The 144,179-nt window shown below is 42.0% G+C and overlaps 1 protein-coding gene across 1 annotated transcript; it reads right to left on the bottom strand.

Moving 5' to 3' along the window:
• Positions 1 to 63,842: 63,842 nt before the first annotated feature.
• On the bottom strand, positions 63,843 to 122,512 carry LOC309557847 (CUB domain-containing protein 2-like). The gene is made up of 5 exons (XM_082260629.1): positions 122,445 to 122,512; positions 120,344 to 120,386; positions 74,283 to 74,392; positions 72,315 to 72,525; positions 63,843 to 63,898 (listed from the first exon to the last, which is right to left on the bottom strand). Exons 1-5 carry the CDS (start codon positions 122,502 to 122,504, stop codon positions 63,894 to 63,896), a joined length of 429 nt encoding a protein of 142 aa, XP_082116755.1. The 5' UTR covers positions 122,505 to 122,512; the 3' UTR covers positions 63,843 to 63,893.
• Positions 122,513 to 144,179: the final 21,667 nt, after the last annotated feature.

Genomic DNA, 144,179 nt, shown 5'->3' with positions numbered 1-144,179 from the left:
ATCCATTTGGTCATATAAATACAAATATTACAATAATTCAAATACAAAATACAGTTTTAGCAAAAATATTGTATCAGATTTCAATTTGATTCTGTACACAAAAAAAAATGTCAATACATGTGATAGGATGTATATGGCAGTCCGGGGCCTTCACCGTGCTCTAAGCATGGCCAATATGAGACGGCTTAAAAAGCTATTTCTTTATATCAATACTGCTGTCATTGTATTTGATTTAGGTGGATATGTCTGTCTGATCCAATATGGGTCTTTGTCATGTGGATCCTCTGTAATTTGTTGTTCCAATAATCACCATAAAAATAAAGAATTGAAAAGAAAAAACAATGCTTCCTCATTGTGAAAAATGCTATGGGTATTTTTTTTTTTTTAAATCTCCCTCCTGTCTTGAGAATGCATTGAGGGAAGTGTAAGTGTCAGAATTTTAGGAAGTTCTATGCCAGAGTTCTTTTCACACATTATACTGGAAGAAAAAAATGAGTTATAAATTAGTAAATGTAAACTCATTTACTTAAATTGCATATAAAGTTTATCATGTTTATGTAATTTCAAAAATCAATTTAATGTTTTTAAAACGACAGCTTTCATTAAAATTAAACCTGGTTTGCTTGATAACAGACTGACCCTCATTCACCCAACACACACCACCTAACGTCTACCACTGGACCCAGTACACCCGTTCAATTTCAAATTGTATTACAAAAAAATAATACTGTTAGTTCTCTACCAATATGTTTGCCAAATGTTGCAACCAACTTTATTGTTAACAGCATTCTCATGCCAAAAATAAAACAAAAAAAAAGTAAATAAAATCTCATGATCCTGCCATGAAGGTCCTTGTTCAGGCATTTCCTGTTATAGGGTGACAACATTTTGGTACTATAGGGGTTATTAGGGTGTTGGTAAAGCGTCACACGGCACTTCCGGTAGAGTGGTTCCGGACCGTGGAACGCGGAAACGTTCAGGCGGACGGACACTAGAGCTGAAAGTAAACTTCCTCAAATGTGAGTCTATGCTTCTTTTTCCCAATATTTTGGATATACTACGCAATGGAGGCTTCTCTTCTTGTATGCTAAAACAACAGTGCCCACGAGGATCTTGAGCAAGGGCTCCAGTGGGCACTGTTGTAACATCTGCAGACATCCGAGGGGGGAACCCCTCCGTTAGGTCATCACCTACCCCACCAGCCCCTTGCCTCTCAAAATGGGGGAGTCCGTGCGGTAAGTGCTTTACCTAGTGGGGGGCCACGGGTAGTAGCACTTGCACCTACAAACACGGATACCGGAGTGTGGAACAATTTATGTGGGACCATTTTTTCTAACATTGTCCCCCTTCCCTCACATACCGGCACTCAGCATTGGACTAATATATATATATTTATTTTCTCTTATTCCCTGGGATCAGGGAACACAAATAAAATAATTTATCAGCACCTTTTTATTTGCACTATTCACTAAGCACTTAGCACTATTTGTTTATGATCTCTATATACTGTAAGTTTACAGCACAACATATTGTGTATATCTTTCCGTTATCTGCCTAAAATGGGCTACCAGGTAGTATCTGGACACAATATCCAGCACGCTGGCACTTTAATACTATAGCAATGTGCACCTTTGTTTTAATAGCACATGATTCACTGCCTTTGAATTACCTCAGCACAGTGCACTTGTATGATATTCATGCGTTTTATGTTACTGTATTTGGGTTATGACCCAACACTTCAGCACAGTGCACTTTTTTGAATTTTATGCTTTTTTGAATTTTATGGTTTTTATGTTTGAAGCTACTTGGTTTTGAGCATCAATTTTGGAGTAACACTATAAATGTTGACTGAGGTTCCAACACATAGACATATTTTTATGCAGTGGTAGCGCCATTTACCAACACCTTAATAACCCCTGTCTTTACTCTACCTTAGTGGTAGTTTGGAGGCAGCATAAACCACATTTTTTTAAACAGGCACTCCATAGCGCAGATACACCATACCCCTTTTTCAACATTTTGTTACTACCTCTTAAATTGTGCTCCTTCATTGTCACAAGGGTTTCTGATGGAGACTACAGGTAGCCTGTTTAACAAACATTATACAGGCATCGTCCACTGTTGTTACCATCAGGAAACCCACCTTAAGAAATTCCATGCGTTCATTGCAGGGGTGCATGTATAAAGGTAGTAGCTGTAAACAGACAGAAGAAAGACAGGTGCCTGTGAGTGCAGACTGCCATGGTTTTAATGATAAAAAAGAAGAATGAAACTCACATGATATACAAGATTTGTAGGCACATAAGATTTGTAGGCACATAAGCCAATGATCGGGAGCTCCACTTTTCGGTCCTGGGAGTCATTCTGGGAACAGTTTCTGCTGTTACTTAGGCCGTCCTGGCCAGCAGGAAGTGGCTGTGATGAAGGTGTGTAGGAGCCAGGGCTGGAACGTTGGCTGGACCACAGCGTCATCCGGGGTGATGTCACCGGCGTGCTCGTAACGCATTTCGGAGCATGCACACTAGACGTACACTACCAGAGCATGCTCCTTCTTCAAGCCTTAAAGAAGGAGCACGCTCTGGTAGTGTCCCTCTAGTGTGCATGGTCCAAAACGCACGGCAAGCACACCTGTGATGTCTCCACAAATGACACTGCCGTCCAGCCTACATTCCAGCCCTCGTTCCTAAACACCTTCATCACAGCCACTTTCTGCTGGCCAGGATGGCCTCAGTAATGGCAGAAACTGTTCCTAGGACGACTCTCAGGACGACTCCCATGACGGAAAAGCAGAGCTCCTGATCACTGGCTTACCTTATGTGCCTACAAATCCTGTATATCATGTGCGTTTCAGTCTTCTTTTTTATCATTAAAACCATAGCAGTATGCACTCAGAGGCGCCTGTCTTTCATCTGTCTTTTCATGTATTGGGTTCGCGTCTGCTCCCCCCAAGCTGGCCCTGAGTTCCCCGACTGCGCGTCTTCCATCTTCAGAATTAAACTTGTTGCTCTAAGGACTGTATTAATATAAATGAACACCTGCTTGCGCCACTTTTCACAAGTTTAGTAGCTGTAACCAGGCTGCAGAAATGTATTAGTACTGAGATGTAACAAACAATGAAACAAGAGTTAAGTATTTTTCTAAAAGTTAAATTACAATTGGGTTAGGATGCACAGTGCTTTAGTAAACTAAATGACATTCAGTTAGTGTTTACCTCTAAATTAATTCAGATATACAGTAGACCCCTTTCTTCCTGCTGGCCCGAAAGGTGTATTAATCCTTCACTGCTCTACTCAAAACTAAGAAAAAAGTGTTGACTTGACATATACTCTAGGCCTGTAATGGTGAACCTTTTTGAGCCTGAGTGCCCTAACTTCAACACAAAACCAACTTATTTTTTTCAAAGTGCCAACACTGAAATTAAACTTCGCACTACAAGACAACTAAAAATCAGACTAGGAGAGCACATAGACAATATAAAGAAGGGGTTCAAATACCACAGTGTGTCAAATCATTTTCGTCTAAAACATAGTAGCAACCCCGACCTCCTATCATTTTGTGGTATAGACATAATTGAACCCCATTGGAGAGGCAAAAACATGCGAATTGAAGTGTCTAGAAATTAGTCAAAATGGATTTATGAATTATGCACTTTACAGCCAAAAGGGTTAAACATAGATATGGATATAAATTGTTTTATATCAAATCCATAAACTATGTAAACAAAATGAAGTCCCTTTAAATATAAAAAAAAATGTTTACCTGGAAAAATCTCTAAAGATAGTTTTAAAGTTTTAAATTAATTTTAGAATAATAATTTTAAAATTTTATTACATAAATAAATTTACAACAATATTTAATAACATTTTTATACGTAAATAATTAATTAACCAATTATTGATTTCCAATTTAAATTTAAATTTTTAATTTAATTTTTAATTTTTAATACAACAAAATAAATATCTCCGTTAAATTCAAGCAATTTTAGTTTTAATGGAAATGTTTTTAGTATTAAAGTAAAGGAGAATAAAGTTTTAAAGATATTGCACAATATTTAACTGATTAACTGTTGTAATTTAATATGTAAAATGTACTGTATATAAACTATAGTGTGGATGGAGTGTCAAGCGGAGTTTTTAACGGCTAAAATAATGGACCATCATGGTGTCACAATTGGGGAAGCCCGACTCAAAAATGTAGTACGGGGACATGAACACCTCCTTCCGGTATGTTAATTAAGAGGAGGAGATTCACATGCCCATGTATAAGCCGCGCCGTGAAGTAGGCGCGGCTTTAGATCAATTCGCTATATAAACAGAGCAGAAAGGAAGTGCGTCCATAGCCTTTGAAAACGTCACCGGATGTGACGAAACGCGTCAGGACGTGGACCGCACAGCGTAGCACACGTGACATACGATTGAAACGCAAGCCGGAAGTAACACCGCTCGCCACTCTGCACGATCGTTTGCATGTCACGGATATCAGCACGAGATATCCTCGCTGGAACTCGCTGATTTTAGCTGTTTACACCTTGAATTTCTGGAATAAACCTTTTATTACGATATCACACTATCTGGAGCATTTTTTTCTATCTACTATGACCTGAGCTGCTCTATGGATCCGTGAGGAGGAAAACCATCAGCGGCTGAGGAGGATTCTTAAAGGGAACTTACCATAAAGCCTGGCTGGTCTCAATATTATACGATATATGAGACCCACTCCATTTGGTAAGTTACCCACCTTATATTATACTGCGCGGGAAGAAAGCCTCAAGCACTTTTGCACATTTTTTACCAGTCACTGAATTTGTTTTGAAAGAGCACTGGCACATGTCCAAGAAAAAGATTTTTTTCGGATTGTATACTTAATTTCATTTACACCCTGGACTTTTTTGCACAAAAGAAAAATATATTGATTTATGCATGAATTTATAATATTAAGTTATTGATTTGCACAAGTATTTGCACTTTGAGATTTTATTTGTACATTAGAGGAATTAGAAAAAGTTTATTATAATTTTTTTATATATGGATTTGGAATATTGATTAATTGTTTTATATATTTATTAACACATTGGCACTATTTGCACATTATATATATTTATATTCACAAATCAATATATATATATGTTTTTAGCAAGCGCTGTAGATAGCCCTAATTTTAGGACTATTTTTTCCACACTGAAATTAAACTGCAGACACCCAGCCACCCAGGTGATGATTGCACACTCCAAGAGGGATCGCAGTCAATTCAGCACTCACCTCGGCTCCGGCGTCCAGTGTCAGTGTGCCGGGTAGCAGCTTCTCCTTTTGTTGATGCCTTTGAATACCCTCCTCACTCTTTATCTTGTCCTCTCAGCACTGTCCTTTTGCTCTTCTCTGACTGGTTCAACTCCAGGGGCTGTTGTGGCTTGGGTTCTCTCTCCCTCCTGAACCACCTCAGATTCCTCTTACTCTTGTCTCCACACTCCTCTCACCCTTGCGCTCCCTTCTCCCCCAGCCATTTTTTTTACTGGGCACCAGGTTGTCCCTCCTCTTATTTTTTTAGGGCATGCTGGGGCTTTAGTTTTTCTTTAATTCAATAAAATGGAGCCATAGTCTTCTGGGACTAAATGTCCCATGGTGTTCTTGTCCTAGTTCTTCATTGGTCCCTGGCTGCAGCCAATGCAGGAGGAATCAGAGTGGGCGGCAATCCCTGCAAGCATCACTCAGCGTGGAACGTCTCTGTTCCACGCTGCTTAACAAAAGAAGGGGGGCGAGCAGGGGAAATACATTGACAGCCCCGTGCTTGTTTCTCCCCTTGTCACAGTTGCTGCAGCTCTCAGGTGCCCACAGAGAGGGCTCTGCGTGCCAGCTGTGGCACGCGTGCCATGGGTTTGCCATCACTGCTCTAGGCCTTGCTTCCTGATCCATGTGAACCCCACATAAAATATAGTCATACTGAAGCTGGGATGACCTTAGCAAAGCTGGGACAACAGTGAAATATAAAATGTGCTGCCCTAGGTGAAGACCTGAACGGATGAAAATCACGACAGAGAATGGCGACTGGGATTACCTGGTTCATATTCGAGCCTGAATCCTTTCCAACTGACAGCAAAATCACTGGTGAAAATGATCTGCATGGTGTTCTGCTGGGATGTAATGGGTGGTGGCAGTGTCTCTCCACAAAAGACAGACTGGTACGAGGAAATTATATATCCTCCATTGTAGATCTGCATTTTGTCAAAACAGTTGCCCACGTAGCCTTCTAAGCCAAAATCTGTAAAGGTGACCTTAAACTGGAAGGAAAGGGATGCAAATTGCACATGTTATTTGCCTTGTATGAAGAGATAGAAGAAAAGACAGGAGAGTACTCATTGTCACAGAAACAAAGAACAGACAGGGAATTAAATAAAAAGTGTTTGTGCACAAATAAAAATCTAATACACACAAAAAAAGAAAAAAAAAGACAAGAAAACACTAAATTACATAAACTAAATTACTCTAAATAATACCCTTACATAAAAGCAAGATGGAGAGTTTCAACATAATTTTGTAAATGGCAAAATCAACAATCTCACTGTGATATACTCTTCAGTAAATCACTCTACTCCTCTCCAAACATAGCTAGATCATAAGGTAATAGATAGGCCTCATTCACATAAGCATTACCATGAATGGGCCATTTGTAATGCAGCTTGAGACGCCAGGTGCAACGTGCAAGCAGCCCATGTACTGTAAGTGTATTGGGACTATACAATTACATGAACTGCCTGAACCCCACACTCAAGCTGCATCAACAAACAGCCTATTCACAATGTATGGGCCCCAGTGCCCATGTGAATGAGGCCATCAATAGATAAAATATTACCCAATGATCTGCATTATTTTATAACATATATGAACTATTTAGACCCATTGCACATCCTTACCTTTGAGGTGGTACTGATGTTCCAGTGACAGTAGGCATTATTGGGGTAGTAGTTTGGGAAGTTGGGTGAAGTGATAAATCCCTGTGAGGCTGTCAGCAAGCCACCACAAGCTAGAAGAGACACAACAGTTTGACATTACAGCTGCACAAGTATTTGCCTCTGCCTAGTATAATAGACTTAGTAAAGTTGCATTACAAGCTGGCCTGTATAAAAACATTAAACCTGCAATATTGTAGAAGCCTGTTAAGGTTGGTGCTGTCCTCTGTGCAGAGCCGCTGGCAGATAAGTCTGCGTGCACCTGAACTGTGTGCAGGCAGCCCATAGAAGTGGATGCACCTGCAGCGCTAGCACGGACACAATAGCATGTCAAAGTTTACGGGCATGAACAGGAGCATGGATCCAAAAGCAGAGGTCAGTGAGTTGACATAGGAAACATTACCAAACCTAATACTTCCTTACCGTTGCTTGTGACTGAAACAGGCATTGCCGTGGTGGTGGTTGTGGTGGTTCTTGTAGTAATGGGAGTGGTAGTGGGCTTACTAGTAGTTGATGTGGTTGAGACTTTAGTGGTGCTTTGTGTGGTTTTAACAACATTTATCTTAGGAGTTGTGGTGGTGGTTCTTGTAGTTGTCGGTTTTGTGGTGGTGGTAGTTGTACGGGTGGTTCTTGTAGTTGTCGGTGTTGTGGTGGTGGTAGTTCTAGGGGTGGTTCTTGTAGTTGTCGGTGTTGTTTTGGTAGTAGTAGTGGTGGTTGTTGTAGTTGTTGGTGTTGTGGTGGTGGTAGTTGTAGGGGTGGTAGTGGTGGTGGTTGGTGTTGTTGAGGTGATTGTTGATGGTGCTGTGATGGGAGGTGTAATTATCACGGTGTTGGTCTGATGAGCAGAATCAGATTGTGTTGCTGTTAATGAAAAGAAGAAGACACATTTCAGAAAAAAATCAAATATAAATAATTAAATGCTGAACAGACAAAGCTAGATAGAAAGATGATATACTGTACATACATGAGAACAGTTTTGCCTGCCAAAGAATTTTTATGTCTCTCCATTCAGTTGTGATATTTACACAGCTCTGCTACATTGTTCGGTCTTGCAGGGGAGGGGAGCTAATCTAATGCCAAATCCAATTCAAGTACTCACACTTGTAGGCAGGCTATCCTCAGCGGCACTGCAGTTGGAAGGGGAACCAGGAACATGGTTCCTCTATGGTTTCCTAAATCACTGGGGAAGTGATCTAGTTGGATGCTCCTACCCCAGGTGACTCTGGCGACCATCTGGGGTCAGGCAGAGCCAATTTAAGGCTCTAGTCCCCTCTTGTTTGGGGCACTTTATATGAGTGGGTAGTGCAGGGAAAGGTACCCTGCTGAGGCACAGTACTGGCAGTATGGATAAGTTCCTGACGTGGAGGCAAAGCGTAGGGTCGCATGTCTTATGGACATCTTACCGACTGGGCATGAAACTTCCAGAACGCATTTTGCCCCTATCTACAGACGCTGTCATACTGGCTGAAACCTGCTCTGTTCACATGAGTGCATCTGGTTGGGCAATCTTCCCACCGGGATTGTTGTGAACTAATGCTGCATCGCTTCGATAGAAGTTTTCTATTGCACCTGACTGTGTGAAATATTGTAGCCACACCACGCTGCACCTCACCTGCACACTATCATGCAAAAAATAAATTTAATGATTTATTAACAAATACAGAGTTGAAATCATTTGTGTCTTTTATATCTGCCTGGAGCTGAGTTTTAAACAGAAAGTTACTAGCCTGCAATTTTGCCAGTATGCTTATTACAATCTACAAACATTTACTACCCATTGTCAATAGTGTAATTAACAAACAGTCCCATTGGAGATGGGGAAAATTCATACAGGATTACTTAAACAAGTAATGTGTACATTTTTAACAGGTCTGTTTCTCCATGGACTACCAGCTAACGAACATGGCTAGGAACAAAATGCTAAGGGTAAAGTACAGGACCCCATAGCATTCAATCTGAAATCACCTTAAAGCAGGGTGTTCATTGGGTGTTTGCCCGGGTGTTCACCTTGCTGAATGCCATGCAATGCACAGTGCATTCTGTGCCCTGATTGGGTAAAGCTTTGCCCAATCAGGGCGCTTTAAAAGCTGGTTGTTAAGGAGCGGGGCGAGGTAGCCGGCCAGGACATCCTCAACAACCAATGAGTCTTCAGCTATCAATAGGCTACCTCGCCGACATCTGAATTAAAAAAAAAAAAAAACATTTGTCGGTAAAAATAGTAAAAAAACAAACAAAAACGGTCTGGTATGGACTATGGGGGGGGGGGGCCCCATGCTGATTCTTTCTTTCTTTTTTTTTTAAATAGCCGGGTGCCGGCAAATGCAAGTGCATGGCAACTTGAAATGTGTTTTGACTCAGTTTTCTTTCTTTAGAAATGTAATTTTTGTTGCAGCATGTTCTATACATGCTACAGATGCGCCACTTTACAGGCAGACTAAGGGGGGACCCCTACCCCCCAGGCACTATATTTAAAATAATTTTTCATTTTTATTGTTGCACTTTTAAACATCATTAAATTACTGATTGTTTTTTAAAAAAAAAACATTTTTTGCATTGATAAATGTCCCCCAGGGCAGTACCCGGGCCCCCATCCACCTATCCATCTACCACCAGAGCTTGCAGTGTGTATTTTGTTTTCTCCAGTGTACCCGGGACATTTAACATAGTTTTTGAAATCGACGATAAGAAGCTTGCGACAGAAGAAGACAACCCCCTCTACAACTATTACCAGATGATACACCTATCATTGGTTCTGAAGAAGAATACAGTGAAACGCGTCAACCAGCAAATAAGATAATATCTCAATCAATTGCTACAAATATATAGATAGATGGATTGAGGGAGATCCGCGTGGACCCATACTGTGACGAGTTTAGATTCTGAATCACTAAGCCAAAAACAGCTGAAGGGAAACCAGCGCATATCCGAAGATTGTGAGGAGCTTGGATCACAGTGCTCAACGCTCTTTTTGAGTGTTGTGGAGGTGAGCGGCCACTGCACTCGGTGTTGGATTGCGAGCGCACCGGGACACATTCACTTTGTGTGTGGAAGTGTGATCTCACCTGTTGATTTCACTTGAATTTATCACTGAATTTCATGGCACTTTGCACCTTAATTACCTTATTGGACTTTTAAAGCCATTGTTTGGACATTTATGCACCTTAAGTTTAGCACTGCTGCACTTTTGATATTCAGTCCATTTGGTGACACCTATGTATTGTTGAATTGATACCATTACTGATTGCTGCTATTCGCACACCATTTTTTTCTTACTTTTTTGCTGCCATCATATTGATTAGACACTATTCACACATAATTTGTTCTTCACTGTCAGCCACTTTATTCATTTTTTAAGAAGCACAGAGGTCTGGATTAAGCAGACCATCCATTTTGGGATCATCACTTGATAATATTTCTTTTATCGTTTTATTATCACCCATGCTTTTACTTTTCTGATCACTACATCTTATTTTAGAAGTTCACAAACACATTTATAGATTTATTTGTCATCGGATTCTTATGTAACCTACAGCTTTTAAGATCAATAGGTATTTATTGCTGAAGACAGATAGAGTGGTCCACCTCATTTAGAGTTGAGCGCTGATTTTCTGCTTATACATCCACTTTTATAGCCAATTACTTTTGGGCACTTTTGATTTCTCATGTTCACCTCCCATAGACTTCAAAGGAGTTCGCTGTTTGGGGCCAAACTTTTCCCCTGTTCGGTAGTTCTGCTGCGAACCGAACAAGGGGGTGCACAGCATATTTATTATGACAGAATTACCTTAAAATGAAGCCCTCCAGCAATGTGCTGTCACCGCTGTCTGCACTTCCATGTTCGAAACCACAAAAGGAAGACTGAGCTATTTGACGTCACTCCCGTGCATGCGCATGGGGGTCAAAGTCGCGGCACAGTGCTCTCAATGGACGGCATACCCCAGTGTAGTGTCCATTCAGACAAAGTGCGCATGGGCTGGTGATGTCACTGGGCCGCTATAAATGTGAATATCTTCTAAACGGTACATGTACACGGTACAAGAGATATTCACCGTACTTAAAGGTAAGCCTTATTATAGGCTTACCTGTAGGTACAAGTCATAAGCGGACTTCACTACTGCTGCAAGATGGGTTATGATTGGTCATCCAGTGTACTTTACGTTCTATAGTGACGTAACCTATGTTACAGAAAACGCATCCCTTTAGTATAAGATCTCACAATAATTTAGGAACTTACTGCATTGATACAGGAGATTGATTTTCAGGATATCCAAATAAGTCATGACAAATCCCTGTCCAAAACTAACACTACTGTCAGGAACAGCTTCCAATGTAGGCATGTCGTTTTTGGAGAAAGCGTTTCTGTAGGAGGAAAATGGAAAATAAATGACTGAAAAGAAATTAAAAAAAGAACTGTGGTTATGCTATGAACAATCAACTTAATAAATAACTTTACAGGACTGTAAAAATGCATTACAGTAAGCCTCAACTGACCTAAGTAGCTGCAGGCATTATGAAGTAAATTAGAGTCCTGAAAATGCAGCATCTCTAAGCATTTTTTAGAAAGCACATTGATTATTCTTATGTTTTTTTATTTTTTTAAGCAGCAATGAGATTTCTTAAAGCTTTTCCTACTATTGCATTTTGACACATTTCATTTTCATTGTTTATACGTCAGTGAATGGGAGTTCTAAAAGAAAAAGCCAGGAGGAGAGTCCAGTGATGTGACCTGTCTAAGCCAAATTACTTTCTCTCCAATCGAGTTCCCTCAATATGTAAAGCAGAGCAAATTTGATAGGACACTAGAGGCTGCATGCTGCAGCCCGTATTTTATCAATGTTCAGGCCATGGTATGCAGTAGTACTGCATAGTATAATGGACAGGATTAGCCACTATTTGTTATTAATGAGCCCCCTAGGGTAGACATGGCTCCCCAAATCATCATGAACTGTGGAAAATGTTGCATTTCATTTGGAAATCAATGTCCCAGAGTCTGGAGGAAGAGTGGGGAGGCACAGATTCCAAATTGCATGAGGTCCAGTGTGAAGTTTCCACAGTCAGTGATGATTTAGGGAGCCATGTCATCTGCTGGTGTTGGTCCACTGTGTTTTATCAAGTTCAAAGTCAGCGCAGCACTCTACCAGGAAATTCTGGAGCACTTTATGCTTCCCTCTGGTGACCAGCTTTATGGAGATGCTGATTTAATTTTCCAGCAGGACTTGGCACCTGCCCACACTGCCAAAAGTACCAATACCTGGTTTAATGATCATGGCATCACTATGCTTGATTGGCAAGCAAACTCGCCTGACCTAAGCCCCATATAAAATTTGTGGGGTATTGTCAAGAGGAAGATGAGAGACACCAGACCCAACAATGCAGATGAGCTGAAAGTCGCTATCAAAGCAACCTGGGCTTTCAAAACACCTCAGCAGTGCCACAGTGTCATGGTCTTACCTTCTTGCTGTTCTCCTTCGTTTGACATGTGCTGGCGGCCATCTTGGTTTCTGGGTTTCTTGTAGCCTCCCACCCTGCAGCTCCTCCTTCCCACTGGGAGGAGCTGGATGCCTAGCTCATATATATAGGAGGTCTGTGGCTTCAGTTCCCTGCTTGGTCCTCCTGTGTTCACATGCTTTCAAGACTGCTGCTGCTCCTGGTTCCTGTTCCTGGCTTCGTCTGACTACCCTGCTGGTTTCTGATCCTGGCTTCGTCTGACTACCCTGCTGGTTCCTGATCCTGGCTTCGTCTGACTACCCTGCTGGTTCCTGACCCCTGGCTTCGCAAAAGACTCTGCATCAGTTTCGCCATCCATTTGGACTTTTGCTTTACAGCTTGTTTTTCAATAAAGCTTTCTTATTTTCACTTATCTGTTGTTGTACGTCTGGTTCATGGTTCCGTGACATTAGGACCAAGCCATGAATTCTGACGGTACAGGGCCATCCTGGCTACCCACGCTGGTTGCCAGACTTGATCAGCAGGATCACCTGTTGGGTCGGTTCGCCGTGGCGTTGCAAACCCTGCTTGAACGCACGGTACCACAGGCCATGAATTCTGACGGTACAGGGCCATCCTCACTACCCTCGCTGGTTGCCAGACTTGATCAGCAGGATCACCTGTTGGGTCAGTTCGCCGTGGCGTTGCAAACCCTGCTTGAACGCACGGCTCATTTCGCTCCCGTTGCCGATGGGTCGGTTGTCGCTCCTGGGCCCGCTCCTACTGCCGCTCCGGTTGTTGCGCCAGAGTCTACCCCGACACCTGTTGTTGCGCCTGCGGTGTTTCGGGGTATGTCCGGTTCTGCCCCCCTTCCACAGCGCTTTGGGGGAGAGCCAACTCAGTGCCGAGGTTTCCTTAACCAGGTTGGCATTTATTTCGAGTTGCTGCCACATGCCTTTCCTACTGAGAGATCAAAGGTGGGCTTCTTAATCTCGCTGCTCTCGGACAAGGCCTTGGCCTGGGCCAGCCCTTTATGGGAGAACAACAATCCGGTGGTTGCCGAGTTTTCCGGTTTTGTTGCTTCTCTTCGGAAGGTATTCGATGTGTCGGCTCGTGCTGCCTCTGCTGCGAAGCTCCTTATGTCCATCAGACAGGGTTCACGATCCGTAGCTGAATACGCCATTGAGTTTCGTACCCTGGCAGCAGAGGTGGGCTGGAATAATGAGGCTCTGGTCGCTGCTTTCTCTCATGGTCTCTCGGATGCCTTGAAGGATGAGGTTGCAGCTAAGGACCTACCAGTGGAGCTCGAGTCTCTTATTTCTTTCCTGATTTTGATTGACACCAGACTCAGGGAGAGACCTTCCTTTAAGGAGAGTCTGCGGAGGCCTCCTAACAGATTGGCGCCTACCTTTGTTGTCCCACCCGTGCCTCCCTCTCCTCCCACGCCTCCTGGGGATGACTTGTCTGGGGGTGAACCCATGCAGCTGGGGTTTGCTCGCCTGTCCGAGGGGGAGAGGGTACTCCGGAGACGCGAGGGCCGATGCATGTACTGTGGTCTCGGTGGGCATTTTCGGTTGGCATGTCCGAACCGTCCGGGAAACGCTCGCACCTGAGATCCTGTCGGGGGCAGATCTTGGGTGGAGTCTCCTCGTCCCCGGTTTCCCGTGTTGACAAACCACTGATCACTGTTGTCCTCTCCTGGGTCGGGGGCTCGGTGACGACCCAGGCGTTGGTGGACTCTGGTGCTGGTGGTTTGTTCATTGATAGTGTGTTCGCTGCCGCCAATTCCATTCCTCTGCAGGCTCGAGGTTCTCCTCTGGCTCTTGAGGCGATAGACGGCAGACCCCTTCTGCCGCCACACGTGACTCATGAGACCCTTCCAGTGGGGTTAGCCATTGGTGCCGTCCACAGAGAGTCGGTCTGCTTCCAGGTTATTTCATCTCCACACTACTCGGTGGTCTTGGGGTACCCCTGGCTCCAGAAGCATAATCCGATTTTCGATTGGAGATCAGCCGAGATCCTCTCGTGGTCACCGCAGTGTGGGGCTAGTTGCATCCATGGGCCTGTCAAGTTGCTGTGTACTTCCTCGGACTCTCTGTTGCCCCCTGAATACGAGGAGTACCGGGATGTATTCGATAAGGTGCGCGCAGTTGCCCTACCTCCGCACCGCCCATACGATTGTGCCATCGAGTTACAATCTGGTGCCGTTCCTCCCCGTGGCAAAGTCTATCCACTGTCGGTAGCGGAGAATGAGGCCATGGAGGAGTACGTGAGGGAGGCGCTTTCACGCGGACACATTCGCAAATCCTCGTCCCCGGCAGGGGCTGGATTTTTCTTTGTGAAAAAGAAGGGCGGTGAGTTGAGGCCTTGCATCGATTACAGGGGTCTCAATCGCATCACGATCAAGAACGCTTACCCGATACCCTTGATTTCCGAGCTGTTCGATCGCCTTAAAGGGGCCACGGTCTTTACCAAACTCGACCTGAGGGCGGCCTATAACCTCGTAAGGATCAAGGCGGGCGATGAGTGGAAGACCGCGTTTAACACCAGGACCGGTCATTATGAATCCTTGGTTATGCCCTTTGGGCTGTGCAATGCGCCCGCAGTCTTTCAGGAATTCATCAACGATGTTTTCCGTGACCTGTTGCAGCAGTGTGTGGTGGTCTATTTGGATGACATCTTGGTATATTCTGAGTCCATGGAGACCCACATTCTGGATGTCAAACGAGTGTTGCAACGGTTATGAGAGAACAAGCTGTTCGGTAAGCTTGAGAAATGCGAATTTCACCGATCCCAGGTAACCTTCTTAGGTTACATCATTTCCGCTGAGGGGTTCTCCATGGATCCTGAGAAGGTTTCGGCTGTCTTACAGTGGCCCCAGCCCAGTGGTCTTCGCTCCCTGCAGCGCTTTTTGGGCTTCGCCAATTATTATCGGAAGTTCATCAGGGACTTTTCCATGCTAGCCAAGCCTCTCACGGATCTGACCAGGAAGGGCAGTAATTCCCAGGTCTGGCCGCCCGAGGCCATCCGAGCTTTTGAGGCTCTAAAGTCCGCCTTTGTGTCAGCTCCGATTCTGTCGCATCCCAACCCTGGGTTGCCCTTTGTCCTCGAGGTGGACGCGTCTGAGACGGGAGTAGGCGCCCTTCTGTCTCAGCGTAGAACACCAGAGGGTCCTCTGCTTCCTTGTGGGTTTTACTCCCGGAAACTGTCTTCCGCGGAGTGCAACTACCAGATTGGTGACAGGGAGTTATTGGCCATCGTGCAGGCTCTTAAAGAATGGAGGCACTTGCTCGAGGGTTCGGTGGTTCCGGTCCTCATCCTGACGGACCACAAGAATCTGACCTACCTCTCTGAGGCCAAGAGATTGACACCACGTCAGGCCAGATGGGCTCTGTTCTTGTCACGTTTTAATTACGTGGTCTCCTACCTACCCGGTTCCAAGAACATCAGGGCGGATGCCTTATCACGGCAGTACTCCGACCTGTCCAGGGAGGAGTCGATTCCGACTTCGGTCATACCTCCGAATCAGATCCTGGCCGCCATTCGCACCAGCCTGACCTCTCCCCTGGGTGAGCAGATTTTGGCGGCTCAATCTGGTGCTCCCTCTGGGAGACCCAACGGCAGATGTTTTGTGCCTGAGGAGTTGCGCACTCGGTTGTTGCGAACCTACCATAACTCCAAGACCGCGGGGCATCCTGGAAAGAATCAGCTGTCCTGGGCTGTTTCACGTCTGTTCTGGTGGCCTTCCCTACGTTCCGACATCGCCGCATATGTAGCGGCATGCTCCGTTTGTGCCCAGAGTAAGTCTCCTCGGCACCTTCCGTTGGGCCTTCTGCAACCCTTAGCCACCGGGGAGCGCCCATGGTCACACCTGGGGATGGATTTCATTGTGGACCTCCCTGCATCCCGAGGCCATACGGTCATTCTCATGATTGTGGATCGGTTTTCCAAAATGTGCCACTGTGTTCCTCTCAAGAAGTTACCCTCTGCACAGGAGTTGGCCACGATTTTTGCCAGGGAGGTCTTCCGGTTGCACGGTTTGCCCAAGGAGATTGTGTCGGATCGGGGGAGTCAGTTTGTGTCCAGGTTCTGGCGCGCCTTTTGCTCCCAGTTGGGGATTCATCTCTCCTTCTCCTCGGCCTACCACCCTCAGTCCAATGGGGCCGCAGAACGATCCAATCAGGCCTTGGAGCAATTCCTTCGTTGCTATGTCTCCGATCACCAAGACAATTGGGTTGACCTCCTGCCTTGGGCTGAGTTTGCCAGGAACACGGCGGTGAACTCTTCCTCTGGGACGTCTCCCTTCATGGCCAACTATGGGTTCCAACCTGCCGTGTTACCGGAGGTATTCTCTCCCCAGGATATTCCGGCTGTGGAGGATCACCTTTCCGTCCTACGTGCTTCTTGGGTACAGATCCAGAGGTCCCTTGAGGTCTCTGCGCAGCGCCAGAGACTCCAGGCTGATCGCAGACGAGCGCCTGCTCCTTCCTACCAGGCCGGAGACCGTGTATGGTTGTCCACCCGCAACCTCAACCTTCGAGTGCCCACTCCCAAGCTGGCGCCTCGCTTTGTTGGTCCCTTCCGAGTGCTTCGCAGGGTAAACCCGGTAGCCTATGCCCTTGCGCTTCCTCCTGGCATGCGGATCTCCAACGTGTTTCATGTCTCCCTGTTGAAGCCACTGGTGTGTAATCGTTTCACTTCCTCGGTTCCTCGGCCTCGTCCGGTCCGAGTGGGCAATCGTGAGGAGTATGAGGTGAGCAATATCCTGGACTCACGCCTGGTCCGCGGTCGGGTGCAGTTTTTGGTTCATTGGCGTGGTTATGGTCCAGAGGAGCGTTCCTGGGTTCCCTCCGCAGATGTCCATGCTCCTGCCTTGCTCCGAGCCTTCCACGCACGCTTCCCTCAGAAACCGCTCTTTACTCCGCGGAGGAGGGGCCCTTGAGGGGGAGGTACTGTCATGGTCTTACCTTCTTGCTGTTCTCCTTCGTTTGACATGTGCTGGCGGCCATCTTTGTTTCTGGGTTTCTTGTAGCCTCCCACCCTGCAGCTCCTCCTTCCCACTGGGAGGAGCTGGATGCCTAGCTCATATATATAGGAGGTCTGTGGCTTCAGTTCCCTGCTTGGTCCTCCTGTGTTCACATGCTTTCAAGACTGCTGCTGCTCCTGGTTCCTGTTCCTGGCTTCGTCTGACTACCCTGCTGGTTTCTGATCCTGGCTTCGTCTGACTACCCTGCTGGTTCCTGATCCTGGCTTCGTCTGACTACCCTGCTGGTTCCTGACCCCTGGCTTCGCAAAAGACTCTGCATCAGTTTCGCCATCCGTTTGGACTTTTGCTTTACAGCTTGTTTTTCAATAAAGCTTTCTTATTTTCACTTATCTGTTGTTGTACGTCTGGTTCATGGTTCCGTGATACACAGGCTGATTGCCTCTATGCCACACTGCATTGATGTCGTAATTCATGCAAAAGGAGCCCCAACCAAGAATTGAATGCATACTATACTGTACATGGACATACTTTCCAGTAAGCCAACATTTCTGTATTAAAAATCCTTTTTTTATTAGTCTTACATAATATTACAATTTTCTGAGATACTGAATTTTGGGTTTTCACTAGCTGTAAGCCATAATCATCAAAATTAAAAGAAAAAAATGCTTGAAATATATCACTCTGTGTGTAACGCATCTTTCACTTTTTGAATTGAATTACTGAAATAAATTAACTTTTTGATGATATTCTAATTTTATGAGATGCACCCGTATATGTAGATAGATAGATATACAATGATAGATAGATAGATAGATAGATAGATAGATAGATAGATAGATAGATAGATAGATAGATAGATAGATAGATAGATAGATAGATAGATAGATAGATAGATAGATAGATAGATAGATAGATAGATAGATAGATAGATAGATAGATAGATAGATAGATAGATAGATAGATAGATAGATAGATAGATAGATAGATAGATAGACATTTCTAGTACAGATCGTCTACAGCAAACATGTGAGACACTAACTTGGAGTAATGCATGATGGAGCCATAATCGTAATTGGTGAGATCAATGTTAAGGGTGTCAGCCACTTCAAAATAATTAGAATAGTCTGAAAGAAAGGAAAAACAAAATGTTACCACCAGTTTAAAAAAAGACTGTATAGGTAGTTATAGGGGCCAAGTCTTACATTTTCTTCTGAAGCCAGCCTTTAGTTATAGCACCGTCCCTCTTCATCACATGACATTCTTTAGGCTGGATTCACATCTATGCATGTTGCTTTTGAGCATTTCAGAAGTGCTTTTTGCTGTGCTTTCTGCGGGTTTTAACTGCATTTTTACAGCGACTTTGCCTCAAATTGCGTTTCACTTTTTTTTTTTTTTTTTTTTACATTCACTGTATATATCCGGTTGCTAAGAAGCAGGCCAGGAAACCAGCCACCATGTTCTTAACAACCGATGAGTCACCAGCTGTCAGCAGGTCCCCACTGAAACCTGAATGTAAAAAAAAAGAATTGCCGGCAAAAAAAATGTGTGAAAAAAAAGCGGCGTTGACTCCCCTCCCCCCAGGTCCATGCCAGTCCCTTCGGTTCTAGTATGGATTTGGAAGGGACACCCCATGCCAAAAAAAAATAAAAAAATGACTTGGGACTCCCCCCAAAATCCATACCAGACCCTTATCCGAGCATGCAGCCCAGCAGGTCAGGAAAGAGAGGGGACGAGCGAGCACCAAGGGCCTCTTCCCGACAACCCTGGCCTGTGGTTGTTGAGGTCTGCAGGTGGGGGGGGCTTATCAGAATCCAAGAGCTCCCTTCAACAAGGGGGGCCCTCAAATCCTGGGCCCCCACCTATGTGAATCAGTATAGGGTATATCGTACCCCTACCCATTCACCAAAAAAAGTAGTGTAGTGTGACAAAAGACAATAGACAGTTTTTGACAAGTCCTTTATTTAAAAAAAGTCTTCTTCTTCCCCCGCTCTTCTTCTTCTTCCTCTGTCATCTTCTTCCCCCGCTTCTTCTTTCTCCAGTGTTCTTCTTCCCCTGCTTCTTTCTCCGGTGTTCTTCTCCCCCCACCGCCCTTGTGGCCAACCCGACGCTGCGCCCCGCCGGTCTGTCCGTATCGATGTCACACATTTCATATATAAATATGGGGCTTGGCCATCTGATTGCATCATCCAAAGACCCTGCCACCTTGTGATGTCACAGACCCATCATGCCCTGGGCAGTGACGTTCACAAGGGGGCAGGGTATATGAATGATGTCATCCGCAGTGTCGGAGGAGGTTCACTTTTTTCGGTTGCGGGAGTGGCGACGGAGAAGAAGAACACCAGAGAAAGAAGAAGACCGGAGGAAGAAACAGGGGGAAAAGAAGACGGAGGAAGAAGAAGAAGACTGGAGGAAGAAGAAAAAGATAAGGGGAAAAAGAAGAAGCCCGGAGGAAGAAAAAGAAGACCGGAGGAAAGAAGAAAAGCGGAGAAAGAAGAAGACATTTTTAATAAAGGACACCCTCAGACCCCGACAACCACAGCCCAGGGTTGTCAGAAAGAGGCCCTTGTCCCCATAAACAGAGTCCCCCCTGCCCCAAAGCATCGCAACGCACCCCCAATGTTGAGGGCATGTGGCCTGGTATGGTTCAGGAGGGGGGGGCTCTCGCATATCCCCTCCCTTTCCTGACCTGCCAGACTGCATGCTCCGATAAGGGTCTGGTATGGATTTTGGGGAGGCCTCACGCCATTTGTTTTTAAATTTTGGCATTGGGTGTCCCCTCCAAACAATACCAGACCGAAAGGGCCTGGTATGGACCTGGAGGAGGACTCCACGCTTTTCTTTTTCACAAATTTTCTTTGCCCGCAATTCTTTTTTTTTACATTCAGCTGTCAGCGGAATCCACTGACAGTTGATGACTCATTGGTTGTTAAGGACGTGGCAGCCGGCTTCCCAACCTGCTCCTTAGCAACCAGCTATACACAGTGAACGTAAAGCCAAAAATAAAAAAAAACGCAAATTGCGGCAAAATCGCTGTAAAATCGCTGTACTTGCATTTTGGATGCAGGTCCATTGAAGTCTATTACATGCAAAATGCTGCATTTTGCAGGGAAAAAAGTCCCCAGCCCTTTCCAAAAACGCAGAGGCACAGAAATGCATTGATGTGAATGTGTTCCATAGGAACCCATGTTAAAAAAATGAAATGCATTTCTACAAAAAGCAAAAAGCATTAAAAAAACACATTAGTGTGAAACAAGCCTTAGTCTGGGCAGTAAGACCACATTCTCCAAGTCTACAATGGTTTCATGGTTTTGTCTGAACCCCTTCCAGACAGATGCCTGGAATCTATATGCTACCTTAGAACTTCCCCTACTGCCCGAATGATGTAATGAGAAAACATTATGTATGATGTTCTGAATTGCAGGGCTGCTCTTAGAAACCATAGGGCCCCCATACAGCCAACCTGACAACCCCCCCCCCCCCACCCTCCCCCACCCAATAAACAAAGTTTACAATCTTTTAGTTATGAATGAACACATTGAGTGATCGGTACTGATCACTCATTAGGGTTGATTTACTAAAGGCGTATTTTCTGTTGCTCTAGATCCGAGGGGAACATGCATGGAAAATAAAAAAACAGCATTTGCACATGAGATGATAGAAATCAGCATAGCTTTCCCTCATTTCAGAGCTTCCCCTCAGACCTAGCGCAACTGCACTTGCAGTGCACAGTATATTTACCTTTAGTAAATCAATCTCAATGTGTTCTTTCAGGAAAGGAAGGGACTGGTAAATGCGACATCTTTACTGGACCCTTCCCCACTCTCCATCCTGAAGGATCCTATTGTGTGCTTGCAACTGCCAGTAAGAAGGATCCTATTGTGTGCTTGTAACTGCCAGTAAGAAGGATCCTATTGTGTGCTTGCAACTGCAAGTAAGGAGGATCCTATTGTGTGCTTGCAACTGCCAGTAAGAAGGATCCTATTGTGTGCTTGTAACTGCAAGTAAGAAGGATCCTATTGTGTGCTTGCAACTGCCAGTAAGAACACTGTGGGGGTGGGAGGGGGGCAGACAGGGTTACCTAGGCAGCAGGGGCAAACGTTTGGTGCACAGGGAGGGTAATTGGTGCGGCAGGGGGGGCAATTACTGGAGCCAATCCCCTTTATGGCTCTGTCTGCAGCAACTGAAAGCTGGCAGGATGAAAGGGAGAAGAAGCCAGCCTTCAGTTGCTGCAGAGAGATCCATACAGTAGATCAATTCCAGTAATTGCTCCCCCTGCCGTGCCGATCTCCCTCCCTGTCCACATTTGATTCAGCAAGCTGCCTGGCCCCCCTGCTGCCTTGGGCCCCCTACAGGAGGACCAGTGATACTACCTTATCTACGGCCCTGCTGATTTGTGTCATGTGACTCAATCACTGCCAAAAAAGTAATAAAAAGCGCTGATTGGTTGCACACACAGATTTCAAGACCTCCTAAAAGAGATGCTATTTGTGTTGGAGTCATACTGATCTAATGGCTACAGTACTTTTTTGAGTGCCTCACCTGAAAACAATGCAAAATACTTTTTTCATCAAGAAGACTTCATTTACATACCGCTTAGGATGTTATCCCACAGAACCTTCACAAAGTTGTCCCTGTCTTTCCTCACATGTTCATGGGATAAACCAAGGGCATGTAGGGTTTCATGGGTGGCGATTGATGTCCATAAACATCCTGACTTATCCAAAGAGACTGTCTGTTTACCTCCGACTTGTCCAAGCGAAGACCAACATCTGAAAAGAAAAGCTGCAGCTAGAGTCTGACCCCTACAAGAGAGCAATGGTGGGCTAGGACGCACTCCCCATAAATCAGTAACAGATTAGACCTCACTCCCCCCAGCTGAACACAACATGAGGGAAGCAAACTCAAGGTATGTCTATGTGAAGAGATAACTGCAATTAATGTGAACCTGTTGCTTTGCTCTGCATGGGCATACCTGGATACATGCTATGCTACACATACATACCCAGACAATGGCTCATAACTAAGGTAATCCAACTCTGATGTCTGCTTGATGAAACTGATGCAAGTAACGCTTTCAAGATCCAGCAGTGCAGCCTGTATTATCAATGATTGATAGTAACCTATACAAGGTAGAGATGAATATATCATTAAAAAAAAAAAAAAAAAAACCTTTATTCTTTTCACAGTCTACATATATTCATGTGGATGTGATGAGTTTAATGTACATTGTACTTTTTAGTGCCATCAAGGAGAGGCTTTTGAGTTCACTCTGGTCAGGCCTATTATAAGCTGCCTAGCTATTCTATTTGATAACTTGTAGTAGTAAATTCCCATGCCTTCACCAGGCCTTCTTTTACTGATACATCAGATATCCCACTCAATGGATCAGCTTTGTCTGATACTCAGGTAGCTCTAGTTACACTCTGCGAGACAGCCTCCCAACATGAGAATCACCTGTGACGGTGTGATCAGGAGGGGGATGTGCTCATGTGTGTGTAAATTGAGTGTGAAACTGTCCTATAAAGGAGAAGGTTCCAAAACTTGTACAAGCTAAGTTGTTAGCTAGCTTTGTATGAGGGTGGCTGGGAAAATCTAGTATATATGTTCATGACAGCGGTATTCTGATGGAAGACCACAAGTACAGTGTGGGTCGTAGGTTCCGTTACACCACCGGTCCCAATGTGCGCACATTTTAGAAAGCTGTCCCCATCTGACAGAAACAGTCCTTGGAGCAAGGGAAGGGTTCCAGAGGAGTATGGACAGTCTCCCCTTTGGATGTGGACCAGCCAGGCTGCATTTCGATGGCAGAAGCTGTTGTCATGGTCAAGTTTTTGAACCACTGCCACTGTTTATAAGTGGTTCCGGACAGGTGTGCCTATCCACCGGGCCTGAATAGGTTGTGTTCAAACCTTGCCTGACATGGACTCTGCGTGTTTACTACCCGCCACACCACGTTGCACCCTGCTCACAACTGTATATATGTAATCACATCCAATACAAATGAAAAAGGCCTTTCAGCTCCTTTTGGCCTACATTACCATAATCTGACTAGCTGTTCTAGTTCATTAGTGCCTCACATGCTACCCCTCCCAAACACTGCAGCTCACAAGTTTCAGCAACAAAAGCAGTTCTGTCAATCCAGAAAGCAATGTGAATTTTCAGTAAAAATTATTATAGCCACATTATATACAATATCTGCCCAACCCACTTTAGTGTAATCAGGCTAAAAATACACAAGGGTGACAACACTGGTCTGAATTCATGAGCAGTGCTGTGGCATGTTCTCATTATCACAGGAATCAGCACTACAGGATCTACAGGTCTTTATGGGATCTTGCAGGCAGGGCTGCTGTTAGAAACAACGGGGCCCTATACAGACAACCTGACACAGGGCCCCATGCAGCCAATGCTTCAGTTATGAATGAACACAGTGAGTGTTCGGTGCTGATCACTCATTGTGTTCATTCAGGAAAGGAAGGGGCTGGTAAATATGACATATTTACCTAACCCTTCCCCCACTCTCAATCTTGAAGGATCCTATTGTAAGGTTGCACCTGCTAGTGGGAAGAAGAGGAGGGAAGCCAGCAGCTCTGCAGGGGCAGGGGGGCACACAGGGGGCAATGCATGGTGCATAGGGAGGATGATCGATGTGGTGGGGGCAGTTATTAGAACCGATCCTTTATATGGCTCTCTCTCTGTAGCAGCTGAGCCAACAGGAGGGAGAGGAGAAGAAGCCAGATTTCAGCTGCTGCAGAGAGAGCCATACAGGGGATTGGTTCCAGTAATTGCCTCCCTGCCATACCAATTACCCTGCCTGCCACATGTGATTCACCCTGCATCCTGGGGCCCACTGCTGGCCCGGGCACCCTATAGGAAGACTGGTGGTACCCCTTATCTTGCAGGCGGGACTAGGAAAAAGCTTTAAGAGCTGATATACTTACAATTATGTGCCACAACAAATATTTTTTTAATGGGAAGTATTATTTCTACTTTAAGTAATAACTGGAATTGGGCAGTTACTGCAAATATAAAATGCTTTGCTATAATACTAATAATGACAATTATTTAAATGCAAGTTGACATAGTTATTAACCTCAACGTTTATTATATATACTGTTTATTTTTATATGTCATAAAACTTCTGTCCACAATATGTGATGCTGTTAAAGTGATCCTGTCATTAAAAACTTCATAATTCTCAATCACGAAACCCCAATTTTGCGGTCTTTCTTTCTGTGAGGAAGATTCCCTCCATTTCCTGTGTGGTCACTGGAATAGGAGTGGTGGGAAACCTCTCCAGATGGGACCGAAAGAGCAGTGAAAACCTCAAGGAAATTCTAAATCTTCCTCGCTCTATGCAAAACAAAAAAAAGCTTAGGCAAAAGTTTGACTTTATCATGGATGAACAAAAAAAGTACTTACTGAATTCACTGGATATAACGTATGGGATATAAACCCTTCCATCGTTGGATTTTTGCCACAGACAGATGTGCTTGGAGCAGGTATTAGCAGCCCTTTTAGTGTTGTAGGCGACGTCCAAATCACTAATGAAATATTTCCCAGAGAATATTATACCTAAAAGAATAAATGCATGTTTTTTGTTAAAGGAAGCATTATTTTGGCTCAGATATTTGGCAGGCCCCCATTGAAGGGGGAGTGCTGTTGACCCCCACGGGGGCGGGGGGAAACGAGGGAACCTAATGGGGGTGGACGGACCTGGACGCGGACCCCCCCCCCCCTTCCTTTTCTACCCACCGCTACTAATTTCTCCTTCTATCTCCTTCCTTGCTATTGCTTGGGCCCTTGTCGACCACCTGACTCCCTTCTCTCTTCCCCTTCTTTATCCTCTGCTCCCCTTCTCTTTGCTCGGTCCTACCCTTTTTTTGTTTTTGTTTTTGTCCTCTTTTTTCCCCGTTTTATCGTTCTTACTCATTACAGTGCACAACCGGAGAGTCGGTGCCCTCCCTCAGTTTGGGGTGGGGGGCCAAGGCCGGGGGTCAGGGACCACCTCCCTCCTATGGTGCAGCATGTTCCCTTGAGGGACGCCGGGGGGGGCTCGAGCCCCTGGCCAACCTGGCGCTCGATTCGGGGTTCTGCTTTGACCCTGACTGGGCTGTCATTCCAAGAATTATTCTGTTTCTGTTGAATTTCTTACACCGGCTATGTCTGTGTCAGTTGTGCCTTGATTTACATTTTGAGGATGTTATGCTATCTTTGTAGTATATGACCAAGCCTTATGGGCATACTTTGCACTGTTGTACAATTTGTTTACTTTTTGCAAAACTTTAATAAAAATATTGGAAAAGGAAGCATTATTGTGTCATTTGAGCCTAAGTGCTGCCCAGAGAAAGCTTTAATGCAGAACTAAACCCATAAATTTAAAGTGAAAAGAAGGGGAATCGGGACTTTGAATGAGGTTACAAGGATTGTTTGTATCTCCATCCCTAATAATAAGCATAAAAAATGGGGGGGGGGGGGGTTGGGACTTTGAATGAGGCGTGTGGTCATGACCATAAACTATACAAAAAAGTATGTACATGCACATTGCACATTGAAACAATGAACATGAAAAGGTCTTCACATGTAAGTTGGTTCAATTTGCACAGATAGTGACATCATAAAAACAGTAGATACCATGCATGTAATTCCAATGACCAAAACATGTCGGGAGATATACAAATACATGTCAAAATGGGTATAAAAATGATAGTAAGAACAAAAAACATTGTGTAACAAGATAAATACATAATCCATAGAATTGCATCATAAATACTCTACGCGTTTCATGTTTGTAACACTTCCTCAGGAGCTGGTGCAACTGATTAACTATAAAAAAGGAAATATAATGAAAGTCACAATGCGTGTAAAAATATAAACACCCATCTGGGGCAAAATGGTTAATGTATGGAGTTGCTTACAATAAAATTGGAGCTGTTGCCTCTAGGGGCTCCATATGAAGGGACCTCTATACCATCCGCCCCAGGAGCTGAGGGAGCAATACCAGGCACGCATGGGGGTGAACTATAGAAGTACAGTAAAGGAGTCATATTGGCTGGAAGAATTATCAACATCTCAATAGTCCATTCCACATGGTTTCTAAAAATGGATAAAATACGTATATTGTAATGGAGTATATTATATATTAAATAATGATGTAATAACTCAATAATGAGTTAAGGAGATTTATAGACTCCCAAAGCCAAGGGGAGAACCAGATTGGAAAAATCAGCATAAGGTCCCCCAAAAGAATGTGCATGCTGTGTGCTGATAGGGGTGCAAGTGAAGCGATGATGAAATAAATGAGGTGAACATGAGATTCTGAAGTGTGAGCAACCACCAGTAGATTGCAAAGTGAAAGATATGAAAACAAAGTGAATGGGAATAAAATGATAGTGAGGACTGCATAGTGAAAGAAGCCACTGATGCAGAAGGTGAAAAAACCATGAGGGAATAAAAAAAATGAATAAGGTGACAAGGGACCATAATATATTTACCGAGAGTAGATCAATGACTTCAAATGCCATCTAAAGCCAAAGATGCATAAAGGAGAGTAGAAAGTAGCAATAATCCAATGAAAAAGTGAATGAGTTCCACCCAAGCGCACACAGGGAGAGCTCCCAGCGTCACACGGCCATGTTTTTTTGTTCTTACAATCATTTTTATACCCATTTTGACATGTATTTGTATATCTCCCGACATGCTTTGGTCATTGGAATTACATGTATGGTACATTGGCGGCTGGTGCTCAAAATTTTTTTTTTGGGGGGGGGGGGGGGCGCAAACAGAAAAATGTAATAGGCATTGCTTTGCGGCAAAAAACGCTGTAAAAAATTGCGTGACTTTGAGGTCGCAAAAGTGTGAAAGGGGCCTTCAGTAATTAAGGTATAGTGTGCCCCCTTTCAATGCAGAGAGACCAGCGTGCCCCCTTTCAATGCAGAGTGACCAGCGTGCCCCCTTTTTAATGCAGAGTGACCAACGTGCCCCCTTTCAATGCAGAGAGACCAGCGTGCCCCCTTTCAATGCACAGTGACCAGCATGCCCCCTTTCAATGCAGTGACCAGCGTACATGCCCCCTTCAATGCAGAGACCAGCGTACATGCCCCCTTCAATGCAGTGACCAGCGTACATGCCCCCTTCAATGCAGTGACCAGCGTACATGCCCCCTTCAATGCAAAGATCAGCGTGCGTGCCCCCTTCAATGCAGTGACCAGCATACATTACCCCAATGCAGAGATCAGCGTGCATGCCCCCTTCAATGCAGTGACCAGCATACATTCCCCCAATGCAGAGATCAGCGTGCGTGCCCCCTTCAATGCAGTGACCAGCATACATTCCCCCAATGCAGAGATCAGCGTGCGTGCCCCCTTACTTACCTGGAGCAGCAGCGGGCGGCTTCTCCTCGGTCCCGGCGGCGCATCTCCTCCAGTCCTCCCGCTCCCGCCTACTCCTCGGCCAATGGTATGGGGTTTGCCTTGCGGCCATCGGACGCACTTCCTGATTGGCCAGGAGGAGGATCGGTGTGACAATAGCGAATTTCCATTCGCTATTGTCACACAATGGGTGGGCTCGGGGCGCCCGGCTCCATCCTTTGCATCACCCTATTAGAGCCCCTGGCTCTAATCAGGTGATTTAAAAAAAAAAAACATTAAGCTCCATGCATCCGGCGCCCCTGCATGCAGATTATAGGGCCGGACGCATGGATGGGGGGGCGGCGCCCCTGCGCCCTCAATACACCGGCCGCCACTGGTATGGTATCTACTGTTTTTATGATGGCACTATCTGTGCATATTGAACCAACTTACATGTGAAGACCTTTCATGTTCATTGTTTCAATGTGCATGTACATACTTTTTTGTATAGTTTATGGTCATGACCACACGCCTCATTCAAAGTCCCATCCCCCCCCCCCCCCCCCATTTTTTATATCAATTTAAAGTGGAACTTTATTCAGAAAATTAAGTCCTGCTAGATCACTTCTGGCTGGCCCCTTTTGCAGGTATAGCTGTTTAAAACCTTAGAAATGAATGCCTATACTGTTTAAAATCCAGTAATACCCTGTCTAATCCTGCTCTGCACATACTCAGTTGCTCTGCATTTGTAAGCACTGCTGGTTTTGTAAAGTCTGATCTGCTGGCAACCTTAAAATGGAATTTTAAAAAACATCCTATCCCTTACAGCCAAGGAAGCTGCTTCTGTTTGAGCTGCAACTTGCCATGGTGCTGCACATGTGATCAATTATGACACCAGCCATTGAATGGTTTGTCCATTTGTTTGAGGACACAATCAAATGTGACAGTTTGCATTTCCAACATACCAGAAGTGTAACCAGTGGTGGGATTCAAAAATTTTAGTAACCAGTTCCGACTTTCAAGCATGGTGTAATTTTTTTTATCTAATGTCAGGGGTCCGATCTGTCCACCGCAATGTTGCAGTCACGCTAAAAATCGCAGATCGCCACCATTATTAGAAAAAAAATAAAAATAAAAATTACATACGGTAAATCTTTCCCCTAGATTGTAGGCGCAATATTTTCTGCGCAAACCAATCAAAATATGCTTATTGGGATTTTTTACCAAAAATATGTAGCAGAATACAAATTGGCCTAAAAAATAATAAAAAAGCCGCAATTGCAGTACGGTTTCCAGAGCAGGAAGCGACTGCTGCGATTTCAATTGCATCCGCATGCATCTCCTGAATGGCAGCCCGTTTTTCTGTGTGGATGGTTGCGGCTGCAGGAGCAGGTGCTGTCCCGCAGCAGCAATCACCCGTATGAACCTAGTCTTAAGCCCTCGTTCACATTGAATGCGGCTTTGAAATCGTGCAAGTTAATCTGAATTCGCACAATTTCTAAGCCACATTTCAGTGCGACTTGAGGGGCGACTTGAGAGACATCTGTGCAGGTTCAAGTACAGATGTCTATTGAAATCACTCTCGAAGTCGCCAAAAGTAGCGCAGGAACTAAAAATTGGGATGCTTCGATTGCCGGCAATAGGCAGTGATTTGACATGCAATTTGACCTGTCCAATCACATGTCAAATTGCACCGATGTGAATGGGGGCTCAGTAAGGATGCTTGTTGTTATAAAGTGACAAGTAATAAGTTATAGCGTCTACAAACAATGCAGTATTTTTATGGAATTTTTATTTATTTATTTATTTTACTAGTAATGGCAGCGATCAGCGATTTTTAGCGGGACTGCAACATTGTGGTGGACAGATCAAGTATCTAAATGACACTTTTGACACTTTTTGGTGACCAGTGACACTAATACACTGATCAGTGCTAAAAAAAAAATGCACTGTTATTGTTCTAATGACACTGGCAGGGAAGGGGTAACATCAGAAGTGATCAAAGGATTAAGTATGTCCCTAGGGGGTGCTTACTAACTGTGGGGGGGTTGCAGTGATTGGGGGAAGACAGAGATCCGTGTTCCTGCTTAGCACAACCACAAGATCTCCATCTTGTCACCTTGCAGAATGGCAATCTGTCTTGTTTACATAGGTAGATTGCCATTCTGCTACTCCCGGGGATGACTGCGGGTGGCTGGCTGACATCGGGTCTGCCGGACCCATTAATTGACATCCCCGCTAGCCAATTACAGCGCGATGGCACCTCCGGTGGCGCAATCATGCCATCTAGTGGCTATTGAACTGAAAGATGTATAGGTACGTAGTTTCGCGCAATAACGCCACTTTGTCGCAGTATATAAATGGCAGCTTTTCAGCAAGGTGTTAAAAGTTTCAAAAACAGTTATATTCCTGACACGTGCTTGGAATGTAACTGTCACATTGATTGTTCTCTCAGCCAAACCATTGGACCATCAAATGGCTGGTGTCAAAACTGATAACGTGCAGCATAGAGGCAGTTGAAGATCAAACAGAGGCCAAGATGATAGCTTCCATGACTGAAAACGTTAGGAGGGTTTAGTCCTGCTTTAAGTCTAAGATTGACAGGTATTGCAGTCATACATACAGTTACACAGTAGACTTATACTAAAAGTCTGTACCAGAGACGTAACTAGAACCTTCAGGGCCCCGGTGCAACAAACCATGAAGGGCCCCCCGAACCCCTGGCTGGGGCCCTTCCCTTCATGACTGGGGCTCTTTCCACTGATCCTGGGGCCCTTTATTATGGTCCTGCGGTGGGACCCTTTCACAAGTTCTGCAGTGGGCCCCCTTCCTGCCATCTTGGGGCCTCCCCATGGTAGTGGAATGCCAGGGCCCAGTTGCAAGTGTGACCTTTGCGTTCCTGGAAGTTCACCCACTGGTGTCAGTAGTTTTTATTTTTTGGTATTTTAATTGTATTATTTTTTATCATTTTATTTTATTTTTTACAATGTCACTGACTATGACTCTGTCCATTCAGAAAAGGAAGGAGCTGCACAGGCCCCCTGGAGCATGGTGCCTGGTTGCAATTGCAACCCCTGCAACCCCTGTAGTTACGCCCCTGGTCTGTACCTCAGTACAAACATAGAAGAGTCTGCCCTAGAGGGGCAGTGCAGACAGGGGCAGACTGGCAGCTTTCGGCCCAGGGGGAAAGTACAACCCAGAGGCCCATGATGCAGCAACTCAGCCCCCCTCCCACTCTCCCAATTATCCTCCTGACCCCCATTCCAAGCTGAAGCTCTGCTCCAGATACACTCTACTCTACCTGGTTTCCGACCTGGCCAGCAGGGGGAGGTTGGGGGGAGCTGGGACAGCCCGGTTGGGGCTGGCCGGGGCAGAAGAGTCTCCAGTGGGGCATGGAACCGGCCTCTGGTCAGACACAGTTTACACCATCCATGTTGGGGGAGGGAGGCCTGCACTTTGTCCTTGTCTTCATCCCGCACTCAGGAATAATTTAGGCATGTCTGTGGCAGAAGAGGTGCAGCCTTTTTATGGGGCATCAGAGCAGCCCAGGGGGCAATTGGCCCCCTGGCCCAGTCCTCCCCTAAATGCAGAGAACCTAGCAGAAGTCTGAGCAGTCCTCCAGGAAGTCTGAGGACTGAGTGATCAGCCATCATATGATCGCTCAGTTCTCTGGTTTAGAACTGTTTTTTTTTTTGGATTCCCACACTTTTCTTTTAATGTACTATAGAGAAGCAGTCCCAAGAATGGAAAAACTGTTAGGGCTTTGGAACACCTTCTCCTTAATCCTATATCATAAGAGGAAGGTGTTTTGTAGACCAAAGAAACAACTGGGCAAGGCTGATAACACTGTTTGAGATTTGCACAAAAAGTTACAAGCGTACTAGATTTTTCGAGCAGGATTGTCAAGTATTTTTTCTACTTACGGTATCAAACAGACATAACAAAACTCTTGCAACTGTATTTTTACCAGGCTAAAAGACAGCAAATAAGAGAAATTTATTGCTAAGGTTTAAATAAATATACTTGAATCCACAAGGTCACATATTTGAATGTTATGTATTTTCATTGACCAGAATATTCAGCATAAGACCTTACCTTTATTGACCTCTTCAATCTGTTCTGACAAGGTTTTATTCTCTGTTGTTGAGGCTGTAAAGAGGAGAACTATGATGTAAGGCTTCCATCATATACTATTAGGGTAGAATGTACAGGTCATGTATTATGTATACAGGATTACAGAAATGGCTATGTTAACAGTCTTGCAGAGATAGAGAAATATTCAGTGACCAAAATACTGAAATACCCAATTTTCCTGGAGAAAAGCCTGTTCTGGCGTCCTTCCAGAGGTGGTCAAATGAGCATTTGGTCATGTGATCCCTGTTAGAGGGAATGAACAGATTTCATAGTATCTGATTCTCTCCTTTAGCAGTTATCACATTTTATTTATTAGTCTTTATTAATCCCAATAAAACAAGGTAAAAGCTCCACTTTAACTCTATGTTAATAGTTTTATAGTGAAACAGCTTGGTGAATTTCACATGAAATGAATGTTGGGATGCTGTTGGTAGTTTGAACTAGAACAAATGTCAATTTAATCATCCATCCATAGCTCCCAACGGTCCCTCATTTAAAGGAACTGTCCCCTTTTTGGAACCAGATCCCCCTGTCCCTCTTTCTTCCTCAGCTGTCCTTTTTTGTATTTGATGCATAGTTTTATATATAAAAAATTATGATTTTACTACTAAATCTGTAAGACTGCACTAAACCGTTAATCTGGTCTCTAAATAGTTGAATTTATTATTTTGAAGAGTCCGTAGAGGAAGTTTAGTGGTGAGAAAAAATAAGGCTTGGGGAGGGGGGTCCAATGATTATTTTTTGCATATTCTTGGGCTAACAAGTGTCCTTTTCTATCTCAGAAAGTTAAAGGGTATGTCTATCACCTATCTGTCTTTGTGTCTACCAAGCTATGTAAAAGTCAATCAGCAATGAAAGGCTGTTTATCAATCCAGAAGGTTTGTTGACTGCTTGTCACCCTGTGTGCAATTGTGTATTGTGTGCAGTTGGATCCCCTAAGAGTAAAGCTTTAGATAAGTGAAGAAGAGAGAAAAGCCATGTATGCATATTGTTTAACTTGTCCCATTCATCCCTCCTTGCAAGTTTAACAGTGTAATACATGAGGGGGGAGGGGGGGTAGGTACCTGGTTTTGACAGGTACGCCCTCCCACTTCTGGGTAAGATCGTTGCAGCAATCTACAAGTATGTCCGGCCCCTCCTTCTTCCCCCCACTGCTTTCTGGGGGACACACCGATCCCAGAAGATGGCAGGACCATTCAGAAAGCACAGGGCAACTTGCACAGTAGGAAATCGGCAGTTCTGTTGGTTTCTCTTAGTGAAGATGCCGGCGCCTGCCCCTGAAGCCGATTGAAGAATCGGCTCAGGGGCAAACATTGCTGGATCCCTGGACAGATAAGAGTCCTTATATTAAAAGTCAGCAGCTACAGAATGGACCAAATTTTTGATGAGTGTATGACCAGCTATAGTTTTCAAATTCAATCAGCCAAGGGACTCTGCTGGTGTGTATTCAGTTGGTGGTCACCAGATATGGCCAGCTTTTTTATTTCTCATCTTTGAAATTCACCTGGAATTATGCAAAGAATATTCCAAAGATAGGATAAGACTAGGTAACGGTGGCAGGTGGGGCATATGGGGCGCAGGGGCGCCGCCCCCTATCCATGTGTCTAGCCCCCTAACCTACATGCGGGGCGCCAGACGCATGGACTTCAATGGGGCTTTTTTTTTAGCCATGTGATTAGAGCCAGAGGCTCTAATAGGCTAAAAAAAGCGTGGGCTCGGGGCGCAGTGCCCACCCAGTTGTGTGACAATAGCAAATGAAAATTCGCTATTGTCAGACGGATCCTCCTCATGGCCAATCAGGAAGCGGGTTTTGAGACCTGTTTCCCGATTGGCCGAAAGGAGAAGCCATGGGCATGGAGGAGGAGGGAGGAGGAGACGCAGAAGACGGGGAAGAAGCCGTCGCCGTTCGCCTGCTGCAGATGAGTGAGTGAGCCGGGGGGGGGGCGTGTACTGTACTGTCATGTCATGCTATGCTGTGGGTCCCGTACTGTAATGCTGTGTGTACTGTGTGCGGCCTGGTGTGGTCCGTCTGCCCCCCCCCCCCCGGCCCATGGAGCACCAACCGCCACTGCTAGGTAACATACACTTAGCTAGCCCCTCAGTCTTACCTGGTGTCCCCGTTATCTCGGTCTTCTCTTTTTCTTCTAATTTCTGTTGAATTAACATACAATTCTATTAACAAAAGTAGATGTTATGTTAAAAACTAGTAACACTTTACACATCAATTTGTCAAGTAAGGATAACAGAATATAATGAGTTTATTGGTTGCTATTATCAACACCTTAATTGTTTTTAATTTTTCAGATGTTCATATACGACTTTTTGTTATTCATCTTGGCATAACCAAGCAGATTTTTTATCCATTATGGTACTTTCTTCTGCCCAGTATAGTGGATTAAAATGTAGGTCCATTGAATTCTGATGAGTGGGGAGTGTTCAAGAAGGATAACAGAATAAGCAATTAATTAATCCTGACTAGAAAGCAAAGACCTCAAACAACAACAGACAACACTGTTGAACGTTTGCCATAAATGAAATACTGGGCTAAATTTTGTAGAATAAAAAAAGGCATTTAGACAACTCTTTGGCCAGTATTTATTAACTTCTCAAGAGCCATGGCATCCTGTAGGAGCTTCCTTCATCTTTTGACCAAACATATATGATTTTGAAATATTTAGGTAAAACAGGAAAACTAAACATTGTAAAGAGTACATCATTACACCACAATGTTATTTACAGTATATAGGGAAAGGATGGCGATGTAATAGGCTCTACCCCCAAACATTTATGACTGCATTTGAAAAGTCATGGTCAATGCAAAAAATTCCAATTCTTCAGATCATCTCTACCCATGGGTAGTGCACAATAATAAAATCAGACAGAGCATCTAACCCTTCCCCTACTACCTTTTTGCAAAAGTTTAAAGTTATGTGGGCTGATCAGGGGTTTAATTTGCTAATACAGGTTTGAATAATATATACTACTAAGACTCAAATCAATTTTTCTCATTATTTTGTAATGAAGACTCAGTCACTAGCAATCTAGTCTGTAGTTTCTGCAGCAATGCAGCTAGTGAAAAAGAAACATGCATCAGGGAAAGTGGCAGTTGCATTTCAGTGATTCTGTCACTAGTCAGTATGATGAGGCCCTTAGACCTTCAGTACACAATGGATTTGTAGTAGCTCAATAATGCCTCTAGAATCTATTGTGATTAATTGATAGCAGTAGCAATCTCTAAGGGCTCTTTCACACGGACGTTCCGTATGTCCGTAAATCACCCCATCCGTATGCAGGTGATATACGGACATAATGAATGTCTATGGGACTGCGGATATCAGCGGATGACCATCCGCTGACATCTGATTTGCGTCCTTTCAGTTCTGTTCCGTTTTTTGGAACGGAACAGAACCCTATTTTTCTTCCGTTTAAAAAACGGAAAGGACGGTAAATCGGATGTCAGCTGTGTCATCCGATGACATCCGCAATTGCATTGACATACATTATGTCCGTATATCATCCGCAAAAGGATGGGATGATATGCGGACATACTGACCGGATGACACAAGTGTCATCTGTGTCCGTAAAAAAAAAAAAAGTGCCGGAGCGGATCGCAATACAGTCCGCTCCGTGTGAAAGAGCCCTAACTAATCAAACCAATGCCTCTCTCTGTTGTTGGCTACACAAGAAGAACATAGTATCCACTGGTAGTAGCAATCACATCCAACTGCAGTAGTGTATGGCAATGGGCATTGAATATCACATCATAGGAAGCAATTAGTTCCATGTGTTTAAGACCAGCTGCTACTGTTAATTTGTTATTGCTGGAGAGTTCTATACTATTTTAGTTTAGTGCTATACTAGATGTTATTTATATACTTCTAAACCTTGCACATATACTGTAAATTAGGCATTACTGGTACTGTCTATACATAAAAAGCTGTGTAATTCCAGAAATTAAAGAACTGAATTTATACCAACCTGAAAAGGTAAGGCCAAACACGCGCAGCACATAGCAGAGAGAATTAGTAGGGTCCTCATTGTTTCTGTGCTGAAGATCTTGAACTGAAGAGTCTGCTTCAAGGAGGTTTCTGAATGATCCCAGCCCCTGAGATCTTTTATAAACCTCCGGGCAGTCCTTCTGGGCACACCCATCACACCTTGATGTTCTTTGCTGAAGGAAATTGTCACACCATGGGAGGTAGCTATTGCTATGTACTATTGTTTCATAATATACACTCTCACTGATGAACCAAGTTTTGACTATTACTTGCAATTACTGAGCAGTGTTATAACATTCTATACTGGCGTGTTCTTAATCTTATCATCATGATTAGGATTAAGGTTTCAGGGACCCTTTCAGTCTCAAAAATTTGTACTTGAAATTTCATGAAAAAGAAGAGCCATTATGCTCACCTTTCTAATGAAGAGTAAAAATCCAGCACCTGGACGTCTTGGCATTAAAAACTGATATCTTTATTTAATCCATCAAACCATAAAATGGAATCCATTCCTAAAATGTGTGTGCTTTAGCCTCCTACATAGTCCTTAGTAATCCTATCATCATCATACTCATCTTTCTAGTGACCCATATTATGTGGCTAAAATACCATAACATTTTTAACATGCTAATGCCATTTTAAAATAAATTTTCAATGCTTTAAATCTGCAACTTTCTTTAAAATATTACTAAACCCAGTAATATCAGTAATATCACTGCATAATTGCATTTTCATGTTCTGTGTACTGTGGGAGACTATATCTGGTGTCCCACAGTACACAGAACATGGGAATGCAATTATTTTTGTAAATATTAACTGCTAAATAGTATTTTTCTCATCAGCAGTATATAGCAGTCTTGTGACTTCTATTAGTTGAAACAAACAAACAAAAATTGACTGTGCTTTCAGTGCAAATGAATAAAGTGACAAAGTAAAATAAAGTGCATAAAGTTCCAATTTGAATCAATTCATGAAAAATACAGTCCCATATGTGATTGTTATCATCCAAACACCCGAAATTGACGAGTCACTCGTGATCTGGTGTGTCTCCTCTCCACCAGCATTCATATGTGTATCACAGTAACCAGACGGTATTGACCATTACAGGTAGTCTGAACCAGCATGAAATAGGAGTTTCCACTTATGAAGAGATGGATCCGGGAGAGCCGGTCAATGACGGTGTTCCTGTATGTCTAGATACTCATCGTCCCCATGTGGAGGTGAAAAGAGAGAAGCATCTCATAAGTGCAGTAAGTTCAAGAATATTTATTAAAAAAGGTTAAAAATACACTTACGATGTATGAAAATTTTCAAGCATAATTGTGAACCAGGGGACACCACAATGCACTCCACCTGTGTTCCAGGAAGCAAAAGTGGCGTGTTACATTTAGTCCCACCCTACACGTTTTGTCAGTGTGCGTCTGACATCATCAGGGGTCACATGTCCGTACATGTCACTTACCGTTATTTATATACACAACCACAAGAAATTATCTAATTCAATTCAATCCTTTCAAACCAATTGAGATTGCCACATTAAAACCAGCTCAATGAGTATGATATATCCAACAAAAATGAATGTGACTTTTAAGTAAATTTAAATTAGACTACTAAGAATGTATAAAGAGTAAACAATTTATCTCATATACTAATAGTGAATAAACAAATATAGGACCTCTGGTCGTTGTATATAGAACTGAAACCAGTTCAATGCCACCTAGTGGTGATATCATCCAATTACATATATTCACTAATACACCATGGAGCTATTATTGAAAATGACTTAATCCCATAGGGATAAATCCAATTGGAACATTTGTACAATAGACTATATTATCAAAAAATTAAAAATCAAAATGAAAGTTAGGAGGGGAGGAATGGGCCAAAAAACTATGGGTAATAGACCCCCAGATACACAGCATAACTATTATACCAGCATAACTATTGTAATCACCATCATGGATGAGAAGATATGCCTAATTATGGGATCCCCACTTACAACATATTTTAACCCCCTTGGTTATAATGATTAATTACCTAGAGACAACCAGTATTATGGTTTTTTTTTGGGGAGGGGACATGTAGATATACCAGGCCCTAAAGAGAGGGGCGCTGGGTATCAGAACAGAGGCCAGCAGGGATATCGGGGAGGGAGGGAGGTGAGGACACTATTGGAACCAGGGTTGAGTCCCTAAGGGTCAGGGGCAGACTTGTATAAAGTACTCGAAATTTCTACTTGAGTAAAAGTACAAGTGCTCGCTCAAAAAATTACTTGAGTAGAAGTGGAAGTGCTCGCAGAAAAAGTTACTTAAGTAGAAGTACTAAAGTATTCAACATTTTTTTTACTTAAGTATTGCAAGTAGTTTTTTCAAAAAATTTGCTACTTAAGTACTAAAAGTAAAAAGTACCAGTAGTTTTGAAAAAAAATTTCTACTCAAGTACTGAAAGTAGAAGTAGAAGTACTGTGTTATGTAGTTATTAAAGAAAGAAGTCAAAAGTATGAATATCATATTGTTTTTATTATTTCAAATGATTTATTCAAATGATTCACCTGTGTTTGTTAGTAGTTTCTTGATGCACTTTAAGCGCTGTAGCACCATTTATTTGTTTGTTTCATATTTTCTTTTTATTGGAAAGATTTGGTATAGCAGCTTTTATTATACACAGCCTTTATTTTCGTATGCGCTGATTTACAAATGACATTATACACATTTTTTTGAGCTTTATGCAACCTGCCATCTACTGTTCTGGCAGTGGTAATTTTTTTAAAAGTAACGAGTAACTATGCAGCACAAAAAAAAAATACTTGAGTAGAAGTATCGAAATCATCGAAAAAATGTAGTGAAGTAAAAGTAGAAGTAGGAGAAAAAAATTCTACTCTAGGAAAGTACAGATACCGCATTTCGGTACTTAAGTACAGTACTTAAGTAGTTCTACTTCGTTACTATACATCTCTGGTCAGGGGAGGCCACCCCCCCCCACCCCAAGGCGGCCAGGGGATGGCCCCCCAGTGGCAACACTGGGGAACATCACAATGGCAACAGTATGGAACACCACAATGACAACAGAATGGATCCAAAGAAACGCTTCAGAGGATGTAGAGTGGGGAGAAAGAACAAAAAGAAAAGAGAGCAGTAGGTCAGGGCATTTTTAACTTAAGTGATGCCACATTTACCACAAATTAGTTAAAGGTTCTTGATTTGGGTCTTAAATATGTCCCGGACAATGGCTATGATAAGTTTAATGCGTTTATTGATACTGAGAGATTTATCAGGAAAATATACTTTAAGAGACACTTCCTAGAGAAACCCATTCAAGGGAATGAAATTGATAGGGTATACAAAGATGGTGGTTTGATAAATCACGCCACATTTAACCCTAAGAAATCTTCAAATCAGTATCTAGAGGTATTTAAATCTATGGTGTAACACGGTATTAGGATGATTAGTAGTAGAAAATTTAAAAAGAAGGGTAATATTCAAAAAGGCATAGAAGCGTTAGAAAAGAGGAAAGATATAGTGATCAGGATGGCTGATAAAGGAGGAGGTTTTGTGGTCCTCAACAAGGTTGATTATGCCAAGGAATTGGATAGGCTTGTGAGTGACCCAAATACCTACAAAAAAATGAAGGGGAATCCCACAAACCCACTTAGATCAAAACTTAAAGGTATGGTTAAAAAAGCCCACGAGGCCAGAATACTAACAAAAAAGGAGGCCAGGTATCTTGTCTTGGATGCCCCTAGGTTACCCATGATATACTGTACTAATTGCCAAAAATTCACAAGAATAAAACTAACCCTTCTGGAAGACCAATAATTAGTGGCATAAACTCAATATTCTCACGGGTGGGTGAGTATGTTGATTGTTTCTTGCAGCCACTGGTCCAGAAATATTCATCTTACTTAAGGGATAGTAAACATCTTATTAACATTCTAGAGAACATCCCTATGAGAGATAACACTCTACTGGAGACCATCGACGTGGAGTTGTTGTATACCAGTTTGGGACAGCAAAATGTAATAACCACTACCAGGAGAGCTCTGTATACTAAATCTGGGCTTAAGAATAAGCAAAATGATTTAGGATAAATACATGCAAAATCTTATGGATTTGGTTGAGTGTGATGGGTTTATTGGCACTAAAACTTTTTTCAAAGAAACCGATAGGAAAAGGTATATTCCCACCGCCAGTTGCCACCACCCAAAATGGTTGGGGGGAATACCAAAAGGGCAATTGATGCGCATTAGGTGGAACTGTAGTGTAAACATATAGAGGATTATGTCAAACAGTCCAATGTGCTAGTTAATAGGTTCAAAGAAAAATGTTATGATAATAGTTAAAAATATGGAAAGAAAGGAGATATTAACAAATACAGTAAACCTAAAAAAAGTAGTTAATGTAGGGGAAATGGCCTTTTTAACTAGTTTCAATAGAGAGTATAAGTCGTTTGTACACATTGTCCAAAAACATTGTCCAATTTTATTAAGAGACAAAACACTTAATAGTTTCCTGCCCAAAAAACCTAAATTTATATACCATAGAGCCACTAATCTAAGAGGTAAGTTAGCTCCAAATATTCCTAACCCAAAAAATAAGGGAATAACATTTTTAGATCAGACAGGTTTTTATATTGCAAAAGATGTAAATACTTTAAGACAGTGAAGAATAAAGAAAATAAATTAACATCATTTAAGTTTAATAGTACAGGGGAAATATATAAAATAAAGACATTTATTATGTGTCAGTCTACTCATGTAACCTTGCAGGCCAGCACTTGCTAAAATAACCAAACCAAACGAGACTTATATCCAATAAAAGGTGCGGAAATAATCCTCAAGTAATTTTTACATAAAAAAAAGAATATTAAATAATCCTGAAAGTGAGTGAATTTTTTTCCCAATAATAAATATATAAAATATAAATAAATGGTAATCTATATATATATATATATATATATATATATATATATATATACATATATATAGAATGTTTATTCTATCAACTATTTTGCCGTAGCAGGTGGGGGCCTAGCAGCTGCTTATATACATTTTCAACCACATCATATATATATTTTTTAATCACTTTATAATTTTAATCACATGGAAATTTGCAATCATTTTTAGGAATATAATTTTCCCTCGGACATTATAGATGAGTACTACTATTTGATAGTACCTATTACTATTACTATCTTCAATAGTATCCAATATTCAACCCACATAGGTGTTACCCGACACGGGTGATTATTTATTTTTCATATTACTCATGTAACCTACCTGATAACTTGTCCATGTGGGTTACAGTATATAGGCCGCACCACTAGGAAGTTAGGCATTGGGCTCAATGAGTATGTGAACAATATAATTAAAGGTTTCCCAAAACATAGTCTGTCTAACCATTTTAGAATCCATCACAGTAGAGACCCCAGTTATATGTCCTTTTGTGGCATTGATAGGATTCAACAACATTGGATGGGGGGCAATATGACTCAGAAGGTTTCCCTAAACGAGACGGAATGGATTTTTGAGATGAATACTTTGAATCCTATGGGTATGAATATAGATATTGATTTAAATTGTTTTATTTCGAATATTGATTGGATATACCAGTATATATTTTTATATCTTTTTCATATTTTTCATTTTTATTATTTTTTTTAAATATTTTTTTTTATTTTTATATTTTTATTTTTATTTCAATTTTTTGATAGTATGGTCTATTGTAAAAATGTTCCAGTTGGATTTATCCCTATGGGACTAAGTCATTTTCAATAATAGCTCCATGGATGTCTAATTTAAATTTAATATAAGTATATTAATTTTTGTTGGATGTATCATACTCAATAAGCTGATTTTAATGTGGCAGTCTCAATTGGTTTGGAAGGATTAAATCAAATTGGATAATTTCTAGCAGTTGTGCATATAAATAATGGTAAGTGATGTGTACGAACATGTGACCCCTGATGAAGTTAGATGCACACTGACAAAACATGTAGGGTGGGACTAAACGTGACACACCACTTCTGCTTCCTGGAATGCAGGTGGAACGCATTGTGGCGTCCCCTGGTTCACGAATATGCCTGAAAATTTTCATACATCGTAAGGGTTTTTAACCTTTTTTAATAAATATACTTGAATTTACTGCACCATGAGAGGCTTCTCTCTTTTCACCCCTACATGGGCACTATGAGTATCTGGACATAATGAAACAATGTCATTGACCGGCTCTCCCAGATCCATCTCTTCGTAAGGGGAAACTCCTTTTTCATGCTGGTTCAGACTACCTGTAATGTCGGTCAACACCGTCTGATGCGTGTGATGCACATATGAATGTTGGTGGAGAGGAGACACACCAGATCACGGGTGACTTATCAATTTCGGGTGTTTGGAGGATAACAATCACACATGGGACTGTGTTTTACATGAATTGATTCAAATTGGGACTTTATGCACTTTACTTCACTTCGTCACTTTATCTATTTGCACTCAAAGCGCGGTCAATTTTTGTTTGTTTGTTTAAATTTGTTAAGCTTTGCTTTATGACAGGCAGCTTTCTATACATATCATTTTTGTTTGGATATTTGCGCAGATGTAGGGACATTCATTTATTTGACTTCTATTTGTGTCTGGTTGAAGCTTGTAGGAGGAGTTTTTATTCTCCTCTGATTGTCCTATGAGGCTGCAGGACCCCTGACCCTCTGTCTGGACAGTGTTGATTTGCTCTGTGCTGATTACATGCACTCTCCCAAGCAAAAACTCTCATCAGCAAAACACATCAAACTAAACATGTGCAGAGTGCCCCCAAGGCTCTGTTCTATCAGGATATTAATTGGGGACTGTGGAAGAAGGGGAGAATCAGGGAAGAAAGGATCAAACAGCCTTTTTACACAATGCAGAGGATTAACCCCTTAGGTTCCACAGTTAGTATAACAAGCATGCTTTACTGCATATACAGACTGATTTTACTGTTGTGGGTTAGTAACAAAATAGCACGCAGTGATCTTTCCATGAAGTTCATTGTTCAGGCACTTCATGAACTTGGGTTACAAAGCTTTGTCCCTATCTACCAATTTCGCTTCTGCATTGTGATGCTTTTATGCTGGGTACACATGGTAAGTTTTTTTTTTTCGTTAAATCCAGCGGGATGAACGAAATAAAACCTTACAGATTGCCATACTAACACATCTGATGTTAGTGCGGTGATCTCCATCACTGAGGTATTGTGTTCTGACAGGGCGACTGCCCCCCAGCAATCAGCACTTGCAGCCATTTACTGATCAGATGCTGGTTTACCAGCATGCTCCTTCAACAGGAGCCAGTCGTGTGACCAGCTTCTGTTGGATGAGGAGCTGTACGATTTTCAGCCCATGTGCACCCAGCTTTACTTAAGCTTCTGATAGAGACTACAAGTGGCCATTTCAGCACATTATGCAACCTGTTTTCACCATCAAGAAACCCGTCATGACAAATGCTAAGCAGCCATCATTGAATTGCCTGCAGAAATTGCAGCAGGACACTAGCTGCACTGGGATGAAACAAAAGATAAAAAAGGAAGATAAAAAATTTACAGTTTGCATTAATCACTTAACGCCAAACCATGTACAGTACGTAATTTGACTTTAAATGGTGAAATCGTTTTTTACACCTGGCAGACGGCTTTTATGTAAAAGCCATCCTAGCGGCTAATTAGCTGCTGGATAGCTTTTACAGGTGGCGGGAAGGGCTGGCCCCGCTGCTCGCAGGTGCTTCTCTGTTTGTGTGCATTCATTAAATATATTTAACCTTCCTAGCGGTATTCCCGAGTGTGACTCGGGGTAGGATTTTAGAGCCAAAAGCAGTAACCCCGAGTCACACTTGGGGTAGCGCTAGGAAGATCGCTGGATCCTGGTGTTCACTTACCTTTTCTCCGGGATCCAGCGATGTATCTCAGCGGTATGCGGCGGTGGATCTTCCTCTCGATCGTCTGTCAGCCCCGGCTTCCGTCTCCGGCGAAGTGACGTCCGCCGGGGGGTGGAACCGGCGGCAAATTCAAAAAGTATAACACCAAAACACACTGATACACTGTAATCCTATTGGATTACATTCCCAAAATATAATGAATTGACCTTTGATTGCCCCCCCAGTGCTTTCTCCATTGCACTTCCTGCATTATTCCCATACACTGTATCTGGATCATTGCAGAGCGACCATGGCCTCAAACAAGCGCGCCGCAACATCAAAAGCGGTGTATGACCTGCTGGGCGATAGCGACAGCGATCCTGAATCGCATGCAGAGTGGAGTGACAGCGATTCATGGGGAAGCTCGTCATCCGACACTGAAAGTGAGTTCAGTGATGATGCTGTGACTGTGCCGAGCGATGTGCGTACTTGGTGCGTGATCGACTGCGGTACGGAGCACGTAGCGCCCCCAAGGTTCCCGTTTACCGGAACGCCTGGTCTCAAAGTCGATGTTGAGGAGGATAACCCCTTGGCGTATCTGCAACTTTTTTTGACTGATGAGGTTATCGAAAAAATTGTTGTGGAGACCAACCGGTACCAGGAACAACAAGCCGCAGCACATCGGCGGTTTTCCAGGAGCAGGATGTGGGAACCCGTTACCAGTGCGGATATCTTGAGATTCCTGGGCCTAATTATTCTGCAGGGAGTGGTGGGGAAACCCCTGCAGAAGTGGTATTGGACCACAAACAAATTATTGGCCACTCCTTTTTTTGGAACCATTATGTCGGAGTACAAATTTTCCCTTATTATGCGATATTTGCACTTTGCCAATAATGAGGATTTTGATGAGACTTCTCATCCGGCTCCAAAGCTGAAAAAGATCTGGGACATTTACCAATTAATTTTGAAAAATTTCCAGCGGTTCTATGTCCCAGAAAGAGACATTTGCATAGACGAAAGTCTTATGGCATATAAAGGGAGACTTAGCTGGATCCAATATATTGCGTCCAAGCGAGCACGCTTTGGAATCAAATCTTTTATGCTGTGTGAATCCAGCTCTGGCTATATTTGGAACTCGGTCCTATATACCGGAAGAGGAAAGTTCAACCCAAGGTTCAGCAGCTATGGGATGGCAACTGCTTCTGTTCTGACGCTGATTGAGCCTCTGCTGGATCAGGGGTATTACGTCCCCAGAACTGTTTGAGTTCCTCCTACAGCACAAGACGGATGCTTATGGGACCGTCAGAGCAAACCGGCGTGACATGCCCCCCAGCTTTGCCAACAAAAAACTCAAGCCCGGAGAGTTAGTTGCCTGGCAGAAAGGCAAAATGTTGGCACTTAGATGGCGCGACAAAAAAGATGTCTGCCTGATGAGCACCATCCATAACACCGCCACTGTCATGGTCCATACAAAAGGGGAAAAGATGTGCTGAAACCGCAACTGGTCCTGGACTATAACAACACCATGGGAGGTGTGGACATAGCTGACCAGGCCATGACTTTCTATCCAGCAATGCGGAAACAGCAGAAAAAATACTATAAAAAAATATTCAGACACCTCCTGGAGCAGTGTTTATGGAATGCCTTCATTCTGCTGAAAAAGAAAAGTGACCGGCCTATGATCCATGCGGACTTTGTGTGGAAAATTGCGGAGCTGATTTTTCTCAGGCACCAGACACCAACTGTAAGTCGATCCGGACGCCGTGCTGCTGGTGTCGTGAACCCCGAACAACTGACCGGTCGTCATTTTATGTACCTCATTCCGCCGACGGAGAAGAAGACTGCACCCACAAGAATGTGTGTGGTGTGCTGTTCCAAGCACGACGACACCGGGCAGAAAATAAGAAAGGAAACGCGGTACTACTGTCCAGACTGTGATGTTGGACTTTGCGCTGTACCCTGTTTCAAAATTTTCCACACCCGGGACGTTTATTGAAGCAGTATGACGAGTAATATTGCATCCTTTTTGGGAAAAAAAAAAATATATTGCATCCTTGTTTGACAAAAAAAAAATGTCAGTGTTTTTGATTACATGATTTACTATCATTTATTGAATAAAAAGTGTTATTTTTTGGAAAAAAAAAGTGTTATTATTATATTATTTTTTTATAGTTATTTATTATATTATAATTTAGGATTTTGTGTTTCAAACTTTATCATACTCGGGATGTTATAAAGAAGAACACACGGTAAAAAGAAATCATATGTAAATAGCTGGTTTGGGCTGCTCATTCTCAAGAATTGCAAGCAAAATAATGGTACCGCTTTCAGCACCTAAAATCCGAAAGAATCATACCGCCAGGGAGGTTAATGTATTTTTCCCCATAAATTTGCATTTGACAAACCGCTGTGAAAATATAGTGTGACATAAACAATTGCAAAACCCACCATTTTATTCTCTAGGACAAGGTTTATCAACCAGCACTTTTACCCCCTTCCTGCCCAGACCAATTTTCAGCCTTTAGCGCTGTTGCATTTTGAATGACAATTGCGCGGTCATGCAACACTGTACCTAAACCAAATTTATGTCATTTTTTCCCACAAATAGAGCTTTCTTTTGGTGGTATTTGATTACTGCAAGGTTTTTTCTTTTTTACTACACAAATAAAAAAAGACCGAAAAGTTTAAAAAAAAAAAGTTTTTTTGTTTATGTCATAAAATTTTGTAAATAGATACGTTTTTTCCTGCACTGATGAGCACTGATGAAGCCGCACTGACAGGCACTGATGAGGAGGCACTGATGGGGCACTAATATACAGCACTGATGGGCACTGATAGGCGGCACTGATATGCAGCACTGATGGGCACTGATATGTGGCACTGATAGGTAGCACTGATAGGCGGCACTGATGGGCACTGATGGGCACTGATAGGTGGCACTGAAGGGCACTGATAGGTGGCACTGGTGGGCAATAATGGGCACTGGTGGGCGGCACTGATAGATTGCAATGATGGGCACTGGTGGGCAGCACTGATAGATGGTAATCATGGGCAGCTCTGATGGGGAGGGCACTGAAAGGGTCCCTGAGCCCTGATTGCCATCCCTGGTGGCCATGGGTGGGCATCCCTGGTGGTCATGGGTAGGCATCCCTGGTGGTCATGGGTGGGCAATCCCTGGTGGCTCTAGTGGCACCCCCCCCCCAAGGGTTTGCACTGGTAATCAATGCTCTGATTACCAGCACAGACCCCCCCTGTCAGGAGAGCCGCAGATCGGCTCTCCTCTACACGTGCCTGTCAGGCACAAACTGAGGAAAGCCGATCAATGGCACTTCCTATTTACTATGTGACCAGCTGTGATTGGACACAGCTGGTCACACAGTAAAGAGCCTACATCATTAGGCTCTTTACCGTGATCGGAGATGCGGTGTGTCAGAGTGACACACTGCAGCACCGATCGGCGCTCTGCGCGCCCCCTGGGGGACGCGCAGAGCCCTCTATCCTGCTGGACGTCATATGACGGATAGTACAACCACTTTGCCGCCGTCAATCTGTTATAGGGCAGGTAGCAAGTGGTTAAGCAATAGGCAATTTCTGCCTCTCAGATAAGTTCCCAATGCCACCATTGTTCCTTTAAGCTATCTGTAAGGGGGGAATTCTTCCCATTGATGACAAGAGTAAGGAGCGTTCTTCCCACTGACTGTCACACTAATGTGTCATGAGTTGTAGATTTTTACATTTTTAGCAGGGGTTCTCCGAGACCAGAAATTTATTTCAAGGGTTCCTCTGTGTTGAAAAGGTTGGGAAACGCTGCTCTATGGCCTCCGCTAAAAAATAGGTTTGGAGGTTCTAAGTTATTTTCTAGCAAAAAATACAGATTTTTACTTGTAAACAAAAAGTGGCTTGTAACATATTTCTTCAGCTTTCTTTGTATAGTTGTTTATGGCTAATAAGGCTACATTATAGATCACCTTTATTTCGTGTTATCAGGAAAATACTGGTTTATCTTTTTTTGGATCTCTGTCAGGTCCATTCATTGTGCATTCATACAATACACCTAGAGATTACCTAGATCTGATCTAATCCCTTGCAGTTTATTATGAGCACTGCCATGTTATACAGGTTATACTCCTGTGTACTGAAGTTGATAGATGGTCATCAGAGAAGGTCTTTGCATTTCAATAGGAAGAATAGAAGACCAAATTACACAATGCCTGCAGGAGATATCTGAAATCATTTACTGGACATAAGGGGCAGAGTATCTAGACAATGACCCACTTACACTTTATAAAAGCAACTGTTGTTTAACCCCTTAACGTCAACGTAACGCAAATATGCGTCTTTCGGCTTCAAGTGGTTGTACCGGGGTGCAGGGCAGCCATCAGGGGGGGGACAGCCCATACACATGTAGGGGTCCTAGGTGTTCCGAGGGGCCCGGCCGCCCAGGCCACAATCAACAAGACTGAGTTGTTGCTGCTGTAGTAGTAACTAGCAATTGCTAAAGCAGGGCAGCTACAGAGTAAGCCGATGCAGCTGAAGGGATGTCTCTGCTGGATTGCGCTGTCTCTTTGCTGAAAATGTGCGGCCGTCTCTTTACTGGATCTTTACTGGATTGAGATGTCTCTTTGCTGAATATATGGGGATGTCGCTTTGCTGGATTGGATTAATTTTCATGTATTAAGTTGTAAGAGTGTTAAAATAGAAGTGGGTGCACTGAAGGACTTGGTGGGATGGCCAGTTGACGGATTTGGTGGGACGGCCAGAGGGCGGGCCCTGCGGAATATTGGTGGTCAGGCCCGGAGGGGCCCAGGCCTAAAGCTGTTTAAGGGGCCCCAAAATTTCTGATGGCTGCCCTGCCGGGGTGATATGCAGCTGCAAGCATCACCCCAGTACCATTTTTTTAGAGCTCTCTTGTAATAGCAACCGATGCACATAAAGAGCTGCTCGGCCGTTATCACAAGTAGCGGGAGGGGACGTTCCCTCCCCCCCTTCCAGCCGCTCTGCCCGGGTCTCCCGTCCCACCAAGGACATCACTTCCGGTTACTTGAGCCTTAAGGGCGCCAGATTTTTAAAAAAATTACAGTATTCAGAACAGCCAAAAGTGGCGTTTTGAATGCTTTTAAGTACAAAGGAGGACCCCAGATCCCTCCATAAAGAGTACCTGTCACTGCCTATTACTGTCACATGGGATGTTTACATTTCTTGTGACAGCAACAAAAGTGATCAAAAAAAAAAAAGTAAAAGTACAGTGTAAAAATAAAAAAAATACAATAAAATAAATAAGAAAAAAAAATGGAAAGCACTCTATCCCTCCATGCTCGCGGGCAGAAGCAAACATATACATAAGTCGTGCCCGCAAATGTAAATATTGTTCAAACCACACATGTGAGGTATTACTGCAATCGCTAGAGCAAGAGCAATAATTCTAGCACTAGACCTCCACTGTAACTCTAAATAGGGTAAAATGGCACAAAGTGTCACCTATGGACATTTTTAAGTACCGTGGTTTGTTGCCATTCTAGGAGTGTTCACAATTTGACATGACATATTAGGTATCTATTTACTCAGCGTAACATCATCTTTCACATTATTCAAAAAAATTGGGCTAACTTTACTGTTTTGATTTGTTTTAATTCACGAAAGTGTATTTCCATCAAAAAATTGCAGTTGACCACTGCATGAATCCAGTGTGACATAAAATATTGCAACGACCGCCATTTTATTCTCTAGGGCCTCTGCTAAAAAAAATATATAAATATTTGGGGGTTCTAAGTAATTTTCTAACAAAAAATACTGTAAATACTTGTAAGCAACAAGTGCCAGAAAAAGGCTTAGGCATGAAGGGGTTAAAGAATACCCAGAAACTGAAACTCTTAAACTATTTGCAACCACCCAGATACCGTGCAGAAATAATCCTCATCTCAGGTAGAGCTTGTTTACATTAGCATTGACCATCTGAAGAGCGATCAGCAGAGGATTCTTCTCTAGTGAGGGTTTGACAAGCAGTGAGGAGGTTTTATCTCACCTCCTCACCACATTTTTTAACCTCTAAAAGCCTGGACCGCTGCCAATGGGTCACATTCAAAGGGCGGTACTGCCCACTAAACGCGATATGGAGGGATAAGTATTGTATTTGCACCCCCCGCCTACTGCTTTAGCAGCCCTAAGCAGAGCTCCACCCAAAAGGGGAAGCTCCGCTTGTTTTCAGCCTGCACTGCCACTTTTGGCACTTTTTTCGAGGGGAGGGGGTTGGGTACCTGGTTTTGACAGGTACAAGCTCCCACTTCTGTCACAGAAAACTGAGCCGGAAGTTCGGCCACCCCTCCTTTCCCCGCAGTCTTCTGAGACACATCACAGGTCCCAGAAGACTATGGGACCATTCACAAGCCTTAACCTCCTGTTTTCATTACTAGAGATGCTGGTGCTTGCACCTAAAGCCGATTGAAGAATTGGTTCAGCTGGGGACATTGCTCGATCCCTGCACAGGTAAATATCCATGTATTAAAAGTCAGCAGCTACAGTATTTGTAGCTGTTGACTTTTATTTTTTTTTTAGGGGGGGGAAGAACAGCTCAACTGCATGATTTTACAATTGCAAATGTAAATAAGGTCTAAGATGGAAGAGTTACACTTTAAGGCCAAAAGTTTGGGGGCAACTGACAAATACACCTACTATATGGCCAGAAGTATGTGGATAACCCTCCAGGTTATTGAGTTCAGATGTTTCCATTGAAGGGCACTGATAACGGTTGAGCATCCAAAGACATTACTTTGGGAAAGGCCGTTTTCTCTTCCAACATGACCCTGTGCGCAAAGTCAGCTCCGTAAAAATATGGATGGGTTTAGTCATAGTTGCCAACTTTTCAAAAAATTTCAAGGGGTACCTTTTTTGCCACGTGTTCAGTAAGCCATTGTAGGTGGAGAATGTACCTTAATTAGGGACGGGACATTTAAAATGGGCCTGGTTCTACAAGAGGCATCTAATGGCTTTCTTTAAATAAACATACAGTATTGTATAAGGCCTCTTTCACACTAGTAGACCAATAAGGTCAGCCTGTCAGTTTTTTTGGTGGACCCGATTGGACCATCCATTGCCCTCTATTGAGTGGTGGATGTAAACAGACATGTGTCCGTTTACACCCACCGACTTCCGAGCTGATCCTTTCCGCCAACACAGACGGATGGGAGATTCATTCCCCATCCATCTGGCAGATTAGACCGGATTACCGTTTGATGTAAACAGATAGGCAGTCGTTTTCCATCCGACTGCCCATAGAGGAAAGCAGGCTGTGTCTTGTGGATCGGAATCCCTGCTGCCTAGTGGGGGTGGGAGAGCGCAGCCAGCAATGCGCTCTTGCCCCCCAGCACCACTCCCGCGAACCGACGTACCCGTGCATCAATTTGTGCCCTTGAGCTAGCCTGCAGCAGTATATATGCGTTGGGCAGTCGGCAAGTGGTTAAAAATGAAAATTATATGCACCTGTCAAACAGATGCAGAAAAATTGGGCTTTGGGTGTTGGTAGTGTCCTCACACTGCAAATAAGTGCATAAGCTGCAGAGCTGCTCGAGGGCACCCCAATATTTCTGCAGTCCTAACTCTTCTAAATTTATGAGAGCCTCCAAACTGGAAGCACATGCATTCTAATGGGGAGATTATATTCACCTGTCAAACAGGTGTGGAAAAATTGGTCCTTGGGTGTTAATTGTGCTCATGAAACCTATACTAAAAAATGACTTCAAGATAAAATCAACGAGGGGCGTGGCTTGATGGGGGGACTGAGCGGCCGCATAGCGAAGAGGCTCCGGCTTTCCCTAGCAATCCTGCAAACATCCTAGGGTGGAACTGACCCTCACCCACCCAGTGTCCTTCTCTTCAGTAGCAGGCATCCTCCGGCGGCTTCCACGGTGGCCAAGAAGCTTGTGTGGTTTGAGCGGCAAGATGGCGCCAACTCTCCAGCCCTCACTTCACCCACGCTGCCTGTGCCGTCTCTCTCCCAGGCTAACTCCTCTGTGCTGGTGAGTGAACCTCATCTGGACTCCCATGCATTACAATTGAGCACCCCTACTCTCCTGCGCTATTCTTCTGCTGATGACACTTAGGGAGACCCTGACTCATCACAGCCTGCTGAGCCTACTCTCACTCACATAATGCAGTCTATACAGGATTGTAAAACGATGCTCACAGCCCAAATAGAAAGAAACCATCCATATTGGTTTCTCTTTGCTAAAGCAGGATGTGTAAAACCTGCGGGAGAGAACAGGGGCAGCTGAAGAACACATTAGTTCACTGGAAGACACAATACACCCTTTATCTGCCACAGTGCACTCTGCCACCAATGAGATGGCGACTCTCAAGGCTAAACTAGATGATTTGGAGAACCACTCTCACAGAAATAATCTTCACTTTGTGGGTTTTCCAGAGAGCTCCGAGGGCGGCCGTCCAGAGCAGTTTCTTTGTACCTGGTTGCGAGAGGCGCTTGGAACTAATTCCCTGCCTACTGCATTTGTTATTGAAAGAGCGCATCGCACACTTCTATGTCTTCCTTCTTCAGGCACTCCTATACGCTCTATCATCACACAAATTCTCGGCTTCAGTGATAAAGTGACCATCCTTCGTCTGACAAGAGAAAAGGGGGTACTCCGCTACAATAGTAGCACTATATCTATCGACCCAGATTTCTCAGCAGAGGTCCAGTGACAGTAGGCCTCCTTCTTGGCTGTAAAAGATCGCCTTCAACAACATGGTCTGCAATACGCCATGTTTTCCTGGCTAAGCTGCGTGTTTCCCTCGATGGCAAAGCTCATTTCTTTACCACACCTAAAGAAGCTCTGTCTTGGCTGGATGATCACTATTGGCCAGCACCTAGACATCAGCACACTTGACATGTGGCTCTACTGGCCTTTATTTTACTTTGGTGGTTCTTGTACTTACACTTGCCTCTGCAGTCCTCTCCCCTTTTTTGATTTGTTATGATGTTTGCTCTCAGGTTCTGCCAGCTTCATTACCTTGCAGTACCAGATGTGCATTTGCCTACAGTTCTATTTACCGCCAGGGACTGTTGTTTCTTATTATCTATGACTCTAACTTGCCTTATTATTGATGCGATACATCTAGCACTAACTTTACTTGATACACTGGATCGCCACTGGATTTACAGCTTGATCCTACGATTCCCTTGCTACGGAGTTCATTACTAGTTTGGGGAATCTCAGACCTCCCTATAGTCTAATGGCACATTTCCACTGCAAGTACCGGCTAGTACTGGCTCGGCTCTACTCGGCCCTGCTTGGCCCGGTTTGCTTTTCCACTGCTGGTACCGCATGGTATAGGGTCGGAACGGTTCGGTACGGTACGGTATAGGTTTGCTTTTCCACTAAAGTAGTACTAAGTTAAGTGGGTGGGATAACAACGGGGTGGGATTCTCTGACCAATCAGTGGCTAGTAGTGACTGCATGCAAAGGATTGTGGGATATGGTACCAGTTTGGTACCTGTTGGAACCACAATCGAGTAGGTACTGTTTTTTCAGAGCCGTACCCTACCATACCGTTCGGTTCCATGCAGTGGAAAAGCAAACCTATACCGTACCGTACCGAACTGTTCCGACCCTATACCATGCGGTACCAGCAGTGGAAAAGCACAAAAGGGTGCCGAACTGGTACGGTTCCATGCAGTGGAAAAGCGCCATAAAAGACCTCCCTGCACCCTCTGACCTATTTGTGGGGTTCCCATTTCTCTGTTTTTTTTTTTTTTATGCATTCTCTACTTGCTTACTGGGCCTTAAGCTCTCTATGATTGAGATGGAAGAGCGGGGTGGGTCGGGATGGGACATTGTAGTTCTTTTTGGTAATGCTTTAGAGGTGTTGTTTTTTTCTCTTTTTTAATTTTCTTTTGTCTCACTTGTCCTAACTTAACTATGTTCTTACCTCTTCTTCTGTTAAGGACACTTCAGGGGAAATCGCAAAATTATTCGTGCACTTGTATTTTCTACCTATGTATACAGCATTGAAAATTGTTTCCTGGAACACTAGAGGGATAAACTCTCCCCAGAAATGCTCTATGATATGTTCCTTTCTGAAAAAGCATCGGCCCCACATTTGATGTCTTTAGGAGACCCACCTTATTGATTCACAGTTACTAGCTCTTAAGGGTAATTGGTTGCCCAGTCCTTTCATGCCACTCATACTTCCTACTCCAAGAGAGTATCTATGCTGCTAGCTAAATCGCTCCCTATTGATGTTATCCAAGTAGCCACAGACCTAGATGGGGGAATTATTATACTTCCCTTGTAGATCGCTACTGTTACGTTCACTATAGTAATTCTCTATGTTCCACTGCCTTTCTCGCCGGATCTGTTGAATGCATTGTCCCTTCAAACTTTAAACTTGCCTAGCGGCCAATTGATTTATATTGGTGACTTTAATGTAGTGCTAGAGTTCCTGGATTGGGTCCAAGTTTATAGTCTAACAGAGGAGTGGAGATGAAAACACCTGGATATCAGACAGTAATCATGTCACTCTGATTCTTATCACACTGTGTCTTGTATAGATTTGGCTATTGTTACCCCTATTACTCTTTCTCTCTTATCTCCCTAGGGGCATCTCTGACCATGCACCCCTCCTATTGAAGCTCAAGCTTCTACCTCGTATGGGTCCCACTATTTGGCATTTAAATTCACAGTTGTTGGAAGAGGAAGTTGTGCGGGGGGGAGTGCGCGAAAGGCATTGCAGACTACTGGAATACTTACCGTATATACTCGAGTATAAGCCTTACCTTTACCTGCAGTGCTGCGGAGGAGTCTCACTTACCTTTCCGCCTTACATTTAAAAATGGCGCTGCCCGGCGCCAACACATCACTGCGCATGCGCCGTCTGCCTGGGAATAGCCGAACGTGTACAGGCTTTCCCGAGCGGCGGCAGCGCATGCGCACTGACAATGACTCGAGTATACAGTGGGTACGGAAAGTATTCAGACCCCCTTAAATTTTTCACTCTTTGTTATGTTGCAGCCATTTGCTAAAATCATTTAAGTTCATTCTTCTTCCTCATGAATGTACACATAGCACCCCATACTGACAGAAAAACACAGAATTGTTGACATTGTTGCAGATTTATTAAAAAAGAAAAACTGAAATATCACATGGTCCTAAGTATTCAGACCCTTTGCTGTGACACTCATATATTTAACTCAGGTGCTTTCCATTTCTTCTGATCATCCTTGAGATGGTTCTACACCTTCATTTGAGTCCAGCTGTGTTTGATTATACTGATTGGACTTGATTAGGAAAGCCACACACCTGTCTATATAAGACCTTCCAGATCACAATGCATGTCAGAGCAAATGAGAATCATGAGGTCAAAGGAACTGCCTGAAGAGCTCAGAGACAGAATTGTGGCAAGGCACAGATCTGGCCAAGGTTACAAAAAGATTTCTGCTGCACTTAAGGTTCCTAAGAGCACAGTGGCCTCCATAATCCTCAAATGGAAGACGTTTGGGACGACCAGAACCCTTCCTAGAGCTGGCCGTCCGGCCAAACTGAGCTATCGGGGGAGAAGAGCCTTGGTGAGAGAGGTAAAGAAGAACCCAAAGATCACTGTGGCTGAGCTCCAGAGATGCAGTCAGGAGATGGGAGAAAGTTGTAGAAAGTCAACCATCACTGCAGCCCTCCACCAGTCGGGGCTTTATGGCAGAGTGGCCCGACGGAAGCCTCTCCTCAGTGTAAGACACATGAAAGCCCGCATGGAGTTTGCTAAAAAACACCTGAAGGACTCCAAGATGGTGAGAAATAAGATTCTCTGGTCTGATGAGACAAAAATAGAACTTTTTGGCCTTAATTCTAAGCGGTATGTGTGGTGAAAAACAGGCACTGCTCATCACCTGTCCAATACAGTCCCAACAGTGAAGCATGGTGGTGGCAGCATCATGCTGTGGGGGTGTTTTTCAGCTGCAGGGACAGGACGACTGGTTGCAATCGAGGGAAAGATGAATGCGGCCAAGTACAGGGATATCCTGGACAAAAACCTTCTCCAGAGTGCTCTGGACCTCAGACTGGGCCGAAGGTTTACCTTCCAACATGACAATGACCCTAAGCACACAGCTAAAATAATGAAGGAGTGGCTTCACAACAACTCCGTGACTGTTCTTGAATGGCCCAGCCAGAGCCCTGACTTAAACCCAATTGAGCATCTCTGGAGAGACCTAAAAATGGCTGTCCACCAACGTTTACCATCCAACATGACAGAACTGGAGAGGATCTGCAAGGAGGAATGGCAGAGGATCCCCAAATCCAGGTGTGAAAGACTTGTTGCATCTTTCCCAAAAAGACTCCAGGCTGTATTAGATCAAAAGGGGGCTTCTACTAAATACTGAGCAAAGGGTCTGAATACTTAGGACCATGTGATATTTCAGTTTTTCTTTTTTAATAAATCTGCAACAATGTCAACAAGTCTGTGTTTTTCTGTCAGTATGGGGGGCTATGTGTACATTCATGAGGAAGAAGAATGAACTTAAATGATTTTAGCAAATGGCTGCAATATAACATAGAGTGAAAAATTTAAGGGGGTCTGAATACTTTCCGTACCCACTGTAAGTCGAGGGGGGCTTTTTCAGCATGAAAAAACATGCTGAAAAAGTCGGCTTATACTCGAGCATATACGGTATTTAAATACCGCTAGCCCTTCTACTGAATGGGAAGCCTTTAAATTCACCCTCGGTGGCACCTTTAGGTTGGTTACTGGTATTCTATGGAAAAATGCTCAACTGTTTACTGAGGAGCTAGAGGAGGCTATACTTCAGGCAGAAAACAGTTATATAAAAAATAGAGAGCAGTGGCTGCATAGGCGCAGGGAATATGAGCTCTGACTCTTAAGCCTAGTACACACGCAACGATTATCGGCCGACCGATCGTCCGTCTTTTGTCCAGAGTGGTGTTTTGTTGGTTGGAATGTGCCTAGACTGCACACTAATTTTCTCGCCCAACAAAATTCTACTTCAGAAGTGATGTCATGTGTTGGTTTGCTTTCTTTGTGTTCTTTCTTCACTGTGCATGCCCAGACTTGCTCATTAGATTTTTCCCTGTCGAAATCTGTACTGACTGCACGAAAATCGGCCGTGTTTTGATGGAAGACAAAAATTTTATAGCCTGCACACCAGATTTTTTTCGGCCGAAAAGTCGGATTCGGTTGTCGGAAGCATCATACTAACAAGCCGAAAATCGGCAAATCGGTCGTCGGACGAAAATTCCCTGCCGATTTTCGACGCGTGTGTACGAGGCTTTAGACCTTACTAAAAAAAAGATGCTTTACACCACTCCAAAAACTTTTGAGCATGGTAACAAAGCTGGTCGTTTGCTAGCCTACTTTGCTAGACCTGATTTGACCCCTACCTCTATTCCCCGTATTCATTTGGCTAGTGTCGGTACTGCTGCCCATGAAGTCCTAGATCAGTGATGGCAAACCTTGGCACCCCAGATGTTTTGGAACTACATTTCCCATGATGCTCAAGCACTCTACAGTATAGTTGTAAAACATCTGGGCTGCCAAGGTTCGCCATCACTGTCCTAGATGCTTTCTTATCATTTTAATCCTCCTCTACTCTACAGTTCATTATACTGACAGGCATTTGCTTGATTATATGTCACAGATATCCCTCCCTTCACTGTCACAACATGGGAGGAAGGAGTTGGATCCACTTATTTCCCTGGAAGGGATTAAACTAGCCATCTCGCCATCTCGCAACTGCCTACCCGTAAGACTCCAGGCCCAGATGGCTTTCCAGCCGAATGGTATGCCAAATTTAAACAATTGTTTAGTCCCTTTCTACTCCGAACGTTTAGTGAAGCCCTGGATGCAGGCATCCTTCCCCCATCTATGCGAGAGGCACTGATTGGCCTCCTTTTAGAGCCAAACAAGACCCTTGTAAATGTGACTTGTATATCCCTTTTTCTTTAGTTAACGTAGATGTGAAAATTTTGGCTTAAGTCCTGGCAAATCGTTTTGGTACAGTGGTTGTGAGATTGGTAAAGGGTGACCAAGGGGGTTTTATCCCTGGCCGATCTACTAGAATGAACATCTGTAGATTATTTCAGAAATTACAATACCTGCATGACTGCCCACCCACCCATGTAATCACTTCTTTATACACTTGCAAGACCCTTGACAGTGTTGAATGGCTGTACCTCTTTCATATTTTACAATGTTATGGCCTAGGCCCTCGTATGATTGCATTAATACGCCTTTTGTAAAGTCCCATTTTACTGAAACATTCCCTATATATCAAGGTACCGACAGGGGTGCCCGCTGTCACCTTTATTATTTTCCCTGGCCATTGAACCGCTTGCCACCTGTATCTGCACTTCATCTACCATCCGGGGGCTTCCCATTAGTACGATAGAGGAGCATATCTCTCTATATGCTGATGACACTCTGGTTTACTTGGCTGACCCATGTGAGTCCCTTGGTGTTTTTTTTTACAAGAAATCACATTTATGGGGGACTTTTCTGGTTTTAAGGTAAATTGGGACAAGTCAAATTTATTCCTCTTAGATCAAGTGGCCACCACGGTGATTCACCCGGATTCCAGCTTACAATTATTCACCTCGTTTCAATACCTGGGTTTACAAGTTCGATTGTCACTAGTTTTATATTGCAAATAATGTGTGTCCACAGATCTCCTGTTAACATTATTAAACCAAGCAGTGGATGGATTTACCACTGGACGTCACGGGCAGAACTAGTATTCCTAAAATGATCTACTTACCTAAATTGTTATACATATTGGCTAATTCCCCTTGTAGGGTACCTAAATCTATTCTATCTATTCTATCTATATATTCTATATCTAAAAGTTGATACTGTCTGCACAACTTTTTTATGGCACCATAGGTCTCCCAGGCCAGCATTAGAGGTTTTGCAGCTGCCCACTCATCTAGCGGTGGAAAAAAGCACTTGAAAAAAGAGCGCGCATGCTCCCCACGAGCTTGGCACATGCTCTGAAACGCGTCGTGTACCCTTCTGACCTTGGTGACGTCACGTGGCAGACGCTGCGCTCCAGCCCGATACGTGGTGATTAGCCGATCCCGGAAGACAGCAGCCGGCTTATCCTGTCCTCCACTTCCATCTACCGGCATCTCCCGGACTCAGGACTTGGACTGAACGTTCACCGATGGACTCCAGATTGAGCCTACTTTGTTTTATTATCATGTGGGTTGCCACTACTTGTGTGCCTTCATTTTTAATAAACGTACTGCACTTAGAGGCGCTTCGCCTGTTTTTTCTTTGCACTCATCTAGCGGGGCTCGCCTTTCCCAATTTTTATTTTTTATTTATATTATTTAAAAACAAGTATATACTGCGCTAGATCAAAGAAAAATAGTGTTTAAATATTACCAGCTGCTAGCATAAGAAAGTTGTTGTACCTCAACCCAGTAGAATGAAAACAAGAGTATGCAGCGCTTGGTGGAAAACACAAAAAAAATGAGCAATCTATAATAGATACATAATGTCACAATATATCATAATATCCGGGACCGTTGATCGTCTTCTTTATGCACACCCTTTAGTGTCCTGTTACTTCACGCAGGAGACCGGGCTGCAGCTACCGCACATTTCATCTGGAGATCCCCGCAAGACCATACCTTGGTGCCTATATGTCGTGATCCACATGTGAGTGCAAAATCTACTTCTTATTAAAGTATTATCTTGAACGTATTACACCATGCGAGGTCTTTTTTTCCTACATGTGACATGACTATATGTTCCCACGAGAGGATATTGTTTGGTGGTACTAAGGCAGTTCTTTGCTGGAGGTGATCCTTTACATGTACAGAAATTGAGGAGTGCCGTGGAGTGTGAGGAGCCCTTGTTGCAAGCGCTATGTGATCTCTGTCATGGGGATCATATAAGTCTGGTAAGAGGCTATCACTTTGGGTGTTTGGTGAAGGTCACATCTATTCAACATATCACCTGAGCTTCCTGTTGGACGTTTTTCCTCTCCACGGACTCTTCTTTCACTGTTTTTCTAGTGTACATAGTGATATATTGTGACATTATGTATCTATTATAGATTGCTAATTTTTTTTGTGTTTTCCACCAAGCGCTGCATACTCTTGTTTTCATTTATATTATTTGGCATCCAAAATGGTACCCATTCATGACTAACTACACCCTGTTTCTGATAATCCATGTACCATTACATTGTCTCTTCAATGGAAACCCTACAAACAGTGCATCCGGAAAGTATTAATAACGCTTCACTTTTTTCACATTTTGTGATGTTACAGCCTTACTTCAAAATGAATTTATCTTATTATTTTCCTCAAAATTCTACAAACAATACTCCATAATGACAATGTGAAAGAAGTTTGTTTGGAATCTTTGCAAAGTTATTAAAAATAAAAAACAAAAGAAATCACATGTACATAAGTATTCACAACCTTTGCTCAATACTGTAGTGAAGCACCTTTGGCCCCAATTACAGCCTCAAGTCTTTTTGAGTATGATGCTACAAGCTTGGCACACTTATTTTTGGGCAGTTTATCCCACTCTTCCTTGCCGGACCTCTCAAGCTCCATCAGGTTGGATGGGGAGCGTTGGTGCACAGCCATTTTCAGATCTCTCCAGAGAAGTTCAATCGGGTTCAAGTCTGGGCTCTGGCTGAGCCACTCAAGGACATTCATAGAGTTGTCCCCTAGCCAATCCTTTGTTATCTTGGCTGTGTGCTTAGGGTCTTGTTAGAAGATGAACCTTTGCCCCAGTCTGAGGTCCAGAGTGCTCTGGAGCAGGTTTTCATCAAGGATGTCTCTTTAAGTTGCTACATTTATCTTTCCGTCGGTCCTGACTAGTCTCCCAGTTCCTGCTGCTGAAAACCATCCCCACAGCATGATGCTGCCACCACCATGCTTCACTGTAGAGATAGTATTGGCCAGGTGATGAGCAGTGCCTGGTTTCCTCCAGACATGAGGCTTGTCATTCAGGCCAAAGAGTTTAATATTTGTTTCATCAGACCAGAGAATTTCGTTTTTCATGGTCTGAGAGTCCTTCAGGTGCCTTTTGGCAAACTCCAGGCGGGCTGTCATGGGCCTTTTACTGAGGAGTGGCTTCCGTCTGGCCACTCTACCATACAGGCCTGATTGGTGGAGTGCTGCAGAGATGGTTATTCTTCTGGAAGGTTCTCCTCTCTCCACAGAGAAATGCTGGAGCAGAGTGACCATCGGGTTCTTGGTCACCTCCCTGAATAAGACCCTTCTCCCCCGATCAGTCAGTTTGGCTGGGCGGCCCGCTCTAGTAAGAGTCCTGGTGGTCCCAAACTTCTTATGGATGACGGAGGCCACTGTGCTCATTGGGACCTTACATGCTGCAGAAATCTTTCTGTACCCTTCCCCACCCCATCTGCGCCTTGATATAATCCTGTTTCAGAGGTCTACAGACAATTAATTTGACTTCATGGCTTGGTTTGTGCTCTAAAATGCACTGTTAACTATGGGACCTTATATAGACATATGTGTGCCTTTCCAAATCATGTCCAATCAACTGAATTTACCACAGGTGGACTCCAATCAAGTTGTAGAAACAAATCAAGGGTGATCAGTGGAAACAGGATGTACCTGAGCTCAATTTTGAGTGTCATGGCAAAGGCTGTGAATACTTATGTACATTTGATTTTTTTTTTCCATTTTTTATATTTTATAAATTTGCTAAATTTTTAAACAAACTTCTTTCACTTTGTCAATATGGTGTAATATTTGTAGAATTGAAGAAAATAATGAATTTAATCTTTTTTGGAATAAGGCTGTAACAGAACAAAAGGTGAAAAAAGTGAAGAGCTGTGAATACTTTCTGGATGCACTGTAATATTGTTTATTGAGGCCAGGTACCTTCCCGCCTGGGGACTGCAATGCTGAATACCACTCTCTCCCTATTCTGCACAGTAGTGACCAGTATCACTAGGGATTTGTGGTCCAAGTTGCCAAACAATCCCCTTTTGTGTAATTCCACTTTAGGGGTACTTAGTTTTAAACCAGACCCGCAAAGATGGGCGTCTGTTGGGATTACATACCTCTGTCATCTTTTTAATGTGCATGGCTTCAAATCCTTTTCTTTAATTACTTTTTAGGAAACAGTTTACTTAACCGCGCTCCGTATTACATTGATTATAAGTGATTAATATCCATCAAAAAATCATCTAAAATTATGTATATATATATATATATATATATATATATATATATGTATATATATATATATATATATATATACATACATATGTATATATACAGGGCTTTTTTTCAGTGGGAACGTGGGGGAACGCAGTTCTGGCACCTCCAGTCTGAATGTATGCAATGGCAAAGGGGTGCTGGGGGTCAGTGGGGTGAGCTGAAGGGCCTATCGATGCTGGCTGCTGGGGGATCTATTGTTGCTGGGGTGAATCTATTGTTGCTGGAGGGCATTTTGTTGTGGGTGTGGCTATTGTTGCAGTGGAGGATTTATTGTTGCTTGGGGGAACTATTGTTGCTGGGGGGCTATTGTTGTTGGGGGGTCTATTGTTGCAGGGGAGGATTTATTGGTGGGGGCGATTGTTGCAGGGGAGGATTTATTATTGCTGGGGGGCTATTGTTTCTGATTGCAGGGGATCTATTTTACTGTTTTTTTCTATTGCTGCAGGGGAAGATTTATTGTTGCTGGGGGGATCTATTTTTGGGGGGGTCTATTATTGCTGATTCCAGGGGATCTATTTTACTGCTTTTCTAGTTATCATTAACAAATTCCATACAAATGACCTAGAACCACAACATGATACTTGGTTCTGTATTCCCTAAAAGGGGGTAGGGGGTGTACTGGGAGGTGGGTAGAGGGTGGAACCAAGGGACAGTGCTCGGAGGTGGGTAGGGGGTCGAGACTCAAGAGAAGGGAGTACCTGCACCTATTCTCTGAGAAAAAAAAGCCCTGTATATATATAGTACGTATATATATATATATATATATGTAAACAAGTTGTGCAAACATATAAAAGTGTCCAAACACAACCACCATGTGCTTCAATCCAAAAAGTAATAACATTTCTTAAGTGGTTCCACACATAAGAGTGAGCTGCGCTTTCTTCCACCACATTCAGATACACTCCCTACTCACCAGTCACAGGTAATGGAGATCCATGTCTGGGAATAGATCCTCTCGAATGGAAAACCACCCCACACTATTTTTTTAAATGGATAATATAAAAATAAAAATAATAAAATAAATGAATTAAGAAAAAAAAAACTTTAAAGCACCCTGTCCCTCTGTGTTTGCACGCAGAAGCAAAAGCATATGCAAGTTGTGCCCGCATATGTAATCGGAGTTCAAACCACACATGTGAGGTATCACCGCTATTGTTAGAGTGAGAGCAATAATTCTAGCACAAGACCTCCTCTGTAATTCTAAACAGGTAACTGTTTACATTTTTTAAAACATCGCCTTTAGAGATTTTTAGGTACTGAAGTTTGTCGCCATTCCACGAGTGTGTGCAATTTTAAAGCATGACATGTTTGGTATCTATTTACTTGGGGTAACATCATCTTTCACATTATACAAAAATATTGGGCTAACTTACTGTTTTTTTTTTTTTAATTCATGAAAGTGTATTTCTTCCCAAAAAATTGAATTTGAAAGACCGCTGCGCAAATACCGCGTGACATAAAATATTGCAACGACCGCCATTTTATTCTCTAGGGTATATGCTATATATATATATATATATATATATATATATATATATAATGTTTGGGGGTTCTATGTAATTTTCTTGCAAAAAATACTGTTTTTAACTTGTAAGCAACATATGTCAGAAAAAGGTTTAGGCTCCAAGGGGTTAAGTAATCCTCAAGCTTAAAATGTTAATTTTAACATATGTGCAAAAAAGAAAAAGAAAAGAAAAGCAAAGCAGCTCTGCCAGCAAAAAGGGTTAAATAATGCTGATTTGACGATTTAGTTGATTAATGTATCAATTACATTATACATATACAAATATGAGTTTAATGCAAAAACACAGATTTATTTTCAAAAATAGAAAATAACAATACATTATCCTTTAAAATAATACCACATTCTTGGGGGAAAAAAATCATAATTTTTTAAAACTGCCTGTCTTGAGAAAGTACTTGGAGGTTTTAGGAAGGTCTATGCCAGCTTTCACAGTTCTTTCCACAAATTATTCTGCAAGAGAAAGGGTTTGTTTATAGTAGATTTTAAACTTAATTACTTAAATCTCACATAATATTTAACACATTAATGTCATTTTAAAACTATAGTTTTCATTAAAGAGGTTGTAAACCTCGAATTAAAAAAAAACAAAAAAACAAACACCTGAAAGAAAAACACATAATGAGCTAGTATGCATCGCATAGTAGCTCATTATGAAATACTTACCTAAGAACGAAGCCCCGCAGTGCCGACCGCTTACCTGTCTCATGGGCGACATGTTCTGTCGCCCTTCTTCCGGGTTTGCGGCATCCGGCCATCTGATTGGCTGGAGCCGCGATGACGTCACTCCCGCGCATGCGTGCGGGAGCCAACGGTAACGGCACGGGGCTCTGAAGGAACGGCACGGCGGCCGTTCCTTCAGAGCGCATGCGCCAGTGATGTCACTGGCTGCATGCAAGGTAAATATCTCCTAAATGGTGCAGGTTTAGGAAACATTTACAGTACCTACAGGTAAGCCTTAATATAGGCTTACCTATAGGTACAAGTTGCAGAGGAGGGTTTACTTCCTCTTTAAAATGACTGCTTCCCCAGGTCACTAACACAGCCGATCTGAGCTCTGCCTGCAAAATAGCATAGAGCTGCAGGGGATCAAAGGTAAGGGGACTATAAGGCGGGGGGGGGGGCAGGGCCTACTTGCCCTGCATGTGCGGGTGCCTCTCACTTGTACACACTCACCAATGCTCGGGACCAGGAGGGGTCGTGTTCATGAGAAAGTCAACATTAAGGCAGAACCCCAGCTTAGAGATACACTGTGTGCAGCTGTATAGTAACATACAGATCCCTTCTCTGTAACACTTGTCCCATATCGCTGCACACTAGGGATCGACCGATTATCGGCAAAGCCGATATATCGAGGGCCGATATGCACTCTTCCCGATATATTGGAATCGGTCACCAACGTGGCCGATATTACCGATATTTCGGAAAGTGCTTGTACCTGAGTGATGCCTGCAGCTAGAGGCATCACCCCGGCACCCCGGCTGAGAAGCCGCTCGGCTGTCATTACAAGGAGAGCCACCTTCCATGGCTCTCCCGGGTCTCCCTTCCCTCCGTGAGACCCGGGCAACCAGCCTGCATGGCTGCCGAAGACCCGATCAAAGCCGCATTCGGCTCTGATCGGGTCTCCATGCAAAGACCCGGAAGTGATGACATGTTATGTCAGTATCAGCAATGAAAAAAGGATATTGGTTGATCCCTACTGCACACCATATCTTCCAGAATGTAGCATTTAGAGGGGGGCGCCGCTGAGCCCATCTCCTGCTCCACCAGTCCAGCTTTTCTCTACCCCCTCACTCCAAGCACGGACTTAATGCATGCACCTATTTTAACTAGGTCCTTAGTGTCTCTGTACCACAGGTTTGGTCCCAAAAGATTTTGGGGAACTGACCCTTAGGAGAGGAGCCAGAAAAATGCCCCTCTTGCTACCAGGGGACCTGTCACCCATACCTGGTACCACTCTCCGCTGTCTGGCTGCTTTTACATTCCCACCAGTCCATGGTTACCCATAGTGACTACACATTGTCTCCGACTCCTTCTCTGAGTGAACCCTTCATGGCCTTCCATTCCATCCTATTCAATCCTATGTGTGCTTTACAGGCCCTGTTCTTTTGATCCGCCATTTACCTCTATGCATCCCTTTGAATGATTTCAGACTAGGCATGAAACAGTTGATAACCTTACTGAAACTTTCAGCAATACATTCCTATAGTGCAAAAATCACAGGCCTTAACTAACTAACAAGCTACCCAGTGTATACCTCCTCAAGGTGGAAGTCTATAAGTGTCAGAGTCCTGACAAGGCAGTTCCTGTTGGGGTAGGTATTCCAGATGTTACTGATAATCATATCATCTGGCTTGACCTCTACCTTCTTCCCATGCAGGTCTCCAGTCTACTTTGAACAGCGCCCTCCCCCTATTTATTTACAGGATAGGGAGGAGGGCAGAACCCAGAAAATGCAGAGCAAGCTTAAACCCATCCATCCTGGATAGCCTGCTACCCTTGACTACTTAACTGTTTGTAAGCACCTGCCTAAATCCTGCTTGGCCAGGATGGCAGTTTCTTTTAAAGTAGGTGTAACCCTAAGTGAGAACAATGAGGACCCTTGAAGATATATTCTACACAGTTTCTCCCACAGTTTTAACTGAGTTTCATGCGCGGCCTAGAAATAGGAATAGGAGCTACATTTAGAAGATTTTATAAGTATGCTTAGGACCAGTATTGTGGTGAGGCTTTAAAGTGGAAGTAAACCCTCCTATCGCTTTCAGCCAAGGAAGCTGCCATCTTGGCCTCTGTTTTATCTTTAACTGCCATGATGCTGCACATGTGATCAGTTACGACACCAGCTATTGGATGGTTTGGCAGTTTGGTCGAGAGCACGACCAATGTGACAGCATTTCCGGCATGCCGGGAATGTAACTGTTTTTTGAAACTGTTAAATCGATGGGTTTACTTCCACTTTAAATTTGAAGAAAATAGCATGGTGTGATAAGACATTGTCAGCAAGGCAAGAAATCTGGGAGCCCCAGATAGCTGTAAAAACTTGAAATGAGTTTTATTTCTTTCCCACTTTCTAAGACTAAGGCTGGCCATACATGATACAATTTTCTTTCAGTTTTCTGTCAGATTTTGAAATTTGAAATTTGAAATTTACCTTCAAGTATGTAGTATGAAGGCCTGCCTAATTGGATACAAGTGAATGTGTTGTTTTGCTTTGACCTCACATTATGTGGTTTGTGGTAGATCTGACAGAAAATTGTACAACAAAAGTTGGACGTGTATGGCCAGCCTAAGAAAAATTATTGATATACACTTTAAGCCTTTCCCCTGATCCATGTAAATGCAAATACAATATGACCATATAGCTAAAAGTATCATACCAAAACTGTGAAAACAGAAAACTATGAAAATTGGTGTTTTAGGTGAAGACTTGAACTGATAAAGGTCAGGAGAGAGAATGGTGGCTGAGTTTACCTGATTTATATGTGAGCCTGAATCCTGTCTTAGTGAGACTGGAATCAGTGATGAAGACAAGCTGCATGGTGTTCTGGACAGATATAATGGGTATTGGTAGCAACGGTCCACACAATTCTCGTGTGAATTCTCCACCGTAGACCCAAAGCTTGTCAAAGTAACACGAGTACATGGAGCCTTCTACGTCAAAATTTGTGAAGGTGATTGTAATCTGGAATGAAACAGATGTACATTTTAGGTAAATGTTAGGTATCCTGTACGATGAGTTGGGAGAAAAGACAGGAGGATTGTCAGACAAAAAAAAAAAAACAACAGCGTTAGCACACAAAAATAGTTATGGAATACACAAAAAATAGGAAAAACAAATACAAAGAACACTAACTTAAATAAACTAAACTATCCCAAATACAGCCTCCTACCCAAAAAACACAGCAGAAATTATCTAAGCAAATTGTGCCTGAATGGACTATTAAGAAAATAATGAATATTACCTAATGATCAATTTACCTTTTAAAATACATTACATTTTTAGAGATATTTCATATTCATACCTTAGAGGTGGTGGTGATGTTCCAGGAACAGTAAGCATTATTGGGGTAATTGTTTGGGAAGTTGGGTGAAGTAATAACTCCCTCTGTGGCTGTCAGCACGCCACCACAAGCTGGAAGAGAAAACATCTTATTATAACAGATGCACATGTATTTGGTTATATATTCAACTGCTATGTGCATAGATTTTTAGATCTGGTAAATTTCTTTTTTTTTTTTTTAAAGCCCGAAGCGTGTGAAATCACACTCAAAAAAAACGTAGCACCCGGTGCATAAAAAAGTGCACACACGCAAACGTGAACACACAAAAACTGCACAGGGTGTGCGAATGGTCTGGCCTCCGAAGAGGTTGGACCCAGCCTTGATCCCCCGGGGCGCAAGACTCCTGACAGGGACTGAGGTACTTCCTATGGTTTGCCTGGCCGAAACCTGGCAAACCCCGTTCTCCAGGGGGACTGCCGAAACAGCCCACCCCAAGTACTGGGTGGGGCTCCCCCGAAGGGAGACCCCATGAGGGAGGGCGAACTAAGCCAAAAGGCCATGTCCACCCCCCCCCAAGACTTTCAAGGTAGGCCCAGAGACCCACACCGTACTCGTCGTGCAGAGGAAGAAAAAGGTGATAGTGCAGTGACACACAACAAAGAAAAAAAAAAAAACACACACAAACAAAAAGGTGGGGAAAGGGAAGTGGAGAGGTGAATTAGTGCCCTTGTGAAAATACAAGGGCAGGCCTTCCGGCCGGAATAAAAATTCCTCTGGTCGAAGCCAAAAGGCCTTGCCCAAGAGGCAGGTGCAGAAAAAGTGTGCAAGTGCAGTGACCATGGTGCCGAAAAACTCAAGGCGAGCTGCCCCTCACCAGTGAGAATTAAGGCACCCCTGGGCTGCCACCCCAGGGGCACATACACTTCGGCCTTTTTTTTTCCCGGCCCAATGGCCAGACCGAGTGTAGCCCTTATCTGGTAAATTTCATTACAAGTTAACTTATATAAGAACATTAAACCTGCAGTATAGTAAACGCCTGTAAACCAACACCTTTGTGTCTGCTATAAAGCACTCATAGTACTTTTGGAACGCTCCAAAGTTCCTATGCAAAATATTACTTTCCAAACATCATCCCCCCCCCACCCTCATTCCTGCACAAGGATCTCCTCACACAATATTAACTACTCATGATGAATGGGAGCATTAGATATACACTATATTACCAAAAGTATTGGGACGCCTGTCTGTACACGCACATGAACTTTAATGGACTGTTGGCAGGTTAACCTAAAGGTAACAAAAAGCCTGAAAAAAAAATGCAGCCACCCCCTCTAAGGTCCAATAAGCTGCAATATTACATTCTTATTTTTATTTTGGGATAAAGTATATACCCTGTTTCCCTGAAAATAAGCCCTACCCTGAAAATAAGACCTAGCGTTAATTTTGGGGATGGCTGCAATATAGGCCCTACCCCAAAAATAAGCCCTAGTTAAAGTCCTTCTAAAAACATTTAATCCATTTTGTAAAATGATTGTATAATGTGCAGTGTGTCTCCTTTTGTAACTTTATTGTGGAAAATAGATTATTTACATCGCGCTGGGCACATGAGGTAGATCTCCTCTCTGACCTCTATGACCTGAGGTAGATCTCCTCTCCTCGCGGTTTACGTCAGTGGCCCCTCACTCTGCAGTGCTGAAAGCGGAGAAGAGCAGCTCCGGTGGGTCATGTGAGCACCCAATGGCACTCTAAATAAGGTATTTTCTACTATAAAGTTACAAAAACAGACAAACTGCACAGTGCACACTCTATAATCTTTTTACAAAACGGATTACCATATTTTCCGGCGTATAAGACGACTGGGCGTATAAGACGACCCCCTAATTTTCATCTACCAGTAATACTTATACTTGGGTTACGTTGGAGATATTATTCTCGGCATATAAGACGACCCCCCATTTTTGGGCGATTTTTTGGAGGTTCAAAAGTAGTCTTATACGCCAGAAAATACAGTATATCATTTTATAATTCCTTTAATCAAGGTTTATTTTTGGGATTACTGAATGTCCTAATGCTGACTCCTGAGAAGACAGGGGACGCAGGGACTTTTTAAAAAACATTTTATTGTTTGATTCCAGGTTTTTTAGAACAAAGAGAGGGGTAAATGACACAGTACATGCACTGTGCTGTCTATCATGCCTTAAAGAATCAGGATTTTTTTTTTTGTTAGGGTTACAACCACTTTAAGATCGTCATGGTGACATGACTGTTTTTGAATAAATGTAAATTATTGTACATGCCGTAAATAAATAAGACATCCCCTGAAAATAAGCCCTAGTGCGTTTTTTGTAGCCAAAATTAATATAAGACCCGGTCTTATTTTCGGGGAAACACGGTATAATAAAACAATTTTGTTTTTAGTTATGAATATGGTAGAGAAGGTTAGGCTTTTTGGCTGATAAGATTCACCCCCTCTATGTGACCTGGTGACCACTGTCACTGATATGGAAGTGATGGAAAATCCAAAATGTTAAAGTTGCCGCCAGAGCAAGAAGCAAACAGAAATCCTCCATTGGGTAAACCTGTTCCTATGACAACTCTAAGATGGGGATTCAGTTCATTTTAAAGAGACTTCCTCTCATTTTCTGTTGTGCCTCCAAAACAGGAAGTGAAAAAAAATGTCCTCAGCAGTACATAGGCAGAAAAAATAACTGGATAGATGTTTTAACTCTCTGCATTACTCTATACAAAATAAGATTTGGCCACACGTACACTTTAAAAAGCCAGCCCTGCCAAAAAATCTGATATTTCAGTTTTTGGTAGAGGTTAGGGAATTGATGTAGTAAAACATTACTGAGCCTAATACTTCCTTACCGTTGCTTGCAACTGAAACAGGTGTTGACATAGTGGTGGTACTTGTAGTAGTGGGAGTGGTTCTAGTAGTCGTTGATATGAAAACTTTTTTCTTGATAGCTGTGGTGGTGGTTCTTGTAGTTGTCAGTGTTGTTCTGGTGGTAGTTGTAGGGGTGGTTCTTGTAGTTGTCGGTGTTGTTCTGGTGGTAGTTGTAGGGGTGGTTCTTGTAGTTGTCGGTGTTGTTCTGGTGTTAGTTGTGGTGGTGGTTCTTGTAGTTGTCGGTGTTCTTCTGGTGGTAGTAGTAGTCCTAGTTGGTGTTGTTCTGATGGTTGTTGGTGTTGTGGTGGGAAGTTGAGTTGTCGTGGTTTGATAAGCAGAATTTGTGGAATCAGATGTTGTTACTGTTGATGAAAAGTAGAAGACAAACTTCAGAAAACAATTCAGACATAAATTATTTGAAGCTGAACTCCAAACAAACAACAAAATAGGCAAATTAAATACATATATGAGAGCAGTTTTACCTGCTAAGGGATTTGTATTTCTCTCTGTCTAGTTCTGAGATTCAGCACAGCCCTGTTTGGCAGGGAAAGAGGGCTTGATCTTCCTATGAACAGTGAAGGTAGAAGCAGGAGACTGATAAGCTCATATCTCTATCAGTCTGCTCTCTCCTCCCATCAGCATGCTCCTTACACTGTAAAACACCTGACTGCCAACTTGTGCTGCTGCTACTTCTGTAAGCTCTGCTGTACAGGTAATAAAACAGGCTATTGCCAAATTCAATTCAGGTACTCACGCTGTTGGTACTTATAAAAAAAAATCTTTATAAAATAGAGACCTAATAGATTTTTGTCTTTTATATCTGCCTGGGGTTCATCTTAAAGAAAAAATAATGAACCTGGAACTTTGCCAGTATGCATATTACAAAGTACAGATATATATTTCCAGTAGGGATGAGCATGTATTCGGTCAGAACTCAGAAGTTAGCTTTTATTACTGGCCAATAAGCCGTGAGTAGAGAATTCCCCACCCTGGCTGCATATATACAAAGGGGAAGGGATGTTCGAGACATGTGGCAATATTAGGTCAATGATGACAGGAACATCCCAGTCCCTATGTGTAGCTGCAAAGAGGGGAATATCCCACCCACAGTTCATTGGCCAACGTTCATTACCAAAATGCTATAATCTCTTTTGGAATCAAAGAAGAACTTACGACTTTACCATGCAGGGCAAAGTAACAATGCCTCTGGAAAATCTGGAAATACTTACCTGATGTACAGTCGTTAATAGCTCCTTGCTCCTAGCACTTGGTACTTTGAGAAATGAGCATGTGACCTGCTCCCATCTGGTACTACTTGAGTCAAACAGCAAATCGCTAGGCCCGAGCGCTGTCACATGACTGGGGAGACTTTGTCACTGGTCCACCAGGTCAGCAACACAGCTGATCACAGCTGTGGGGGATAACAAGTAAGGGGTGTATAGGCTGGTTCAAAGGAAGCCCTTTCCAATGACACTGTCACCTTGTCCTACATGGGCAACGTCACAGGGTCTCTTTAGGTAGGTGTGACGCTCAGAGGGCATGTGCCACACAATTTGACCCACGGTTGTATCTGAATTTTAGATACATGGCTTAGGGATAGGTTTAGGAACTATGTTTAGGCTTTAATTTTTAGTACAAATAAGACCAGAATTTGGAGCTGAGACTTCAAATTCGAGGAAAATACTATAGTCTGGTAAAACCTTGTTGCGAGGCAGTACATTGGGATGACCAAGATCAATGAAAACATGAAAGGAGTTCCAATACTCCCCTACTCTATCCAAAGCTAAGAAAAATTTGTCGGCTTGACATTCATTTCATGCCTTGCCTTTGATTCATGGGAACCCCACATAAACTATGACCACATTCAGGCAGTGATTATCATGCCAAAACTGGGACAGTAGAGAAAAAAAGAAATAGCTGTTTTAGGTGAAGATTTGAACTGATTAAAATCAGGACAGAGATAGATGACTGAGCTTACCTGTTTCATATATGAACCTGAATCCTGTCTTAGTGAGAGCGGAATCAGTGATGAAGACAAGCTGCATGGTGTTCTGGACAGATATAATGGGCATTGGTAGCAACGGTCCACACAATTCTCGCGGGAAATCTCCACCGTAGACCCAAAGCTTGTCAAAGTAACACGAGTACATGGAGCCTTCTACGTCAAAATTGGTGGCGATGAGTTTAATCTGGAATGAAAGAGATGTACATTTCATATGTTAGGTATCTTGTATGAGGAGATGGAAGAAAACACAGGGGAGTGTTCAGAAGGAAAATATTTTTTTTCACAGAAAAACAATATAGTGAAAAAAAAGTCATGTAAAAAATTTATATTGTTGGTACTCCAGTAGCAATCAAATACACACAAATAGAAAGAGCACTAAATCAATTAACCTAACCTACCCTACAGTGTTAATTTTGACATCAAATTTCAATTTCGTTTTTGTCATAGTCTTTTGATAAAAATGCCATTTTAGTTTTAGCCATATTTTAGTCTTTTGACTAAGCTACGTTCACACAGGTCAAGTCGCATGACAAGTCGCACCCTGTTGTAGGCAAAGAAACTGTTCAAATCGCTTCAACGTCCACTTTGCGGAGCCGCACCAATTTCAAAAAGTAGTTCCTGCACTACTTTTGGCAATGTCAGATGCAACTTGCATAGACATCTGTACATGAAGTCACACAAAGGTCAGCCAAGTCACACCGACGTGTGGCTTTGAAATCGTGAAATTTCAAGCGAAGTCACGCGATTTCAAAACCACATTTAATGTGAACGAGGGCTAAAATGCCATTTTAGTTTTAGTCATATTTTAGGCATCTAAATTGTTTTAGTTTTAGTCGTATTTTATTCAACTAAAATCTCCAGTCCATTTTCGTCTACTAAAACGATGAAGACAAGCTGCATGGTGTTCTGAACAGATATAATGGGTATTGGTAGCATCTGTCCACACAATTCCCGTGGGAATTCTCCACCGTAGACGCAAAGCTTGTCAAGGACACACAAGTACATGTAGCCTTCTAAGTTAAAATTTTTGGGGATGAATTTAATCTGGAATGAAAGAGAGGTGTACATTTCAAATGTTAGGTATCTTGTATGAAGAGATGGAAGAAAACACAGGGGAGTGCTCAGAAGAAAATTATTTTTTTCTACAGAAAAATCTAGTGTGATGAAGATGGGGAAAAGGCAGGAGGAAACAAAAGACAGTAAACAAGTAAATTAAATACAGCCCCCAAGACCTGGTTATGGACCGCCTTCTGCAATGATCGTAGCCTTGGAATGTGTGGGGGAGGGGGGGGTCTGTATACTGTTTATGCTGCTGATTACGATGCTGATTGGTTTGCCTCCCCGTCGGGAGCGGTACCTGACGGGGGGGATTTATTTTCTTATTTTTCATGTGTATGGCCTCGTTGGAAGTTTACTTCTGTGCTTGCTAATGGGAATGACGTGCATTGAATGTATTCTGTATTGTTGGTTTTTCTTAATAAACTTGGTTTCTGATTTTAAAAAAAGAATACAGCCCCCAGAAAAACACAAAAAGATTAAGTAGATTTTTTTCCCCACCTGTACATTTTACATAAGCAGCCCATTAAGCATATCATAGATCAGCAATTTCCCTGCAACATCACGTTCAGCTAAATCCACCATCCCTAAAAAATAGCTAGAATATAAGATAGATAGATAGATAGATAGACAGATAGACAGATAGACAGATAGACAGATAGACAGATAGACAGATAGACAGATAGACAGATAGACAGATAGATAGATAGATAGATAGATAGATAGATAGATAGATAGATAGATAGATAGATAGATAGATAGATAGATAGATAGATAGATAGATAGATAGATAGATAGATAGATAGATAGATAGATAGATAGATAGATAAACATCTATATCATTTTACAACATATAACATTAAAAACATTTTTACAAATCCTTACCTTAGAGGTGGAGGTGATGTTCCAGACACAGTTGGCATTGTCGGGGTAATTGTTCGGGAAGTTGGGTGAAGTGATAACTCCCTGTGGCGCTGTCAGCACGCCACCACAAGCTGGAAGAGGCACAAAATATCTCATTATTTCTCATATCAGAAAGTTGGGAGTTATGTCTATAATTTATTTATCAGTTTTTTTTTCTACCTAGCTAACTAAGAGTCAGTCAGCTATGTAAGGCTGTCTGTCGATTGTTGGAGTCTTGTCTCTCAGCTGGTTTTTACAGAAACATGCTTGGTTTCTCAGAGAGTACATCTTTAGGTAAAAAGCAAGAAAGGCAAAGTTATGTTTAACTTGTCTCTTGTATCTTCCCTTACAAGTCTTGCAGAAAGTGTCTTCCTATCCTTCTCTACAATTTCTCCCCAATTTCAAAAAAAGTCACTGAATTGTGCCCAGGGCTTAGCTTTCAAGATCAGTCAGTGTTGCCATGTCGAGTCCCTGGTCAGCTTTTGAATATTTATCTCTGCCGTTCACCTGAAACTTAGCCCAACACTAGGCAATATACACCTTGGGCTATATATGAGGCTATATTGGGCTATATAGGCATTCTCTCTAGTATCTCTGCATATTTATGGTGTATCATTTCAAAACTGGACTTACATCATTCACCGGTCAAGACTGACAACGTATTCCTAATTTTATCCACCCTTTCAGTCTTACCTTGTGTTCCCGATATCTCTCTCTTCTTCCTTTGCTTTAAGTTCTGTTGAAAAAGCCATACAATTCCATAAACAACGTTAGACGATGAGAAAGCTAGTAAAACCTTACACATCAGTTTTTCTAGTAAGGATTACAAGATACATGAGCTCATTTTCTTTTTTAAATGTTCCTTCAATATGACATTTATCAACATTACTCTATAATAATCTTGTGTTCTATTCATAGTGGCATGACCAAGAGGATTTTTTATTCATGGTACCTTATACCTGCCCAATGTGATTGATCCTTTGAATAGATCCTTGAATTCTGATGGGTGTGGATTTCTCCAGCAGGATAACAGAATTCACATTTAATTAAAACTAACAAGTTATTAGAGATCACAAAGAACAGCAGGGAAGACTTCTATAATTTTTTTTTTTTTAAAGCTATTTAGAAAAGTATTTTATCAGTCACCATTTACTTATTAATAGTCTTAGCATCCTGTTGGAGCTTCCTTCATTTTTTGATCCAACATACACCATTTTAGAATATTTAGTCAAAAGAGGAAAGTGACCCCTTGGTGGCCAGTGGTACATTGGGGAATTGTAGTAATACAAGAATGCTTCAAAAATTTGCTAACAGTAGCAATCTCCAACAATTCACACCAATGGATCTCTCTGCTGTAGGTTACACACGAGGCAGAAAGTAGCAACTGATAGGAGCAATAACATACAAATCCAGTGTTGTGTTTCCATGTGCAGTTATTATTACACGGTAGGCATGGTACAGATCAACTGTTCTTGGTAATGAGTTATTGTTGGAGATTTTAGTTATATACGCCTAAAATTCGCACAAAAAACTTGCACATGTACTCTATATTAGTTATTATTGTTACAGTCCCAATAAAACATTTGTGCAATCATGTACATTAAAGATCTGAATGAGTTTTATACATACCTGAAGAGAAGGCAAGGCCAGGCACATACAGCATATAGCCGCAAGAAGTATTAGGGTCTTCATTATCTCTATGCTGAAGATCTTGATCTGTAGAGGTTGCTTCAGTGAGGCTTTAGTCTGACCAAGAACCTTCCATTGACTCAGCCGGTGCTGCCCTATATATACCACTAGCCAGTCCTGCTTGGCACCCCTTCTATTATAATTTGATGATTTGTGTCTGGAGAAACTTGTTATACAACAATATGTCAGAATTGCTTTGTCCTACTGTTGCAAACACAAAACCAGCCCATTTTAGTGAACCTCATTGTGATGATAATGACAGTGAATTTTAATTAAACCCAAACAAAATGGGCAATATTATATATGCACGCAATATATATTCAACTACGCCTTCTGGATGAAGCTAAAGCACCATTTTATTAAACATTATAAAACATATTTTAAATACATATACTGTCTAAAAACCATACTTATTCCTTATAAGGATTGAACCCCCTTTTAACCACTTCAATACCTGGCACTTTCACCCCTTTCCTGCCCAGTCCAATTTTCAGCTTTCAGCACTGTCTCACTTTGATGGACAATTGCACGGTCATGCAACACTATATCCATATGAAATTTTTATCGTTTTTTCAAACAAATAGAGCTTTTGTTTGATGGTATTCACCACTGGGTTTTTTTATTTTTTTCTAAACAAACAAAAAAGGCCAAACATTTTGAAAACAAAAAACATTTTGCAAATCATTTATTTTTCTTCTTCACTGATGAGCACTGATAGGCTGCACTGATAGGCACTGTTTAAATGGCACTGATTGGCACTGAAGAGGTGGCACTGATGGGCACTGATAAGCAGCACTAATGAGCACTGATAGGTGGTACTGATGGGCACTGATAGGCAGCACTAATAGGCGGCACTGAGGGGCACTGATAGGCAACATTGATAGGCACTGATATGTGGCACTTTTGGGCTCTAATAGACAGCACCAGTGAGCACTGATAGGTGGTACTGATGGGCACTGATGAGGAGACACTGATAAGGTGACACTGATGGTCACTGATGAAATGGCACTGATGGGCACTGATGAGGTGGCACTGATAAGGTGGCACTGATGGGCACTGATAGGCGGCACTGATGTGCACTGATAGGCAGCACTAATAGGCGGCCCTGATAGGCCAACATTGATGGGCACTAATGGGCACTGACAGGCAGCACTGGATGGTACTGATATGTGGCACTGTTGGGCACTGATAGGCAGCACTGATGAGCACTGATATGTGGCACTGATAGGCAGCACAGATAGGCAGCACTGATGGGCACTGATGAGGAGGCACTGATGGGCACTGTTAAAATGGCACAGATAAGGTGACACTGATGGGCACTGATAGGTGGCACTGATAGGCACTGATAGGACGCACTACTGGGTACTGATAAGCAACACTAACAGGTGACACTGATGGGCACTGATAGGCGGCACTGACTGGCACTGATATGCGACACTGATGTGTACTGATTGGCTCTGATGGGGCTGCACCGTCGACCGTAAAGTCAGTTTCGAACGTCTAGGACCTGTAAGTAAGCCATGGGGACCATATTTTGTCAAAAAGGGGCTGGTTATCTTGTAGGACACTCGCAATTTTTTTTTATTCAGCATGATCCGTGTGAGTTTATGTTTCATTAATCCTGTGTCAATAACAGGACTTGTCCACACGGTCACAATAGCGATTTTAGCCTCATGGGAACATAAAGTATATTAAGGTTTGGGTGTGTCGCAGAACATTTTCAACTGTCTTATTCAGAAGGGCAATACTTGCATATTTTGTGATATTAACCATCGTAAATGAGAATATAAATGAATGAACCCTCATCAAAAAGCGACCAACCTTAGGGCACGTCCACCACACATGCATTAATGTGCCTATCTGGGCACAACCCCTGAAGCAGGAGGCCAAGGTGCCCAAATACATTTTCGACAGACGCGTGCATTTCATATCCTGCTTCAATCAAAGCAATAGTATGAATATCTTTATGAATTTGTGAGCTCCATTTACACCAGTCCTCCACCTCAGGAGCTATATCCAGATATATCCTTCTACCATGCCACCTGATAGGATAATCTAGTAGGAGGATTGATAAAAAATATTTATAGCATAGAGATGCCCCCCCCCCCCCTCAGAGCAGCATCCTGCATGCACCCGTTTTCGAACATTGTGTGTACTGTTAGGTCAGAGCTGTCTTTCCGTAGTGTGTTAAGAAAGTGATAAATTTGTTTTAAGTGGAAATTCTTAGTTGGGGGCATCTCCAAGCTTCCCGTGAAATGCAAAGGGGGACATATGCCTCTATGGTCAAGATACCACCTATGCGGTAAATATTAAATCATTTTTTATCAATTTTTTTTTCTTTTATTTACATTTTTTTTTTATTTCAGTGAGCCCTGTTAATGAACAAAAATGCATCATGTTCTATATCTTTAAAACCTGATCTGCAACTAGCTACCTAAAAATAAATTGGATTCCTATTGGAAATGCATGTTTTGTTGGGTAAAATGCAGGAGATATTAGACATATAAAACAGGTTCTTAATTATTAAAGAATAAATAACAGCAATCCATTGGGTGGCTGTATTTATGAGTTAAAGTGGAACTAACCCCTTAAAAAATTGGTAGCAATAGCAATTTTTTCCTTTCTTCACAGTATACACTCCTGGCCAGTCCCAATCATCTGGTAGATGCCAAGCATAGAGTCGGATGCTGGGATAATTTAACCCCAGCAAACGTGCACAAGGACGCCAGGCCAGAAGAAGCAGCGAAGAATGTGGCTGCAGTGGTGGATGTAGTGGTGATGGTGATTGAAAAGCTGTCAGTGATGGAAGAGGCAAACTCAGAGCAAAGACTATTATAATCTGCATTATGCTATGCATTCATTATGGTAAGAGCTGCTGGCCCTTGGCTACTCTACAATCTCAATTTAGTGATACAAACTCTTTATTGTATAACATCAAACACAGGACTGAACAAGTAGGTTTGTCTTCATGTTAATATACTGGTTTCTGTCCTTCGCATTCAATTGTAATTCTAATGCCATGGACAGAAAACACAGATTAGGTTTCACCTCCTGCTTTTTTTTAATTACATAAACAGAAACTACCATTTATACCTGAAAAAGCCAATAAAATCACTAGCCATTGTTAAAAAAAAAAAAAACAATTATAAACACTTGATGAGGTGTCTTTTCTTTTTCTTCCTAATGCTTTATCCTCTTCTCTCATTTTGTTTATCTTTTTTATTCCGATCTCATGGGTTTTTAGATATTACATCAATGTGTATCAATAGGCATTTTTTAATTTAGTTTGGTTTAGTTTAGTTTTTCGTTTTGGATGAATTAGGGGATAGTTAAAACTGCTGTTAAATATTTTTGTTCCCTGTGTACTGTTGGGGCAATTTGTCTTTTACCTAAGACACAACAGGTACCAAAACGAAACATCTCCAAAGAGAGATTGGATAGTTTGCACCATTAAAATATTTTCCTGCCCCCCTCTCCTGTTTTAATGACAACCCTAAAATGTAGGATTTCTCATCACTTTGTGTTTCATTGGCAGGACAAAGAGAAAAGATGAAAAACTGTCTGATTGTCTTATACCGGTACTATGAGGACTGAATGCTTTTTACAGTTTGGTGCACTATAAGCACCAGGTAAATGTGAGTGTTTTATATTTAGTGTTTAATAAACCGGTTGTTTTAAAAGATAAAGCACTATGTCCAGCTTTCTCTCTTTATGATTTGGGCGTATGGAGATAAGTGTCAGTGCCAGTTCACACATACAGTATCTCACAAAAGTGAGTACACCCCTCACATTTTTCTAAATATTTTATTATATCTTTTTATGTGACAACACTGAAGAAATGACACTTTGCTACAATGTAAACTAGTGAGTGTACAGCTTGTATAACAGTGTAAATTGTCTGTCCCCTCAAAATAACTCAACACACAGCCATTAATGTCTAAACTACTGGCAACAAAAGTGAGTACACCCCTAAGTTATAATGTCCAAATTGGGCCCAATGTGTCAGTATTTTGTGTGGCCACCATTATTTTCCAGCACTGCCTTAACCCTCTTGGGCATGGAGTTCACCAGAGGTTCACAGGTTGCTACTGGAGTCCTCTTCCACTCCTCTATGAGGACATCATCGAGCTGTTGGATATTAGAGACCTTGCGCTCCTTCACCTTCTGTTTGAGGATGGTCCACAGATGCTCAATAGGGTTTAGGTCTGGAGACATGCTTTGCCAGTCCATCACCTTTACCCTCACCCTCTTTAGCAAGGCAGTGGTCATCTTGGAGGTGTGTGTGGGGACGTTATCATGTTCGAATACTGCCCTGTGGCCTAGTCTCCGAAGGAAGGGGATCATGCTCTACCTTAGTATGTCACAGTACATGTTGGCATTCATGGTTCCCTCAATGAACTGAAGCTCCCCAGTGATGGCAGCACTCATGCAGCCCCAGACCATGACACTCCCACCACCATGCTGGAATGTAGGCAAGACACACTTGTCTTTGTACTCCTCACCTGGTTGCCACCACACACACTTGACACCATCTGAACCAAATAAGTTTATCTTGGCCTCATCAGACCACAGGACATGGTTCCAGTAATCAATGTCCTTAGTCTGCTTGTCTTCAGCAAACTGTTTGCTGGCTTCTTGTGCATCATCTTTAGAAGAGGTTTCCTTCTGGGACAACAGCCATGCAGACCAATTTTTATGCAGTGTGCGGCGTATGGTCTGAGCACTGACAGACTGACCCCCCACCCCTTCAACCTCTGCAGCAATGCTGGCAGCACTCATACGTTTATTTCCCAAAGACAACCTCTGGATATGACGCTGCGCATGTGCACTCAACTGCTTTGGTTAACCATGGCGAGGCCTGTTCTGAGTGGAACCTGTCCTGTTAAACCTCTGTATGGTCTTTGTCACATTGCTGCAGCTCGGTTTCAAGGTCTTGGCAATCTTCTTCTAGCCTAGTCCATCTTTATGAAGAGCAACAATTTTTTTTTTCAGATCCTCAGAGAGTTCTTTGCCATGAGGTGCCATGTTGAACTTTCAGTGACCAGTATGAGAGAGTGAGAGCAATAACACCAAATTTAACACACCTGATCCCCATTCACACCTAAGACCTTGTAACACTAACGAGTCCCATAACATCGGGGAGAGAAAATGGCTAATTGGGCCCAGTTTGGACATTTTCACTTAGGGGTGTACTCACTTTTGTTGCCAGCGGTTTAGACATTAATGGCTGTGCGTTGAGGTATTTTGAGGGGACAGCAAATTTACACTGTTATACAAGCTGTGCACTCACTACTTTACAATGTAGCAAAGTGTCATTTATTCAGTGTTTTCACATGAAAAGATATAATAAAATATTTAGAAAAATGTGAGGGTTGTACTCACTTTTGTGAGATACTGTATACGATGTCAGACATCGCATGTGATTCGCAGCGCACTGCTCTGAAAATCACATGCGAACTGCGTAATGCAAATTCAGCCATACAGATTGTATGGCTGAATTTGCATCGCATTCGGACCAAAGTCGCACAGGACCCTTTTTTTGGTCCGCAGCAGAATCGGATCGCATGGGTGTTCACACCTATGCGATCCGATTCATGTCTGAACTGACAGTTCGCAGTGCGATATACGAACTGATTTGGGGGTGTCCTTAACTTTGTATTGACACTCCCAGCGATTTGCATATGGCAGTGTGAACTGCCTGCAAGTCAGGTGCCATGCGGGATTCACAGGGTTCCCGCATCGCATATGTGTGAACCGCCACTAAGAGAAGGAGGATTCTAAATTCAAGATTGCCACCAAAGGAGTGAAACAGTATAAAACAGATCCCCAGAGAGGGACAAAAGGGCATATAGACCATTGGTTGGTCTTATTCCCCAGGAGAGGGCACATGGGATGAGGGGATTATCACTAATGTATGTGGATGATTGGAGCACATAGTGGTGAACACTAATTAAGGAAGCAGTCATTTGTATATTTGAACATAAGCCTGTTTTTTATGAAATATTGAGCATATGCAAGCAAATTCATACCAAAGGACACTTTATGGACTGATGCATTGTTTGTTTTGTTTTGTTAATGTTCTATATGGTTTGATATGATATGCTGATTCTGAAAAATACTATGCAAACAGATTTAAAGGGATATTAGCACATTAGCATTTGGGAGCTCGGCACTACTTTTTAATAACATTTTGCACAATGATACACGTTTACAGAGTGTGTATAGGTGTGAGCGATCCGCTTTGTAAGTTTTTAGTTTTGTAGTCTTATAGCACTCAATAGCACAACATGGCAGCATGCAAGTACACCCATTTTTAATTGCCATTTTTAACAAATATATATATTTTTCGCTTTGGATATACTTTCAGTCTTTCTTATTTTTAATCCACGGTGTTGCTGAAAAAGAAAAACAAAAACCGTTAAGTGTACAAAAAATGTACATGTGAACATACACTAAAAAGTGCACTTAAGGGTGTGCTTTTGTCCAACCCCCAAAGGCGTAGGGCCTTTCCCTGATCCCCTGAGGCGCAAGGCTCCTAACAGGGACATAGAGTATGACATGGTCCGCCTAGCAAAAAGGACCCCTCTCCTCATGGTCAGCCGAAGCCGACCACCGAGTACTAGGTCGAGGAGGAAGAGAGACCCTCCAGGTTCAGGGGAGAAAGGGACACACATGCTCCTCCTAGACTTCAGGGCAAGTCTGAGGACTCACGCCCTCCATCCTGTGAGAAAAACACACACGAAAGTGATAGGTGAAAAATGTGAGGATAAAAATACATAAATAAAGTGTTTGTGCAAAGTACAATGACTAGGCCCGAAGGCCTAGTAACAAAAATTGCCCTGGACTTAGCCAAATGGCCTAGCCCTAAAAGGCGAAGTGCACAAAAAAAGTTTTAAGTGCTGTGACCATGTGCCTTTTCACACCTTGGGGTCCCACACCCAAGTGTGACTACTCCCAGAGGACACAGACACAGTGGACTCTCTGCCTTCCCAGCCCATGGCCAGAAAAAGTAGATCCATTCAAACCAGAAGGAACTGGGCCCATCCAGTTTTCCCAGGGGAAACTGCCTGTGGATGTCCCGGTTTCTGTTCCACCTGGTACTAACCTTCAGGGTCCCCACCATCACCACCTATATGCCATACTATATAGCCAGCCATCCGAGCCCCCAGTTAGGCCAGAATGATGGCATAGCACCCCTGCTGGACACTAATAAGAACAGATACTACACCTGATCCTAGCCAAAAGGCCAAGAAGCGTTCTTATACATGTCTATTATTACAGGCAATTTAACCTGAATAGAACAAAATTGCAAAAAACCTTTGGCTCATGCCATATTCCATTAGTATATGGAGAGTAATCTGTCCCCAAATGTCTATTTTCTGATCTCTGTCTTTAAATTAAACAATGCTTCAGTAATGTTCATTGCTATTCTGATGGTATACTCAAATTCTTTTATCCTATTTTATGGTGCCTTTTCTACTGTGACCTTCGTTCTTGCTAAAATTCAGCAAAAATTATTTGTGAAATAGAAAATATAAAAATAGAGCTCATTACTAATGTCATATTTAGTCACATTTAAGCTATTATGTGCCCTATCAAGAGTCTCCAATTAAAATAAATCAGCATGGTGCCATCCTCCGTTTTCAGGGGCTGCATCCTTTTCCTATCTCAGGAAGGTCACAACCTGATGACATTCTCTGCTCTCTCTCAGCTCTAAAGAAGGAGAACAAGAATGCAAATGCACCTCCAATAATGTGCTACATTAATGCGGAAAGCAAAAATTGGAAGCTACTTAAATGAATATATAACCAGTAAAGAAAAGTAATCATGGTTTAGACCATTATGCACTCAATCCAGCTTGCTGACACCGAACATTTAAATTTTAAACTGTTTTCTTTATATAGATAAAAACCAGAGGTATTTGTTGCATACCCTTGCAAAAATACAAGAAGTTGCACTGTCACACTATGCATAGCTAGTTTATTCATTACTATATATGGTTACAAAATGCCCCATATATTTTAGAGATAGTTATTGCCATAGAGAACTCATGATAAATGGGACAAAACATTTCTCTTTAATCTAAATGTTGGAAACAGTTTTAGGTGTTTAGCGGTGGTTAGCTTAATGAGGTGCAAGAAAATATTTTTACTGTCTACATTAGCCCTTATCAAACCATTTTTCCACTGAGGAACCTTTAAAATATTAAACGTCTCGCTAATTTTTCACCAACATTTAATTATACATGATCAGTAAACTGTACAACGTTTTGAATACAATATTAAATAACGTGGTATACTTAAAATCTTTTTCTTTCAATCTTTTTTATTATTAAAGAAAAATAGAGTACAAGGTATTCATTGTAGAGGTCACATAGGATAAAGCCCTCATCACCACGAACATAGTGCAATAAACAACCAAGGTGTAGGCACTTTAACGGGCAAGTAAGTGTAAAACATTCCATCATTTTCAAAGTGACCCACAATGGAAGAACGGGAGGGGAGGGGGTTATCCCCGAAATGTAACCTAGGGCCTAACAAACATTTAGGCTGGGGACAAGCCCCTTCCCTAGAGCACATAGCCCAAAAATATATCAAACAAAAAGGAGTGAGGGGAAGGAATAAGGAAAGTAGTGAGTTAAGAGAGGGGCCCAATCAGACGATCAGACCATAGGCCCCAAAGGGGGGGGGGAGACAGGAAATTAGAAAAAAGAAAGGAGGAGAAGACAAGAGAAGAGACGAGAAGAGAAGAGACGAGAAGAGAAGAGACGAGAAGAGAAGAGAAGAGAAGAGAAGAGAAGAGAAGAGATGAGAAGAGAAGAGAAGAGAAGAGAAGAGAAGAGAAGAGAAGAGAAGAGAAGAGAAGAGAAGAGAAGAGAAGAAGAGGAGAAAACCCAGAGGCAGCTTCTGCTATATCAGTACAAACCAAGTGTACCTGAAAATAGTGCCTGGTAAAAGAGACAGGGAGAACCTACAGATCTATATTACCATAACTGGCCCATGGCTCCCATATCTTCCTGAATCAAGGCACAGAGTCATTAGGCTTGCTCACCAGGTGCTCATTGAGCATAATCTAGGAGATTTTGCACCTGAACATAGCAATGTGCACTGAGGGGGCGCTTCCAGGAATGAGCGATCGCCAGTTTGGCAGCTAAAAGCATAAAATAAATCAACCGTTGTGTGGAATGAGAGCTGTCAGGAACCTTTTCATTAGCAAGGGCTATATAAGGTAGTTGTGGCACTGGAGTTTCACTCACCTTTCTTATTATTACAAAAACTTTGTTCCAGAAGTCCCTGGGTTTAATGCATTCCCATCAAACGTGCAGCATAATACCTAGGCATTGACAGCTCCTAAAACATAGTGGTGAGGAGGTCGGAAATAGCTTTGCGATGCGAGCAGGAACCATATACAACCTTGTGATGACCGTAACGCTCGCTTTAACCAAAGAGACATTTAAAATCCCTTTAAATACAGAGTGGAAGGAAGACTGCCATTGATTCAATTCTCTTTCAGATCCTAGATCTGAGTCCCACACTTGCATATAAGGTCATTTAAGATTAGAGTTGAGCAGGAATCCATAGTTAATAGAAATCCCTCCTCTCTGTCCAGTATCCTGCGCACACTGGCTTTCATAAGGGGTCACATTAGGGTCCTGACATACCTCCGGGCCTAAAGAACAAAGGAAGTGGGAAATCTGAAAGAATCTAAAGGCTTCCGATGCTGGCATTTTTAGCTATGACTTACAATGTTCTAGTGTGAAAGGACTTTGTGGGGTAAGAAAGTGACCAATGTGAAATAGGCCTTTGTTGAGCCACTAGCCGAAAGCTTGGGCATCTCACCCTTGGGGGAAGCGTGGGTTATTGAAAATGTGAGCTAGTGGGGAAAAGGAGGAGACTAAATTAGAGTTGTGCCGGACTTTATCCCATACCGCCAGGTAGTTGAACAGTGTTGGGACTAAAAGGGGCGGTCTATCTCTACCTGGTTGCCACTTAGGAAAATCTATTGGAATTTTATTAGTCGCCATCCTCTCCATAGCTACCCATTCAGGTTTTTCTCACTTGCGCTACCTTGGTCCCTTAATGGTACCTTGGTCGCTTGATAGTACAACATAAGATGTGGCAGGCCAAGACCCCCCTTTCGTTTTGTGGGCAAAGAGGACTTGATTAGAGACTCTATGACTCTATGGCAGTGCTGTATCTTGGCCTAGGCCAACAAGGCCCAGGCCTAGGGCAGCACTTTGCAGGGGGGCAGCAAGAAAGCTGCACCCAGAACAAAAAAAAAGAAAACAGCCTCCTCCCGACTCCCACGCGAAAAGGGTCCCTGCCGACTTGCGCTACACTTTTAGTATAGTGCCAGTCTTATGGGGGGAATTGGGCCAGAGGGCAGGGTCCAGAAGGCAAATCAGTCTGGCACCCTCTTAAAGCTGTCATACTGCTACCTGCCGGTATGATAATACCGGTGGGTGGGGGCATTCGGATAGACCGCAGGCCGCCAACCACACTTAATACAATTGGCCCCACAGCTGCCAATGCTAATATGTGTGGCACTGCAGCCTAATGCTCCACCTACCCTCCTCCACCCCCAGGCATCATGTCAATAATATAATTTCATTTCTTTAAACATCCTTGTCCTTGAGCAAGCATATTGAATTGCATCATATACAAATAAGACTTTTAATAGTATATGATGGCGATAATATTTTGGACCTTTTCACCTCATATGTGCTATCGCAATATGTCACTGGGTTAGTAAGATTACTCCAATCTTATAAGATATTTGGACTTATGTTTGCTGCCACTGATTATTTCATTTAATGGCTATGGACTTCCTATTTATTATACAAATAAGTGAAATAATCCTTTAATTACAATCAGTGGCAGCAAACACAAGTCCAAATATCTTAGGCTGCACTAATGGGCACTTATAGGCTGATAGGCTGCCCTGGTGGCCACTGATGGTGCTTTACTGATGGGCACTGATGAGGCTACACTGATATGGTGCACTGATGAGGCTGCACTGATTGGCAGTAATGAGACGGCACTGATAAGGCTGCACTGATGGGCACTGATGAGGCTGAACTTATAGGAACTGATGAGGCTACGCTGATGGGAACTGATACACTGTGGTTGTGGTCTGTGGTTTACAGATGATAGGGCGGGTCATAAACAGGAAGGGCTGTGGCCTTACAGGAAGGGGAGGGTCATATTTAAATTAGGGGGTGCACATGTTTATTCAGGCCTAGGGCAGCACAAAACCTAAATACACCACTGCTCTATGGTAGGGATCGAAAATAGTACAATAATCATAGTAAATTCTGCCCAATCATGATAGACCATGTGTCATCCACCCACCCAAGTCATCCTTCAATTTTTTGAAGAGAGGAGGGTAACTCATTTTGTATAAGGTCACCAAAGAGGGCATTAAACTGACCCCTAAATAAGGGATAACACCAGATTTCCAGTGAATTGGGAACACTGCTTGGAGACGAGACACCAGCTCCAGAATAAGATTGATATTCATCGCTACCAATATATTGCCATTAACCCGCAGTTCTGAAATCTCCCCAAACAGATGCAAAAGTCTTAGTATATTAGGTAGGGAGATCAAGGGCTTACATGATAAACAAGAGCAAAGTGTCAGCAAACAGGGCACATTTATGAATTTGGTTCCCACACTGCACACCCTGCATGTTCAGGTCAGATTGTATCCCAATTGCTGGAGTTTCCTTTGGCCAAAGCAAAAACAACAGGTAAAAGTGGGCACCCTTGCCTTGTTCCGTGGGAAATAGAGATCAGGTCCAAATGGAAACCGTGGAGATGTACCTTCGCTATTGGGGATGAGTAAAGTGATCTTAGAATCCTAATGAAATTTTCACCGAAGCCTCAGGCCCCTAATAGTTCAAACATATGACCAAGAGACCAAAAGAAACGCCTTTTGGAGATCAATGGAAAGGAACATACCCTCTTGATGTGTGTCCCAAGACCACCCGAGTGCAGTGGCGAGATACTATTGATTTCTCAATGAATCTGGTCTGGGCCTTTTCTACCAGGGATAAATACCACCTGATCTTTATGAATATGGCCATTGATAAAGGCAGCTAGTCTATTGGCTAAGAATTTAGTCAGAAGCTTCAGATCGTTATTAATCAGTGAGATCGGTCTATATATTTCACCTTCTCCCGAATCTTTGCCCGGATATTACCGCTATATATATACCGAATTTAGGTTTTCTACCTAAAATCTTTTATACATATGGAAAATCATTTTTAACACCAAACTAATGCGTGTGCCAAAATATTTTAAGTAATAAAATAGACTTGAAATTAAATTACTATTATTAAAAATAATAATATTAATAATATTCTAATAATCATAATAATTAAAAAAATATACTGAAAATTGTGATATGCCTAATATCAGTGGCTTATATAGATATAACCTCTTATTTTGGTGGTTAGTTGAAAAATGCCCACTTGCACTGGTAGTCCATGTTGGTTGCAGATCAATTTTCCATTGCTCACTGCTCAAGGATCCTTTGGCAATCTCAGGAGGTACCCTAGAGTTCCATGGAACCGTGGTTGAGAAATGCTGGTCTACATTAAGATATTGCACATGACCACATGATGAAATTATAATTCCTATGTACAAATTTACTTTTGTTTTGTCTTCCTAAATTCTAAAATCTAAAAATTCTAAAATCTAAAAATCTAAACCCTGGGCAAAAATATCTTTCCTTCAACCATCTATGGTCTGCCTTAAGTTTTAATACTGGTGGAACAGCAACATTTTAATTAGTTTATTCCTTTCTTTGATGTCCATGTAGCTCCGCCTGGCAGCTTCTCCCTTTGGTGACCTAGCAGGGAAGATCTAGCAAAACAACCTAAAAGTTATCTTATTTGCATTAAAAAAGATAAAGAAGATGCAGACTAATGGACCAACTTCTAGTTATGAATGAAACAAGAAAAACAAGATCTGCTCTGTATCACAATAGAGAGGGAAAAAAGTCTTTCCAACTTAACCTGAAGGGTCAAAGGACTCCAAAAGCTGAGGAGGATCAATATAGAGGATACATGTGGAGAACAAAAGCAAATAGGTAGCCCAGTGATCAGAAGAAGAGGAGAAAGATCAGGAGCATGACGTTCTGCACAGAGCCTCAGTGAGCCACATGACAAAATTATAAATCACTTTAAAATAAAATCTAAATTTGTTCATTTGGACAAGGTTATCAACTATGTAAGTTTTCCATACTGTTATGGACCAGAACAGGAGACCTTTACACTGAGATGATTTAATGCTTTTTTGCAGCTACAGTCGGTCTGTCTAATTTACATGTCCTTCTGGGAAAATCATTAGGATATCTAGTTTTGGAAAGAGTGGAGAAAAACCAGAACTCCTGATGGGGTTTTACTGCTATCTGGGTCTCCATTAGAGAGATTTCCCTTCACTCCCTGTCCCGCTGACAAAGATTTCATCTTCTAAGAGACGAACAGATAAATAAATCCAACCTAGGATCTAGCCTTCCCCTATTTTACCAAAGAAAATCATTTTGTTTTCTGTCTGTGTAGCTGTTGTACAGTTCCCCTCACTTCCTGTCTGGTAAAACACTCCCAGCAGGACAGGAAGTAAGGGTTATTCTCTCGGGACCCTGGACTGCAATAAATCATGACAGGGGTTCAAAGCCTTCTAACCCTCCCTAATTTATCTAAAAACAAGAAATCTGGCTGGTCATACAATATAAAAGAAAACTTTACAAGGAGCAATATAGGGGTTGCAATTTTTTTTAACCATTTGCCGACCGCCTAACTGGGAATGTACGTCATGATTTTGACGTTAAATACTGGGATTATGGCAGCAGCTGCCATAACGTCAGCATTATTTTTTCCCTTAGGCATCTGGCTTTCAGATAAAGGTAATCCTGGCAGTGAGTTTGCCACAGGATCACTTTTGAAAACGACGGGAGAGATGCCCCGCCGCTTCCAAGTCATTTTGTAGATAACTGGGTGCCGTCAGTAAGCCCTGAATGGATCTCATGCAGGAAGCCAAGTGAGAGCAAGATAGCCCCCATTTGGCTTTATGCCTTTTTAGGACCAGAGCAACCTCCAACGTCACTTCCAGTTCTCGGGCTTAAAGGCATGATATCAAAGTGTCAAAAAATTTTTTTTCTTTTGCTTTTAAGGGCTAATGAAAGATCTGGGGTCTTTTTGATCCCAGATCTCTTAATAATGAAGACCTGTCATGCTTATTTCTATTACAGGGGATGTTTACATTACTTGTAATAGGAATAAAAGTGATCAAAAAAATAAAATAAAGGGACAGTGTAAAAATAAAAAGTATCTATACAGAAGCGATAGCATGGTTATGTCACGCCCATATATTTGATTACCTTTGACATTACATTTGACATGTGAGGTATCACTGTGATCGTTAGAGCGAGAGCAATAATTCTAGTGCAGGACCTCCTCTGTAACTCCAAACAGGTACCTGTACCAAATTTAAAACACCGACTATGGAGATTTTTAAGTACTGTAGTTTGTTGCCATTCCACGAGCGTGGGCAATTTGAAAGCATGACATGTTAGATATCTATTTACTTGGTGTAAAATTATCTTTCACATTTATACAAAAAAATTGGGATAACTTTACTGTTTTGTTTTATCTTTTTTTCATTAAAGTGTATTTTTTTTTTAATTGTGTTTGAAAGACCGCTGCGCAAATACAGTGTGATATAAAATATTGCAACGATCGCCATTTTATTGTCTAAGGTCTCTGCTAAAAAAATATATATATACAGTGCCTTGCGAAAGTATTCGGCCCCCTTGAACTTTGCAACCTTTTGCCACATTTCAGGCTTCAAACATAAAGATATAAAACTGTAATTTTTTTGAAGAATCAACAACAAGTGGGACACAATCATGAAGTGGAACGAAATTTATTGGATATTTCAAACTTTGTTAACAAATAAAAAACTGAAAAATTAGGCGTGCAAAATTATTCAGCCCCTTTACTTTCAGTGCAGCAAACTCTCTCCAGAAGTTCAGTGAGGATCTCTGAATGATCCAATGTTGAACTAAATGACTAATGATGATAAATAGAATCCACCTGTGTGTAATCAAGTCTCCGTATAAATGCACCTGCACTGTGATAGTCTCAGGGGTCCCTTTAAAGTGCAGAGAGCATCATGAAGAACAAGGAAAACACCAGGCAGGTCCGCGATACTGTTGTGGAGAAGTTTAAAGCCGGATTTGGATACAAAAAGATTTCCCAAGCTTTAAACATCCCAAGGAGCACTGTGCAAGCGATAATATTGAAATGGAAGGAGTATCAGACCACTGCAAATCTACGAAGACCTGGCCGTCCCTCTAAACTTTCAGCTCATACAAAGAGAAGACTGATCAGAGATGCAGCCAAGAGGCCCATGATCACTCTGGATGAACTGCAGAGATCTACAGCTGAGGTGGGAGTCTCTGTCAATAGGACAACAATCAGTCGTATACTGCACAAATCTGGCCTTTATGGAAGAGTGACAAGAAGAAAGCCATTTCTTAAAGATATCCATAAAAAGTGTAGTTTAAAGTTTGCCACAAGCCACCTGGGAGACACACCAAACATGTGGAAGAAGGTGCTTTGGTCAGATGAAACCAAAATCAAACTTTTTGGCAACAATGCAAAACGTTATGTTTGGCGTAAAAGCAACACAGCTCATCACCTTGAACACACACTCCTCCCACTGTCAAAAATAGTGGTGGCAGCATCATGGTTTGGGCCTGCTTTTCCTCAGCAGGGACAGGGAAGATGGTTAAAATTGATGGGAAGATGGATGGAGCCAAATACAGGACCATTCTGGAAGAAAACCTGATGGAGTCTGCAAAAGACCTGAGACTGGGACGGAGATTTGTCTTCCAACAAGACAATGATCCAAAGCAAAATCTACAATGGAATGGTTCACAAATAAACATATCCAGGTGTTAGAATGGCCAAGACAAAGTCCAGACCTGAATCCAATCGAGAATCTGTGGAAAGAACTGAAAACTGCTGTTCACAACCGCTCTCCATCCAACCTTACTGAGCTCGAGCTGTTTTGCAAGGAGGAATGGGCAAAAATTTCAGTCTCTCGATGTGCAAAACAGATAGAGACATACCCCAAGCGACTTACAGCTGTAATTGCAGCAAAAGGTGGCGCTACAAAGTATTAACTTAAGGGGGCTGAATAATTTTGCACTCCCAATTTTTTAGTTTTTTATTTGTTAAAAAAGTTTGAAATATCCAATAAATTTCGTTCCACTTCATGATTGTGTCCCACTTGTTGTTGATTCTTCACAAAAAATTACACTTTTATATCTTTATGTTTGAAGCCTGAAATGTGACAAAAGGTCGAAAAGTTCAAGGGGGCCGAATACTTCCGCAAGGCACTGTATACACAGTATCTCACAAAAGTGAGTACATTTTTGTAAATATTTTATTATATCTTTTCATGTGACAACACTGAAGAAATGACACTTTGCTACAATGTAAAGTAGTGAGTGTGCGGCTTGTATAACAGTGTAAATTTGCTGCCCCCTCAAAATAACTCAACACGCCAATAATGTCTAAACCGCTGGCAACAAAAGTGAGTACACATCTATATTAAAATGTCCAAATTGGGCCAAATTAGCCATTTTCCCGGTGTCATGTGACTCCTTAGTTACAAGGCCTCAGGTATGAATGGGGAGCAGGTGTGTAAATTTGGTGTTATCGCTCTCTCATACTGGTTACTGGAAGTTCAACATGGCACCTCTTGGCAAAGAACTCTCTGAGAATCTGAAAAAAAGAATTGTTGCGCTAAATAAAGATGGCCTAGGCTATAAGAAGATTGCCAAGACACTGAAACTGAGCTGCAGCACGGTGGCCAAGAACATACAGTGGTTTAACAGGACAGGTTCCACTCAGGCCTCGCCATGGTCGACCAAAGAAGTTGAGTGCACATGCTCACCGTCATATCCAGAGGTTGTCTTTGGGAAATAGACATGTGAGTACTGCCAGCATTGCTGCAGAGGTTGAAGGGGTGGGGGGGGTCATCCTGTCAGTGCTCAGATCATACGCCGCACACTGCATCAAATTAGTCTGCATGGCTGTCGTCCCAGAAGGGAGCCTCTTCTAAAGATGATGCCCAAGAAAGCCTGCAAACAGTTTGCTAAAGACAAGCAGACTAAGGACATGGATTACTGGAACAACGTCCTGTGGTCTGACAAGACCAAGAGGTTCATTAACCTCACAGATTTTGTTTTGTCTGCAGTACTGCCAATGCATGGCCCGATATACAGGTGTTGCTGTGCAAAGTTGAGTCTTTCCTATTAACTCAGCAATGCCTGGCTCTGCAGGTTGGATTACTGTTTATGCTTTAATACCTGGATTTGCTGGATTTGCTGTTTTTAACCTTTGCAAACCAGTGACCTAGTGAAGGTTATCCTGCCAGGGATTTTTGTCTGACGTATATTAACCCTTCCTTGTGCTGCTTATGATATAGTAATGCTTCAGTATTAATGACAGCTATGCTTTGTATGGATGCTATGCGTTTAATGCTTGCTTTTGGCTGCTAAACGTTGATGGCTGCGATATGTTAGCGCTGCTATGTGTTTTAGTACTTGCCGACTGCCTAACAACGATTTACGTTGGCAGTCAGCCCCTCACAGGCAAAGCGACGTAGGCGCTGGAGGCGCGCTCCCGCTCACTCACAGACCCCCCCTGCATGTGTGCCCAGCGGACCCGATGTCCGCCGGGCACTCGCGATTGTCCGTTACAGCGGGAGAAAGGCAGGCGGCTAATGTAAACACAGCCGCCTGTCATTCTCCCCTGTGTAAGAATTGAGATCATACGGTTCTGCTATGCAGGACCGTTGATCTCTGTTCTTACACCTTAAGCCACATCCAATCACAGTTAGAAACACGCCCCTAGGGACACACTTAACCCCTCCCTCTCAAAAAAGTTAACCCCTTCACTGCCAGTGTCATTTTTACAGTAACAGTGCATATGTATAGCACTGATTACTGTAGTAATGTCACTGGTAACCCCAAAAGTGTCAAAAATGTCAGTCAAGGGTCTTATCTGTCCGCCGCAATGTCACAGTCCCTCAAAAAAAATCGCAGTTTGCCGCCATTACTCGTTAAAAAAAAGATAACAAAAATGACAAAAATCTTTCCCTTAGTTAGTAAACGCAATAACTTTTGCGCAAACCAATCAAAATACGCTTATTGCAATTTTTGCAAACATATGTAGCATAAAACAAATTGGCCTAAAATGTTAAAAAATTTGATTTTTACATTTTTTCTTTTGGGAATTTCATATAAAAAAATGTGAAAAATATTGTTATTTTTGCAAAATTGTCGCTCTTTTTTTGTTTATAGCGCATGATCAAAAAATCGCACAGGTGATCAAATACCACCAAAAGAAAGTTCTGTTTGTGGGAAAAATAGGACGTCAAATTAGTTTCGGTACAGCATCGCACGACCACGCAATTGTCCGTTAAAGTCACGCAGTGCCGAATCGCAAAATAGGCCCTGGTCAGGAAGGGGGTAAAATCTTCCGGGGCTTAAGTGGTTAATGATTGTTATGCATTAACCTGTGTTATGTCTAAATGCTGGAGTTAAGTTCAGTGCTCTGCTTAAGTTTACAGTGCCTTAAGTAATTTGTCTTTTACACATCAATTGGTAATTACTTTTTCTGAGGGTTTAATCCTAGCTCACAATAGCATATAGGTCCATTTGCTGCTTCAATGTCTGCAAATGGATGTGTGGATGGCCACTGAGAGTGTACTAATGCTAATGTCCTAGCCAGTACTTCCAGACATTTATTATGACCACAAATCTGCAGCTCATATCTTGAGGTATGAGCTTACCCAGACACCAGCCATGATCATTAAGGTGAGGGTCGGGTAGGTATACTATCCTAAAAAAAAAAAAAAAGAGTGTGCGGGCATTATAGCTGGTAAAACTCTCCAGCCCTTAATACCAGCACCATTCCCCAAAGGAAAAGAGGCAACTTGTTCCTTCAACAGTAACAAGTCCTCTCTGGCTCTGAAAAAAAAAAGCTATACATTTAAGGTGCTGCCAGGAGGGGCAGACTAGAGGAAAACAAAATAAGGACCATCCTGGGTGGTATAGGGTACTGAAGAAAGGAAAGACACTGCTCCAGGTGTATAGTGTGTGGTGATTGCCAGGAGATAGGATATCCAATAGAGTGCTGGCCCTGGCCCGCCTCCGTGGGAACACTTGTAGGAAAAGAAATAGCCGCACATCCAGGGATCCCAATAGGTTTCAAATACCTTTATTTCCAAAAAGTTGCAAGTGATGACACCAAAGACACCAGCATAAAGTCTCGTAGATGTGTTTCACACATACATCTTGTGCTTAATCATTACAATGACAGTAGCTGACTATAGATCTTAAATAGACCGCCCCAATGAAAACAGGTGTACCGGGGGCGGTAACGATCAGCAGTTGTGCACAACTCAATTAATCACCTAGCCTCAGCCCCAAAGGGCATCTCAGTGGTGATTTAAATATAAAAGTCAAGCTGAAGGTCCAGCCCATCGTGTATACCGTGAACCCATACACACAAAGACCTGGACCAACAATCACATAGAAAAATGTTTAAAAAAACGTTCAAAAAAACGTGTAAAAAATACCAATGAAAATCTTTGGAAAAAATGTGAATACATACAACGTAACAAACAGAGAAGAAAAATGACTATAACAAATGTAACAAATGTAAGAACCTTTGTATAGTATGTGTATGTACCTGTATGTCGGTATACACCCACACATACCTGAATACACTTCCTGCATGAATATACAAAAATACAAAAATAGGCACATAAAATCATTGTGTTTTCCATATGGTGTACTATCACCACAGAAGGATGCATCCATGTATACATTGCATACATGTATACATTGCAAGGAAACTATCCCCAACACATTAACCATGCGGACACATGTAATCCACCTAAAAGGAGAATAAAACCATAATGTAAAATATACCCAAAAAAGTTGTTTGTGGAAATGTGCCCATACAGAAATGTATGTGGATTACGGAACACTAGCATGATCATAAATATGGATCTTGTAAAAATACTGTAAAAATACATGGCATAGAGCAATGTGAAAAAGAGGAAAAAGGAACAGGGAAGGGAGGATGGGGGAGGGGAAAGGGTGGGAAGGGGAGGGGGAGAGGAAGAGGGGGAAGAAAAAGAGGGGAGCTGCCACAACACATGACTGGATATGTTATCAGATCTAAAAAGGTACCTGGATCGCAAAATGGTGGGGGAAAAAACAACCACTAAATTCACTCATAAAAATGGCTAACATCCCACTCAAAGTTGAGTCCGAGCGGGATGCAACTCTGCAAATGAAAAATCCAAAATACTTCCTTACGGCAAAGGGATGGAAAGGCATCGCCCCCTCGCCTAGGTGTCCTGACCTTTTCAATGACTTGAACCCGCATGGCTGTTTTGTCTCCATTGTGGCACCCATTAAAATGTCTGGCCACATTGGTGGACACATTTTTCTCTATGCTATAAATGTGTTGCTGGAACCGGTCCCTGAGCCGTCTCGTGGTCCTGCCTACATATTGCATTTTACAAATAGCACACATGATTAAATAAATGATGTAACTGGTATTGCAATTGAAGAAGGAACTAATGTCATACACTTTATGACTAACGGAGGACCTAAAGGTGGTACCATTCTGGATATGACCACAACAGGCACATCCCACAGCCCCACATTTATAATTCCCTTTGCAGTGTAACCATGTAACTGATTGGGGAACCTTAGTGTGGAAAAAGCTGGGAGCCAGGGAGCACGCTAGAGATGGGGCTCTACGTGAAACAACATTCACCCCTCCCTTCAAGATCTTGGAACAGATATTGTCAGAAAATAAAATAGGCAAATGCCTGTTGAAGATTTGTTTTATTGTATTGAATTCATTACTGAAGGGGGTGGAAAGTGTAAGCTGGTAACTTTTTTTGGTTCGTGGCCGAGTGTCTTTCCCAATTAGTTCACATCTATCTTTGTTTCTAGCTATGGTAAGTGCCCTATTCAACATCCATTTGGGGTATCCCCGCTGTAAAAATCTTACATAAAGGGACCATGCCTCCCTTTCAAATCGTTCATTACTACTGCAAATACGTCTGATTCGCAGGAATTGACCTACAGGGATACCCCTAATGGTGTGCCTGGGATGGCCCAACTGGGCGAGTAAAAGAGAATTGCCTGAGAGAGGTTTCCTATAGAGAGTGGTGTACACCCTGCCATCTGCACCTGTCAGACAAACATCCAAGTAGCACATGGAGTTTCTGTCCGCAGCGCCAGTGAATGAAAGATTTAAATGATTATTGTTGAGATATGATAACATGGACGGCATGATTTCCACTCCCCTGCAGACCACCAGCAAGAGGTCATCTATGAATCTAAGATAGACCACAATTTCTGTTCTGTAGGGGTTCCCACCCCCAAAGATGTGGGACTGCTCCCACCAACCCATGTAGAGGTTGGCCAATGAAGGCGAAAATTTGGCCCCCATAGCTGCCCCACACCTCTGGAGGTAGAAAACCCCATCAAAAACATCCCTGGATGTGCGGCTATTTCTTTTCCTACGGGTGGTATAGGGAGTGTGGTTAGCTGATGTGCCCACCAAGATGCTATGCTAAGTTGCATATCAGGCAGTACTAAACAAAAAGGCAGATGTTTTGATGCTGTTCAAACTGACTGGGTGGATCTCTAGTTGCTAACGCTCAGGTACTAAGCTAATTAAACAGCTGCATAGTTACATAGTTTGTGAGGTTGAAAAAAGACATCAGTCCATCCAGTTCAACCTATGATGTGTGTGTGTGTTTGCTGTTAACCGTACATTGTATACCCCTGTATGTTGTGGTCTTTAAGGTTCCCATCTAACCGTTTTTTGAAACTATCAATGCTCCCTGCTGATACGACTACTTGTGGAAGCGAATTCCACATCCTTACAGCTCTGATTGTGAAGAACCCCTTACGTATTTTAAGATTAAACCGTTTTTCCTCTAGTTTTAGTGAGTGGCCACTTGTCTTACTGTATTCCCTTTCTCTGAAAAGTTTGTTCCTTATGCTAGGGTCGCCAGTACAGTATTTGTACATTGATATCATATCCCCCCTCAATCGTCTCTTCTCCAGAGAGAATAAGTTTAGTGCTTGTAGTCTTTCCTCATAGCTGATGTCCTCCATTCCCCTAATTATTTTTGTTGCCCTTCTCTGGACTCTCTCCAGTACCAGCACCATCCTTCCTGAGGACCGGTGCCCAGAACTGGACAGCATACTCCAGATGTGGCCGGACCAGAGTCTTGTAGAGTGGGAGAATAATCTCTTTATTTCTGGAGTGAATCCCCTTTTTTATACATGCCAGTATTCTGTTGGCTTTGCTTGCAGCGGCTTGGCATTGCATGCCACTGCCAAGCCTGTTGTCCACTAGTACCCCCAGGTCCTTTTCCATCTTAGATTCACCCAGAGGTTTCCCCCTAGTGAGTAGCTTGCTTTCGTGTTTCTGACGCCCAAGTGCATTACTTTACATTTTTCAACATTAAACCTCATCTGCCATGTAGTTGCCCATCCCATTATTTTGTTCAGGTCCGCTTGTAAGGTTTCCACATCCTGCATAGAAGATATTGGCATGCTTAGTTTAGTATAATCTGCAAATACCGAGATTGTGCTAGATATCCCCTCCTCTAGATCATTTATGAATAAATTAAACAGGATTGGTCCCAGGACAGAACCTTTGGGGACCCCACTTTCCACACCCGCCCAATCCGAGTACTCCCCATTAATCACCACCCTCTGGACTCTCCCCTGGAGCCAGTTTTCTATCCAGGTACTCATCCTATGGTCCATACCTACGTTCCTTAGTTTGCACAGTAAGTGTTTGTGGGGAACGGTGTCAAATGCCTTTGCAAAGTCCAGGCTTTCCTTTATCTAGGTGGCAGCTCACTTCATCGTAGAAGGTTAATAGATTGGTCTGGCAAGAACGATTTTTCTTGAATCCATGCTGATTACTACTAATAATACAGTTTTCATTACTAAAGTCTTGTATGTGGTCCCTTAACATCCCCTCCAAAATCTTGCAGACTACTGATGTTAGGCTGACTGGCCTATAGTTACCGGGGATATATCTCGGCCCTTTTTTAAATATTGATACCACATTGGCTTTTTTCCAATCAGCTGGCACCATACCCGTCTGTAGATTATCCTTAAAGATCAAGAATAATGGTCTGGCAATCACCTGGCTGAGCTCTTTAAGAACCCTCGGGTGCAAGCCATCCGGTCCCAGTGATTTAGTTATGTTAAGTTTCTCTAGTTTAGTTCTAAGTCTAATTTATGTTAACCATGGGTGTACTTCCTGAGGTGTATTATATAATTTATCATTACAAGCTGGGTTAGTGTAGCCCCCCAATTCTTTTGTGAAGACATTATGGCACCCCACTCCAGGGGCACATACACCACAGGCTTTTCAGAATCCCGGTCCCTGGCAAGACCAGTGCAGCCCCGTCCCTACCAGAAGGCCTCAGAACTTAGACAGCTTTGGGAGAGCCCGGCCCTCAACCAGGGACACATACCTTTTCCAAAGCCAGACTCAACCCAGAAGGGGGAAAAAAGCCCCCCCCCCACCGCCATCACCGTTCCTTATCATATACCATATACAGTTCCTTACTGTTCCTTACGTACTATACACGTACTGAATGAAGGGTCTGCCCCCTTCAACTTCTGGGTCTCCAAATTGGGCACATGGCCTGAGCTGGCCCTTTACGCCTTGGAGGTGCTGGCCTGCCCTGCAGCCAGTGTATTACCTGAACGTGTATTTAGCACGGCTGGGGGCGTTATCACAGACAAGTGCAGCCGCCTGTCCAGAGCCAATGTGGACAAGCTCACGTTCATTAAAATGAACCAGGCATGGATCCCACAGGACTTGTCCGTACCTTGTGCAGAAAAGACATGTATACCGCCCTTACCCAGCCATTGTTGTATTTTTGATCTTTCTCACTCTTTTGGGGTGTACCCTAATTTAAAAAGAAATTAAAAGCAAAAACCAGTGTTGGCTACCTCGTCCTCCTCCACCGCCGCTTCCACCTACACGGCCACATCCACCGCCACCTCAACCTCCTACTCCATATGGGCCTCATCCTCCTAGATCAAGATGATTAATTTAAATTTTTATGTTTTTTATGTTATTTTAAGTTATTTCCCTATCCACATTTGTTTGCAGAGCACTTGCCATGCTCTTAAGAAGATGTTGCTGCCATTTGCAGCCCTCTAGCCCTTTCCATGTTTTTTTTTAGAGCCATTTTAGTGCTCAAAAGTTCGGGTCGCCATTGACTTCAATGGGGTTGGGGATCGGGGTAAAGTTCGGTTAAGTTCGGGTCACGAACCCGGACTTTTTTTTCCTGTTCGGCCGAACTCCGGACATCCAGGTGTTCGCTCAACTCTAATCCTGACTATACAAAACCAAAAGAGAAAAAGTAGGGGCTTTGAGAGGCCAATTGGGAGAAGGAGGACCAAATACAACCATATAAAATAAATAATTTTATTAATACATCTAAAACAATGTACATAATTTAGGGACACAAGAAAAAAGTCCCATACAAAAATTACAAATAGGATAAAAGACGCAGTACAGAAATATGTTCCCTATATAGGGAAATATGAAAGACTTCATGCAGATGTTGATGCAAGTCTATGATGACACTCGGTTTAAGGGTCCCAATAAGCCAACGCGTTTCGCATAAGGCTTCGTCAGGACCGGAGAGACCGAACAAGACCGATGTTTCTAGCTGCGCGCAAAGATAAGAGTGGCAGGATAGAACATAGGGTCCCTAGATCAAGGTGCAGGGTTCAAATGGCGGCTACCAGTACCAGCAGTTATATTTATTTGATCCTCAGGTGGTTAGATACTTATCCATACACCAATACCTTTGTGGCTTTCATATATCGAATGGCAACATAACTCATTAATTTTGTAGCAGGCTATAGTAACCTTAGAAAGCGCTCATCCGAATGTTGCTTTTCATATTAAATGTGGTAAGTGCCAACGGAATGGAGATATATACTCAGTATTGTCCCATACAGGATTGAGGCAGGCAGATCATACACGCACAGTCATGGGCAACACAGGTCCATGGCTGAAGCTCTCATTACTAAAAGAAAGCCTCATTCGCAGTAGTCCTCTGTATATCCTGCCTGGGGATAATTCCACCCAAAGGGGTTTAAGTAGTGAAGTGTGTAGTTTGTTTGGCGCCAATTCAGCGCAGCAACTCAAAGAGGATGAGGCTCTTTACCACATAAAAAAGGCTGTGTCCAATCACAGCCGGTCACAAATGTCAACAATTCTTGGTAACACGCTGTTACTGGGTTCTCCCCTCGCACACTGATCCAGTGTGAGGAGGAGATTGCGGTAACAATGAGTTACCATTTATAGTATAAAGCACAGTTCCCAGAGTGCCTCAATAATAAAGAGTACCTGTCTGTGAGCCCATCAGAGTACCTGTCTCCAGCCCATCAGAGTACCTGTCTCTAGCCCAAAGTACCCGAGTACCTATCTGCAGCCCATCAGAGTACCCAAGTACCTGTCTCCAGCCCATCAGAGTACCTGAGTACCTATCTGCAGCCCATCAGAGTACCTGAGTACCTGTCTCCTGACCATCAGAGTACCCAAGTACCTGTCTCCAGCCAAGAGTACCAGAGTAACTATCTGCAGCCCATCAGAGTACCCGAGTACTTGTCTCCAGTCCATCAGAGTACCCGAGCACCTATCCGCAGCCCATCAGAGTACCTGAGTACCTGTCTCCAGCCCATCAGAGTAACTGAGTACCTGTCTCCTGATCTATCAGAGTCCCTTTTTGCAGCCCATCAGAGTACCCAAGTACCTGTCTCCAGCCCAGAGTACCCAAATACCTATCTGCAGCCCATCAAAGTACCTTGAGTACCTGTCTCCTGCCCATCAGAGTACCAGTGTACCTATCTGCAGCCATTCACAGTACCTGTCTCCTGACCCATCAAAGTACCCAAGTACCTATTTTCAGCCCATCAGAGTACCTGGATACCTGTCTCCAGCCCATCAGAGTACCCGAGTACCTATCTGCAGCCCATCAGAGTACCTGAGTACCTATCTGCAGCCCATCAGAGTACCTATCTGCAGCCCATTAGAGTACCTGAGTACCTGTCTCCAGTCAATGCCTCAATAAATATACAATGGGGTGTTTGCTTTCCGAAATGGGGTCATTTTGTGGGCAGTTCCATTGTCCTGGTGCTCCAGGGCCTTCAAAGGTGTGATAGGTAGTCAGTACCCCCTGTTTGGTTCGCAGCAGAACTCCCAAACAGGGGAAATTTTCTAACTCGAACAGTAAACCCCATTGAAGTCTATGGGAGCTGAACAGGAGAAATCAAAAGTGCCCATTTTGAAGATATACTGTATATTCAAGTAATTGGTTATAAAGGGGGTATGGGGGCCTGGGTACTGCCCTGGGGGACATGTACCAATACAAACAAATTGTAAAAAATGATCGCTTTTTCAGGAGCAGCGAATTTAATTATGCATAGAATGCAACCATACAAATCAAAAATTCCATCAAATATAGTGCCTGGGGGTCCCCTTAATGTGCCTGTAAAGTGGCACATCTGTAGCATGCATAAAACATGCTGCAGCAAAAATAACATTTAAAAAAAAAAATGAGTCAAATCTCATTTAAAATGACTCGTGGTTGCAATTGCCGGCACTCGACTTTTTAAAAAATAAAGAAAAAAAGGGACTTGTATAGATTTGAAGGGGAACCCCATGCCAAAACATAAGAAAAAAGGCGTGGGGTCCCCCAAAATCCATGCAGCCTGGCAGTTCAGGAAAGAGAGGGACAAGCGAGTGCCCCCCCAACTCCTGAACCATACTAGGCCACATGCCCCTAACATACAGATCCGTGTGATCAGTGTCTTTACAGCGAGGAGAATGACAGGTGGCTTTTTTACACAAGCTGCCTGACATTCTCCCTCTCCCCCGCCGATCGCCGAGTGACCGGCGGACATCGGGTCCGCTGGTCACACGCGCGGGGGGGTCCGTGACCACGCGGGAGCAGGAGCGCGCCTCCGGCGGCGCGCGCTCGCTCCCTAGACCCTCACAAGCTAGTGACGTAGCCCTACGTCACTTTGCCTGTGAGGGGCTGACTGCCGACGTAGATCGGCGTTAGGCAGTCGGCAAGTGGTTAGAGAATGGTTTAGTTTCTATTTTTTTATTATATAGATTATATATGGCACTTTCATTAGTTCTCATGGTTTACTAATTTAACCAACATAAGAACTTGTTTTAATAAAATCAGGACTGTTGGTAGCTATATAGAGCACTGTGTAATTTTTATTTTTTATTTCTGCATTCTGTAACAGCCCTGTACTTGACCAGTGAAGTTTCAGCATTTACAGGGCAGTTACAGAATGCAGAAATAAAAAATAAAAATCTGCTGTCCGATAGATTCCTTTCACCAGACGCTTATTTGTCTGAGGGAATCTGATTCACTGCCTGCGTCCTGACGTGGGGGTTTTTAATCGTAAGCCAATTGGCTGAAGATTGAATTTTTCATCTCACAGCACTTGGCTATGCTGTGGGGGTTTATTCACTCAATGGTGATGTGGGGTTTATTCACTAAATAATGTGGGGTTGTATCTGGCTCTGATACTAGCCAGTGCCTCACCAGCATGTCCCTTTTGTCTATTCCCTCTTTCTTGAGAGCTATATGGAGCTACCCCCTCTAAGGAAGCCATATCAATAAGGAGGACCCATGTGGAGTATCATGACCTGCTGTGCGAGATTGTATTGAGGATTCTTGAGGCCCTGAAATGTCAGGAGAGTACAAATACCACCCAAATTACTATTTTTTGGAAAGTAGACAGTCCGAGGTATTTAGTCGGAGGCATGGTGACATTTTTGAGGTTGTATCTTTTTCCCACAATTCTTGGGAAAATGAAGAATTGTGAAGGATCATTCCATGGTGTGTGAGATTGTATCGAAGATACCCTTGTATATACGAGGCTGACCTATTATTTACGGGTCTATTATTAAGGTGAACGTGCACTTCACTAGGTGGCGGAACACTGTCTAATGTGTGGTGGAGCACTGAGTGGATTCAACGATTATAAAGTCAATTCCTTGAAGAAGCACCATTGGAGCATTTTTGCTCGGACATTTGGGACTTTTCTTTCACTTTTTGGACATTCAAATATTGCAGCTATCCTTATCTTAATGGATTAATCTTAAAGTATTATCATTTTTGGCAATTTTTATTAGGCGATACATACTTCCTAGATCAAAAACAAGCCTCTTGTGCCTCCTGTGCCTCCTCCTGTGCCCTCAGTCTGCCTCCACCTTACTCGTGAAAATAAAACTAAAAACAATTTTTTTTTCTCATTTTGCATAGAGCAGTGGTGGATTAAAATGCTTATTTTACCTTTTTACCTTTCCCTTATTGTCATGTTGACTCAAAAAGAAGTAAAAGCATATTATTCCAATGTGAAGACTAAAGGTTGGTACACACTTGACGAAAATCAGACGAAATATTCTCCGATTTTTCTCTCTCATTCCCAGCGGTCATAACCGTTTTTAGTTGACAGTGCATAATGTACACGAAATTTCTCGTCCAATTTTTTTTTTTCTGCAACATTTGTTCCTAGACCTCCGGGTCGTCAGCAACTTCAGATCATGCGCGGTCTTTCGTATCCGATTTTTTGTGGACGTACTGCATACACATTAAACGAAAATTGGTCATCTGGGGACGGACGATAAAAATTTTGGTGTTTGTCCATCCGTTTTTTTTCGTTGAAAATGTCGGCATTGGCTGCTGAAAGTGGTGTACACACTAGCCGAAAATCGTACGATTTTACCTCGCATGGGAATTTTAGGCAGATTTTCTTCTAGTGTGTACCCCACTTAATCCTCTATTTCAATTCTGGCAGCAGCTCAAAGATGTATATTTACCCTCACTTTAATTACTTTACAAGGCCATAGATAGCCATAAAAGTTTGACAAGGGTTCTTCTAACACCTCGCCACTCACTATCCAAATCTAAATAAAAGATTTGTCTTTAGATATATTTTAAACAATTATTAGGAAAAATTTGGACTTGCGTATTTGATGATTTAGCTGATTAATGACAATTATATCTATACAACAATATGTTTAATTCAAAGATAAAAAACACAGTTTTAAAAAAAGTAATAAAAAATAACAACACTTGATACTGTAAAAAATAACACATTATTGAAAATAAGTTTATATTTTTTTAAATCCTTTTGTCCTGAGAATGCACATGAAGGTCTTGAGGTTTTTAAGAGTTCTATGCCAGATTTCACTGTTCTTTCCACATTCATACTGCAAGAGAAAGGGATTGTTTAAAGTAGATGTAAACGTAATCACCTAAGTCTCGTATAATCGTTAACATGTTAATGTGATTTCAAAAGGGATCTTTACTATTTTTTAAAGTACATATTTCATTAAAACCTAGAGATCCTGCCATGAAAGTCCTTGTTCAGGCACTTTCTGTTATAAAGTAAGGTAACAATGTTCTGTCCATTTCTCCAAATTGTGCTCCTTGCCACAAAGGCTTCTGATGGAGAGATGATGCACAGTGCTTTAGCACACTAAATGGCATCCAATTATAGTTTACCTCTACAATAATTCAGTGTTGCAGATATAAACCCCTTTATACCTGCTGTCCTTTACACTCTTGTATCAGCCAGAGTCAACTACCACCAAACAATCGTGGTCAAAGGGAAATGTACAAGAGCCAATCAGAATGGCACTTACTGTTGCCTTGACATGACAAAGGTTCTCTTTTTCAGGTTTTATAGGTTGGGTCTGGGGCAGTCCTGTGGGGTGTTTTTTTTTTTTTTTTTTTAATCACATGCAGCCCTTCTGCACCTCTCCTAGGCCCTTAGTGATTGAAGAATTTAAACTGAATGAGGCCCTGGCTGTTCCCTATTTTATAAAGACTCAATTTCCTTATGTAAGTTTGTAGCTTAATATTTCAGGAAATATTTAATTAACTCTTTCTCTTGGCTAAAATGTTGTAGTTAATAATATAATGATAATTACCAAAAGGCTATATATATTTTTTTGCAAATAGACCCTGTCCTGTTACCCATGCAGGACAAAGTGATAGTGTCTTTGGGATGGGCATCCTAACAATCACCATATACTCACCTGCAGTCCCTCACATCTCTTTGCGACTCCGCATGGGAACATACCCATCATTTATAGATATGAATAAACTCCTCTGTGACACTTCTTAATGCTAACAGCCAATTGCTAAGCCCAAACATTGTCTGTTACATAACCAGGGTAGTAGTGTCACTGCTAAACCAGGTCGCCCACACAGCTGGCTGCAAAAAAGCAGGAACTGCAGGAGGGCACAGATAATGGTAGTATAAATTAGTTAAAAGAGAAGATTGGGAAACCTTTTTTTTTTTAATCATACTTACCTAGGTGGATGAAGCATCGGTCTGATGCTGCAACTGTCCCCCCCGGCTCTAACACTGAGGACCAAGTAATCAAACACCGCCGATCGCTAAGTTCTCCCAGCTCCGTGAGCAGAGAGCTGGTGACTGTCATTTACCAGCTCTCTGCTCTGTTCCTCTGCACTCACTGGAGAGCTGAGCTGGGGAGGGGGAGGAGGCGGGAGTGACCAGCTGAGGCTTTCAGCGGTTCACTGAGAGGCTGAGCCAGGGGCTGGTCTAGGCAAGTGGGCGGATCCCGACCATATGGTCCCGATCCTTCCTGAACCTGGACCAGCTTTGCGACTCTGAGCAGTCCACTATCTGCTGAAAACGGGTCACAGCAGTGCAGAACGAACTGCACTCCTGTGATCCACAGGGGAATTACAGCCAAACTAGCTTTGGCTGTACTTCTCCTTTAACCACTTGCCGACCATATATAGTACATATATGGTGACAAGGTGGCTCTCCTAGGCCGAATTACATACCTAGTGTGCCCCCTTAAAGATTTATTTCACATAATTTGTCCAACAGTTGTAATTAGGTTTTACATGCGTGGGGTAAAAATGGATTTAGGAACTACAATTAGGATATTTTCGCAGTACGCATAGGACCAGTATTGGGGTTGTATTGGGGTTGAGGCTTCAAGTTTGGAGGAAATAGTTTGGTCTGGGAATAAATTGTCAGTCAGTTTCAAGGCAGGAAATGAGGGAGCCCCAGATAGCAGTAAAAGCTATCCTTTTGTTCTTTTGTGATTCGGAGATTCGGATATATCAGAATTACAATAGAGGGGAATTTTACCAAATTCTTTGAATATGAAACTAAATTTGTCCAAATTTCTGAAATTCGAATTGAAATTCGACTAGAATTTTACATCGAATACTAATCTAATTCGAACTGTCAACATATTGTTGAAATCAAAGACTGCGTGTTCTTAATGTACCCTTTCGAAATAATGCTGTTTTTGTTGAGCCAAAGGTAATTTAAAGAGTCGTAATCATTTGATGAAGATTTTTCTTTTGTTTGTTCACTTTGCAAGTGTAAAAATGATAAAAATAAACCAGTAAAATAAAAATATAAAAATGTAAAATAAATATTTAAAAGCATTTGTACTTGACATTATTTTTTCTCAGCTAGCTAAAACTTCTGCACAGTATTGTACATGGTAAAATGTTGAAAGTAAGATACTACTTTTATTTTGAATAAATGTATTATTATCAATACAAACAAGATCAATGTGTATAAATAACAACCAGATCTTTGGTTACTCGGCTGCCCCATTAGAATTGCAAAAAAATCAAAAATTTTGGAACGCTTTGAATTGAGAAAAAATCTGTAAATTTTAAGAAAATTCAAAAAATATATAGAACTAAGTCTGAATACCAATTCCAAATATGAATCCCGAATATGAATTGAACAAATCAACCGAATTTAACTAAACCAAATAACTAGATTAACGAAGCTAAACGAAACAAAACCAAAGAATTTTTTTTCATCATGTGCATGTCTAGTAAAAGCCTGAAAGGAGATTTAATCTTTTCTCACTCTGTCCAAAGCTAAGGCTCCATTCACACCTGAACGTATCGAGTCACTGGCGTGTATTACAAGTGTTTTACAACTTCAGGCATTTTGTTTAGGCAATAGAAAGCACTAGGGGGAGGAGAGGGAGAGGAAATTAAGGGTGAAGAGCTGCTATTTGAGAAGAAAACGTTCATAAAACGCTCAAGTCAAGCATTTCTATTGAAGTCTATGGGGGGGCAAAAATGCTTATAATCTGCCAAAAAAAAAGCTTATGTACTATTTTGAACTTCAGGCATTTTGCTTCAGGCGACAGAATGCTCAAATGTAAACAGGGGCCATTTAAATTAAAGGGATTTGGCTTGTTGAGCGTTTTAGAGCTACAAGCTTTAAGCAGAAAAACTCTCAGATGTGTACGAAGAAAAAAAGGGTTGGCTTGACAAACATTTTATGATTTGTCCTTGAGTCATGTTATAAAACGTGACCATTTTGAAGCTGGGATTATAGTACCACAAGTGGTACAACAGAGAACCATTAAACTGGCGGTTTTAGGCAAAGACCTAAACTGATAAAAATGAGAACAGAAAATGGGGACTGGGCTTACCTGTTTCATATGTGATCCTGAATCCTGTTCTAGTGAGACTGGAATCAGTGATGAAGACAAGCTGCATGGTGTTCTGGACAGATATAACGGGCATTGGTAGCAACGGTCCACACAATTCTTGTGGGAAATCTCCACCATAGACCCAAAGCTTGTCAAAGTAACACAAGTACATGGAGCCTTCTAAGTCAAAATTTGTGGGGATGAGTTTAATCTGGAATGAAAGAGATGGGAATTCCATATGTTAGGTATCTTGTATGATGAGATGGAAGAAAACACAGAGGAGTGCTCAGAAGACAAATATTTTTTTTCACGGAAAGAAAAAAATATAGTGAAAAAAAGTTGATAGTGTTGGTACTCCAGTAGCAATCAAATACACACAAATACAAAGAGCACTAAATCAATTAACCTAACCTACCCTACAGTGTTATTTTTTACATCAAATTTTAATTTAGTTTTTTTTCATAGTATTTTGACTAAAATGCCATTTTAGTTTTGGTCGTATTTTTGTCCTTTGACTAAGCCCCCGTTCACACAGCTCAAGTCGCATGACAAGTCCCACTCTATTGTCGGTAATGGCACACTGACTTTGCAGAGCCGCACCAATTTGAAAAAGTAGTTCCTGCACTACTTTTGGCGATGTCAGATGCGACTTGCATAGACATCTGTGCATGAAGTCGCACACAGGTCAGCCAAGTCACACCGATATGTGGCTTTGAAATCGCACAATTTCAAGTGAAGTCACACGATTTCAACACCACATTTAATGTGAACGAGGGCTAAAATGCCATTTTAGTTTTAATCATATTTTAGGAATCTAAATTGTTTTAGTTTTAGTCGTATTTTATTCAACTAAAATCTCCAGTCCATTTTAGTCGACTAAATGGGTTTAGTTAAATTGTAATACATTATTTATGCATTTCTCTAGAATTGCCAAACTCCTTATATACTCCTGGAGGAAAAAACTAATAACATGTTATAATTTATGGTATTAAGGTTTGAACATGCACTACAGACACAGATTAAGAGCCGGTTCACACCCCGACTTTGGGCGACTTTGAAGTCACCCGTGCAGCGCGACTTCATCGTGGCTTGCAAACGACTTCTCATAATAGAAGTCAATGCAAGTCTTGAGACTTGAGTCGCTCTGATTAGAACAGTTCCATTGCACAGCATTGGGAGCTACTTGTCAGGCGACAAATATTGATTTTTGACAAACCGAAGTGCATCTTTCTGCTAAATTACTCAGCTCATCCCTTAAAGAGACAGACAGACAGACAGACAGACAGACAGACAGACAGACGAGATTGACCAATTATCGGCAAATCCAATATATCGAGGGCCGATATTACCGATATTTCGGAAAGTGCTTGTACCGGAGTGATGCCTGCAGCTAGAGGCATCACCCCGGGACCAGCGTCCATAGCCGATGCAGCTAAGAAGCCGCTCGGCTGTCATTACAAGGAGCGGGAGGGGACGCCCCCCTCCCGCCACCTTCCGCAGCTCGCCCGGGTCTCCCATCCCACCGAGAGACCCGGGCAACCAGCTTGCACGGCCGCCGAAGACCCGATCAAAGCCGCATTCGGCTCTGATCGGGTCTCCATGCAAAAACCCGGAAGTGATGTCATGAGTGATATCACTTCCGGGTACTGTCTGGTGCTAGATTCAAAAAAGGAACAGCATTCAAAACAGCCAAACTTGGCATTTTGAATGCTTTTAAGTGCAGAGGAGGGGTTTGGGGTCTTTTAGACCCCCAGATCCCTCCACAAGAGTACCTGTAAAGTGAAAAAAAAAATGTTTTAAATGTACAAAAATATCGGCCAATATCGGCCAATATATCGGCCAATAATCACTGATAGATAGATAGATAGACAGATAGACAGACAGACAGACAGACAGACAGACAGACAGACAGACAGACAGACAGACAGACAGACAGACAGACAGACAGATAGATAGATAGATAGATAGATAGATAGATAGATAGATAGATAGATAGATAGATAGATAGATATTACCAAATAATATCATACATAACATACATGAAATATTTGGATATATTGCACATCCTTACCTTAGAGGTGGAGGTGATGTTCCAGACACAGTTGGCATTATTGGGGTAATTGTTCGGGAAGTTGGGGGATGTGATAACTCCCTGGGGGGCTGTCAGCACACCACCACAAGCTGAAAGAGAAAACATCTCATTATAACAGCTGTACATGTATTTGGCTCTATATTCAATTACCATCTACAAAGCTTTATAGATTGGTAAAGAATAATTACAAACAGGCTTTTATCAAAACATTATAACTGCAGTATAGTAAAAGCCTATAAAACAAGGAAGCTGCTGGATTGCAGGCACATTAGGGCTCATGCACACTGAAGCTCAAAAAAAAAAGCAGCTTTTGCCGGCATTTGAGCTTTTATATCTCTGTCTAAAGGCTTGAAGAAGCTTCGTGCTCTTTTGTGCGTTTTTTTTTTTTTTTTTTTTAGTTTCTTGGAGCTTTTTTGAGCATTAGCTTTTTTTTCACAAATTCTCCGCTCAGATCAGTTTTCTTTTTTTTGTGCATTTTCAAGCTTTTTCATGCTTTTTCACAGGTTTTCTGGGCACTTTTCTGCTCAAAAGTTCCTCTCAAAAATACGAGTTTGTTGGGGAGTTTTTTCTGCCTGTAAGAGCACATGCATATGCCCATAGTGTGCATGGACATATTGGCTAACATAAAGGGGAGTTTCCAGGCAGAGAACTTGAGAGCTCAAAGAAGCTCAAAAGCAGTTAGGAGCCGCTTCTTTGAGATGCAGTGTGCAAGAGCCCTTCAAGTACTATATCACATCTTGGTGGTTGCAGTAATGCCTTCCTAGTACTGTCAGGGCTCCCTAAAGTTCCTATGCAAAAAGTGGTTTTAAAAATGTCACCCCACCCCACTTGCATTTGCTCCTGATAAAGAATATCTACACACAATTTCGACTATTTATGATGACTGGGATCATTAGATTTTTTTTTTTTTAACAGAAAAGTTTTATTGATAAAAAACAACAACAAGTCAAATACAACCATCAAGGTACATTGTCCAAAAACAAACCAGTATAAACAGAAGTCGTGTGCACAAAAGTTGGTATTGTATGTAAGCGTCAGGAGCTAACACAGTATATCATATAAAAGTGTCAAAAGTGAGCAAAACCAAATAGTAGCCAAGTCCCAAATCCATGGATATTCGGGGTCCCCCAGGGAGGAGCAGGGCAAGGGGTTCCACAACAGTGTCCCCCCCCCCAGGGGAGTCCATAATAGCACATTGCCCAGAAAACAAAGTAGTAGATCAACATCCTCGCCACCAAGGTAAGCCCCACAAATCTAAATCTGCAGAGACCTGACCCCAAGCCACGGATCCCATATCTTGCCAAACTTTTGGGGGCATTGACGTCCCATATAGGTCAGTTTATATAACGGAAGAGCTGAGTCCACCAGCGCACGCCACTGGGCGACCGTGGGGGGAGAAGATCCCCTCCAGCTCCGAAAAAGAGCTTTCCTGGCATAAAAAGACAAATAAGACAATAACAGTTTCAAGTACTTAGCCTGCGTTACCAATCCACCCATGCCCAAAAGAAGTATCCTAGGGTCCAGGGGCACCCGTAGGGCTGATACCACACTCATCTCATCTACCACCTCCCTCCAGTACTCCTAAATTCTCGGACACTCCCATACAACATGGGGATCATTAGTATTTGGTTGGCACAAAAACCTGGCACCGTGCAGTTCTTACAAATAGTGCTTACACTTTCTGCGTTACTTGTATTAAATGTGTTATGTGTGGTGACCCTTAAGCCTTGTACACACTGCTAGTTTTTTTTTCGTCCAACCCAGCGGGCTGACCGAAAAAAACCTGACAGCTCAGGTTGGAGCAGCTGTACTAACAATCCAATGTTAGTACAGTGATCTTCCCTGCTGTTATTTTGTGTTCTGACAGGGGATTGCCACCCCTGCCAGAACATTCCGGTCAGCGCTCTCAGTCATTGGTTAAGAATGCTGATTGGGAGCCAGTCGGTAGACCTTATTCAGTCATGCCTCTTCGACAGACCAGCTGCAGTACACACAGGCCGAATGTCAGCGGGTTTCTATTGTTCATTCGACCTGTGTGTACAGAGCTTTGGTCAAAAATGTCTGATAACACTTTCACTTGGTGAGTATCACAGGATGGGGGTTCTTCTTCCAAGAGTACCTGTCATTTCTCCCTGAGTGGACAAAATGACAGATACTCTTAACAACTTGGCCACCGCCTGCCGCCTTTTTACTGCGGCAGGGCGGCTCGGCTGGAGTGCATGTGGTTTCGGCGGCGCGCAGGTGGCGCCGGAGCCGCACTCCCGCTGTGTTTAGATACAGCGGGAGGCAGGCCGTGGGAGGAGCGGCAGCGATTGCAGCTGCTCTCCCACGATCGTCCGGGAAACCGAGAGAAAACCCGCCTGCTTATGTAAACAAAGCAGACAGATCTTCTGTCACACAGGCAGGGACAGATCAGCAGTTTCAGATCTGTCTGTGCCTGTCACAAACGCCCCCCCCCCCCCCACACACACAGTCAGTAAGCACACAGGCATACATTTAACCCCTTTGATCACCCCCAGTATTTACCCCTTCTCTGCCAGTGTCATTTATACAGTAACAGTGCATATTATTTAGCACTGATTACTGTATTAGTGTCACTGGTCCCCAAAAAGTGTCAAAAATGTCAGTTAGGGGTCCGATCTGTCCACCGCAATGTCACAGTCCTGCTATAAAATCGCAGATCGCCGCCATTGCTAATAAAATAAATAAATAAAAAGTCCAAAAATCTATCCCGTAGTTTGTAAGCACTATAAGTTTTGCGCAAACCAATTAATATATGCTTTTTGGGATTTTTTTGAAAAAAATATGTAGTAGAATACAAATTTGCCTAAACTGATAAAAAAATTTAATTTTTAAAAAAAATTTATTGGAAATGTTTTATAGAAAGTAAAAAATATGGCCTTTTGTTCAAAATTGTCACTCTTTTTTTGTTTATAGCTCGAAATCTAAAAACCGCAGAGGTGATCAAATACCACCAAAAGAAAGCTCTATCTGTGGGAAAAAAAAGGATATCAATTGCATTTGGGTACAGTGTCGCACAACCGCGCGATTTTCCGTTAAAATAACGCAGTGCCGAATCGCAAGAAATGGCCTGGTCATTAAGGGGGTAAAACCTTCTGGTCCAGAAGTGGTTAAAATTGTTGTATTATTGCTAGGTTGCAATTTCTGATAAAAATATGATCCAGTAAGGGAAGAACAACTACGGTATATGATGTTGGTTCTTATCATTGTATTTTGAACAATATGCCAAACATGTAGCCATTCTGGTCATGATAAAACAAGTCGGCTGAGCAACTGCATTAAAGAAATTACTAAAGGCAAACATTTTTTTAGTTTTGGATAGAGTAGAGAGGGATAAGAACGTCTGTCTGTCAGGGTTTTTTTTTGCTGTCTGTGACCCCATTAGGAAGATTCAACCTATTTTTTCCAGGCCTGTTTTACCTTTTATTTTCACTTAGTGATCTTGTTGCTACCCTAGGTTCAGGGGAGGACTGGGAAGGGGGGCAGGGTGGCAATCACCCCCCGGGCTGCTCTGATGCCGGGTGAAAAGGCCACCCTCTGGGCTAGATTAATGTAGGGGCCAGACACTGTATACAGCTGCCGGTTGTCGCTACACAATGTATATATTTGCAGAGCTGCAGCGGAGCTGTATGAGTGTGCAGAGTCGCTCCTGCACCCGGCTGGCATAATACTAACATAGTCACTTCCCTGTCAGGCAGAGTGATCTCCACCCGACAGGAGCTTCCTAGGCCCCGTCTGGCTTGATGTCATGTATTTCTGTTAAACCTCCTTTGTTGCAATAAACATTAAATTATGTTACCACATTGCATCATGTTTGTCTTGCTTCATAACATCAATATCCATTATAAAACCAGGTGGGCATGGATGGTGAGCTGATTCGATGGTTCAACGGACCACTCGACTGGACTTGCCCCCCAGGCTTAAGGCTGCCAGCCCTCCCCTGCCTAGGTTGTAGGTGAAAATAAAGGTAAAACAGGTCTGGAAAAAAATAAATGCAGCCACCATATCTAAGGACCAATTCACTGCAAAACTATAACTTTCTTGTTTTTTTTTTTATTTTGGGTTAAAGTTTATGTAAAGCAATTTTTGTTTGGGATAGAATAGGGAAGGTAAATTGCTTTGCCAGCTCTTTATTGAGGTTTGCGCCCCTCATGTTAACATTTATCCCTCTATTTGTCATGGTGGCCACTGTCACTGGGACAGAAAGTAATGGGAAATCCAAAATGTTAACGTAGCTACCACAGCAAGAAGTGAGAACATATTCCCCACTGAGTATACTTTTTCCTAAGACAACTCTCTAGAAAGGGGATTATGTTAATTTTTGAGAGACTTCCTCTAATTTTTTGTGTGCCCAGAACAGGGAGTGAAAGACAATGTCCCAGTACATAGGCATCAAAAAATAACCCTATAGGTTTTTTAACCGTTCACTGCTCTATCCAAAAATGTTTTGGCCTCACATACACTTTAAAAAGTCAGCCCACCAAACTCTGATGTTTCAGTTTTTGGTGGAGGTTAGTGATGTAGGAAACATTGCCGAGCCTAATATTTCCTTACCAACTCAGTTTAAAAAATATATATATATATATATATATGTAAATATATATTTCCTTACCTTCGCTTGCCACCAAAACAGGTTTTGCTGGGGTGGCGGTTGTTGTGGTGGTGCTTGTAGTAGTGGGAGTGGTTCTAGTAGTTGTAATAGTTGATGTGCCAACATTTTTACTGGTAGTTGTAGTGGTGGGTCCTGTAGTTGTCGGTGTTGTTATGGTGGTAGTTGTAGGGGTGGTTCTTATAGTTGTCTGCGTTGTTATGGTGGTAGTAGTAGTAGTGGTCGTTGGTGTCGTTCTGGTGGTTGTTATGGTGGGAAGTGGAGTTGTGATTGTGGTCTGATCAGCAGAATCTTTAGAATCAGCTGTTGATGAAAAGCAAAAGACACATTACAGAAACAATTTGGACATTTCTATCTATCCAGAGATTTACACAGCTCTGTTACATAGCACAGCCCCATCTGGAAGGGACAGGGGCCTAATCATACTCTGGACTGTGAAGGGACAAGCAGAAGACTGATGAGTTAATCTCTCTATCACTCTGCTCTCTCTTCCTCTCAGCATACTCTATGCACTGCAACACACCAGACTGACTCCTTGTGCTGCTTCTTCCTGTTTGGATTTTGCTGTGCAGGGAATACAAGAGACTGTTGCCCACTCCAGTTCAGGTACTCACACGACTTGTATTTAGAAAAGGTACATTTAATGATGCTTGATAAATACAGAACTACATTAATTTGTGTCTTTTATATCTGCCTGGAGTCCACCCTAAAAAGAAAAGTATGAACCTGGAAATTTGCCAGTATGCATAGTACAATCTACAGATATATTTTACCAGTAGGGATGAGCTTGTGTTTAGTCCAAACTCAAAAAATAGCTTTCTTTGGTGGTCCACTGAGCTGGGGGCAAAAGTTTCTCCACCTTGGCTGCATGTATATGTTGCCCAAATTTGGTCAATGATGTCATGAGCTTCCTTGCCCCTATGTGTAGGTCAGCTGTAGGGAGAGGAATACCCCACCCACAGCTTATTGGCCCAGCAATGACAGCTAATTTCTGGGTTCCGACGAACTTGGTTTTGAACCGAATCCAAGCTTAAAGCTAAACTCATCACTAGTTACAATCTATGGGCAATGTAACCATTAAAAAATCCCTTTGGAGATGGGGCTAAAGCAACCTACAGGACTCCATAATATCCAATCAGATATAAACTTAAAGATGCCAGGCTAGTGCAGGATGATTTGTGATTGGAATGTCTCCTCTTCCTTATGTATGTTTTTAGCTTAATACATCAGGAAATGTTTTATGAACCTATACTTTTGTATATATATTGATAAGAGCTATAATCTTTTTAGGAATTAGAGAAGCACTTACACTTTGAGCATGCAGGGCAAAGTGACAATATAGTCTGTCTGTAAAGGGCATCTATGACCCCTATATATTTTCCTTACAGCTCCTGGCGTGTGGCACATGGCACTTCCAGAAATGGGTGATCATGTGATCAGAGCACGAGTTTAACAGCCAATGTCTTGGGCCGTGCAATGTCACATGACTGATGTCACCAGTTTCCAGGTCACCAACACAGGCAATCTCTGTACTCACTGCAAAACAGCAAATAGCTGCAGGGGGGGTATATGGTGGGTCAGTGGATGCCCTCTCCAAAGACACTTTTAACTTGTCCTGCATGGTGAAGGTTATGGTGTCTCTTTAAGTAGATGTGACCCTCGGTGGGCATAATGTGCCCTCTTAAGGATCTATTCAACACAATGTAGCCCACAGCTTTATTTGAGTGTTACATACGTGGTCTAAAGATAGGATTTGGGACTACATTTGGGCTATTTTTAGAGAAGGTTTAGGACCAGTATTTGGGTTAGGGCTGCAAATTTGGGGGAAATAGTTTGATGCGATAAAGTATTTTTAGCAAAGCATAAAATGACAAAGCCCCAGATAACAGTAAAAACAGGAATTTTAATCTTCTCTCTACTCTATCCAAAGGAGAAAAAAAAATGTTGGCTTAAAAAAAACACTTCATGCCTTGTCCTTGTCTCATGGGAACACCACATCAAATATGACCATATTGAAGCTGTGATTATTGTACCAAAACTGGGATAACAGAGAACTATGAAACTGGCTGTTGTAGGTAAAGATTTAAACTGATAAAAATCAGGTTATAGTTTACATAGTTAGTCTGGTTGAAAAAACACACAAGTCCATCTAGTTCAACCAATAAAAGGAAAAAAAAACTACAATCCTTCATACACAATCCCATACCCACAGGATTTTTTTTTTTTAGAAACATTTTATGTGAGAAAAAAGTTACTGTGATGACTAAACTTACCTGGCTCATATATGAGCCTGAATCCTGCCCTAGTGACAATGAAATCACTGGTAAAGATGATCTTCACAGTGTTCTGTGAAGCTGTAATGGGCGGTGGCAGCACCTGTCCACACAATTCTTGTCGGGAACCTCCAGCAAAGATCTGAAGCTTGTCAAAACTACACATGTTCCTGTAGACTTCTACGTCAAAATTTGTAAAGGTGATCTTAATCTGGAATGAAAAATATGCAAATGTCATATGTTACCAGATTGTCAACAGTGAAAAAAGTGAAAAAGTTAAAAACTAAAAAATTGATGGCGATACTACACAAGTAACAAGTGCAAAAAAAATGTGAGATTACAACGAAAAAACAAACCTACAACTTAAAAAATAAAGTACAATTTTGCCTGAGCAGCCCATCAAGTATCAAAATAAAAAAATAATTTCTACTTTGGCATAATTTCACAGATGACAAAATCTACAATTTCACTGCAACATCACTTTTAATAAAATCACTCCACTCATCTCTAAAAGATAGATAGGTTAGATAGATAGGTTAGATAGATAGATAGATAGATAGATAGATAGATAGATAGATAGATAGATAGATAGATAGATAGATAGATAGATAGATAGATAGATAGATAGATAGATAGATAGATAGATAGATAGATAGATAGATAGATAGATAGATAGATAGATAGATAGATAGATAGACAGATAGATAGATACAGTAAACCCCCCTCCATTGCGGGGGTTACGTTCCGGACCCAGCCGCGAAAAGTGGAAATCCGCGAAATAGAAAAACCCTATTAAAATGCATTGTAGGCATGTTTTTTTTACTGTCACTGTACGTGTAAAAGCATTTTAAGGTCTTTAAACACACTTCTAAAACAATAGAAACTCATTTAAACACATAAAAGATACTGAGAGACATAGCAAGAGCTATGGAAAACACAAAAATATTTCATTTGTAATGATTTATATAGTAAAATAACATTGCAAAAAAAAACGCAATATACCGGGACCGCAAAAACTGAACCGCGATGGAGCGGGGGTTTACTGTAGATAGATAGATAGATAGATAGATAGATAGATAGATAGATAGATAGATAGATAGATAGATCACTTATTACTCTATCTTCTTTTATAATATTCAAAAAATATTTGTATGCATTACATAATGCAAATTCTTACATTAGAAGTGGTGATGATGTTCCAGGAACAGTTGGCATTATTGGGGTAATTCTTCGGAAAGTTGGGTGAAGTGATAACTCCCTGTGGGGCTGTCAGCACACCACCACAAGCTGAAAGAGATACAAAACATCTCATTAATGTAGCTGTACGTGTATTTGGCTTTATAATTACCTTCCATCTGCATAACTTTATAGACTTGGTAAAGGTGGGGAGGGGGGGGGGCATCATTTGCACAGGTTTTTACCTTAAAGTGGATGAAAACCCCATTTATGAAATCTGACCTGGGCACATATATCTGTAGTGTTTATTTATCTCTTTTCTGAGCCCTAAGTCCCATGTGTTTCTGCTGCTCTGCTGCTCTGCTGCTCTGTTATCAGCATGATAACTTCTGACAAGTTCTCCGACGCATGCAATAATAGCAGCTGACAATTTGTGTCGGGGAAGGGACTTAGAGACAGATAAGCAAGCAGAGAGCTTGTCTATTCACAGTACAGTCCTGCAAGTTTCTTCGTTCCTCTGCCTATGTGGAGAGGGGGTGTGGCTTTTCTCCAATCAGCTCACACACAGTGTATGCCTAGACTCCCATCCAATCAGCTGTCTCAAAGTGTATGGCAAGAATCCACACCCACATGTGAATCAGGAAGAAACATTTCTAAAGGCAAAACAGTTTCTTTAGTTTTGGATAGAGTAGAGTGGGATTAGAACACCTGTCAGATTTTTATTGCTGTCTGTGTCCCGATTAGGGAGATTCACTCTCTCTATTTGTCCTGTTTACCATTATAATTGAAAGTGAAAGTAAAAGAAAACAGATAACACCAGTCCCCAAGGGATTCCCTTAATTTGCAGGGATTTCCTCTCACTTTCTGTTTTGGCTATGGGACAGGAAGTGAAGGGAAATCTCCCCAATGGGGCAATAGATGGGAAAAATAAACTAACAGGGATTATAACCCTCCTTTACGCTATCCAAAATGAAAAAAAAAAAATTTCCATAGTTCTACTTTAACTTTAAAAAGTTGTAAAGGCAGACGTTTTTTTTTTTTTTTTTATCTTAATGCATTCTATACATTAAGATACAAAAAAACCTTCTGTGTGCAGCAGCCCCCCTCAGCCCTACTAATAATAATCTGAGCATCCTCTCTATCCTGCGATGTTGCAGGAGTGTCTCAGCTGCCCAGGACTCCCCTCCCTTTTGGCTAAGACAGCAGCGCAGTGCGATTGGCTCCTGCTACTGCCAATCAAAGTCAGTCAGCCATTTAGGAATGAGAGGGGGTGGGGCCAGGTTGTGGCTCCATGTCTGAATGGACACAGAGACCTGTGACTCAGCTCGGGTGTCCCCACAGCAAGCTGCTTGCTGTGGGCGCGCTCAACAGGAGGGAGTGGCAAGGAGAGCCAAAGAGGGACCCGAGAAGAGGAGGATCTGGGCCACTCTGTGCAAAATTAACTGCATAGAGCAGGTAAGTATAACATGTTTGTTATATGTTTTTTTTTTTTTTTTTTCAATGAGCATTTACAATCACTTTAAACCATCCTCTAAGATTTACCTTGTGTCTCTGTTATCTCTCTCTTCTTCCTTTGCTTTAAGTTCTGTTGAAACGAATATACAATTGCATTAACAAAGCAGACAGGAGAAAGGAATGATATGATGTCATCCTTTTTTTTTCATATGTTCATACACGTTCCTGCAATATGACTTTTAACAGAATCTCTGTATAATAATCCTGTTTTCTATTCATGTTAGCACGATCAAAAAGATTTTTCATCCATTATGGTGCCTTGTACCTGCCCAATGTGATGGATATCTTTAATAGATCCTTGAATTCTGATGGGTTTGGATGGTTCCAGGAAAACAACAGAATAAGTAATTAAATGAATCTTGGCTAGTTAGTAGAGATTACAAACAACAGGGAGGACTGTTGAAACCCACAGTACAAAGAAAACGTTGTAGCCTTTTAAATAAGCTATTTAGACAATTCTTTGACTGATATTCTTTCACTTGTTAAATGTCATGGCATCCTGTGGGGGCTTCCTTCATCTTTTGACCAAACATTTATTTTTAAATATTTAGCCAAAACAGGAAAATTAAACATCATGAAGGGCACATCATTACATCATTTAAATCATGAATAATATAAGACATTAACAAAATACTATATGCTAACTCATCTCTTTAGTGTGGCCCTGTTGGTCAAAAACACTTCCAAGATAATAACAATTCAGGGCATGGACACCTTCAATTTAAAAAATATATCATTACACCATAATGTTCATTGTCAGGGAACAGACGCCAGATTTTATAAGTCCCACCCCCTGAACATTTATGACGATATTCAACAAAGACTTGTAGACATAAGACATTAACTGCCAGACTCGTAAACAATCTTTTGTACAAAAGATTGTTTCATTGGTAAAAATAGTTTTCTTTGCCAAAAATCATAAAATTAGGAATACTCATACAGTGCCAGATAATGGCAAGCTAAAGTTTACCATAAGATGGATAATTATACCTTTACAATGTTAGTTCACTTTTATAGAAAAAAATGTAAAGGTGAAATAACTCCAGACACCCTCTCACCACCCTGGTGTTACTTACATCTCGGTTGCCGAGCTGTCAGTCACTTCAGCAGTTCAGGGATTTGAAATCCTCACTCCGTGAAGCACTTCCAGGATGGACGTCCCAGCTAACGGTTCAGGAACCCAAGAGGTAAGTACAGCAAGGACCAGGGGGAGGGTGGGTGGAGAGGGTTTTTTAGTGTTAGTTTACCTTTACATTTTTTCTGTAAAGGTGAACTAACCACTTATATATAACTTTATAACATAACATTTTTTTAAATAAATCTTACCTCTGTAGATCGGTTCTACCTAGTGGTAACACAGATGGTAATAAAACCTGACAAAGCTTCTAACCTTTTCCTGCTTCTCTTTAGTCATAGTTTAAAGCTGTTGTATGGCCTGATCTGGGGTTCAAGTTGCTGATACAAGTTTGAATAATATCACACAGGAATACAGAAGAGTTCCAGTTAGATAACAAAAACCTGTAACCCGCAGCATGGGCAGAGATACAATTCTTTGGTTCTAAAACTAATCTTTTTAATTACCAAAAAGTGTTAAATACGCAGAAAGTATGACTGATTACTATGGGAAAGACACTAAATAAACCCAACTAACCATGTAAGTTAGATGTGTAATTAATAAAAGGGATAGGCTGGCAGACTTGCCTGTTGCCATTGAATTGACTTACTAAGACATAAGACTTCTAATTTCTACAGCTTTGTAGAAAGTGGAAAAAATAACTTCAATTAGCAAACATGGAAGTTAATTTTCACTGATTGTGTCACTCTCTAGCAAGTCAAATCAATGGCTGCCTCTGCTGTAGGCTACACAAGAAGCACATTGTAGCAACAACTGGTAGTAGCAATCTCATACATGTGCAGTATTGTGTGACCATGTGCATTGATTATCACATCATGGGCAGTCATTCATTTTTTTTGTTAAAGATCAACTTGTCTGTAAAAGAGTTATTACTGGAGATTGCAGTTATACACTGTTAAAACGTGCACATGTACATTATTGTTACTGTCTATACAAAAAAAAAAGGTTTGTGTAATCCTATAAATTAAAGATCTAAATGAGTTTTATAATTACCTGAGAAGGTAAGGCCAGGCACACGCAGCACATAGCCACAAGAAGCAGTAGGGTCTTCATTATCTCTAGGGTGATCTTGATCTGTAGATGCTCCTTTAGCAAGGTGTTTGTATGACTTGACACCTTGCATTGACTCTAGCCCCTGCTGCCTTATATATACCACTAGACAGTCCTGCTTGGCACCCCCCCCCCCATTATTCTCCCTCATTATTCTTTGATGCTGTGTGTATAAAGAAACCTGTTATACTACGCTAGCAGGTAGGTATTGCATTGATCTATTGTTTCAAACACAAATCCACCCCATTTTAGTGATTCTTGCTACATGACAGTCGATTTTAAACCTAAACAACATTATATCTGCATGCAAAATATCATAGGCCAAGTCTTCTGGATGAAGTTAAAACATTTTATTAAACAGGATAAAATATATCTTAAAATCAAATTTTAAAAAACATATGCATGTCTGAATAACAAGTGCATTAATTTGATATAAACTCGAATGTAAGGTGTACAGCCTTCTTGCGACTGTGTGCAAGTGGCCTAATGGAGGAAACATTGCATAAGGTATTTTAACATTTAGCTGGGGATCTTGTTTAGAAAAAGCATCAAGGTCCGTTTATGCTTCTCCATATACCATTAGACGCTTTTTCCACTGCATTAGTTTATGTATTTTATATGTACCTTTTCTTGTTAATTTCTATGCAAATTGAGGCAGAAACACTCAGAAAACACAAAAAAACTGGATGATACAAGTATTTTTGTGTGTTTTCTGTTCATTTCAGTGGGCCTTCCTAATGCACAAAAGTGCAGCATATCCCTTATTTTAAAAAATAAAACTGATCTGCACTACATACAGTAAATATGAACTAGCCACATACAAATACATTGGAATTTTAATTGAAAGGAATGTTTCATGTATGTGATATACTGAAGGAAAAATTAGAAGTATAACCATGCACTACATTGCAACCAAGCAGAGTACATCTTCCAGTGGTCTGACTTTAGTGGAGTAAATTCTGATTGGTTTTTGTTGGTTGCTGTATTTATTTAGCCATAGCGAAACTAAACCTTAAAAAAAAATTGCTTGTGGTAGAAATGTTTCCCCTTCTAGCATTTTTTTTTGTACACTGCCAGCAGCACATGCATAGTGCAGTGTACGCTCCCAGCCCATTCCCAGTATATGGGAGATGCCATAAACAGAGATGGGTGCTGGGATAATGTAACCCCAACATACTTGTACATTTCCAGTGTCCATTTGATGGCTAAAAAGAGAGGACGCCAGGCTGAAAGCAGTGGAGAAGATGGGCATGGTGGTGGATGGAATGGTGACAATGTTTACGAAGCAGTCAGCACTAGAAGGTAGAAAATTCAGAGGAAGGCCTGTTATAATGTACATTATTCTATACATACTTGCACATTATAGTAAGAGTTGCTGACCTTAGCCACTGTACAATTCAATTTTAAGAATAAGAATTTTTTTATACCACCACCAACAGGACTGAACAAAATGTTTTGTCTTCATGTTAATAAACTGGATTCTGTCCTTTGCATTCAATTTTAACAACAATGCCATGGACATGAAACACAAATTAGGTTTGACATCTTTTCTGGTAAAGACAGAAACAGAAACTACCATTAATACATAAAGAAGCCAGTAAAGTCACTTACCAGTGTAAAAAAAAATAGAAATACTTGTTTGATGTGTCTTTTCTATTTCTCCCTATTGCCTTATCCTGTCTTCTCTCTAGTATATTATTTATTTCACTTTATTTGCATCGGATTTCTATTCTATTGTAATCCTTATTCTATGAAAAAAGAAAAAAAACATAGCTTTTGGCTTTGGATACACTCAAAGTCTGGGAGTTCTTTTACATATACCTAATAATACAGGTATTTTAACCTGAATAAAACAACAAACCTTTGGCTCATGCTATATACCAAGGGTCTTCAAACTATGGCCCTCCAGTTGTTCAGGAACTATAATTCCCATCATGCCTAGTCATGTCTGTGAATGTCAGAGTTTTACAATGCCTCATGGGATGTGTAGTTCTGCAACAGCTGGAGGGCCGAAGTTTGAGGATCCCTGCTATATACTATTAGTATATGGAGAGTAGTCTATCCGCAAATGCCTATTTTCTGATCTCTGCCTTTAAATTGTATAATGCTTCAGTAATCTTTATTGCTTTTTTGATTTTATCATATTATTATTTTATCCTGGCTTACTGGGACCTCTAAAATTAATTAAACATTTTTTTTAGAAACCGCTAATCTAGAAAAAATAACTTGTACTACTAATGTCATATTTAGGCTATTGTCTGCCCTATCCAAGGTCCTCATTTAAAATCTTTAGCATGGTGCCATCCTACATCTTTTATCAAGGGTCCACATCCTTTTCGTAACTCTGGACAGTCACAACCTGATGAAATTCTTTGCAGGAGAACAGGAAACCTTTCCAATGCACCTCCCATAATGGGATACGTTGATACAGGAAGCAAACATTAGTTGCATAAAATAATTTGTAACCCACGAAGAAAAAGGACTTATGATCGGGGCAATTCAGTAGACACTGCAAAAATTCTCCAGCACTTGGTCCAACTTGTTGACAAAAAACAACAAATTATAAACTGTTTAGATGAAAATAACAGATGTCTTTGCTGCATACACTTGCAAAATGTATGTGAAGCTGTAGCTGTTTAACTATACTGTATATACAGTATAGTATCCCCATATAGTTTTGAGTTAGGTACCACAAAAAAAAATCAATCTGTAATCTATATGTTGGAAATAGTTTACAATGAGGTGATTAGCTTTGGATAGCTTAGAGTGCTGGAGAGTATTTTTACTGTCTAAATTAGCACTTCTCAACCTTTTTACCGCTGAGGAACCCGTGAATAAATTTTAAAGTCTTGGCTAAAAAATATTACATCTACAGTTCATGGTACCTATTTAGTAGGGTGTACAAAATTTTATATGAAGTAATAAATAATGTGTCATGCCTAAAGTACTACACACCTAGTGCAAACATTTTTTAGTTTCCAACATTTTTTATTGAAAAATATTTTACAAGAGAAAGATATAAATCACATTATAGGATAACATTGGGGTGATGCCAAGCCTAACATCTCAATAAACTTACAAATATAAAGATAAATAATATTACATATGGTAAGGAAATCAGGACCTACTGAAGTCCATGGTTGTGGTGAGCCTAACCACATACAGAAAGATAAAAAAAATCCTACTACCATGGTACTTGCCAAATTAAATGAGCCTAAGGTCAAGGTCATAACAGTAAACCACCAAGGCACAAGGTGACCTTCCACAGCTAAGTTTCAACAGGAGACATCTATACCATAGTCTGAATACACACGCCACAGTCTTGTGTGCTGACAAAATACATGGCTCCCAACTTCCTCCAGTTGGAGGGGATGACTTTGCAACCCAAAAGATAGGAGTCAACATCCCACAAATCAAAATGGGGATTTTTCCTTCCAGAAAAAAGGACAGACAGAAAAGGAGTAGCATAAAAGAAAGGAAAAAGAAGGATGTGCTAATTATCCTAACCCAGACCATTATCTAAACTAACTGAGCCTTGTTATCTCCTGATAGATATCGAATCCAGGGGCTCTAGGTTTTCTCAAACAACTTAAATTTGTTGTTTAGTATTGTGGATAACCATTCATTATTCATAATCCATCAAGTTTTAGCCTGTATTAAATCTATAGGTATCACAGCTGACCTGGCTAAGGCTATCTTTGCTGCCACAAAAATAAAAGATAATCCAAAATAGGGGTAGGGAAAATGGCGCTGCTCGAAATAGGATATGTAAATAATGGATAAAAGGATAAATTAGGTGATGATAAAAACTATTGTGTAGGATAAATTGATAGGCTAATAAAGGTATCTACACCTTAATGAGTAGAACACAATCGGGTAATTCAAATTCCTCAGTGCATTCAGTACAATAGTACAATAAATAGTATCAAATAAATGGTAAAAGTATTAAATATATACACCGAATGGTCACCAATCAATTAATAAATTAAAATAATTAATTAAAATCACATATAATAGTACAATGCATATATAATACAGTGATTAGTGACGTGACCTGGGCTATTTAAAAATCAACCCAGTAAAGTGACTGAGTGACATAAAGTGCAAAAATGGAAGGTGCCAAAAATGGCTTGTGGGAGGTGTAGTAAAGAATGGTGCATCAAATAATGTGACAACAACAAAGGGGATGAAGAAACAATATATCCAATTGTGGATAGTAAAGTGACTAGTGCAATAGTGTGGCACTGATAATAATCAGATAAAAAACAGGGAGATAAGTGCAAGTAAAAATAAGAAAAAGTGACGTGTGCATATATCTATTACATTACCGCTCAAAGTGTGGGTGATTTAATGCACGGTGAAATAAATAGTGCTTTAATAATCGAAATAAAGTCCATAAATGGGGGTGTTAAATCTTCATGCGGCAATCCCAAACAATCTTCGTCATATAAAGGAGGGTGCCCAAGATAACTCTAATGTAGATTGTACTCACCGGAGTGCCTAACCCCACGCAGGGGTTATATATTTTCTGTATCAAACAGTGTGGAGATGGCTGGTCCTATGATGCCTCAACGTTCCTGAGCCTTCGGAACCAAGAAGGGGGGAGGGGGGAGGGGGGATGGTAATCCTCGACCACCGGTATACTCCTAGGTTACATTCCAGCCATAGTATATGAGGAATAAACAAGGGAGGGGACACATAGTGTAATATTGCAACAAGTAGGATTTATTAAAATCTCTGGATTGGGTACTCACATACAAATAGTGGTAAACAGCATAAGTATAGGGAACGGTACGAATCAGCCAGATGCACAGAGCGCCGGAACGCAGTGCATTCCACGGGGAATCCGGATCAGGAAGTGACATAACTACGCTGTACGCGTTTTGTCATAGACATCCTCAGCAGCGTCGAAAACGCAGGACGCTGCTGAGGACGTCTATGATGAAACGCGTACAGCGTAGATATATGCACACGACACTATTGCACTAGTCACTTTACTATCCACAATTGGATATATTGTTTCTGCATCCCCTTTGTTGTTGTCACATTATTTGATTCCCCATTCTTTACTACACCTCCCACAAGCCATTTTTGGCACCTTCCATTTTTGCTCTTTATGTCACGCAGTCACTTTACTGGGTCGATTTTTAAATAGTCCAGGTCACGTCACTAATCACTTTATTATATATGCATTTTACTATTATATGTGATTTAATTATTTATTTATATTTATTCATTGATTGGTGACCATTCGTTGTATATATTTAATACTTTTACCTTTTATTTCATACTATTTAATGCACTATTGTACTGATGCACTTAGGCATTTGAATTACCCGATTGTGTTCTACTCATTAAGGTGTAGGTACCTTTATTAGCCTATAAATTTATCCTACACAATAGTTTTTATCATCACCTAATTTATCCTTTTATCCATTATTTACATATCCTATTTCGGCAGTGCCATTTTCCTTACCCCTATTTTGGATTCTATTTTTGGTATAGCCTTTGTCTATATTTAAGGGAGGCTGCAGCCTTTTCTTTCCCTTATATCCGTAGCGCGGGTCTTCCTTCATATATACAAAAATAAAAGAGATCAACCTGCATGCATGTCTCGGGGCATTCTCCACAGGGCAGCACAACAGTGCTTATATAGGAGACTTCTTAAGATTTATTTGATTGAGAAAATAAATTAAATTATTGAGGCTGATCAAAAAATGCACCTTTGGGGCATTGCCACCATATATGGAAAGCAGGTCCTCGCCTCCTGACCACAACCTCTGAAACAGAGCAGAAAAGCCCCTGAGACATATGCAGCGATCCTAGCTGGCACCATATACCATCTCAGGATTACTTTGCAATTGGCTTTGATTATAGAAGTATTAATAAGCGACCCAGATCCTGCTTGAGTCAGCTTGTACCAATCATCTAATTCCAAAGCTTCACTTTTATCCTTCTCCCATTGATGCATATAAAACTGTTTCACACTAATAGAAGTTAATATGGAATATATTTCTGATATATATAGCCCTTTAACTTATCATATTAGTTACACAAGTAGTCCATAGATGTCATTGTCACAATATCAGAGGAACACTTTAAGTAGTTTAGATAATGTGTTATATGGGCAAAGTGGAAACATTCAGCCTCTGGTAGTTGATACCAATAAAAAACTTGCTTTGACAAAGGCCCTTTATGATCACAGAAGTCTGCTATTCTCATAAACCCTTTCTTAAAGGCTCAGGGGGTAAGGCCCGGGGTGAAGGGCAAATCATTTTAACACTAACTTTTTGTGTATGCCAAAACTATTTTCACAAATAAAATATACTTGATAATAAATGAATAACAATTTTAATAATGAATACAAACATATAGTGAAAACTGTATGGTGGCCAGTGTAGGTGGGAAATCATTTCTCCATTGCTTACTGCTGAAGGACCACCTAGGAACCTGAAGGGGAAACCCATTTTAAAAAAGGCTGGTCTATATTAACATACTGTATGACATGTGACCACATCTGATCATATTACAATTTTTATAGATAAAATGACTTTTCTTTGGCTACATTTTAGATGATTATTATATACATACATACTTTGATTGGGTTTGTTTTGTCTTCTTAAATTGTATCTAACCATAGGGGAAAAACATCTTTCCTATGTTTAATTCTGATGGAATAGCAGCTTTATATTTAATTGATTAATTTCTTTCTTTGAAGTCCATTTAGCTTTTCCCTCAGCGACCTTCTCTTACGCACAATTCACCAACAATAACTTGGGGCAAGCTCTTTCTTAGGTTTAGTCTTTGGATGCAGACTGAATGTTCAGACGTTATCACATCAGCATTCAGTACAAAACAGGAATAAGAAGTCTAGGGGACATCGCTGTCTTTCCATAGATGTATGATGAGTGAGGAAATATAGGTATTTATATAGGGAGGAAAATTTGGATGAGTTGATCAAAGAAGTGGGATATAATTTGCACGATTTATGTCTAGCAGATAATAATAAAGTGAAAAATGATAGGCACGAAAGGGGCTTTATCAGTGGATTCCATTGTCAATTTAGAGAAGTAGAGAATATTTTTTAAAAAATATTGGTCTGTATTAACCATGGATAAGGTCTTAAAGAATTCAGTACCAGATCACCCTATTTTTATATATAGGAAGGCACCGGCCTTTGGGAATAAACTGGTTAAAAAGATTCTTGACCCCCCCCTGTCCGACCAAAAATGTTTTGGGACAGACCAGGGTTTTTTGCTTGTAGAAGGTGTCGAGCAACACACATATCAAGGTCCTAGTCAACTATACATCTACAAACAATATGAGAATGTTTATATCATGCAATCTACACATGTACAATATAAACCAAAGAAAAACCTGTGCTCAATAAATAGTAATCAAAATTGATGAAATAAATAGCAGCTAGCACAATAGATATGCCCAAACATAAATAAGTGGATAAAGAGAAGCGCTCATAAATATTGAATTGGTAAACCTGATTATAAAGTGAAAAAAATTCCTTAAGACTTATGACTTTTTCTTATGGAATTTTTTTCACTTTACAATCATGTTTACCAGTTCAATATTTATGAGCGCTGCACTTTAGCCACTTAATTCTACACATGTAGTTTATGCCCTGGAGTGTTCCTGTGGCTAAATGTATATAGGACGTACTAAAAGGACGTTAGGCAAGAGAGTGTCAGAACACAATACCAATATTTGTAAAGGATTCAAGGACCACAGCGTGTCATTACACTTCAAACGGAAACATCATTACGATCCATCAGGTTTGAAGTTTTGAGGGGTAGAAACCTGGCCCCACATTGGAGAGGTTCCAATTTAGTAAGGGAGTTATCCAAATTAGAAACTAGATGGATATATAATATGGGCACTTTAGGTCCAGGAGGTATGAACATAGAGCTGGACTTGAACTGCTTTATCAGTGACTTTTAGGTCAGGATATAGAATAGAGTGGGGAGAGTGAATATTATGTTTAGTAACACTTTGTACGGTTTTTATATTTTGTGTCAGTCAATCACTTACCAGCTACATATATATATTATTAATTGTTGAATTTTATTAATTTTTATTGTATTTGAGTATTTTTAAGCATCTTATATATTGACTTTTGAATTATATTTATATATAAATTGTAGGTAATCATGATGACTGTATATATTATGTATATGAATTTATTTATGATATATCTATTTAGAATAAGAGTTATATTTACTGTGAAAATAGTGGCTCTGGAATATGATATTCTATGTGGGCTCTGTAATATTTATTGAGCACCTTTGCCGCTATGATCACTGGAAAATACGATCACCTTAATAGGTGACATATCCAGTGAATGAGGGTGGAGATAGTTTGTACATAACAGTACTCCGTAGTGAGGTACAGGTGGAAAGGGTAAAGCTACTGCCCGTACCAGGATAAATGTGTGAGGTCGGGTTGCGTGGTCACGCCCACTGAAGAAGACAGAGTTACAAAACGTGTCCAGGGCGTGACCATAGGACCTCAGCACAGCGACGCCAGTTTGTTCGGGTATCGCCCAGGTATTTACCGCTGGACAGTTGGTGAGAGATAATGGATGACCGGTGATCTGGATTTTGTTTGACATGTGATTTTATTGATCTTACCACGTGAGTGTGACTATGTAGTGTACAGTGTACTATTAAAGCTTTATACAGGATCACGCTATGTGTGGCTTTATATGTTTTATATATGAGTAATAAGGATTGGAGGAGGAGACGAGCTACCACTCTGGATTACAGGCTGTCCATCAACTGGAGTTTTTCGGTCTGAGTTTGCTCTGAAACATATAGAGGCATAATCCTGACGTTGGAGGTGGAGGATAGATATTTGAGATTTGTCCAAACCCCTGATACATCACCTTCCGGTGAGTTTAAATGCTGAAGGGGAGAGGAAAATCACGAGGTACGGTGAAAGGATCACTTATTATACTATCTCCAACGGAGTCATTTACATACTCGTGATGGACTGATATTTATATTTATTATAAATATATTGGATGCAGGGTGTATAGCGCTACTACTGTGGTGATAAACTGTGGACTTTTTATGGACTACAATTTTTACTACATGCTGTGATTTATGATGAGTGAGTGTTGTCACACTAGAACAGAAAGTATGGTAATTCAGGGTCATCAGATACAAATACAAGAAAAAAGAAAACGAATAGAGCCACTCAGCCACTTCATCTAAGGATTGTTTTTTTCTTTTTTTTTTATCTGTGGTGGTGCGCAAAAATAAAACACCTAAGTGTACAAAGAAGTAATGTGAAAAACAAACACAAAATAGTGCACTTAAGGGTGTGTCTCTTGTCCACCCCCACAAAGGAGTAGAACCTTATCCTAGCCCCCAGATAGGGGCAAGGTTCAACTTCGTCCACCTAGCCTAAAGGCCTGGTGGAGTACAAGGTAACAGACTTTCCCAAAGAGAGACCCCCCCCAGTTCAGGGAAAGAAGGAACCTAATAGTCACACATCCTCCCCCTAGACTTTAGAATAGGGCCAAGGACCAGCACACTCCATCCTAGTGAGAAAAATAAATTTAATAAAAAAGACCTGAGGCTTGGTAACAAAAATTATCTCAGATTTAGTTAAAAGGCATAGCCCAAAGAGGTGTAGTTCAGAAAAAGCATTAGTTTAATGACCATGTGCTCAGCTCATTCTCACTGTAGCTTTCCACGCCCAAGTGATACTAAGATCACCCCTAGGGCGACCAACTCCCAGGGGGAACTGCACTGTGGATTCTTTGCCTTCCTAGCCCATGGCCAGACAAGGTAGACCCATTAAAATCAGCTGGGCCCCTCCAGTTTTCCCAGGGAAATTACTCCCGTGCCCCATATCCCATGGGCACCCCGTTTCTGGTCCAGCCAGTGCTAGCCTTCAGAGCCCCCATTATACCAGCAGGGACACTATACAGCCAGCAATTTCAGCCAAAAGGCCATAATAGTGGCAAAGCACCCCTACTAGACATTGATAAGGACAAATGCTATGTTTAATAATAGCAAAAAGGCAGAGTGGTAAGCTAAAAATATACATTTTTGTTTTTTAGTTTAGATACATTTTACGCTTCAGTTGCTTTTTTCTGTTGAATCTAATTTAATCCTTGGTACACACTGGCTAGATATCGGCCAGTATCGGCCATTTCAAAAGAAACCAACTGACATTCAGCCTGTGTGTGCAGCAGCTTGTACGACAGAAGCCAGCCGAACATTCGGCTTCTGTAGAACGGGCATGCCAGAAAAACATCTGCCGATTGGTCCCCCTGTCAAAACTCAATAGCTAGGCCTGGAAATTGTTGAACTTAAATCACATTGTTAGTAGCAACCCCCTCCCAAGCTCCTCTTCTTTTTTTTTTTTTTTTTTTAGCCAAGAATTCATTGTGTGTACCAGACATAAGTCAAACCAGTCATGGGGACTACCATTTCTAATTCTTTATTGTTTTGAAATTGAAAGAGTGCATGCACAATAATGTATGCAGATAGTAAATGTAGGAGTTACAAATAGTAAACAGGAATATCCAGCATAACAGCCTAACAGTTGTCCAGTTTGCTTTATAGAAGTGAAGGACTTATGGACCAACCTCTAGATATGTATAAAACAAGAACAACTGGACTTATTCTGCATCACAAAAAAGGAGGGAACAAGTATTTCCAAACTGACACTGAATGTTTAATGGAGATCAAGAGTTACAGGTTGACCAATATGGAGTGTAGAAGTGGAGAACAAAGGCAAAGACAAAGAAAGGTGTACCAGAAGAAAAAGAATAGGAGAGAAACGCATGAGGGGGGTTTCCCTGTACTCAGTGGGCAACAAAACAAATTAAAAAAAAAAAAACGAAATAAAGTTTTGTTCAATTGAACAAAGTTAACTTAAGCTGGCATACATTATACAATGTTCTTGTTCCATTTCCTTTAGATTTACCTTCAACTCTGTAGTGTTAGGGCCTGCCTGACTGCATACTAATTAAAAGTGTTTAAGTGTGACCTCATAATATATGATTTTGTTAAATTTTTTGGAAAATTGTACAAGAAAATTGTATAATGTATGGCCAGCTTAAGCCTAGTCCTCCATACAGTTATGGACAAAACGTGACACCTCCACAATTAGATAATGTATGGCTTTTTGCAGCTAGGATGTGCTTGTCAAGTTTACGTACCATCTGGGCAAATCATGAACCTATCGATTTAAAGTGTATGTCAAGCACATTTTTTTAGTATACTAACAAAAGGTTGTGTTGTATAAAAGGTTTTTCATTTGATACCTACATCCCGGTTGACATATAGAAAATTGCCAATGTCCAAATGGACGTTGGAAAAAGGGGAAAAAGAGGGCTTAATGGGACTTTGATGGTATCATACTCAATTTATATATGACTAGGTAGATATAAAATTAAAATATTTTATTGGATTTTCTCCTTAAAAAGCCAAAAATATTGACAATTAACATAATATGATCAAACATACAAAAAACATATAGACAACAATACAATTGTAATCATTTATACAACTGGTAAACCAGTCACCAGTTGTATAAATGGTTACAATTGTATTGTTGTCTATATGTTTTTTGTATGTTGCATTATTATCAATCAAAGGGATAACAGAAGGCATGTAGCCCCACCCAATCTCCATATTAACTAGGGATTATTCCCTCTAGAGTGCCTTTCTTTGTCACTTCCGAGACTCATTACTGCGAGCATCCGATTTCTTCCCGAACATTAACGATCTGGCCTTAAAAGCTTGCAAAGGGGTTAAAATATCTAGTAAATTCGGTATATCATACTATTCACATGAAACTCCCAATGGAGTTCAGGGTAGGCCCTCCTGGAGGCCCTACTGCTAAATTGCATATCCCGAATGTTTTAATCACACAAATAAGAGAAAGAAAATAATTGTGAAAAAGAGAAAGGGAGGAAAAGAGGGGGGGACCCCGCATTATGGCGCACACCACCCAAAGGCATACAAGTCAGGTATAGAGTGGGGATCATTAGACTAGAATCTGATCCACGGACCCCAGACCTTTTCAAACACTTTCATTTTGTAATTTAGGACTGCCAAAAACAGTTCATTTATCATAAGCCCGGAAAGCTTGTGCTTGAGCTGGACAAATGGTATTGTAGCCGACTTCCAATCTCTAGCTATGGTAGTTTTAGCAGATACAACCATAAAAGTAAGGAGTCGTATCTGTTTTTTTTGGGGCATCACCTATCTTACAGCCCAACAGAGCATGTTTAGGAGACTTAATTAGACTGATTTGAGTGAGGGTAGAAATGAAATTGTAGACCCTGATCCAAAACCGCCTCACCTTTGGAGATTGTCACCATATATGGTATGCTGTTCCTTCTTGACCATAGCCTCGAAAACACTTTGGAGAAAATGGGACATAGGTTGCCAATCTGGCCAGCACCATGTACCATCTCAGAAGTACCCTATAGTTTGCTTCAATTATAGAAGTATTAATAAGTGACCTTGAGGCTGTCTGCGCAATCCAGTGCAATTCCTTATGTTCAAAACTCTTCTGGATGCCTTGCACCTATTTAACCGTGTAGTCCTGTTTAGCTGAGGTATACATTAGAATAGTATATAATTCAAATATATGACCCAGATGCGTATCATATTTCTGACATTGATATTCAATGGGTGAAAGGGTGACCAGATCAGATTTTTCAAGACAAAGTATGTAAATAGTGCTTGATTTGAGTGTATCGGAAGTGTTTATCCATTAGGGTTTTCTTGGTCAATATCCCCTTATGGTCACAAAGGTCAGCTATACACATAAAGCCTTTATTAGACCATCGTTCAAATGTGTGAGGGGTGAGGCCCGGGGTAAAATCTCTGTTTTGTAATAGAGAAGCCAATGAGCAGTGGGGGGACTTGAAGTTGTGAGGTTTAGAAAGTCTTTCCCATATGCTGAATGAAAGAGAGAGGGGCACAAAATTGGAGGCCGATCTCGTGCTGGTAACTAAATGGCATGAGAAATCGGACTGGATAGACAGGAAAATGATTCCACTTTCACCCACAATGAGTGGGGCTGGTATGAGTGGAATCTGGTGAGCTGGGCCAATTGTGCTGTATAGAAATGTTTAAGAAAATCAGAGACTCCCAGGCCTCCCTTCTGTTTTAGAGTATACAATGTACGCTTATTCACCCTAGGCCTCTGTAAACAGGAAAAGCTTCTTCTGAAATGCTATCAAGTCAGACGAACCAGCACCAATGTTATAGAACTAAAACATATATAATTCTTGGGAGAATATTCATTTTTATAGTGTTTTCTGCCAAACCACGACGGGGGATGGATCCGCTATTTAGCCATATCTGCTGTTAAGCATTTATAAAGTGCAGGATAATTCTAGGAGTATAGACTATGTAAAGAGGGTTTCAAGTGCATGCCCAGGTATGGGAGAACCTCTGGTTCCCACTTAAACTTATATGACTTTCATGGTTAGTTGTAAGACCATGAAAATTATATTGCATGAAAGTTAGGGAGGGTGGTGATAGATGTTGAGATAATCATCAAGATGTCATCTGCGAATAATGTGCATTTGTGCTCCCTATCTCACCATTCTATCCCCTTTGCGTCTGGGCTATTGCAAATTTTAAATTTTAATAGTAAGTGGTTCTAGAACCAAAATAAATAGTAATGGAGATAGAGGACAACCCTGACCAGTCCCTCTTTGAATTGCAAAAGGGTTTGAAGAGTAGCCTTTAATTATTAAGGATGAAGTAGGTGTTGTCAGGGCTGTCTTACCGAATGTGCATCTTACCGCTGAACTTAGCAGATGGCAAGCGACGGTCGGCTCTGCGCTGCACTCAGGCCACTTGGGCCATGGAGGGGGAGCCCACAACTGCAGGAATGCCTGTCCGGAAACAGGCACACACAGGACAGTTGAGTCTGACTCCCATCCATGTGTGTGTTCACTGGACCGAGCCGACGAACTTGAAAGCTGTCATTAGCCTGGCACTGCTGTACAAATAAATATCGCCTTATCGATAATTTTAATTTTTATTCCCGTGGGTGATTGTGTCGGCAGGGCCCCAGTGCACTGCATTGCCCGGGGGCCTATAATGCTCTTAAGATGGCACTGGGTGTTGTATACAATACTTGCAATGTGGACAAGAATTTTGGGCCAAAGCCAAGTCGAGAAAGGATATAAAATAGATAGTCCCAAGACAGGGAATCAAAGGCCTTATGATTATCCAAAGACAGCAACTTCCCCTGGCGAGGCCCTTTTCCATCCCAGTCAGAATGAATAGCCAAAATAATGTCAATAGTGCTCAGGGTTTGATCTGATGCCTGGCAATTAGGTACGAAGACAGCTTGGACAGGATGAATATAATGTGCAAGGAAGGAATTCAGTCTACAGGCTAGTCCCTTTGACAGTATTTTTAAATCCACATTTATCAAAGAGATTTGGCGGTAATCAGAGAAATCACCATGGTCCCTTCCCGCTTTCGGTAGGACATGTATATTTGGGTGCGCCAAATAGGGACAATTCCTGTCTGTTCCTAGCAGCCATCATCAATTTTTCTTTTATCCTATAATAGTGTGGTTTAGCTAATACATCCTGCAACAGGCCATCAGACCTGGTAGTGGTCAGGACCTGATGGATCCTGCCTACCTTCTTCTGGTGTGGGGAAATATCCGGAATCAAGTCTTTCATTAACTCCTGAATAGCCCCCTCCAGATCAGTGTAGGTTTCTGGGAGTCCTCTGATGCGCACATTATAGCGCCATGACCTATTTTCCAGGTCCCCAATTTTGCCACTGGCCTCCTCCAACTTTTTCCGAAGCTCTGACACCATGGCAGAGTTCTGGTTAACCCTTGCGACCATGCTATCAACTTTAGACTAAATTGTGTCAAATCTTTCCACAATGCTCTGGATATCCCGTTTAAGATCAGTTGTGATAATAGATCAGGCCTTGGACAGCTCCTGCTGGAGCAGTGTGGAGAAACTGGCCATAAGAACTGCATCCCCTGCATAAGGAGCCGGGTGCGATGCAGGCACATCTCAGTCAGGGCTAGATTGGCTGAACGTCAGATCTGCCATTTCATCCACATTCCTGTCCATGGAGGACATTGGGTTATCTGCTGGCTCTGGAGTGCCCAGGGGAACAGCAGGAGATGGGGGCAATGAGAGAGACTCACCCCGATGATCAGTTCCATGCTCTCCTGATGACTGGGAGAAGAAGGGGTCCCGTGTAGCCTCAGGTTGATGTTTTTGCTGAGCTGGAATTTCTAACAGTGAATGTGGTTTTCGTTCAGGAAAGTCCATTCAATCCAAAATCGAATTTTGAAGCAAAGTTTTGAAGTACTTTCAAATGACATTCATCAAGTCACCATAGACTAGTGTATGGCCAGCTTTAGCCCTAACCCCTCTTGACACTAATCACTACTCTTGGCCACTGAACAGTCTAATGCCAGAAGAGTCTCTGGTGAAATGTTAGTGGTGAGGGTTAGACCATAGACCGTGCAAATTTCTTTCCTGCAACCCGGGAGAAGACAGTGATTATTGCTAGTGGCTAAAGCAGCCATTAGCGATAATCGCAAGTAAAATACGGCAGGCTGGTTGTACACAAGTTGATCTTGGTACATTCAGCCTGCCCATACATGGTTTTAATCTCAGCCAGTTCCTGTTGAACCGGCCAAGATTCGGCCCGTCTATGGCCGACCTTAGTATCAAGAGGGTGGGCTTAGTGCTGATTTGGCCAGAAGCCAAGGTTTTGTTTACAGCCTGGGCCTAGAACCCAACTAGTTGTATGGGGACTCAGAAACTAATGTGAAGATTAAATGCAGGTTTGTGAACTTAAACAGATCCTAATGCCCTAATTCAAGGGTGCTCAACCTGTGGCCCTCCAGCTGTTGCAGAACTACAAGTCCCATCATAGTCCCATCATGTCTCTACCTTTGAGAGTCATGCTTGTAACTGTCAGAAGCTTGCAATGCCTCATTGGACTTGTAGATCCGCAACAGCTGGAGGGCCACAGGTTGAACATCCATGCTAATTAATTAAGCTGCAATATTATCTAAGAGCTAAGTTGTGCTAAATAGCATTTAAATGGTGCCTAAATGACACATTAAAATTGGCCACTTCGGCATGCCTTAGGGCTCGTTTACTGGGTATGAATATTTCTGTATACTATTATGATTTGATAAAGCACAGTTTAAGTGTGAAACATGATAGCCGCTCCTCCCCTTCTTGTACATGTTGTGCTCTTTATGTTTTTATACGTATTTAAAAAAAGGCGTTTTGGATCTCAGCATTGGTGTGCAGCCATCCGAACTCCTTTTTTATTCGATTGATCCACAGCTGCAACTAAGTTAGTACCCTGCACTGAGGAGATCATGCCATTGGAGCCGACTCACCTTTGAGTGGCATGATCTCATGTACAGTATACTATTATGATTGCCCTTTATTTATGAGTGTACTTTTGTTTATCTTGTTGGTATTATTAGCTGAGTTTTTTTTTCCATATAGTTTAAATTAGATGTAAACCCTTACTGGAGGACATTTCTCTTAACGCAGTCTGTATAATAAACAGTTGCCATTTTTCTTTTCATCTTTCTTTCCCTCTTGAAGCCTCTTGGCATCACTACCTATCTACATGCACTTCAGAGTTAGCTGCATTATATTTCTCAATGCAGGTTTCCTGATAGTGATGATGAAACATGCTTGCACAATGCATATCAGTACAGCAACTTATAGTCTCCATGGGAAGCCCATGTGAAAGGGTGACAATGTAATGGAGCAACTGAGACGAGCGTACGTAGAGGAGTCGCAGGGTTCGCAATTGCGACCCGGCTCTATGTTCTAGGGGGCCCGTGTGGCCCCCCTGTATGCCTGTATAGTAGGGCGGTGGGGGAAGCGGCATGTAGAGGAACCTATCCCTCCATGCAGCAGCTGAATGCCCATTTCTCCTCCTCTCCATCCCGCAGACATTCAGCGGCTGCAGGAGGGAAATGAAGGATATCAGTTCCTTCCCATGCCACTCCCATAGCCTCTCTATCGCTGTCCTGCTGCTCAGGGCTCCTGTGTGCTATCTCCTGGCCCCCCTCCGCAGCCCTGCCAGGTTTTCCCCTCCCATGTGTCATTTACCGGCCCCTTCTTTGTCTTAATAAATTGAGTTTTTTATTTACCATTTTATTTTTATTTATTTTTTCCTTCATAGCTGGAGCATAGTAAATTGCGTTTACTATGCATCAGTTTATGAATGAACAGGAAGCTCTGTACAGAGCTATTCCTGTTCCTTCATTCTGGACAGCTGAGGCTCTTGCAACTGGGCTCTGCATTCCTCCAACTGTGGGGGGACCCTAAGACAACAGGAAGGTAGCCTGTTGCGGGACCATAATAAAGGGTCTCCCATGATGGGAGAAAATGGCCCCAGAATAAGTGGGTAGGGCCCTGGTTGGGGGTCGGGGGGGGGGGCTTTGTGGTTTCTTGCAACGGAGCCCTGAAGGTTCTAGTTATGCCTATGAAATTAGATACAGGGACTGTTACACTAAAACAACAACTGCCTGAACAAATACCTTTAAGGCAGGCCTACAGGTAGGATTTTATTAAAAAATATACATTAAAAAAGATGTAAAAAAAATGTCAGCTGATATATTAAAAATCTCAAATAATTCTACATTAATAGAAGCAAATTAAAAGCTGATGCTTTGATAGTGTTTGGTTCACCAAATAGCTATATTTATATCCCTATTCCCTAACATTGTCTCAGAGGTAGAGTGACCTCATTTCCAAACTGCCATTCAGGGACAACCCCCCCCTTACCAAAAAAAGATAAAGGGGGGATGTCAGGATGATCAAATTCTATTATTTCTATTATTACATTGTAATATATAATGAAATAGAAGAAAAAATGGGGTGAGATCACCCCACAGTTCAGCGCTTGCAAATAATCACTACCACAAATGTATTAATAACCAGTGGCAGGAGGTTTAGGGTGGCAGGAGGGGGTTTAGCAGCTGCTTTACATAACTATTTGTATAAATTTATTTTTTAAGCACTTTATAGTAGGTCTTCACCCTTAGAGGTGGTCCGTTGGCACGGGTGAAACTCCCCCCCACCCTTTTTTTTTCATATAATGAAATAGTTCAACTTACCATAATGCAGAATAAGTGGGAACCCTGAGCTTGTCACTTGCCACCAGATACGTACAGCATGCTACCGTCGCCTGCCTTCAGATGCAACTTATTACTCATTACATGCCACCGTCGCCTGCCAAAAGATGAAACTTATTACTTATTCCTTGCCACTGTCGTCTGCCACCCGATGCAGCTTGTCACTTTCCACCATTGCCTGCCACCAGATGCAGCTTGTCACTTGCCACCATCCCCTGCCACCAGATGCAGCATATAATTTGCCACTGTTGCCTGCCGCTAGATGCAGCATGTCACTTGCCACATTTGCCTGCTGCCAGATGCAGCGTGGTGTCACTTGCCACGGTTACCTGCCGCCAGATGCAGTGTGTCCCTTGCCACTGTTGCCTGCCGCCAGATGCAGCGTGTCACTTGTCACTGTTGCCTACCACCAGATGCAGTGTCAATTGCCACCAGATGTAGCGTGTCACTTGCCACCGTTGCCTGCCACCAGATGCAGCGTGCCACTTGTCACCCATACCCTGTCGCCAGATGCAGTGTGCTTCTTGCCACCCATAGCCTGCCACCATATGCAGTGTGCCACTTGCCACTTGCAGGCTGCCACCAGATGCAGTGTCACTTGACACCCATAGCCTGCCACCAGATGCAGTGTGCCACTTTCCACCCATAGTCTGCCACCAGATGCAGTGTGCCATTTGCCACCCACAGCTAATCTCCCTGGGTAGTGGATCTCTTGGGGTCAAGATCCCTTCAAGGTTAACTCCCCCTGGGTTCTGGATCCCTTTAAGGCTAATTATTCTGTGTTCCAGCCAAATCTCTTCAAGGCTGAATGCCTCAGGCTGAGGTCCTGGATCCCAGCATCAGCGGCATTGCAGGCGGGCGGGCTCACTGAACAGCCAGTGTGTGTGTGTGTGTGTGTGTGTGTGTGTGACTCGGCGACTCCCCTGCAGTTAGAGGCAGTACAGGTGGGTTCACTGAACAGCCGGTGTGTGTGTGACTCGACGGCTCCCCTGCAGTCAGAGGCAGTGCAGGGGCAGGCTTACTGAACAGCCAGTGTGTGAACACGGCTCCCTGTGAAAGCAGTGCAAACATCGGCGGCACCCCTCTAAAAATGACACCCGCAGCCAGTGGCGCCCCTCTCAATTTGACACCGGCCATTTCGTCCCTGGTGACATCACTGGTTGCTAGATGCTAGGCAGCTCTAGCAACCAGTGGCGAGGGGTCTCAGGTCGAGGTGGTGGTGGAGCCAGAGCCAGCGCCAGCGCTATGGCTGGGTTTGCCCGCTCTGTCAGTTTCATTCTGGGACACTGTATTGTCTCGAAATGAAGGTGGCAAGGACCTGGGACAGACCTGCAAAATGTGGGACTGTCCTGGCAATCTGGGACACGTGGTCAACCTACTCAGGGGAAGGAACTATGTATCATACATTGTGCCTTGTATGATGGTTTGGAGGTTCTGGACTAGAGTTTATGTCTTTGCACTAGCATGTGTATTTATGAATGTGAGATAGAGACCTTAGATTGTATGCTCTTTGAAAGCAGGGACTGATGTGAATGTACAATATATATGTGAAGTGCTACATAAATTGACAGTGCTATATAAGTACCTGTAATAAAAGAAAAGAAATAAAATAAAAATAAAATATGCACTTATTTATACAGTGACTCATATAAATCTTACAAAAAAAATCCCTTGAAGATGCATTAGTTGGTTCACCACTATACCTACGGAAATGAGTAAACTGATTTCATACATACTTCTAGCCACCAGAATTGCCATAGGGAGATGTTACCCATCACTTTAGAATTAGTTAAGAAGTGGAAAAAAAAACATCAATTTAAAGTGATTTTAACGTCATGGTTTTTGTTTTTTTTTTTTAAATAACAAACATGTTATACTTACCTCCTCTGTGCAGTTGGTTTCGCACAGACCAGCCTGGATCCTCCTCTTCCCCGGTCCCCCATTGCTGCTCCTGGCCCCTCCCTCCTATCGAGTGCCCCCACAGCAAGCAGCTTGCTATAGGGGCACCCGAGTCCAGCTGCAGCTCCGTGTGTCAATTCAGACACGGAGCTGCGATTTGGCCCTGCCCCTCTCTCTCCTGATTGGCTAACTCACTTTGATTGACAGTGTCTCAACCAATCTGGAGGGAGAGTTTTGGACAGTCGAGGGATTCGTAGACATCGCTGGACAGAGATGGGTTTTAGGTAAGTATTAGGGGTGCTGGGAAGGCTGCTGCCTACAGAAAGCTTTTTATCTTAATGCATACAATGAATTAAGATTAAAAAAAAAAACTTCTGCCTTTACAACCACTTTAACGGTTTCTTAAAACAATTCTATTTATCGCATGCCATGAAAGCAAGCAAAGTCCTTTCTTGTATTAAGGCATGGACTTCAGAGAGAAAGATGTAATTTTGCACCTGTACAAATCATTAGTAAGACCTCATCTGGAATATGCAGTTCAGTTTTGGGTGCCAGTTCTCCAAAAGGATATAGGGAAACTGGAGAAAATGCAGAAAAGGGCGACCAAACTGATAAGAGGCATGGAGGAGCTCAGCTATCAGGAAAGATTAGAGGAACTACATTTATTCTCTCCTGAGAAGAGGAGATTAAAGCCTAGTACACACGCAACGAATTTCCGCCGACCGGTCATCCATCTTTTGTCCACAGTGGTGTTTTGTTGGTTGGAATGTGCTCTAGACTGCGCACGAATTTTGTCGACCGACAGAATTCTACTTCAGAAGTGATGTCATGTGTTGGTTTGCTTTCTTTGTGTTCTTTCTTCTCTGAGCATGCCCAGTCTTGCTCATAGGATTTTGTCCTGTCGAAATCTGTACTGACTGCACGAAAATCGGACGTGTTATGACGGAGGACAAAAATTTTATAGCCTGCACACCAGAATTTTTTCGGCCGAAAAGTCGGAGTCGGTTGTCAGAAGCATCATACTAACAAGCCGAAAATCGGCAGATCGGCCGTCGGACGAAAATTCCTGGCCGAATTTCGACTCGTGTGTACGGGGCTTTAGGGGGGATATAATCAACATCTATAAATACATGGATCATGCTTTGCTGATGTTTTTCGCCTTCCTCTGGATCAACTGCGGGTATAGGATTGTGTATATGGGATTGTATGGTTGGGTTTTCTTAGCTGTTTTTTGCTTTTTTTTGGTTGAGCCAGATGGACTTGTCTTTTTTTAACCTGACTAACTATGTATCACTATGTTGTTCCTCCAACAGTAATCCCACGTCTTTTTCCCACTTTTCAATGTATGGCGGTATTCTTGGCTCTGCTATCTCCGTAAGTGTTTTATATATCTGAGACATGCAGTGTTTTAGGTTTGATTGGCAAATTACACAGCCCCTCCAATGGAAAAAGTTCCTCTTCTATCCTAATAGGCTGAGGTAATGTTGTTACAAAATGTCTTAGCTGTAAATACCGCCATTAATTCAAAGTTATTCATTCCCTTTTGTGTTTCAAATCATAATGTGAAGATAAATTTTCTTTTCCGTTATAACTTTTAATTGTGCATTTTTATCTACTATCCAATCA

The sequence above is a fragment of the Pelophylax lessonae genome (genome assembly GCF_965119305.1).
Source record: "Pelophylax lessonae genome assembly, chromosome: 6".
In the NCBI taxonomy this organism is placed as follows: domain Eukaryota; kingdom Metazoa; phylum Chordata; class Amphibia; order Anura; family Ranidae; genus Pelophylax; species Pelophylax lessonae.
This window is presented reverse-complemented; position numbering and strand designations above follow the sequence as displayed.

What these genes read in the sequence shown, in the direction of transcription:
- LOC309557847 (XM_082260629.1), bottom strand. Translation starts at nt 122,504, where the DNA reads ATGAAGACCCTACTGCTTCTTGTGGCTATGTGCTGCGTGTGCCTGGCC. An exon ending in GCCTGGCCTTACCTTCTCAG is followed by an intron (nt 120,387 to 122,444) that starts GTAATTATAAAA and finishes TCGTTTCAACAG; the next exon opens with AACTTAAAGCAAAGGAAGAA. An exon ending in ACATCACCTCCACCTCTAAG is followed by an intron (nt 72,526 to 74,282) that starts GTAAGGATTTGT and finishes CTTTCATTCCAG; the next exon opens with ATTAAACTCATCGCCACCAA.